Source organism: Trematomus bernacchii, unplaced genomic scaffold (genome assembly GCF_902827165.1).
Source record: "Trematomus bernacchii unplaced genomic scaffold, fTreBer1.1, whole genome shotgun sequence".
Classification (NCBI taxonomy): Eukaryota; Metazoa; Chordata; class Actinopteri; order Perciformes; family Nototheniidae; genus Trematomus; species Trematomus bernacchii.
In genome coordinates, this window is record NW_022988043.1 from 24,651,762 (window position 1) to 24,775,629 (window position 123,868).

The 123,868-nt window shown below is 41.9% G+C and overlaps 1 protein-coding gene across 1 annotated transcript; it reads left to right on the top strand.

Moving 5' to 3' along the window:
• The first annotated feature begins 4,050 nt into the window (after window positions 1-4,050).
• On the top strand, window positions 4,051-115,444 carry pdzd2 (PDZ domain containing 2). Its single transcript, XM_034118627.1, is given in 28 exon segments — window positions 4,051-4,380; window positions 39,204-39,549; window positions 46,953-47,425; window positions 65,407-65,548; window positions 65,550-65,729; window positions 65,731-65,880; window positions 82,785-82,930; window positions 83,267-83,399; window positions 83,886-84,029; window positions 85,467-85,563; window positions 86,511-86,659; window positions 90,894-91,013; window positions 93,990-94,104; window positions 94,217-94,290; window positions 97,366-97,597; window positions 98,733-98,850; window positions 99,037-99,169; window positions 99,844-99,928; window positions 100,085-100,179; window positions 100,339-100,504; window positions 101,071-101,972; window positions 102,421-102,565; window positions 105,074-107,624; window positions 109,114-109,231; window positions 109,780-109,881; window positions 112,254-112,497; window positions 113,846-113,980; window positions 115,038-115,444. Coding segments are annotated over 27 exon segments (7,236 nt in total). The 5' UTR covers window positions 4,051-4,380; window positions 39,204-39,429; the 3' UTR covers window positions 115,205-115,444.
• Window positions 115,445-123,868: the final 8,424 nt, after the last annotated feature.

Sequence of the window (123,868 nt, forward strand, 5' to 3'; positions counted from 1 at the left end):
ATGTAAACGGTCTGCAGAGTCACAAACCCTCAAAGTACACCCTGTAGCGAGTAAAACTCTAACACAGAAAAGACCTGTCTATGCTGCCCCAGAACGCCTCGTTGGACATTTCTCTTTTTCCATTGTTTGCTTCTCATAATGTAGTAAGTACAGTGACGTATTGGGTATAGTGATGTAACATACCAATCCGCGGACTTCCTCACTCACACACACATACACACACACACACACACACACACACACACACACACACACACACACACACACACACACACACACACACACACACACACACACACACACACACACACACACACACACACACACACACACACACACACACACACACACACACTCAATCACACTCAGCTGCAGCTCCGCGGATTTCTCAGCCTGAACTCAGCCTGAGACGGCGAGAGACGGCGGGGCTGAGCACACACGCAGACTCACAGCCAGGCTGCAGGTGTGTGTGTGTGCTCGGGCTGGGTTCAGGCTGGGTTTAGCTGTGTCTTGTTGTCTCGCAGATCCCCCGCAGCAAGCCAGCTCACACTGTCCGCTCCAGCAGCGAGCCCCGCAACGTCCCGCCAACACGGCACCCAGACCCCACGCAGCATTCTCATCTGTTTGTCATTACTGGTGTCATTTTTTGGTTGCTAACGCCATTGTAACACATAATCACTGATGTTCCGCTGTAACGGTAGTGGACTCATCAGAACAGAGTGGGCGAGCTGACCAATCAGAGCACACTGGGCTCATAGGGAGGGGGGGGAGCTCCAACAAGCCGTTTAGGACAGAGAGTGAATACACATACTATACAGAGATGCTGTATGAGAAACCAATGTGAGTTTGGAAAATTGCACAATTTAAATCTATTCTAGTAGACCTCAACAATGGAATTATGATCAGTAGAAATGGCCATGACATGGGACCTTTAAGAAGAATCTTAGAAAACAAGCTTACTCATGGCAAACTGTGATTCAAATATAGAGAGATTTTTGCACAATATCATATAAATGTGAATTGCTTTTGGCAGTGGTGTAATGTAGACATTCACTCAAGTACTGTACTTAAGTACGATTTTGTGGTACTTGTACTTGTACTCCACTACATTTTGAAAGCCAACATTGTTCTTTTTACTCCACTACATAATTATAGTATTAGCTAATACATAATATAAACAAACTAATACATAAACTATGATATATAATTAAAGGTGAATTACTAAGTAATTAAATAAACTCCACCTTTACCAGCATGAACACGTGACTGATAATAATCCAGTAAATTAATATACATATATGATTCTAAAATGGCACATTACGCACTATACGTTATTTTACTTTTGGCACTTTAAGTATAACTTGATGCCAATACTTCTGTATTTCTACTCAAGTAAGATTTTATATGCAAGACTTTTACTACCAAAGTATTTGAACTCTGTGGTATTTCTACTTTTACTCAAGTAAAAGATAGTACTTCTTCCACCTCTGTTCTTTTGGTGAATAGGCCCCATCATGATATCATGATGCAGCTCCCCCCCAGGGTCTACACACTGCTGGGGACATTGATGGGATAAAGAGGATGCTGGAGATCTGCATTTGGTGAGGAGAGGACTTCTAGAGCTGGACCAATGCGCTATATGTGATGACAGGAGGTGGATGGAGGTCAGATTGAAAGTTTGACATCAGCACAGTGATTGGCTGTTGGAGGTAACATCTTGTTTAACTATAACATAGGAGTGAGGGAGAAATGAGAATGAATGAACGTAAAGGTAGTCTTCCTGATTTAATTTACGCTAAGCCTCATTACTACAAGACCTATGGGCAATGCCATATGCTTAACTTGGTCCTAAGCCTATTTCAAGACTCTGTGGCTTCAAGCCGTCCTCCCCCTGTTTTGACATCCTTGGGCTAAAGGAGTAGCCCCAGAACAGTGAGAACACAGTGTTCCCAGTGGAACTTCTTTAGAGACAAAAATGAAAATATGTTTAATTCTCAACATTTCATTATTATATTTTCTACCGCACCCTTCATGCAATAAGTGTACAGACATTTAAGTTGTCCAGGCTAAAAAAAATAAAAAAATTGCATTCTGATATAAATGCATTAACCAGTTTCGAACTGTAAAAATACACAGCGTCAACAAAACTGAGGCCCGGGGTCCTTTTTTTATTGGCCCGTAGCAAATTCAAAAAATACGATGGAATATGGACCACACATGAAACTAGTGCTTGTCTTATATTGTACTTCTTAAATACATATGTAAAAATATATCACACAGTATTCTTGTGTTAATAAGCCCACTTTTCAAATCAATTCAGTCATTAAAGTTGAGAACATTTTCTAACAAATCTTAGTTGATAAAAAAAGCCCAATAACGTATACATAACCAGCTTGAAATATACTCTTCCTATTTCCCCTTATTATAAGCAATCTGAGGCATCTGTTTTAAGGAATGAGCTGCAACACTTTCTGTAACAAAATAAATGAAACCCTCTGGAGAGCTGGGATGGAGGCTTTTTTTTTCTTAAAGCATATTCAACTATCAAGCATCATTTACCTATACATTTGATTGATTTTGCTAACTAAAAATGTAACTTATGAGGCTGTGAATATAGAAGCATTAAACTCTCAAAATGTCAACATTGAATTTGACATACACTTTTCAATTTAAATTCCTATTTGTAATTCATAGCAAAGATGCTGAGGAATCTTTGCCAGTACTGCAGAGCCCTTGTGACATGATGTGACCTCTGTCCACTGTCCTGCTGCTATGGTGAACAACACATGGGTTGGGATGTTCAATTTACACATACGGGTTGTACATACTGCAAGTATTGGAAGAAGTACTCAGATCCTTACTTGTGTAAAAGTAAAATGAATACTAAAAAACTGTAGAAATAGCAAAAATACTATTTAAAAATCTGAATATACTCCTACAAGTAAAAGATCTGAATTGAAAATGTTACTTAAGTAAACGTACAGAAGTTCTATCAGCAAAATGTACTTCAAATATCAAAAGTAATCTCTCCCTTTTCCAAGAATAGAATAATATCATGGTTTTATCTTTTTACATGTTGTTTCATTTTAATGTTGTAGTTTGTCAAGGTTGAGATATTTATTGTTACTTTTTAGAATACGTTGTAAAAAATAAGTAGACTAACGTACATGAACAAAGTAGCCAGTAGGTTATGATTTATGAGTGTTATGTAATGGGGGGAGTAAAAAGTTCAACATAGCATAAAATGAAGAATACCAAAGTGAAGTACAAGTATGTCAAAATAGTGCTTAGTTTCAATACTTGAGTACCAGTGATGTTAAGTAACTAAGTACATTTACTCAAGTACTGTACTTAAGTGCAATTTGTAGGTAGGCCTACCTGTACTTTACTTGAGTATTCATTTCCATTGCATACTACTTTGTACTTCTACTCCACTACATTTCAGGGACAAATATTATATTTGTACTCCACTACATTTATTTAATCCATTTAGTTACTTCACAGATTTTGATTAATGATGTGAAATATAATCAAGTCTTAAATCAGACTTTAGTTCCACCTGGAGTAAATTCACAAGCTACCCTGCAGTATACAAAGTCATTCAAACTAGCTGCACCTTTACCAGCTTTGAGAACACTTTAATGATCAATAATTATAAAACATATCATATATATTATTCTGAAATGGACCAATCTGCACAATGACTACTTTTACCATGGTACGTTAAGTATATGTTGATGATAATACTTTTGTGCCTTTACTTGAGTAACATTCTGAATTCAGGTCTTTACTTGTTACAGAGTATTCCTGCACTTTGGCATTTCATCTTTTAATTTAATACAAGATGTGAGTACTTCTCCCCCTCTGTTGAGTACATATACTTTTTCCCATCCCACCGCGGTATATATCCTACAGAGCACGGTCCAAGCAGCTGGGCAGGCCGGGCGGAAGTGCAGCCTGGCAGGCGGAGCTCAGGGAAAACAGCCGTCTCGACAGAATGCTGACTCCGCCCTCCGCCGAGAGAGAGCTCATCAGGTCCCTGAACACATCACCCATACCTGAGCAGAAAGGCAAACGCAGCACATTAATGACTGTAATCCAACTCTTTTCTGCATTCCTGGATGGGTTTTCATGCAGTGGATATCTGATGAGTGGAGTTTGGAATTCTGGAGCCACTTTTTTTCAGGCTAAACCCAGCGTTACGCTACTTTATTTTGCACGGATTTACCGTTAAATCGCTTTTATATAAAGTGAATGTGTAGTTTTAGAAGGACCAGATAACCTCGGTATCTATTTTTTAAACACCTGAAAACATGGAATATTTTAATGGTTTGACCTGGAATTGGGAGTCTTCGAAATACATGGCCATGTAACCCAAAGGTAGGATACTCTGGATTATATTTTAATCTAGGCTCTCTCAGACTATGATGCGTCTGACCATAATGGAATATGGTAACATAAGTACTAGTGCAGTTTAAATGACTATTTCCCCATCAAAGTGTGTTAAGACGGGGAGACAGATTGGTCATGTAAAGATACATAAGTATCCTATAGTCACGACGCAAAAGGCACGATCAACCCAAACTATAAAACCAGACTGGAGGCTCCGTTCACATCACTGCTGCTGCTTTCACATTTCAACCAATGGTGTGAACTCGAAATTAAAATGTGTTGTTAGGTAGACTATTGCCTCTCAATGTATTTTAATTAAAGCAAGTAGTATGTGTCACATCAAATGAAAGTGTATTTATATAGCCCAATATCACAGTTACCCTCAGTGGGTTTGACAGATTAATAAACATGAATGACAGTGCTAAAAGATAAATACAATTACAGGAAAATACAAGATAGATTGTAAAATAAAAATACAATGAATTAAATACAACAAAAGACAATACAAATAAAATAAAAACAATAAAATTAAATAAGATACCATCAAATGTAGGACCCAGGAGAACAAACATAAGGAATAATGTGAAACCAGCCCTAACTATGGGCTTTATTAAAAGAGAAGGTCTTCAGCTCACTGTTAGATTGATGCCTCTGATAAGAACAGGAAGTTCACATCTGTGTTTCTCTGGATCAGCCTCAAATATCCTAAGAAGCTCCATTACCTTAAACTGATAGATTTAAATATGTATTTCCATGTAAACAGCAGTTGATTTGGAACAAAAGCTGAAATCACAGAAACTCACTCAGTTACAACACAGTAACAATGAATGCTTACTACATTGAACATTAACAAAGTGAGCAGTGGCTTTATTGTTGTTTACATGTCAAATATACCCTTTTATTATACTATTAACAATCAAATCCATTCTCCAATTCACTAACAGTACTGCTGAAAAGATGTATAATTCTCCACATTCCATTATTATATTTTAAATTGTCTAACCATTCATAAAAGGAGTGTACAGACATTTAAATTGTCCATAATTAATGGTTTATTCTTAATGAAAAAACGAATATCGTCAAATTACATATGAATTGCTATATTTGTAACTATTTATTGTAAAAAAAACACACAGGGTCAATACAATGACCACATTAAGCTTTTGTGTAATAAATTACTCATACTGTACATTCACCACAAAGAAAAGCTGTTTCCAGAATTTAAACATTTCTTACAATAGTGGGACCCTAAAGTTAAAGAGCCTAGTTCAAGCAGACAGTGGAGCATTAATACATCCACTTCCATATTACACGCAGGGTGTGTAGATAGACGACAGAAGGTAGAATAAAGCATTGATTTCACCATACCAACAACACATGCACATTAACTAATTAGTGCTCCAGCTGTGCTTTGCATTGTTTTTGTAGGTTAACTGAATGACATTGGATGATTCTGCACCTATTTGACACACATTTAAATATAGGAAAGACGTCCCCTTTTTGTGCCTACACTTGAGCAGTTTCCCTGTTATAGTTCAATGAAGGAGAATTCATTTGAGATGTTTATAACTTCTGCATTCCTGCTTAGGAAATCTCTGCTCTCTGTAACTCCATTCAGTGTTTTCTCAAGCTCTTCTGGCTGCAGCTTCAAAATGACTTCACTATGAAATAATGTGATAGCTTTTACATCTAGAGGCTGCCATCCAGGCTGCACTGATCCCTCCCAGCATGCAGGAAGCAGACAGGAGTCACATGTAGGGAACAGAGGCTCTGGATGTTCAGTCTGAGTGAGCACATCTATACATCTGTGGATCAAGCATGTGCTGAAGTCTCTGTCATTAGTTTAAGCACTGTACAAACTGCAACAACAGAAGCGTATCCCCAGAGGAAAAAACCAGGGAACTTCTTTTAAACATTTTATTGCTTATTTCATTTGACTAATTTGGTTCTGTATTTAATTTGTCATTTCTCTAAAAATATATGATTTGCAAAACTTCACTTTTAATATAATGTAACCCCAAATAAATAAAGAATTTCAAAAAAAGAACAACAAAAATCCCATGTTCAGTAATGCATGCATAATTATTGATGTGATTCATGTGTTCACATAAAGGAAAATATAACATTTAGCGTACAGATGTAACATTGTTTATTAAAAGGAACATGGAGACATTAGATGTTATTGGCCATTCAGATGGCAGAAAACACCGTTTATTATACCTCTAACAGTACAGGTCACTAACACATTAGTTTTATGTTCTAGCCTTTATCAATAATAAACATGGTTTCACTCTATATTTCATGTTAATTCATTTACACCTCTATATTATAGATACTAGTACTATCTTTTCTCGTAAAGTGAAAACCACCTTTTTGGAATATTTTTGATCACTCTCGCCGGCTTCCATGAAAAATCTTTTCTCTGCTGTGCTTAGTGAAGCATCATTTCCACTGACAGCTGATAAATCAAATACATCTCTCATTGTGTTTATGTTGAATGATCGAGGCCTCCACTGTCGCTTTAAGTTTACAGTTGATAAGCGAATTTAAATAATTGATAAATACCATATCCAGACCTTTCATCCTGTGCACTCAGAGTGTTTGCCCAGTAAAGTTGTGTTGTCACTCTTCCAGGAGGGCACAGTTTGGCTGGTTTGGGTCTCTGAGAAGTCTCTGTCTCTTCAGCTGCTAAATGTTCCACTGTGTTCCCAGCTACTCTCTCTCTGTCTGTCAGCTGGGCTGTTTCTTCAAAAAGAGCGAGTGAAAACAACGTTTATGAGAGCAGAGTTTGCTTAAAGCGGCTGAAAAATCTGAAAAGTCTGTCTTTGTCATTGCAACTGATCCTTTTTAGTCATACTCTTTGCAATCAATATTTATATTCGGAGGTGGAAGAAGTATTCAGATATTGTACTTGAGTAAAAGTAGAAGTACCAGAGTGTAGGAATACTCTGTTTCAGTAAAAGTCCTGCATTCAAAATGTTACTCAAGTAAAAGTAGAAAAGTATTATCATCTAAATATAGTTAAAGTAGCGACAGTAAAAGTAGTCATTGTGCAGATTGGTCCATTTCAGAATAATATATATGATATGTTTTATAATGATTGATCATGAAAGTGTTCTCAAAGCTGGTAAAGGTGCAGCTAGTTTGAATGACTTTGTATACTGCAGGGTAGCTTGTGAATTTACTCCAGGTGGAACTAAAGTCTGATTTAACACTTGATTAGATTTCACATCATTCATCGAATCTGTAAAGTAACTAAAAGTATTAAATACATGTAGTGGAGTCAAAGTACACCATTTACCTCTGAATTGTAGTGGAGTAGAGTAGCATACAATGGAAAATACTCAAGTAAAGTACAAGTATCTCAAAATTATACTTTAGTACAGTACTTGAGTAGATGTACTTAGTTACTTCCCTCCTCTGTTTATATTAAGATACTGGTTATTGATCCGTTGAGTCCTGTTTAGCGATTTAGGCACAGGGCCAACACAGCTCTGTGTGTGTGTGTGTGTGTGTGTGTGTGTGTGTGTGTGTGTGGTGTGTGTTGTGTGTGTGTGTGTGGTGTGTGTGTGTGTGTGTGTGTGTGTGTGTGTGTGTGTGTGTGTGTGTGTTGTGTGTGTGGGTTGGGTTCTGCTGTCAGGACCCGGCCTGGCTGGAGGATTTCCATCTGGGTTAAGTATTGGCTTAAAGGATTTATTTTCTTTTGTCTGTCATTTAGGTGTCCAAAAACTGGTTTGGCTTGCTGCAGTCATTCCTCCTGTCGATACTAGTCATTAGGATATGCATTCTAAAGTTAATCTGAGGATAATATGAGGCCTCCGCTGTCTGAAATATGGATACGTGAGTATTGTTTAAAGACAGATTTTAAAACATGTGAACCAATCTTAGGCCAGTCAGACTTAGAGGGAGGGGCACGGGTTGCTTCCAGCTTACTGTCAGAATGCAAGTTCCTACAGGTACAGTGCTTTAATGGCAGTCATGTCTGAGCAAAGGATCTAATCCACATAAACAAGACGAGTAGTAGTACATAACCCACGCCTCTTGCAAGCATATGAAAACACATTACATTATTTAACTGTCCGGCAGTGTGAGACACAGCCTCAATCTTGCTGTTCCCGTGTGCACAGTCACCAGCCACAAGGATCTCACACCACATTACAAACAGGAAACACAGAGCCTAAATACACACACACTAATTAATCAACAAGACACAGGTGAGGGTGGAGCAATTAGACACAGGTGAGGGGGGAGCAATTAGACACAGGTGAGGGGGGAGCAATTAGACACAGGTGAGGGGGGAGCAATTAGACACAGGTGAGGGGGGAGGAGACAACACAGGGCACCAGGTGCACACAATCAGCAGCAACAGACATGGGGGGGTGACATGTCAACTCCACACAGTGGCAACTCGTACAATCAATGCAACCCAACGTCATGACCCATACACCCTCAACATATTATTTGCACCCTGATTATTCTCAACCGCTGTAATTTCTACCCCAGCACAAATACTCTCTGCGCTCTTGCCAACTCCCCCATCTTCTCAGGCGGAGCCGAGGGCCCGACCAGCACCGACCAGACGACATTCCAATCAACACGGTCCAATCAGTTAATAAATACTACCTCAATAATTAGTATAAATTATGTAAAATGTGCAAATATGTAATGCCAAACTGTACTGTGCAATCACGCTAATAAAGTGCAAACTGTTCACTAAAGTGCTGAGTTACCAGGCCCGAAGCCGTCAGTCCACAGTGACGAAGTTACCTTCGTCACAGGCAGTGGCTCAGTCAGTAGGTGCTTGGACTGGGAGCTGTAGGGTTGCCGGTTCAAGTCCCCGACCAGACATAAAATATGGAGTGTGGACTGGTACTTGGAGAGGTCCCAGTTCACCTCCTGGGCCCTGTCGTGGTGCCCTTGAACAAGGCACCGGACACCCCGGTGACTACTTCAAAAGCCTTTTTAGCTTAACATCTACCTACTGTATACCTAATGCTAACTAACTAATTAAGAAAACTGTTAGCATCGCCTTGTTTGCAGCTCAGCCTGTTTCTCATCATGTGGCTAATCTTTCTACATGGTGTAAACTCCCACAAGGCCCATATTCTCTGTCATTTTATTTGTAAACAAACCACAAGTTGGTGCACCGGTACCCTTTTTGTTATCACGTCATGTCCAGCCAATGGTTGTTCTATGAATCAGTAGCTAGTGCGGATCTTTTTAGGATGGGTATTCATCAGGGATCTGCATTTTTGACTTTAGCTTCAATGGAGGTATGTACACAATACACATTCTGTAATCAGTACACTCTCCCCAACACACATTTCTGTGTTGGTTTCCAGTAATCCTGTAGCTTTCCTGAATGTAAATACACATAGATGTGCCCCTAAGTGATACAAATTGAAGTGAAGACAGCATGGCTTAAGGTGAAATAGTTTTAAATTGATCTTGATTCAACTTGTTTAAACTCCTGGGCTGTATGACTGTCAGGAGCCAAACAAGAGGGCCTGTAGGGAGAAGAGGGAAGTCTGTCTGACACACTAACACATTCACAGCGCTCTGCATGGCGCTCTGCACAGCGCTCACATACTGCTGACAGCAGCTCACCTCGGCCTGAAACAATAAATATCTCTAATCCCTGACACGTTCCAGTTCCCCGTCCAGCCTCAGAGCTCTGAATCACTTTCAACCCAAACAAACCATGTCCTATTGTACGTGGTTGTAAAAGTGTTAACAGTTTTGTTTAAAGAGATAAATAGAAAATGCTGATTAATAACTATAAATCAACACGACTTGAAACAAGCTCTAACCTAGCCCTAACCCTAACCCAAACCCTTACTTGGATCTGCAGCTTGTTGTGCTTTTTTAGTTTACCTATATAACTTCTTGTTAATCCCTAACATTGCGATGGGCTGCTTTGAGTATTCGAAAGAGGTGAAAGTAAAATATGATTCATCAATCACTGTTACCTGCTGATCTGATTCAGATAACCTTGATGCAATGTTAATGTTACATTTGCAAATTGTAATATATTCTAATGATTAAGTTGGTGGTCTCTATCCCAGGAGAGGTAGAACTGTGAAAGGCAAGACAACTCATCAAATTCTCTCTGGTTTTGTCGGATAATGTCCACTACTTTTGCTTCACTATATCTTTCAGTCTGATCAGATTAAGTCTGATTGTCCTTGTCCTGATTATCAATTTCAGATCCGGTCAAAATTGATGATTCTGTCACTGTCCATGTAAAACTGTAGTCGTGCACCACAGATGACTCATTGTAGGGAAAAACTGCATAGAATGAACAATCTTCATCATGTAGTTGGCTTTAAAATGGTATCATGGTCATGGCAGGATGAGGGCCTGACTAAGGTTCTACCTAATTTTGATATACTGTTCTTCTTTCATCATCTAATCAATGTTTTCCAGCTCCTTTTGGTGGTGTTTCCCTAGATAAAATATAAAATCATTCCAGTGTGTTCCTGGCCAAACCCGGGGCTCTCCTTTAAATTAAACATGCCCCAAAAAATAAACAAGGGATGGCGCCTGTGAGGCATCATGACCCAATACATGAACCACCTTAACTGGCTTCTTTTGACACAAAGGATGTCTGTTCTCATTCCCCCTATCTCTACTGAACCTAGCCATCCATATATATATATATATATTATAAAACAACTCCGATACCATCACGGCTGACACTGCATCAAACCGTTTGTCCATCTCACCATCCATTTCACGCTCAATATGAATAAGACCCCAAGACACGTGGACTCCTTTACTTGGCATTCTTCTGCTGAGGAGCTTCCTAACTACCGCAGAAACCTTTAGCATGACTATGGGTGAGACTTCCTCAGAGTCTTCCAATCTGCTGCCTCCAGAGAGAATATGTTGGTAGGGTTCAGGAGTCTTCAATGTGACAGTATCCCGAGTCTGGGGTAGCAATGTTCCTCCCCTGCTGGGCACAGCCTGAGCCAGACCCTGCTTTCTCTTCTTGACTCGTTTGACAGTTGACCAAAACTTCTTGAGGTAAATAGAAATTCCTTCTCGCTGAACATTTCCCACACCTGAGTTTCTGCTTTTTTCACACAAACCCCTCTTGGAGAGTTGGACAGATTGACTAAATACCACAGAAGTGCTCATCTTCTTTGTTTTACTTGAATACTTACACTATAAGATTCAAAAGAGATAATCTGAATCAGTCGTTTGTAAAATATTACAGGAAAACCTGGAATGATACTTAAATATTCCTCATGAGAGGGTGTATTAAAATGCTTTGCAACATGTTTGAAAGTCGGTGTCACTAGCTGATTGAAGTGTCTGGACCACATTAATGTAGCTTCCTGTATTCTGTAACAATGTGACATTTTTGGATGTTCGAAAATACGGCTTTTTCTAATCCATGGCCATATGGCGCCTTGGAGAAGAGCTGGACAGAGGGGGAGGGGTGGGATGAGACATGTAGGTCAGCCTGAAACACGGAACAATAAGTAGGGAACTAATCCTTGTAGTCAAAGTAGAGAAATTGATTTACCTACAATAAAGCACCATTTTCAGTTGGCGCATTTTGAGAAACACGGTGAGACTTTTAACCTGTTTCACGCCTTCCCCCCCGGTACCGGGCGGATAAACGCGTCATTTGCAGGAAACAACGTCTAAGGAATCTTAATATTGAATAAAACTATGAATGTGTTATATCCATGTAACGGGAAGAAACTCAGCTAACTGATCTTTTTAATTTTTTTTTTCAAAAAAACCCCACAATGCTAGCACTCAGCCTCTGAATTAGCCTCGATCGAAAAAAACGGGACCGACAAAGGCACATAAACTCACTCAGAACTCCCTTATTACTTATCCTAGATGCACAACCAAACACTATTTGTTGGTGTCCTGGAGACACTGAATCTAACGGTGCCCACCTCAACACTCAGTGATAAACATTCGCGACGCTATCAACGAAAGCGTACATCATCACATGTGGAGCCAAGAAGCTAAACATGTAAATATGGCTCACCTTGGTCAAAAGTGGTCTTCAATGGCATTAAAACGATAAAAAAACGATGCTGCAGTTAATCCATAGGTTCATCCTATGTGTCTGTGCCTTCTTTGAAATTATTTCTGATAATCCATAAGCAATACAACTGCGTTTTAGTTTCCAAACTCCAGAAGGAGACATTCCTCCAGTTTAGTTTCGCTTTCCACACGCGAAGCGGCAACATTTTTTCTTTATAATGTGTGTCTATGTGAGTCTCCTCCTTCGATTCTATTGGCTCTAACGGTCACAAGGGTATGTCAACCAACCAGATCGAGCAAGGGGGGCCAGAGATAGGTCAAATCCACCCAAATGACCCCAGATGGCCCCAGTTTTTTGGCTAAATCTCTCTAAAAAGGTCAAATTTCACTTGTTTTGCATCAATCCTGATACAGGGTACTTATTATATGTTGTACTTTGGATTCCTAAAGCTTTTAGTCTACTAACCCATCATCCAAGGGTAGTTTTCACTATCTGTAAAAAATAATTTTTGGACGGACACTATAATTTACAGTTTTTTACTATGTAAAATCTGAATTTTCTTTAAAATAAAAAACATTTATATTGATTCTGACACTTCTACATCCAACTCACAGGTTTATCATTACTTTGAGAAAAGATTATTAATTTAACCCTTTTAGAAGGGAAGATATGGTCATTTGTTCTGGGAATGTCATTTTCGAGCCTGAGACCTGAAAAACAGGCTCAGAGTGGAACAGGTTAACCAGTTAAGCCCCATGCCCCCGGTACCGGGGGCAAAACGCAACATCTTGCAAGAAACAGTGTCTGAGGGCTTCTTAACATTTAACAAACTATGAATGTGTCATACCCACACTGTAAGAAACGTACTGTGAAATTCACAGTATGTAACTGGCAGCAATTGACAAGTACCTTACTGTAAAATTAATTACAGTAAGTAACTTGTCAATTGCTGCCAGTTACATACTGTACCAGCGTTTCCGCCAGGGGGGCGTCTTGCCGTCATTTGAAAAAAAAATTAATAATTTGAGAGAAGATCGAGAGTTTTTATCGCTTTAAATTACGAAAAGGAAAAAGGACAAGGACATCCTTCTGTTGGAGGGGCAAAGGAGTCTGGTGGGATTCTTTTCGCCGCCAGCAAAGCGTGTTCCTGTGACGGAAAGTGTACTGCCGGCAAGCCTTGACGGGGGGTGCTAGTGGAGCACGCGCGTGAACTGCGAGTGCTCCACTAGCACCGTGGTAAACTGTGGTAAAATGAAGAGCCGTTTAGGGGCCGAAAGAGCCGGCTCTTCTTAGTGAGCCGAGCCAAATGATCCGGCTCACTAAAAAGAGCCGGAATTCCCATCACTAATGTACATGTAGTGTAAAGAGATAGTATCGATAAAGGGACGGCTCAATTCAAAATTCAAGTCACGTGACACGACGTCACAAAATACTACGCAGACAGCGCTAGCTAGGAGATCGATCCCTTTATTTGCTAAACTATGCGGTACTATTAAATCCACGTACATTACACATCACAGCAATGAGGCCAGATCAATGAAACCAGGATACATCCTTTACCGTCAAACTGGATCTAAACACAGCTGCCTGTGTGCGTTTGATAAATACTTTCTGATTTATATTTATTATAGGCTATGCTACTTATTAGCTACATGGGCCCTAACGTGTAAAGTTATACAAGCATTTGTATCAGTGCTTTTCACAAGTAGACTCTTGCAGGCCAGAGTAGCTGGAGTGATTCAACAACAACACAAAGACATATCTGAGAAGTGATCAGGATGAACAGAAAGAGGAAAAGAGAGTACACTGAAGAGACCAGGAGGGTCAGAGCAGGAGGAAGAGGAGGAGATGAAGAGACCAGGAGGGTCAGAGGAGGAGGAAGCCAGGAGGAGATGAAAAGACCAGGAGGGTCAGAGCAGGAGGAAGAGGAGGAGATGAAGAGACCAGGAGGGTCAGAGCAGGAGGAAGAGGAGGAGATGAAGAGACGAGGAGGGTCAGAGCAGGAGGAGGAAGAGGAGGAGATGAAGAGAGCAGGAGGGTCAGAGCAGGAGGAAGAGGAGGAGATGAAGAGACCAGGAGGGTCAGAGCAGGAGGAAGAGGAGGAGATGAAGAGACCAGGAGGGTCAGAGCAGGAGGAAGAGGAGGAGATGAAGAGAGCAGGAGGGTCAGAGCAGGAGGAAGAGGAGGAGATGAAGAGACCAGGAGGGTCAGAGCAGGAGGAAGAGGAGGAGATGAAGAGACCAGGAGGGTCAGAGCAGGAGGAAGAGGAGGAGATGAAGAGACCAGGAGGGTCAGAGGAGGAGGAAGCCAGGAGGAGATAAAAAGACCAGGAGGGTCAGAGCAGGAGGAAGAGGAGGAGATGAAGAGACCAGGAGGGTCAGAGCAGGAGGAAGAGGAGGAGATGAAGAGACCAGGAGGGTCAGAGCAGGAGGAAGAGGAGGAGATGAAAACATTAGTGAAGAAGAAGAAATGTATGTGAGGAATAAAGAAGAAGTGTCATAAAGAGGGCCAGAGGCAGGGATCAGGAGGCAGAGGAGACTCCAGCTGGACCACATGGTATGTTCTTATTCTCCTTGTATACTTATTCCATTACAGCAGCACAATCTAGCAGAGGTGGGACCAAGTCATTGTTTTGCAAGTCCGAGTCAAGTCTCAAGTCTTTGCGCTCAAGTCCAAGTCGAGTCGCAAGTGTTTTGTGATTTTGTCAAGTCGAGTCCAAAGTCATCAAATTGGTGACTCGAGTCTGACTCGAGTCCAAGTCATGTGACTCGAGTCCACACCTCTGCAATCTAGCGGCTCTTAGTATTGAGAAATATGTATTGAAATGTGTTGCTGCACAGGTCACCTTTAGTTCTCTGAAGAGATGGGTGATGTCATTTGTGTACTTCATTATAACTAAGTACTTTTACTGTACTCACAGTAAACAGAGTTCTAGGGTATCATGAGTATTTTCTGCTGATTTATACTATATTTTAGTTTGTTTGTCTGAACACCTTGTTTCTCTTGTGCATTAAGAACACTTGTGTTAGGGCATGATTTAACAATAAATAGGTTATATACAGTATAAAATACCACGTACTGTCCGCCCTCCCATGCCACCCTGGCATGACTTCTTGCCCCCCCTTTGCCACCCCATGTAAAATGTTCTAGAACCGCCACTGACAGTAAGTAACTTGTCAATTGCTGCCAGTTACATACTGTAAAGGTAATCACAGTATTTACAAGTTTTTATTTACAGTAACACTGTAAAATGAAACACAGTAATTAGCATTTATTTATTTTGTATTCCAGTAGTAGTATTATAGCTGTAAAATGAAACACAGTAACTTCCAAGTACGGTATTTGTGTTTACGGTAATAGTGTTTAAACTGTAAAATGAAACACGGTAATATGTAATTACTTTATTTTTTGTTACAGCAGTAGTGTTATAGCTGTAAAATAAAACACAGTAATTTCCAAGTATTTTATTTTTGTTTAAGGTAATAGTATTTTAACTATAAAATAAAACACTGTCATTTAAAAAGTACTGTATTTTTGTTTACGGTAATAATGTTTCAACTGTAAAATAGAAACTTTAATGCTATAATTTTAAGTTACAGTATCAGTATTGTAACTGTAAAACAATTTCTTTATTATAGTATACTTCATGTCATGCTGGTAATTTACAGATTACCAGAAATTCTTGACACAATTTTAAAGCTCACCAATAACTGCAGGGAGACAGCAAACAATACATTTTAACAATTTGAGCATGCCATGGCTACCACAAATGTAGTCTTCCATTGCATATCCCATGTACAATTATCTTCCATGTCTTATAAACTGTGCTTAACTGACCGACAGCTGCAATTCCTACACTTATTAAACATTTTCATCCATAAAACAATGGATATTAATATCCAAAAACATGGAGATTGCATTTTTAAAACAGTGGCGATAACAAATCAACACAAAAATATGAAGCCATTTCTTCTGCCAAGCCATTTTACAGACATGCTGTAGTTGAAAAGGCACTGTATGGCAAATACATTATCACTATTCTTACATAATACACAATATTTTAAAACACTTTGAATACAAACAAGCAAATGCAAAACTGGTGGCAAACAATTCCCTGAAATCCACTCATCTAACTAAACATTGGGTTTTTAAAAGTGTTTTCCCTTTTACATACAATCCACATGCACAGAGAGCTCACCCTATTCCACGGTTGAACCAAAGTGAGCAGAAAAGGTGATGGCTCCTTTCCTCTAGCAGTTTCCTGAAAAATAAAGAATCATAGTAAATAAGAAATTAAGTAGATTACGTGTAAAAAGGACAGGGATTTGGGGATATGTTTTGACCTGTTTACTATTATTTAGTAGTGTGTAGGCAATCTGGCATTAATGGGGTGGAGTCATGGAGTTGAGAAAGAAAATAAAAAATAATAAGCCTGTACCCACAATCATAAGCTACGCTACACAGAATGGGGATAGGAGATGCACGTCAGTGTTTCCCCTACCATTGTCGTGGAGGGGCGCCATTGTCGTGGTGCTATATATATATAGCACCAAATTGCAACTAATCTATATCTACTGTCACTTTTCACATTGAACATGTGCTCTTTTATTAAATAAACTAAACGCTTTCATTGTAAATTGTGAGTTTAGTGTTTTTGACCCTAAGAAACACTGATGCATTAATCAATAACAATAATCCACAGCTCCTCTCTCTGCTCCAGAGGATTAAAATAATATATATCCCAATGCCAAAGCCTGTAGAAGTCTAAATAAGTCTATATCCACTGCTGAATTGGATATTGGATTATTAGTAAAATTCACACAATGTTGTGAGGAGGAGCTCTGCTTTGCCTGCCTACCCTCCTCTCACTGCCGTCAGTCCACTCCGACCGACACACACAATGTGGCCTTTTCTGATACCATATCCCATTGAATCCTGTGCTGTTAGACAGGATACTTTTTGAAGAAGAAATACAACTTTAAAATGTGTCTAAATGATCAGATACATTAACCATAACCTTTTTCCATTCTCAACTGCAACACAAAATATAATCACAACACAAAGTATATTATTCTTAAATTCTCCCCATGCTGGGCAAGGTTATAATAGTTTAGAATTTCTAATTCGTTTTAATTTTAATTTTAATTTTTTTCAATGTCATTTTAGTTTAGTGTTAGTTTTCAGAGTGTTTTTGCTAGTGTTAGTTTTGTTTATTTTTTGTTTGTTTTTGTTAGGGCCAGGTATAATGTATGTAGCTACATATAAATACATGTTGGAGAACTGTGTCGGAATGGCCATAATGTTTAAACCTTTTGATTTGAGAATCAACTTAAGTCCTCTTTCACTACCACACTCAGAAGAAAACGACCCCAGTTGGTTAACATAATTAGTTCTTAACCAGGCAATGTAGTTTCAGTTTAGTTTTGGTTTTTCTTAAAGGATGTCGTTTTTATTTAGTTTCAGTTTAAGAGTGATTTTTCCCCACCACTTGGGGTGCCTGGGCACAGTAGATGGTGTATGTAGGATTTAGTACGTCTAACAATGGGGATGTAGGTTCCAAACAATGGATAACTTGTTCACTCACCCTCCTATCCCAAGTTTGTAGGAGAATGTATATTGGCTGCAAAAAACTTGAGGCCCAATCATGTTTCCTCTGTCCATTCTGCGCTACTGTAGACGTGGCAGTGCAACCTAGAGGACAAAAAGACAACAATTAGTAAACCATAATGATGGATGTTATTATCAGCAGCTGCCAATAGATCCCCTAAATCTTGTATGATGGACCTTTGAAGCAGGGTTGGGAACTTAAACACACACACACTATTGATTGTAAAACAGTTCTTGATAGCGTCCCAAGGGAATTGATCCTATGCTAAACCCCTTCCAGAACACCAACTTTCTAATACCTTAGAAACTACAACTAGGCGTTGGCACGAATGCAATGCTTCAGCTTCCTACAACTTTAAAGCTGTGTGGATGTGGCTCTATGAAGAGTCGTTCATATTTTTCTCATTCATTTCATAAATTTAGAAGGGGGGAACATAGTCTAACAACAGTTAGCTTTTGTTAATGTTACCTCGAGCCAAACTTGTGAGACTTGTTTCTGAAATCCCTTTCTCTTAAAGTGAATACATAAAAAACAAACAATGGAGCTTACCCTAAAACTATACCAGTGGATTGCTTGTCTAACATGACCTAGTCCATAAATGAGGTAACGGTGGGAACAATCAAACACACACTCCCAGGCACTGCGTGTTAGCGAAGTACAACTGGGATTTCGAAGAGGAAGATATGCTTGGTCAATTCTTAATAAAAAAGCAAAAGTAACAAATTGACCACTTGAGTTTTCATTAGCAGCTAGTTACAGCTGCAGAGCTTCGGTCAATACCACTAACAGTCTATTTCCTTAAAATTGTATATCGCTGAATCTATATTTTCATCTTCAGTTGATGAAATCTGCATTATGTCCCTGTAAATGTATTTGACAATCAAATGTTACTACAATAAGATTCGAGCATTTTGTAATCCAGTGAGGAAATTCAAGACCAGTAAATATTGATTGATTAAACAACACTAAATAAAATGTTAGTGTTTTCTTCAAACCAGTGTTTCCGCCAGACCAGGGCTGAGAGGGCGTCCACCCCGTGAGCTGGGGGGGTGCTTGAATTTTGACTTGAGCCGTCCCTTATAGATACTGTGTTTTTACGTTAGTGAGCCGGATCATTTGGCTCGGCTCTCTCAAAGCGCCGGCTGTTTCGGCTCCCAAACGGCTCCCAAACGGCTCCCAAACGGCTCCCAAACGGCTCCCAAACGGCTCTTCATGTTACCACAGTTTACCACGGAGCCTCAGTTTCGCCGCTGCGAGGCTCTGGTGCTCGCAGCTCACGCGCGTGCTCCACTAGCACCGCTCATCGCGTCCAAATCGTGCACGTTCTGTGTTGTCCTGTAGCAGGCACCGCCATTCAGAGTTCCTGTTAGAATATTTTTTTGCCGGTCAACATGTCCGTTAAAGTTTAAATCTTCCGGACAAAATTTGAAAAGTACCGGTCAAAGGTCTTCTTTGTTATTTATTGAGCTTTAAAACAAGTTGATATGATTCGATATTAAACAAACTAATTATAGTAGATTAACTATTCAAAAGTGTACAGTAATTTATAATAACACGGGAATAATAAACGGAGCGCTCTCTCCCTCTCCTAGCCCGTCAGTATCATGCAACTCGCGGATCAGTAATGAGTGACCCGACAGTAAAACTAAACATAGGCTATCTATAACTAGTTTAGGTAGTTTGAGAGGTAATACAAATAGCTAAGTGTGATTTTCTAACCAGAAGTGTGTATTTTGTTCCGCTCACCGCTGCATGTGATTATGCAGAGCTGCGTGTCGACTCGACAGCAGCAGCTGATCTCGTCTCTCCCGTCAGATTAGACTTTACTCACGTTTATGTCCATATCGATCAGATCCAGCTAGTTCTAGCTAATGATATGACTACCTGCTCATTAAAAGACACCTAAACAATAAGCATCGCTATGCAACCGGGTGAGGCCACAAAGTATAGCGCAGCATTATGCATTTGTTTACATGCCCACCGGAACCAGAGGCATTACCAACAGATCAACGCACAATCAACCCATACAGGACATCTCTTTCTCCACATTAAGTGTTAGACATTAGAATTGACTATTCTTGTCTGTCACATACTCTTTTGTCTGTCACATACTATTCTTGTCTGTCACATAAGTGGGGCAACTGATGCGGTATTGCGCTAAGGGGAAATTATTTTGACCGGACATTTTGACCGGAGAGATTTAGATTTGCCGGTCTTCAGCATATTTTACCGGTCATAGTCCGGTAATTACCAGCTAAAGGCCCAGACACATCAGGCAGTCACCAGAGAACTCGCCGACACCGACACCGACACCGACTGTTGCATCGGCGAGTTCTCCTGCGTCTTGGCCATGTGTCGCACTGGAACACACTGCAAAGACTTCAGCCGAGCACGTACGAACTGCGCATGCGTGAGTGGCAATAACTCTCCTTACCAGCAGGCGGTGGTGGTGTGTATTCGTCATTCAAAATAGGCAACAACCGGAAGAAAGAGAAGAAGAACAGACCGATATAAACAAACAAATAGCGTGTGCGTTCCATTTTCACTCTCGTCCATCGAAAACATGTTTTAGAATATAAAAATACATGAATGATGAAATGAGCACATAAAGTGCAGACATACTATAAAATCACAGTTAATAGACCTGCATCTGATGATCGCAGTGTTCTGGCGGGTGTGTAGTTTATTGAGTCAGCAATGTAGTAATGTAATGTAATAATGGCCACTTCTTGCTAAATTTACATTTCCATGTGATGCTTTTATCCGAGGCGACTCACAATAGGTAAATGAACAGCAGTAGACAGTATCTCATTTACTTAGACACTGTACTTAAGGACAATGTTGAGGTACTTGAGACTAATCCTGCAACTTTATACTGACAAATAAACCGATGAGATGAAAAAACGGACTTGACCAAACAAATCACGGAGCTCTCAGCAGAGGACAGCCGGGGACGCTCCCGCCGATATCAGAGATGTCCCTGCTATGTGTGGGAGGTAAGAGAGGACATGTAAGGGCTATGTTTGATGTCTTTAAGTATCACCTGCTGGGGTTTAGCTGCTGTCCTGTGCCTTCTTAAATCGTTTGTTTACGTCCCTCACTTCCGTTTCGCTTCTCATTTGCTAGCTGAACAGCTGATCAGAGTGGTTTCTTGGCCCGATAGCTTGTGTCCGCCACACGGCCGATTCAACATGTTGAATCGGCCGTGTGTCGACCGTGAAAGGCCAAATAAGGCGTGTCACGGCCGAGGATTCGGGACACACCAAATTGACTTTGGGCGACAGGGCACGCTTCGTCGTCAGACAACCGAAGACGGCCGATTTCGGCCTGGTGTGTCTGGGCCTTAACGGGAACTCTGCCGCCGATGTCGGGGACACGATCTTCAATACTCCGAAAAGAATCCTACCAGACTCCTTTGCCCCTCCAACAGACGGATGTCCTTGTCCTTTTTCCTTTTCGTTATTTCAAGCGATAAAAACTCTCGATCTTCTCTCGAATTATTAATATTTTTGGACGCCCTCGGCTCGAGTTCAGGGCGTCCCGAGCTGAATAAGGGCGTCAAATGACGGCAAGACGCCCCCCTGGCGGAAACGCTGCTTCAAACTCAGACTCTCTGCTGCGGCTGTACCTCAAAAGACAAAACAATTGTCTGATGATCTTTGTTTAACAAGGTCTCATTGTCCTGTACAATGTGGGGTACTTTTAAATACTTTACTAAACCACATTCAATAGTCATTACTCACATATCAAAGTATTTTCATCTGCAAGATGGAAGAAGAATAGCTGGGTGCTGCCTGGAGAGACTGATGAGAGGAGTCACCGGCTGTCTTCAGCAGCTTTCCACACAAAGCCATCACATCTTCTCTTCCATAGTCTTCACTGTCCTCTGGTGCTCTGTCAAAAGAGTGAACATCACAGCTGTCATGGTAACCCTTTGTTACACAACATACAACCAACATGCGTCAAAAGTGACCCGAATTAGTTTTAATTGTAAATATCTTTGCAATAAATTACTTTCATCATTTAGGATTCCAGGTATTCCTCAATTAACCTATACATTTTCAAATCTATTTCTTTAGTCATTAATATTCAAAGTATTAATTAAATACCTTGTTTTTGATTACCACAAATCATTATTTTCATTCTCCCGTTCTTAATTGATAAACTAAAATAGTGTATGCCAAGTGTGATAAAAATGCAAAAAGAATAGGCTACATACTATAATAATAATTTGTTGAAAATAATTATTTTAGCAGTGATTTGGACCAAACATGTATGATGTAGTAATACAAAAACTATTTTAGTTCATACACTGTGACATTAGCTAGTCATGTTAGCTTGTAATATATAGAACAGAGCTAACTAGCAAGTTAGCCAAATGTTAGCGGTTAGCCGTTTATGCTATGCTAACTGTTGGCTACTGAACATTAACAAACTGGATTCCGCTGTAAGAAAGCTGTGAAACTTTACAATAAACTTGGCGACAACACTGTGACACCCCGCTGCATGTGTATGTGTAATTCTCCCGTGTTGGAGACGAGAGGGTGGGGGCAGCACTGCAAGAAGCTGTAAGCTAACGTTAGCAGCCACCTTGTTAACCTGTTAAGCCTGGTTGCCCCCACCGGTGGGGGAAGACGCAACATCTTGCAAGAAACAGCATCTCAGGGCTTCTTAACATTTAACAACCTATTAATGATGCATACCCACTTAACGGGAAGAAACTCAGCTACCTGACGATATTGACCATTTTTACCTAAACGAAACACAAGTCTTAACACCAAGCTCTATATCAGCACTTAGCGAAAACGGGCTAACGGGGCTTACGCTACTTTAGCACATAACTGGCAAAAGCGATCTTTTTTACTCCTGCACAAACGCTGAGATTCCACAGATTCCATATGTATACGTCTCATCACTGTACGACCAAAACTCACTGAACTAGAAGAAGAAACGTAACCTTAAATAAAAAATAAAACATTCACAAACTAAGGATTATCTAAATACATGTTTAACTCCATTACAGTTGCAGGACTCACCAGATCTCAAGTCTTCTGTTCTCTGTTGACGTCCCGATGCTCATATTTAACGTGATCCCGATATTAATTCATAAACTCGTGAGCAGACATACAGACAGCTGAAGCTCCGCAGGAGACCCGCAGGAGACCCGCTCAAACTGACGTGGATGTTTCAAATGTGAACGACAGGCGCGGACAGTTCTCATTGGCAGGTTTCTTTGATGACGTTTATATTAACCAATCAGGAGTGTTGTGGACTCATTCCAAACATGCCTGACTTGTCTGCCATTTTGGCTGAATTCTATTTCAAGTGCCGTAGCTCTGGCTGTCGGCCAGAATCCGAATCCAAACCCAGCACACTCTGATATCAGACCTTTTATAGGGTATTATTGTAAATTGGGAAGTTGCTTATTTAATTTAAAGAAATATCTTAAAGTCTTATAATAGTAATACACTTTTATATTACAAGTTACATATTTAATTACAGATAATAATCTTTATTTTACGTACATCTGCATGTATTTTCTGAAAGTGCAAAAATACTGTAAATTGTATATAGTACATTTACTTTAAAAAAAAAAAATGAAATAAATGTTATTTGTTGTTATTGTCAAAATACTTAAAATAATGTTTTGGGTTGTTAATTTATAGTTAATATCTGTAATTTTACAGGATTTTGCAAGTTATTTAAAAAAACCTGATAATTACTATAAAAATGTACAGTTATTTCCTGTAAAATTAGGATTTTTTTTACAGTGTTACGTCACCTGTTTGATGTCGAGTGTGGATGACAGAGGGTGAGCTTGTGCTGTCAATTTTTCTGTTGACCGTTTTTGTCCCTATAGTTTGTCGTTCGTTTTTGTTTATTAAATATTGTCAGACTATATTACTTCGGTGTGGACTTTTTCTTTGAAAACGCGTCACAGCCTATAGCCTCTCGGCGACTCAAACTGGACGGGGAATTGAGCCGCCACAATAATAATAATAATAATGATTATTACCTTACTTTTGTCTATTTTTATTCCTCTGTGTTGCGTTTTTAAGGCGCAATGCCAAGACACATTCTTTGTATGCTTGCGTTGGCTAATGAAACAGATTCTGTAGCGTTGTAATCTCTGAAGGTGACTCATTTTGGTCACTATTTCCATAAAACAAAAACAAATAAACAAAAAAAAAGCTTCTATATATTGGGCCTTGAAAGTGCTCTTTGAAACTATACGCCTGGGATGGCTTGTGACCATGAAATGAGAAAATGAAAACTTTGACATAGAGGTACACCAAATACATTGTTGGTAAGGTCTTGACCTGGAGAGTAACATGTCAGTAGGAAGATTCCACATGGCTCCTGCTTTGAAATACTGACCTTTGAACCTTGACCTCGGTGCATGTTTGAAGGCTTATAATTAAGCAACAAAAGACATGGGACATACTGTTATAGAGAGCTCTTGACCTCAGCTATCATGTGAGTATAGTCAAAACTGGGGGCACTGTCAAATTTGGATCAAATATGGTTAAAATGTATTTTTACCCATTTAACAATTTGATATTTAAAATCTGATTACACAAATGTGTTTACTATCCCCTTAAACCCACAGTGTATTCTTAATTCAGTATATATAACTTCCAATTTTAGGAAAAATACTAATATATTTAAAAACTACAATTCCCTAGAGCCACGCTATGCAGCTTGGTACAAATCAGCACCACAGTTGTAGTTCTTCCGGTTTGCAAAGACATAGGGTCTTCAAAATATATATCTACAAAGTATATAAAATATCTAGTATAGCCAAACTACACAGTACATTTCTCTGAGTAAAATTGACTCAAATTGAAGAAAATTTTACTCTAAAAATATTACATTTGGTCCCAACCTATATAGAGTAAAATGTAGTCTTTGTTCAGAGTTGTATTTTTAGAGTTCATTTTACTCTATTATGTGCTTCGATTTGACTCTGCTTAAAGGTGGGGTAGGTAATTTTGGAGAAACCAGCTCAAGTGCGCAAGAATTTGAAAATACACAGCCGGAAAAAATCTGCCACTTCCTTACAGAGCCCCTCCTCCAACACACACGAATGCGCACATGACCAATGAGGGCACGAGATAAGTTTGTGCACAGATGGAAGGCTGACAGGCAGGTAGGCCATCCAGTTATTTTAGCCGGGCCGGCTAAGATGATTGGTCGTGCTTTTTACAGTACTACGGCTTCCACAGATGACATTTTTTTATGGATTTTTTGTCAAAGCACTTAAGATATTCATTGCTATTGGGATGTTAAGAGCATTCCATGGAATATAACTAGGGCTGTCAAGTTAATAACGCGTTAACGCAAAAAAAAATTAACGCCACTAATTATTTTAACGCGATTAACGCATGTGTATTTTTTGTCCTCGGCCGCCCCGCCCCATAGTTTCAGAGCGCATCGAGTTTAAAATACCATCTACAAGCTGATGCTGACAGCCCCGCTCCTGCCGCCCGCTTGTGGCAGACCACACTTCCACGCTCACCGGCAGGCCCGGACTGGCCATCGGGAGGACCGGGAGGGTGTGTGTATGTGTGGCGCGACTCGCGAGCAAGGCACACCTTACGTGTTGTTGTTGTTGTTAGCATCTGGTGCTAGCTAGCTGCGCTAACGGATATAAGGAGCTGTTTCAATGAAAACAGAGGAGCGACATTTCGCCGACAACTGCGCCGAGCACTTGACTTTATGCAGGTAGCCAGACAGTGGGACATTGTACGAAAAGTCAGCACACTCAGCACGGATAGTGCGCGCAACATGATTGCAGCGTCCAGGCAGCTCCCGTTCGAGCATATATGCCTTGAGCACACACACACACACACACACACACACACACACACACACACACACACACACACACACACACACACACACACACACACACACACACACACACACACACACACACACACACACACACACACAGTATTGTATTATTGTATGAGAGAGGTTCCAGGTTGAATTGAGGCGAATATTTGTAATGTTCAGAGGTTGTTGTGTTTAATATTCATGAGAATATTTGTCATTGTTCAAATGATAATAAACAAACATATAAAGCATATTTGTCCACTCATATGTTGATAAGAGTATTAAAAACTTGAAAAATATCCCTCTAAGGTACATTTAGAACAGATAAAAAATGTGCGATTAATTTGCGATTAATCGCGATTAACTATGGACAATCATGCGATTAATCGCGATTAAATATTTTAATCGACTGACAGCCCTAAATATAACATAAAGTGTATCTCGAGCCGGTTTCTCAAACTTACCTACCCCACCTTTAATGGTTATTTACTCTATGTAGTGTATATTACAAACAACTCTACTGCCATTTTACTCATAATAGAAGGTAATTTTACTCCCAATCGAACGTCATTTCACTCCAACTAGAAGGTAATTTTACTCCCAATAGAAGGTAATTTTACTCAGAATAGAATAAATGAACCATAATGATCTTTACAATAAAAAAGGTCAATAAACCAAAGTGCTTAAGGAACATGAGTGGGCGTGTGTGAAGCTGACCATTGAGCGGCCCGACCAAGCAAGGAGGCAGAGGCAGAGAGTTCAAATACAACCCGGTGTGGGCATTTATTCCTCTTTGTGGTACAGGATACACAGCCTCAATATGACTGTCTCACGTGAACACAGTCACCAGCAACAAGGATCTCACACACACACACTAACAGGAAAACAGAACCTAAATACACACTAGGGCTGTACCCGAATATCCGAATATTCGTTCGTTGGAGTACTATTCGGGTTTCAATTTCGTTATTCGGATATTCGTTTTGTTTGTTTTTTTTGTTTTTTTTCCCGCCGAGCCGCTTCTGGGACGCTTCTGAGCCGTAACGCGCCGCGTGTGGTGGAATAGCACCCATTGACTAGAGTGGCCGCGATCGCCGCGATCGCCGTGAGCACCGCGGCGCAGCCGTAACGCGCCCGTAACGCGCCCGTAACGCGCCCGTAACGCGCCGCAGACGGACCCGGTGGAATCTAGGGGTTACGCGACTCTGGGATTTGTAGTCTTTCTAGTTGCGTATTTTTCATAGTCTTATATTTCAACAGTTTTACGACAAACTGTGACTTTTTTGACATGGAAATGATTTTTTAAGATTGACAAACATCATATGTGTAATTCATGGGACAATTCAAAAACGGGATCGAAAGATAAGTTTTCTCTCTCCATTGACTTCAATACATAATTTTTCCGAAATAAGGTCCCATGGACCGGAAGTAGATGGGCGTGACTTCGCCACTCTATATGTAGATATTACTTTTCTCCGTTAATCTCTGTCACGTTGTTTCCAAAGCAACAACAACTTCCTGTCAACTGCGCTAACTCTCCTTCAAAATAAAAGCATGTCCATAAATAGGAAGCCAAGCCAAATTACACTTAAGACATATACAACTGCAACGAAAGTAACAAACACAATGCGATATCCTTTTCAATTTCAAAGAACACAAATTGGGTTACATTAACAAATAACTATAAAACAACAATACTGTAGAATAACAAAATGAATGCCGTGAATACACCGAAATACACGTGTTGAAGCGGTTCGCTGCTGATTACTACCGAATATCCGGAGCCCGAAAAATGGTATTCGGGACAGCCCTAATACACACAGGACTAATCAAACCAACAAGACACAGGTGAGGAGGGAGGATAAACACAGGGCACCAGGTGAACGCAATCACCAGCAACAGACAAGACGGGAGGGGGAACACTTTTCAAACTAAAACAGGAAACAGAGACAGACAAACTAAAACATAGACAGATCGTGACAAATATATGCATAAATTACATATAATCACATGCTTCCTGTGCAATGTTTTAGCGTGGAACAAATGAATATGCTTCGCCAATAATTAAGCTATATAATCCGTAACGGAGACCGAGATCTATGGCCCCAGAGATCACTTCCGTTAACTCCAATAGAATTGACTCTGCATTTTTGATCGCACTCTAGAAGCTATGAGTAATAAATACACTCCAAAATGATTAAATATCACTATTTCAGAGCAAAATAGTAATTACTCACCAATATTTCCTGTGTAGTAATTACACTGCATCAAGGTTATTTATATTAAGAAAAATATGTTGGTTTATTTAAGATATTTTAGATATTTTAGCTATTCTAGAAATGGGGTTTTTCGGTTGGTTCTTTATTTTTTGGTTACTGTGATCTTCTACAGTACATTGTTGGTTACTGTGATCTTCTACAGTACATTGTTGGTTACTGTGAATATCTACAGTACATTGTTGGTTACTGTGAATATCTACAGTACATTGATGGTTACTGTGAATATCTACAGTACATTGTTGGTTACTGTGATCTTCTACAGTAAATTGATGGTTACTGTGATCTTCTACAGTACATTGTTGGTTACTGTGATCTTCTACAGTACATTGTTGGTTACTGTGATCTTCTACAGTACATTGTTGGTTACTGTGATTTTATACAGTTGGGACATTACTACTGCTATCTTTAAAGTAACTCCAGAGTTACTATACATTTTGGTTGGAAACACAGTATTATACTCTAAAATGGTATACAGTAATGTACTGTGCACAAACACTGTAAATAACTGGATTTCACAGCCATTTTTTACAGTGCACTTAACGGGAAGAAACCCAGCTATCAGACAATATTAACCATTTTTAGCTAAACAAAACACAAGGGTCATACCAAGCCTCTGAATTATAGCCCTGAGCGATAAAATGCTAACGCACTTAGCACAGAACTCACGGTAGAGATACCTTATTACTTATCGGATCTGCACAAACAATATATCAGCTAGCAAACTGAGATTCCACAGATTATAGGGGTATAACTATCATCACTGAGCGACAAAAACTCGCGGCAGGGGAAGCAAACCCAGACAACACACAACGTAGCTTTACGGGGCCAAAACGGAAAATAAGTCTTACCGTTGCTGTTTTCTGATCAAAAGTTGTGTTCAATGGCATTAAAACGCATACAACGCTGCTGAATGTTAATCCAATGTGTCTGTGTCACTTTGAAATGATTACTGATAATCCATCTTCATATTTATGTCAATAACGGAGATTTCATATTAGCTGCTACGAGAGTGTATGACAGCTTCCGGTTTTGGGCATTCTGGCTACGCATCACTCCTTCACCAATGGGTAATGTTTAGATGGATTTTAGGAACTTCCTCTCGATTCTATTGGCTCTAACGGTTAAAAAGAGGTGTCAATCATCAAAATCGACCGAGGGGGGCCAGAGATATGGAAAATGCACCCAAATGACCCCAGAAGTGGGTTTGTTTTTCTAAATCTCGTCGATGCAATGTAGACAGGAATAAACGCAGATCATCCTCTGGCTGCAGCCTTGACCGGTTCTTGCCCGCACTCACACAGGTAGGTGGAGGCAGGGGCGGACTGTGTCTAAAAATCAGCCCTGGAATCTCACCCATCCCAGCCCACACAAATTGGTATAGCACGCTCGTGAACTGTCAACGGGGGGGGGGTGCTCGTGAACTGTCAACGGGGGGGATACCCGCTGAACGGACCTCTGTCGCCTGTCAGCGCAACTTAAATGATGCCGTTTAAAAACATAAAAAATAAAGGGCGCTGCCGGCCGTCAGCAAACCGAGCCGGCCGTCAAAGGCCCGCTGACGACCGGCCGTTCTGTGATTCTCCAGAACACACAGATGGCCAGTCTGCCCCTGGGTGGAGGTGAAGGGAATGAGCACTTTTACAGCCTTTTTGGCGAGGTGGGGGAACTCGGTCTCCACAGAAAGCCAAAAGTGTGCAAGTGACACTTTACTCATCTTTTTCTCGTTATTTTTTTCTCACGCTGCGCCTCCCCTGAAGCTCTCTGGCGCAGGGAGGCGCGCCTCACACTTTGAAAACCGCTGATCTAAATCATTTAGTGCCTATCATGCATGCTTAATTGAACTCACATTGAAAGGTTTAAAAATGTAAAAAGTTTCCAACTACAAGTTGCCATTAATTTAGACATTATGCTATCTTTTGAATTTCTCAAACGTGGCTTCTTTTAAATAGCAGGTTTGAGTAAAGTTTGCCTTGGTCTTTTTTTGCTGAATAATATGTCAATGACCAACTTATCTTTCCGTTTCCAGAGCTTTTAACCGTACCACGGAAATAATAAGCAATCCTAACTGACGTTTGTTTGTTTGTAGCCTTTATTTAACCAGGTTAAAAAATCCCATTGAGATCAACGATCTCTTTTTCAAGGGAGACCTGCGGTACATTGGTTACACATAAAAACAACAGAAAACAAAAGGACATCACAACATAATTACAGGGGTAACACGTTGGTGACATTGGCTAGTTTTAACTTAAGCTTAGCTAGCTAGTTAGCCGCCTGTATTAGCACTACCTTAACGTATATTTGTTTTCAGTTCTAGGCATGGAATAAAAACAACCTTTCACTTGGTGAAATGAGCAGTTGTGGCTTCTACAGGTCATCCAGCCACATCTTTAATCTTATTTCAGCATACTCAAGTCTAATGCATATCTAAGTATAATGTTTTGTGGGAAAGTTGACCGGGATATCAAGCATTCAGAACTGTATGGTACTGAATGTGTTTGATGACTTCATCATGACTTGGTTTCTAGCACAATCATACAGATAGAGTTATCTATTCCTGCTTTTCATGATGTATCTCTTATTTCAGTGATGGCTAGCCTCTCCGTTAGCCTGAACAATGTGTGCCCACTTTGTTCTGAATGTATTCTTTGTGTTCCATTAACAGGCATAAATCCCATGCAGGCTGCGTGGTGTAGAACCTCTCTGATGTGCGCTGAGATTTGAGAGGAGGTTTCAGTGCTTCCGTCATTTTTTTATAAATGTCCATGTCAATGAAAGTCTTTATTGCCAATTTCATCCAGCCATATTGGGCCAATTTGAATCAGATAAAGGAACGAAAATGTTACTTGAACTCTAAAATGGTCATTAACTCTACAGTATGTTTTGCCTGTAGCCTATGTCACATCATTGTCTTCATGCTAACCATAACATGTCTCTACTATCACTACTTTACAATCCTGTAAGATAGACATTATCAAACTCTGTCTTTACTGGCCAAATATATAGTCGTCATTTTTATCAGACCTAAATAATTTGCCAAAACAGAATGGCGCAATGGTGCAGGAGCCCTCACTGTCTCATTACAACGAGAGGGTTCAGGGTCTGACAGTCGGGGAAAGAAACAAAGTAAATGTACTTAAGTACCATACTTCAGTACTATTTTTACATATTTGTGACTTTACTTCAGTATTCCAATTTGTTGCTACTTTAACTTCTACTCTACAACATTTCTGAGGCAAATATACAGTAGCACTTTTTACTCCACTACATTAATTTAACATTCATAGTTTGTTACTTTTTTCTTATAACAACTTGTGATTTGCTTACACTACCAATATACAAAAATACAACCCAGTATTTTAAAAACATCTACAAGGTGGGGTAGGTAAGTTTGAGAAACCGGCTCAAGATACACTTTTTGTTATATTCCATGGAATGCTCTTAACATCCCGATAGCAATGAATATCTTAAGTGCTTTGACAAAAAATCCATACAAAAATGTCATCTGTGGAACCCGTAGTACTGTAAAAAGCACGACCAATCATTTTAGCCGGCCTGGCTAAAATAACTGGATGGCCTACCTGCCTGTCAGCCTTCCATCTGTGCACAAACTTATCTCGTGCCCTCATTGGTCATGTGCGCGTTCGTGTGTGTTGGAGGAGGGGCTCTGTAAGGAAGTGGCTGATTTTTTCCGGTTGTGTATTTTCAAATTCTAGCGCACTCGAGCTGGTTTCTCCAAAATTACCTACCCCACCTTTAATTAACTCAAAGTACTTTTTTAGTAACATTTTGAATTTGCGGCTTCTACTTGTAATGGAGTATTTCAAGACCATACCACTACTACTTTTACTGAAGTAAAGGGTCTGAGTACTTATTGGGGTTGAACCCGCTGGCTGTCGGAGTATCTCTGGGGGCTCCGTCCTTCTCCCACAGTCAAAAGACATGCACAGTAAGAAGACTATTAATCCTATGAATGTAGGAGTGTCCGTCTTTATGTTTCAGCGCTGTGGTTGCCAGGTGACCCGTCCTGGGTGTACCCCGCCTCATGTCAGCTGTGATTGTCTCCAGCTCCCCACGACCCTGTAAAGGATAAGCTGTTTCAGATGGATAACTCTATCAGGGATTTGAAGGGACAGTGGACGAGTCCTACTGTAAATCTGTATCAATGTAGACTGTAGTCTTTAATTATGTTACAAGTGAGCAGAGATTATGTCCAGAGGGGGGAAGGGCTCCTTTTAGAGGGATTTAGGTCGTTACTGGAAATGTCATGTTAATACGATTGTTATTTAACTGATGTGTGTCAACAGTTGAACTGATTCTGCTTCTGCGTGTCTGTCTGAAGATTACAATTTAAAGCCTGTAGGAAATGGCCTCATTTACACACATTCTGTGATTTTAAATATGTCATATCAATCTAGATGCTATTTAATCAGAAACAGAATTCCTTTACTCGTCCACCAAAGGGGACATTTACATTGTGACAGCAAAGTAGGGGAGACTGGGGTAAGTTGAGCCAGTGGGTAAGTTGACCAGATCCTATGGAACTGTGCACATTTGTAAGCACCCATCATTTATATTTGGTTGTGATGGAGTGAAGCACAAGTAGTAAATGTGTTTTTTTCACTATAAACCATATTTTGCTTGTCAAAGTACATTTTGAAGATGTGAGGTATAATTACTGTTATGTCAAAGCAAATGTATACAGCATTATCAGTTTCTCTGGTTTTACTACTTATAGGTTTGTGTTTGAGTAAAATGCTATTTTTTGAATGTTATTCCATAAACTACTGACAACATTTTTCTGTGTTGGAATTCCACAGACAATGGAATGGAATGGCTGCCATACATGTAGAGATTGAAACATTTGGAGTGGTCTCTTAATTTTTACAACAGACTAATTCATATTGGTTTCTTTTATAGTCAGTGTGTGGAGCACAGGTTAAGTGCTTTGGACGTTTAGGGACAGCCTGAATCTGATCACATTTGTTCCAGAGCATTACATAAATCAATGTATACTAATATTCTCCATCCAACCCTTAAATCATGTTTGCCCACGACTTATATCTCACAGTAGGTGGCCAATATTTGGAACTCATTCAGTCAACAACTCTGAGCTCTGTATCCTTGCTGCTAAACGTCTTGCCTACTCCTGTCTCCTGCATTTATTGTAGTTGTGAATTGTAACACTTCCTCACCACTTCTTAAAGTATAATTTATTTTAAATGTTCAGAAATAGCATGCACAAAGAAATGTAATAAATTAGAATACTTTGAGTATATTTGGCTTATTTGCGCAATCTTGAGAACAGTTTGTCCGTTAACACTTGGCGGGAGTATATCTGGGGAAGTATTTGTAGCTATAATGTTGTGTTAATCCTGTACAATAGATTGTTTTTGTCCTGAAAGTTGGGATAATAGTCTGTAGCCTGTCACTGTAATGTATGTATACATATCTAGGCCTACAGGTTTTGATATTGCCTTATAGGTTATGATTATCCTGTAGCCTGATATTGTAAATCCTGCATCTACGGGTGTTGACAACAAATTGTAGGCCTACGTTACTATTGTAAGGGCGAAATAGTGTCCCCTGCATGGGGCCTTGTTAATTGGGAACAGAGAGCACAGGGGGTGCTGAATCATAGACAGACGGACAGACGGACAGACGTCTATGTAAGCTTTGCTCCTTTCGTGTGTAACTACAACACGATGTGATAACACCGTCTTCAGGGTCTGTCTCCTGTGATGATGACAGCTAAATTACACTGAAAGTATCCATCTCTCTTCCTACAATGGGAAGATGTCTACACATACAGTGGCATAGAAGACATCACTTACTGACAGAGAGTATGGGTAAGACAGCCGTGTTAGAGCCTGAGAAGAGTCATCCATGGGTTTGTGTTATCTGATGGATGGGTGATCGTTAGATAACACAATTGCTGTAACTAAACTGCTAAATTGGACAACGGTAGATCGTTTCTGGTGGCCAAAATGCATCGAATGCATTTTCTGAGTGGATCCAGGTTTACATTTAGCCCCAACAGAGGCAAGATCTGTGAATACTGAAACCACTGTTGTACAGCAACACTTATGTGCAATATCTTCTGCTAATACTACTCCTAGTTAGTCCATCCATTATTGAACAGGGATCTTTACGTTACTATGTGCAATAATCATTTTACTACTGTTATATACCACACTTCATTCTACAGTGCTACACTTATTTTATCTTATAAATACTGCTGCTACCTATCAACTTGAATGTGTACTTGTTACAATTAAATTATTTTATATAATAGTGTTCTATTTTCTTCGTGTCTCTCTATAGGGGAGAGTGGGGTAAGATGAGCCAATTTTGACTTATGTTGTCATAGATATCCTTGTAAATGTGGCTGGTAGGTAAACACAGCTGAACTTCTCAATTAAGGGCACAGTATAATGAAATGTTGATGAAAAACATATTGCATGAACTGTTGCATAAAGATACATGGACTTCCCATTAACTACGCTATGTTTTGGTTAAGCCTTTTTGGCTTTTTAACTGGAGCTCATCTTGCATATGACAGATTTGTTTTTCAGGCAGTCACCTCCTTGTTTTGTTGTACCTAGAAGTATAGGGTAGAGTTAAGTACAACTGAACACAAAAAAACAAAATAAAAAGGCATCCCCTCCCTTAATCATACTCTGCTTTATTGTCTATTTTTTTCCCGAAATGGGACCATGATTTACTAAATGATCATCATGCTGTGGTGCAGAAGACTTAGAAATTGCAATATCAGTTTCAACTGCACGGGGTAGGGTCATTTGTCATAGCAGGTTTAGGGCATTGGCTTCACTTTCCATACCCGATGTTGCCATAGACCAGTGTTTCTCAAAGTGGGGGGCGCGCCCTCCCTGGGGGGCGCAGAGGCATGACAGGGGGGGGGCGCGTGAGACCAGGAGGAAAAATGGTTTTGAAAAAAAAGAAAGAAATCATAATTTGAAAAATTATTGATTTGAAAATAATATGATACAGTACAAGTACGTCTGGGTCTCTGTGTTTCATTCAAGCTCGGCTCTGTGTGTGTGTGGAACGAGCCATTTTGTGTGCATGCGCGAGAAAGAGAGAGAGAGAGCACCGGTACTGGAGATCGTTGTTGTTAGCTTCTGGTGCTAGCGAGCTAGTGGCCGGGTCTCAAACGTTTTGGTCACGATTAATGTAAACAATTATTTCCGAGGCACGCGTTTATATGATCATTATAGTTATAAAAAAATAAGAGAATAAATGAAAAACAGGTATGAAATACTATATGACAGTAAAAAAAGAATAAAGTCTGAAAGGGGAGTGATTTGTAAAATATCCATAAAGAAAAAGTAAATCTGTTTACAGGTCTGTTTCATATGGATGTTGAGAGAGGTATCCATAGATCTCTTCATGTTGCTCTCAAAGTTCACCAGATTGATGCTTTTAACTTCAATATTAAAATAAAAATCGTCCCTGGGGAGCATGCCCCTGGACCCCCTAGAGGATGTTAGGTCCGCTCCCCACTTATAAAAATAGCACTTTACCCCTGCTTACACCTATATGCCGTGAGCTGATTATCGAGCCTTCATTGTAACAGTCACACTGTGTATTTGCGTGGGGATTGTTGCAGTAGAACATTCCACTGTAGCGCCCGGTACATTAATGGGAAACCCTAAATGTTTGAGCACCCTCTATGAAACGTCAAGCACAGCACCCCCAAAAGAAATCTCTGGCGCCGCCACTGAGCCTGCAACCCCGTTTTGAAGAAATGTGCAGTGCAACACAGGCTCATTGCAGCCACTAATGCTGTGATAAGAAGACACACTTTTTTGCCAAATATCAGCATTTTCTTTCTTTTCATTTTTTTGCAGAGATTGCAAAGTGGCAAAGTATTATAACTTATTGTTCTAGCAAAGGGATTGCACAATTGTATTATGTATTTATTTTTTTGACCACACAGACTTATGGAGCATTGTTTTATTATCACTATTCTAGCAAAGGAATGCTCACGTTCATATTGAAGTATTTTAATAAATGTTAACATGGCCCATTACGTGACTATTTGTGTTGGGGGGGCCCGACTTTTTTCTTTTCTCCAAAGGGGGGGCCTGACAGAAAAAGTTTGAGAACCACTGCCATAGACAAACAAATATAGACAACTACTGATGTTATCTTTTAGTTGACGGTTTACAATTTAAAATGTGGCTTCCATGAGTGCTGCCGTTGTTTTGTGGCGTCAGCTGCTACTTCATGTTGTTCAGTTAGATTGATTTTCCCCGAGTTTACAAGTAGGCACTCTGTCTTTAAGTAGCATTCAATTGTACTTTTTTTGAGTAGGAAATGTGAAATGTTCGTGTTTCGAGTTGTCTGGAAAACAAACTCTAGGTAAGGTACAAAAAAGATCAGCAATAATTTAAAAAGAACAAGAGAAATATTGATTATGTTCCCGGCAAACAGGAGGAGGTGCCCTGGAAGAATTGTGTTTAACCCATAAAAAGCTTTTATTCATCTCTCAGACTCCTCCCTTCAGTCATCTTTATTGTGATTGTAACTGACTTTTATTTTTCATTTGATCATTTTACCACAAGCTATATCTGCAGGAGGTTGTACTTTACCCCCACCTGGAATACTTCCTTGTAAACCTGCACCTCCTATTCCAGTTGCTGGTTCAGCTCGGGCCAGAGCAGGGCAGGCCCAGCTTGCTCTGGTTGCAGAGTACAGGAATAGTAGAGGCAGATGGTACCACAAAGCCCAACCGTTTATTTGAAGCCCAAGCTCTGCATAGTCATTAAAGTGTGGTCTGGTGGTAGCCTGCATTTTTGTCTATATCTGCCACAGATGTGGCTGCACTCTGTCTGTAGTTAAGCGTGCAGATGAAGGGTCAACCTAGATTCCTCACTTCTCATAGGAGCCCTTTACTGTGAGCGGGGCCCCTGAAAGACTCTGCTGGTTTAGTGTGCTTTAGACCTTTTCACAACAAAGTTAACATCAGTTATTAAAGTTCATACGTTTATATATGCCCATCCTCAAGCCTTGTTGGTTTAAATGTATTGCAGTGTGGGAAAGTGGTGCAAGACCAGCAACTTTTTAGTTTTGGTGTAAGTGGATAGACAACATGACTCTAATCCAGTGCTAATACATTTTCAAAAAGCAAGCCAACGCAATAGGCATTCAGTCACATTTAACTGCTGATTATGCATGAATTGTTGTTTTTAACTCAATAGAAATGGTCACATATATTGTGTGTTAAGGGCGCCATATTATGCACAGTTTCAGGTGTATATCAGTATGTAGTGTCTCTGTGACATGTTCTCTTTCTTTTTCTCATACTGCCTGTGCTGCAGCACCTCTTTTCAGCCTCTGTCTGAAACCAGAGCGCAGTCTGCTCTGATTGGTTAGCTGTAGACTTTGTTTTGATTGGTCAACCACTTAAAGATGTCCTGCCCCACCTATCACGTACAATGTGATGGAGCACTAGCTAATGCAAGCATGAATGTTACATAATGATGTCTCTATGTTACAGAAATGAACAAAATAGTCAAAATAGTCAGGCGTTTCAGGCCGGGGGGTTCCCTCCAGAGGGAGCTTGAGATACTCTCTCTGGAGGGAACACAGCACATATTTTAGCCTTTGCAGACCAGTTACATGCACAAACACCTATAGGACACACTAGAGGAGAGGGAAACCCCTAAAGCATAACCAGGCCTCTTTAATATGCATACTGAATTAATGGCTCACATAATTATACTCTATGTGAATCATTCATTGGCATTAAATTACCTGTTATTTGATTAATTCTACAACATCAAGTAGCCAACATCAAGTACATTACAACTATTTATTTCTTGTTTGCACAATATCAGTTTTGAATGTGCTATACTAATTTAGGCCTTTATTTGTCAGTTAGAGGGAGAACAGACATTATAACCCTTCATAGACAACTTTCTTCAGTGAACCTGTTGATGGGAAATGAAATGTAATGGGACTAAATCATGCTGAGTAATATAAAGTTAGCAGTAATGTTTTTTCCTTATTACGATTGCTTTGTTCTGTATCTGTTGGTTATTTTCCCTCTAGTGTTCAGACAATGCTCAGGACGCAGAATGACACTCAAAAATGTTGAATAAAAATATAATCTGTCAGTAATTTTATGATCATACATGAAGTTAAATGTATTTTGCACATTTTAATTTAAAAGGGTGTAGGAACCCTGTAATATCTACAATGATAAAACTGAAATGTGACTTTAATCACATGTATTATGTCAACAAATGTCACATAACTGTAGTAGGTTAGTTGAGAGCAATAATATTACGTTGAACCTTATATTACCTAATATGTTTGCTTTCTACTAACCTATTTATGTGAAATCTGTTTACATAATACATTTAATTTAAGTAAACGTTTCTGTTTTTTCAGTGTATAATGCACCATAGTAACATTATTTTTGTTTCTGAGAACTCTATTTTAAAATTGCACCCTAAACAATCTCTATGACAACACGTTGCTGATCACAGACACAGATCTCCCTCTATTGTTATAAAACTGTGGAGTTCCAGTCAGTCATTTGCCCAAAGTGGTTAAATTGGCATGCAGCTGTTTGCCCCAGTTGTCTGGTGTCGCGGATGGAGACACCGGGAGAGGGACACGTTTGACTTTTCATGGAACTCTATAAACTGTTTTCAATATGTGTGTTTCCAACATGCCAACAGATTTACAGTAGAAACGATGTCAGTATTATTTGGTGTGCTGTTGAGGAATCGCTCAGTAATCTTCATTCTGTCTGCTGGGAAATAATGCCATGATCAGAATAACATCTTTGGTCAATAAATAAAGCTCTGACTGTATGTACACAGGTCAGTACTCAACCTTGCCGAGTTCACATAGTATTACAAATACTGTGAATATGGATTATTCACTAACATTGTAGATGTTAAAGTAAAATACTAAATAAGAAAGACCAAAGATTGGCATGGTAACAAATAGAACAAAATAAAACGTATTTTAATTCATCTCGTTTGACAGTTTTTAACATTTGTTACTGCATTAATGTGACATGGTACTGTTTTCTCTTCAGGAAATGGCCTGATGCGGCAGACGCCACAGCTGACATGTCCTGCCAGTAATCCCATAGTTTCCACCCTGGCTCATCTGGAAATCTGTGAGTAGAGTTAGTCCAGTTTCTCTCTTTCAGAGATGGATTTGGGGCTGTCGGCCCACACTGGCCCCTGTGCCAGCTCTCACTCTTTGAAGCGTCCCAGTGTGTGTCGGTGAGAGACCCCCAGCAGGCCCAGGATGCCAGGATGCCCCTCACTCAGGACAACGCCCTCAGCATCCTCCCACTGCTGGAGAACTGGCAGGGGGCTCAGAACACTCGACCACAGCAGGACTGCAACCTGAACCAAGACAATTCTAGCTACAAGGTACTTTATTTGTATATGGAATATCCAATTCAACTTCACAACTGCAGATTTCTGCCACTATAACCGGGCTTGGGGAGTAACAGATTACATGTAACAGGATAACCTAATCAGGATACCAAAAAAAGGTAACTTTATTCCCTTACAGTTACATACAAAAATACAGATTACTGTTACATTAAAAAAAAAAACTATGATTACTTGCAGGATTACAATTTATCAATAAAGTTCAATTTATTATAGGTAAACCTACTGCCTGAATTTTCTTTTTAGTTTCCATTAAGGCTACTTTCACAGAACGGTATATACCTGCTTCTGGGTTGGTGGTCTCGGACAGTAAACAGAAGCAATCCATGAGCACCAACCAGGTCAGGCCAATTTGTCTGCAGGATTCAAAGATTCAAAGGTTTTTATTGTCATATGCACATAGCTACAGTGTAGACATGGCAATGATATTCTTCTGACCTGAGCTCCTCCAACAATGCAACATATATAATAAAATACAAAAATACAAAGTAAAAAATTGTGCAAAAAGCCTATATACATGTACATAGAATATGATATGTACAAGAACAGAATATGAAATTAAATAATGTACATTAAGACAAAATTAATTATGGTTTATTGCGGTGATAACTATTTATAAAAATAAGTAGATTGCAAGATGATAACAGGAATGTTTATCGGGGCACTTAGCAGAGCTCAGGTGTTTAACAGTCTTATTGCCTGTGGGATGAAACTGTCTCTGAGTCTGGTGGTTTTAGTCCGGATGCTGCAGTAGCGCCTGCCAGACGGCAGCAGACAGAACAGTTTGTGGCTGGAGTGATGGGGGTCTTTTATAATCCGGAGGGATTTCTTCCTGAGCCGCTGGGAGTAAAGGTCCTCCATGGATGGCAGCTCCGTCCTGGTGATGTTCTGTGCAGTTTTCACCACCCTCTGTAAAGCCTTACGATTGAGGGCGGTGCAGCTGCCGTACCAGGCCGTGATGCAGCCAGTCAGGATACTCTCTATGGTGCACCTGTAGAAGGTCAGGATGCTCTCTATGGTGCACCTGTAGAAGGTCAGGATACTCTCTATGGTGCACCTGTAGAAGGTCAGGATGCTCTCTATGGTGCACCTGTAGAAGGTCAGGATGCTCTCTATGGTGCACCTGTAGAAGGTCAGGATGCTCTCTATGGTGCACCTGTAGAAGGTCAGGATGCTCTCTATGGTGCACCTGTAGAAGGTCAGGATCCTCTCTATGGTGCACCTGTAGAAGGTCAGGATCCTCTCTATGGTGCACCTGTAGAAGGTCAGGATGCTCTCTATGGTGCACCTGTAGAAGGTCAGGATGCTCTCTATGGTGCACCTGTAGAAGGTCAGGATGCTCTCTATGGTGCACCTGTAGAAGGTCAGGATGCTCTCTATGGTGCACCTGTAGAAGGTCAGGATGCTCTCTATGGTGCACCTGTAGAAGGTCAGGATGCTCTCTATGGTGCACCTGTAGAAGGTCAGGATGCTCTCTATGGTGCACCTGTAGAAGGTCAGGGATGCTCTCTATGGTGCACCTGTAGAAGGTCAGGATGCTCTCTATGGTGCACCTGTAGAAGGTCAGGATGCTCTCTATGGTGCACCTGTAGAAGGTCAGGATGCTCTCTATGGTGCACCTGTAGAAGGTCAGGATGCTCTCTATGGTGCACCTGTAGAAGGTCAGGATGCTCTCTATGGTGCACCTGTAGAAGGTCAGGATCCTCTCTATGGTGCACCTGTAGAAGGTCAGGATCCTCTCTATGGTGCACCTGTAGAAGTTGCAGAGTATCCTGGAGTCCATGTTGAACCTCCTCAGCCTGCGGAGGAAGAAGAGCCGCTGTCGAGCTTTCTTGGTGATGGTGTTAGTGTGAAGAGTCCATGTCAGGTCCTCAGTGATGTGGACCCCGAGGAACCTGAAGCTGCTGACTCTCTCCACGTAGTCCCATTGATGGCGATGGGGGCGTGTCCCTCTCTCTGCTGCTTCCTGTAATCCACAATCAGCTCCTTTGTTTTGCTGACGTTGAGATGGAGGTTGTTATCCTGGCACCAAGATGTCAGGTTTTCGACCTCCTCTCTGTACGCCGTCTCGTCGCCGTCGGTGATCAGGCCGATGACGGTCGTGTCGTCAGCAAACTTCACGATGGTGTTGGAGCTGTGTGTGGACACGCAGTCGTGTGTGAACAGGGAGTAGAGGAGAGGGCTGAGCACGCAGCCTTGAGGGGCTCCGGTGTTGAGGATCAGGGTGGAGGATGTGATGTTTCCCACCCGCACTGCCTCGGGTCTGCCCGTAAGGAAGTTCAGGATCCAGTCACAGAGGACGCTGTTGATCCCGAGGTCTCTGAGCTTGATGGCCAGCTTGGAGGGCACAATGGTGTTGAAAGCTGAACTGTAGTCAATGAACAGCATTCTCACATATGTGTTCCTCTGGTCCAGGTGTGAGAGGGCAGTGTGGATGGTGAGGGCTATGGCGTCGTCTGTGGACCTGTTTGCTCTGTAGGCAAACTGCAGGGGGTCCAGAGAGTTAGGGAGGGAGGAGGTGATGAAGGTTTTGACTAATTAAGGAGGGTTAATAACGCACCAAAGTTTGGCTCCATTTGGCGAGGGACAAACTGTCATGGCCATATTAACACGGGTCCCCTGACCTCTCCTCTCAAGATATATGAATGAAGATGGGTTCCATGGATATCCACAAGTCTGTCTTTACAGAGATATTATATTTAATTTCGTTCATCTCTGGACAAACATCTTTCAGTAAAAATCTGTTATTATTAATTTCATTTTCATTTAATCGTTTATTTGAAGAGGGACAGTGCACATTGATGAACATTTAAAACAAATAATGCTTTAAAATGTAAACATGCCGGATTTTAGCTTTGAGCTAGTTTCCATCCGTAGTCCCTCACACACAACATTTAAGAACATGACATTTATATACATAGCAAAAATAAATACATGATATGCAGAAAGAGCATGAGCAGCATACAAGCATTAACCACATGGCAGTACAATGTAGCAGCTACGACATGTCAAGTGCAGGAGAAGATAAAAGGGCTACATAAAGTGCAAGAGGAGATGCCCCTGTATTAAAGTGCATCTAGCGGTGATTGCACGTTTGTTTGTTTCTCAACCATTCTTTGAGTTGACCTTTAAAACTGTTCAAAGTGGGACAATCCCGTAACTCAGTTGGGAGGCTATTCTACAAAGAGCTGCCTTTAATGGAGAGAACATTTTGACCGAAAGTGGTTCGTCTACGGTGGACCTCACAGTCTCCTCTGGTTTCTGACCTAGTGCAGCGTCCAGTGTCTTTTTTGTGGATGAATTCCCCAAGGGAGGGGGGGCCAGTCTATGTAAACATTTATAAAAAAAACACATACTTTTCTCTCTAGGTCGTCCTCAGACGAGCCCTCCATCGTCGCTTCCAGTCATCCCGGTTCTCCGTAATATAGGATTTTGGGATGACTTTGTTCTTCATGGTTGGCTTTACTATGCTGATTAAGGACTGGGGGGCGCAACTCCTCTCAGTCCTGGTTTTAGTTCAGAGTGTCCTTCTCCTAGATGGGTTGCCTTCCATGGCTATGAGCTCCATCTGCCCGGGGAGCATTGTAGGGAACGGTGCCTTGCTCAGGGACACCTCGGTAGCACTTGGTCTTGCCGGGACTTGAACTGGTGACCTTCCAGTTGCCAAGCCAAAGAACAAGATTATGGTCAGAAAGACCAGTCAGGAAGTTGTAGGTTTTAACTATTCTGTCAGCTTTGTTTGTAAATAATACATCTATCATAGTCTTGGAGGTTTTGGTTATTCTAGTCGGTTGATCCATTAGTTGTATTAAGTTGTGTTTATCCGTGATCCGTTTTAAGCTCTTTCTATTTTGTTTGTCATTCCAGTTTATGTTAAAGTCTCCTAAAATAATTAGCTCTTTGTTGGAGTCACAGGAATTCAGCATGAGTTTTACCTGGTCATAGAAATCCACCTTAGCGGTGGGTTGTCGATACAGGCAAATCATGGTGAGGGACATTTCCTCAGAAAGTGTGATTTCCACACCAACACAATCAAACTCAATATTAGCTGGAAGAGCAATCTCCCTACAAGTAAAGGTATTCCTCACATAAAGCAACACACCCCCTCCTTTCCCCTTCAGTCTGTCCTTCCTAAACACATTATATCCTGACATAGATACAAGAGTGGATGGTGACGACTGTTTTAGCCAAGATTCAGATATTCCCAAACAGTCAATATTGGACTCAAGGAGGAGATGTTCTAGCTGTTCATGTTTGTTGCAGATGCTGCGGAAATGTAATTGTCCACTGAATAGTCCCTTCGGCTTGTGTAGCAGGCCCCACTATGCAGGGCGCGATGACAGATTATGTTCCTGTAGAACAGGAGAAATGATGAGCAGAGAATGCCTTTTACTGCTCGTTTGGCGGGTCTTGCCAGAATTTATTCACAATTGGCACAAAACAAAACACAATTGTTCTTGCCCTTTTCCTACTCTCAATATAAACACATGTTTATATGTTCATGTCTTCAAAATATACTTTTACCATGCTTGAAGTATTCAAAATAAACACATTTGTCTATAACCAAATGTCATTACCTTCATGACTAAAAATAAGAATGTACTGTTAAGTACCTTTTCAGGATAACTATTAGCATTAGTCTAAAATGTGCTAGCATTAGCATCTTACAAGCATTTACAATAATTAAAGAACGACTGCACATAGGCTATCGATAATACAGAACACACCTTGTCATTTGGAATATTAACACTGAAAATAGGTAGCTAATAAAGTGCACAGGAGCTATAAACAATTAACTTGCATTCACTTTCATCAGGGAGCGTGAGTCTACTACATCTAAATAGCAACCGCCATTATACATACACACAGCCACCACGAGGTGGTCTTACATCTAAATAGCGACCGCCATTACCCATACACACACCACGAGGTGGTCTTCTACGCGGCATTAAACATAATAAACAACATCTAAACATCACTTCAAACTTAAGACATTGCGATTTATAACATTTGTGACAATCTGTACACATTACTGACCTGTAGAACAGGAGAAATGATGAGCAGAGAATGCCTTTTACTGCTCGTTTGGCGGGTCTTGCCAGAATGGCAAGCTAACGACAGCTCCGTCATCACGTCAGACATTTTACGGCAGACGCGTAAATAATAACCAACCCCTTTGCGGCAGTGATACCCTGCCATCTACTGCCCCCTGCTGTCCATTGTTAAACAGGTCATATTAAATCATATTAATTATACACATACAATTGTGATTACACTTTGTGTGGGTCACACTTGCACCGATGATCCCACACTATTTTAGCTTGATTCACTGTTTGAAACATTTTTGTGCAACAGTGTTTTTTAAATACAGGATTTCTAGGCTTTACCTCGGTGCCGTTGTTGACAGTGGAGCAGACAAAGCTAGCTGGTGTTTTATGGATCTCTGCCGCTAGGCTGCTAGCCATCGGCGCGGTCCTGCAGTCCTCCGATGGTGTGGATGTTGGTCCAGATGCTAGGCCAGCAGCCGTCAGCGCGAGACCACAGAGATCCGCCGGCAGAGCTAGCTCTTCAGCTAGCCGGCCTCTTCTGAAGCCAGTCCGGTGGTGTCCGGTGGTGTGTGGATCTCAGCTGCTCGGCCACCAGCCCTCGGCGTGGACCCGTAGTCCTCCGATGGTGTGGGTAGAGGTCCTGCTGCTAGGTCGGCAGCTGCAGAGACCCGCTGGTGGTGCTAGCTGTTCAGCTAGCCAGCCTCTTCGGAAGCCGACTGATGGCGTGTGGAGCTCAGAGACACAGCAGAGCCAATAGCCCAATATTCTCCTCTTTTCGTTTTAGACCCTTTTTTTTGTTTGAGAGAGTCTGCCAGGAGTGCCAGATGAATGAACTGTAGATTACATGCCGACCATGGCCGAAGTGCTTGATATTCAACGATGTTGCTGGTGCAGATAATGATGTATCCTCAACATGTTGTTTTACCATGGGGGCAAGATGAGTGGTGTAGCTACACAGAGGTTTGAGATTTAGGACAATCATACAGAGATAGATTGCTGCCACTGCGCCAGAACTGCCTGCCGCCATCTTGGGAAATGGGTCAGTCTTGGAACTGCATGAATTTGCTGAGACTGGAATGCTAAGACTCTTTTGATTTTATGAGCCCAAATCTGAATTCATGTGTGATGATGTGTTTGATGTTATAATTTCCATTTAATTATGGTGGCAGTCATTTTTTTAAACTTCCCCTCGCTGTATACAATGGGCTGTTGGAAGCTCTAGGTTAATCACAGACTCAGGAAAGTTGACCACCACAAGCTAGGGACTGAGGACATTCAGATGATAAATAGCTTTTCCTAATAGAATGTCAATCAGCAGGTGTCTCAGTATTCCCAGAAAAAAAGTGCTCGTCATCCACTTATGTCATTCTTCCAGCATAACACTCTTGTTGTTGAACACATCTGCTCAAATCATCAGTGTTTTAATTAGGATTTAAAATCAATAATGTGAAATTAATCTTCAGGTTTCCAGCTTCCAGATGTGATATTCCACTTCTATGTGGCATATACTGTTGACCTGCTTTCTCCTCCTCAACATCCCCGTCCTCCACTAAAAAAGACATGTTGGTCTCCAAGGGTTAATAGTTTTACTTTTATGAAAGACCTTCTACAAAAGCTTACAACCTTTTCTTTAGAGAAAGGGCCCATATCTAAGTGTTTTAAGGCCCCCAGATCAGTAAACCCTCTCCTAAGTATAGCTCAGGAGTGTAAACAGGAAGTCTCATTGTCCGTGATATCTAATTTTGGAAAATGGACCCTGTATAGTAGACAAATGCTGTCTGGTCCCAGGCACTGTGTCATGGTTGATGGGTGTGTGGGTGTCTGAAGGAGAGTTACAGTCCACTACTGTCCAAATCAAGTTACTCTGTCACATGGTCATCAGGTTAGTGTGTTGAAATACTTTCTGGAAATAATTTAAAGAGGCCCTATTCTGCTTTCTGTGGTTCTCCCTTCCTTGTACTCTTCTATAGGTTTTAGTGCATGTAAATGGTCTGCAAAGGCTAAAATCCCTGTGTTCCCTCCAGAGTTAGTTTCTCTCCCATAGACTCCCACCCCGAAACCTGAATCTTTTGCCAAGTTTCTTGGGTTTTGGGGCGCCTAAGGCCAAATGGAATTTGTTGTAAGAATAATAATAATTCCTACAGTTACAATACTTTCCTCGCCCAAGTTGCTGTGCTCTGAACTAAATATTATGCAAGTAAAAATAAAAACATGACACCATGCAGCGCTTCTGAATATTAAAACAAATGATAATTTTATTTTGTGTCAAATGACAGTGACGTCCTTTAAGGCTTTTCATTCACTCATTGGTCCCTCCTCTTCCTCCTGCAGGGGGACCAGGACTGCCAGAATGTGGAGGGGGACAGTGTGTGCAGCAGCAGCAGTGTTAACAGTGTTAACGTGGAGGACATGCCCCTGTGTCTGGCTGCCATTCAGAAGCTGGTTGAGTACATTAAGTTCAACTTCATGGAGAGTGACACAGCTCCGACCCCCAGCCCCCCCTCCTGCAGGGAGGGGCTAGACATCGAGGTCCGGGCCGTGGCCTTCAGTAAAGATGAGTTTGACAGTGCTGAGTTTGGCCTCAGCTTTGGAAACATCCCTATCTTTGGGGACCCTGGTGGAAGGAAGAAGGGGGGCCCGAGGAGGAGGAGGGACCAGGGCCCCATCATGGATGTGGGCTGCATCTGGGTGACAGAGGTGAGGAAGAGGAGCCCAGCCGCCCGCTGTGGGGGGATCAAGCTCAGAGACGAACTGCTGTCACTGAACGGGCAGCTGATGGTGGGAGTAGACGTCAGTGGAGCCAGGTAAGACTGCTGAAACCAAAACTGTAACCATGAACACTGAACAAACTGAAACGTTGACTTTAATTACATGTCAACAGATGTCACATAACTGTATTAGGTTAGTTGAAAGCAATAATATTAAGTTGAACCTATTATTATGTTTCAGTTTTTGCATTGCAAACATGTGAAGGGAAGAGATGTTGCAATGATCAAGCACATTGTATTCTGTAAGCTCATAGCAAGAAGATGGTGAATGAAATGATGTGATAAATTCACTGTACCTCATCACAGCAACCCGACTGTCCAAAAAGAACGATAGCCGAGCAAAGCCAGAGATGTGCCTGCATGGTCTCACGGTTCATAGCATCATGCCAAGGCCTGCTCTGAAATACAACACGCAGCTCTGAAATATAAGCTGCTCATTATTGAGTGCAAAGAGTAAAAATGGTAAAACCTTAGAAATCGACTACATCTCAGTGTGTGGTTTGTCTTTGTCTTGTAGTTTTAAGGAAACATATGGAAACGTTCTGTTCGTATTGCACTAAATCACAGTGTAATAGTGATGAAAACAATCCTCACACTGAAGGCTGGTTCCTCTGCAGGTCCATTCATTCCAGTGGGAGCGTCCTCTCCTTTCTCCAGCCGCAGCAGAAACAGCTGACAGGCCGTTTTGTTAAATGAAGAACTGACTAAACTGAGAGAATTTGACTGGAAAACAAATTTTAAAGGAATGCAGATTTTATGCAAGTAATTTTGATTGGTTGTTATAAATGTGTTGTCACTGCTACTGCATGCTGAGATCCACAGATGCTGCTTTGTACACAACCAGAGGAGATATCAATAATAATCCACATTTAAACCATTTTAAGGTACTGATTTTTGTTTAAAGCCTCTCCCTCGTGTAGAAACCTGACTGGTTTAAGAAGAGTCCTTCATGGACTTAAGGTGCATTATTAAAGTCCTAAAGGTCAATGGTAATAATGTGGTTTGATACACACATCAGGTCCCAGAATACTGAGGACAGCATTACAAGCTAATGTTGTTTAAATAAAGATGCCGGCCAATCATTTGTCTCTTTCCATCATTCCCTGAGCAACTATGATGTAATTGTATGCTGCTCACTGTAAACAGACAAAATGAAGGTGGTTGGTTACCTGGCTGAGGATATGGAGGTTTGCAGCTCTTCATCTAACAGTGCTGGGGTGTCACACTCAAAATTATTTACTACTCTGCTGTCAAATCAAATCAAATCAAGTTTTATTTATATAGCACATTTTTAAAACGATTTTTAGTCGAGCCAAAGTGCTGTACATATAATAAAATACTTTACAATAAAGACACTTTACAACAAATACAACAGCACAGTTTGTACAGAATATCAGTATGAGAAAACGACACCCTCTGTCCTTAGACCCTCTGTCCTTAGACCCTCACATCGTACAAGGAAAGACCTCCGGAGAAAAACCCCACAGTTTAAAGGGGAAAATGGGAGAAACCTCAGGGAGAGCAACAGAGGGGGGATCCCTCTCCCAGGACGGACAGACGTGCAATAGATGCCGTGTGTAAATCGAAGAGATATAACATTTTACCAACCAAATGTTTGGAAATGCATGTGTCTATAATAACAAGATGAATCCACGAGGATGTCAAAAATCCTATGGGAGCCATCAGGGAAGTAGTATGATGAGAGTCAGGCAGGACCACAGTGACAGGTTCAGCCACGACTCGAAGTCCAGGACTCAATCCAGAACTCAGGATAGAGGATCCAGGACACAGGACCACAGCAACAGGATCAGCCACGACTCAGGATCCCGGCGTAGATATAGACACAAAAGAAAATAAATTTGGGGGCAGCTGGGTTAATCGGAACATGAGAGTACGCAGGTACAGACAGACAGAAGGAAGAAGCAATGCGTCCCCCGACAGTCTAAGCCAGGGGTCGGCAACCTTTTTGATATGAAGTGCCATTTAAAAAAAAAAAAAATTATCAGCGTGCCAACGATCGAGAATTATCAACGGGGGGGGGGGGGGGGGGGGGGTTGAGGATGTTGAGGAGCTTGACGCTCGTGATCTATCAACAGGAGGGCGGGGGGGGCCTCGCTGCGGGGAAGCAGTGTGTGGACCTGTCAGCGCAACTTACATGATACCGAATTTAACACACACATTTAAATAATTGGTTTAAACGGCATAATAATAAGGACGATCGTCCGTTCTGTGATTCTCCAGAACACACATGTTATGATATTAGGGTCATGCAGAGTGAGATGAGATCGCTGTCCCTTTTAAGAGAGAGAGAGAGAGAGAGGGGTGTGGCGTGTGCGTGTGAGTATGTTTCTGGAAGTGAAACGAGGCAGCAGAAAAACAGAGGTCTGTGATGTATTTTGTGAAACAGAAGAACAGCTAAATAAATGCAACGGCCTCTCAAGAAGAGCTCGCCTCTCTCCAGTCATTTAAGCTAAAGTGGGTTATTGAACCTGAAGCTCGTTGCTTCTGCCCTCCTCGACTACGGTCTGGGAGCCGACAGGAAAGTTCAACACACAGATGGCCAGTCCGCCCCTTTGTAGCATATTATTTCAATGAGAGATGAGCAGATCGCCACTGGGCTTTCAACTAAAGACACACACAGCCACGCAAAAACTGCGACATTTGTAAAGCTCCTTATGGGTACTGCAATTTGTGAAGTGCTTTCTTCCGTGGTGAAACGATCAGCACTGCACCACGGAGGAAAGCGGCAGAAAGTCACCTGGAGTTAAAGAGAGCGGGGCTGCGTTGCGTGCATGGCTTCCTTCTGCAGGTAACGGGGAGACGCGCTCTGGCGGCGGTCTCGTTCAGGATCCGAAAATACAATTTAAATATTTTGCACACTTATTCGACTTATTCCTAGTGTGCCACTGGCTACGGTGCCGCGTGCCAATGCTGGCACGCGTGCCAGGGGTTGCCGACCCCTGGTCTAAGCCTATAGCAGCTAAACTAACATGTATGCACTCCCTTAGGATAGGTTGAGGGAAAAGGGTAGCAAGTAAGAAGTAAGAAACTGAGGTGAAGAGGCACACGCAGGGAACAAGGTCCCCACTGGAACCTTAATTGGAATTGGTGAGAGGTAAGGAGGTACGCTGTGTCTACGGTCATAACACTTCCCGGCCTGAATAGACGTCTCTGCAACCTGTTACCCTCTAATAGAACCTCAAGAGGTCAGAGAGGGGACATGTTTTGGATAAAGAGAGGATAGAAAGAATAGATTACAGGAGTAGAGAGTATGAGAAGTAGAGAGAGAATAGATTTAGAAGACTGAGTAGTAGTAATAACCTTAGTTTTAAATATAAGATCCAAGCTTTTAGGATTTAAGTGAAAGAGACAAAATGTAGGTGAAGAGGCACAACGTGTCTACGTCCAGAGATGGGGTTGTTACTAAAAAAAAGTAATATATTACATATTACATATTACTTTTAAAAAAAGTAATATATTACACTACTTCGTTACTCTCTACATAAAGTAACTCGTTACTTTACTCGTTACTTTACTCGCAGGGCCGGCCCGCCCCTCCCTGCAGGCAGATCACGCAGACTGCTAAAGTTTCAAATGTTCTCTTTAGTTCAGTTTCCATTGTCGCATAAGACTGATCCAGATAGCTCTGACTATGGCTGTCCTCTGTCTCCTGCTATCTGTATTTTGCGCAGTATATCTCTGAACGATGCGATGGTGATTCCACTGTGAAAATGGGCAACATTACCTCTACTATGAAGGATGCTACAAGCCTGTCCATCTCTGCTTTGGTTACCGGTCCTCCAAATTCTAATTTGTGCTGCTTCGGAGTCGGCGGCGGCGCACTCACAACATCCTCACTCTGGGTTCGGGGGTCCTTAGCTATTAGCTTCATTAGCATGTGTTCTTTGCAGGTGTTTGTTGAGGTTTGACGTGGTGTTTGCAGCAGTGGATAACAGCTTCTGGCCTGGACACAGTTTGCACCTCACCGTCACATTCCTGTCTATTCTTCGGACGAACTCAAAATAATGGGCATACCTCTGCCCCTCGAAAGTTATCGCTGACTGTTATGCAGTACTGCAAGTGGAGATGTGGACGCGCAAGTCGCACAGATTACGTACATATAAACCTGCGGCGGAAACCCCTCTTGTCTGTCAGTGTGATTATGACTGATTTTATAAAAGTAACGAAGTAACGCGTGTCGGGGCAATGTTAGTAACTGTAGTGTGATTACTGAATTATAAAAGTAACGCGTTACACTACTCCGTTACCGAAACGCGTTACTTTGTAACGCGTTACACTTTGTAACGCGTTACACCCAACTCTGTCTACGTCAATGCACTCTTATTAGATTATTTATCAACTATAAGCTTTATCAAAAAGGAAGGTCTTAAGCGTACTCTTAAAAAACGGATAGGCTGTCGGCCGCCCGAACACAAAACTGGAAGCTGATTCCACGAAAGTGGAGCTTGATAAGAAAAGGCTAGAAGGCCAGAGAGAAGAAGTGAGTTTTAAGTGTTGATTTAAAAACCCCTAGGGTCTGGGCCGACCTCACATGGAGGGGCAGAGTGTTCCAGAGCCTAGGGCCAGCAGACCTTAAAGCTCTGGCTGGGGTGTAGCAATGGAGGAGTTCAGCTATATAGGCCGGAGCCAGCCCATTTAGGGCTTTGAAAACAAATAAAAGGATTTTAAAATCAATTCTGAACCGAATTGGAAGCCAGTGCAATGAGGCCAGAATTGGGGTGATGTGGTCACGCTTTTTGTGGCCAGTGAGAAGACGTGCAGCTGCGTTTTGGACTAGCTGCAGGCGTCTAATTGATGCCTGGTCCATACCCACGTATAGAGCGTTGCAGTAATCCAGTCTCGAGGTTACAAAGGCGTTAATAACCCTTTCTAGGTCTTTAAAAGAAAATACGACTTGGTCTTGGTCAATAGTCTTATTTAAAAAAAGCAGGTCTTGACTACGGTGCTGACCTGCTTGTCGAATTTAAAAGCACTATTGAAGGTCACTCCAAGGTTCATGACAGAGGGGAGGATGTTTTTATTGAGGGAGCCCAGAATATCAACCGGAGAGGTTGGAGGTTGGGGTCCAAAAAAGATGACCTCAGTCTTGCTCTCGTTGAGGGTGAGGAAGTTTTGGCTCAGCCAGGATTTGATCTCTGTTAAGCAGTCCATCAACTGCTGTAGTGAGTGTTTGACATTTGCTTTGAGAGGCAGATAGATCTGTACATCATCGGCGTAACAATGGAAGGGGATATTGTGTTTAGTTAGAATTGAACCTAGGGGCAGTATGTACAGTAGAAAAAGGATGGGGCCCAGAATTGAGCCTTGGGGAACCCCACAGGTAAGAGGGGCTTTGGCAGAGGAGAAGGCACCTAGCTGTACTGAGAAGCTACGGTCTGTCAGGTAGGACCTGAACCATGCAAGGGCAGAGCCTGTGATGCCAGCGGACTGTTCAAGCCGTGACAGCAGGATGCTATGGTCCACAGTGTCGAAGGCAGCTGTCAGGTCTAACAGCACCAAGACAGCTGGGCTACCTGAGTCGGCGGCTAGGAGCAGATCATTAAAAACTCTTAAAAGGGCTGTTTCAGTGCTGTGCATAGGTTTGAAGCCAGACTGAAACTTTTCATGGATTCCATGCGTGGTTAAGAACGACTGCAGCTGGGCGTAGACTACTCGCTCCAGGGCTTTAGATAAAAAAGGTAGCTTGGAGATGGGCCTAAGATTTGCGAGAATGGATGGGTCGAGATTTTTCTTTTTAAGTAGTGGCTGCACCACGGCATGTTTGAAGGCAGCTGGGACACATCCTGAGCCAAGAGAGGTGTTTACAAGCAATAAAATACTTGCTCCAACTGATTCGAAAACATCTCTGAGAAGGCGAGAGGGAATGCTGTCTGAGGTGCAGTTTGTCGGCCGCAGGTGCTTGACTACATCCGAGAGAGAAGAGAGGGATACAGGCTCAAAGTGGTCGAGGACAGCAGGGCACAGAAAAGGAGCAGGATCTGGGGTAGCACTAGTGTGGGCTAGCCTAAGAGCTGATACTTTTTCAATAAAAAATGTAAGAAACTTATCACAGAGAGTAGTCGATGGCACAATAGAAGAAACATCACAGGGATTAATGATAGAGTTGAGGACATTAAAAAGAACCTGAGGTTTATGGCTGTTTTTGGAGATTAGCAGAGAAATGTGCTCTGTTTTGGCTGCTTTGACTGCCGTCTGGTAGTCAGAAAGGCAAGCACGAAGGATTTCTAAGGAGACATGGAGTTTATCCTTTTTCCATTTTCTCTCTGCACGCCTGCAAGCGCGTCTAAGAGCGCGAGTACAGTCATTGAGCCACGGCTCTGAGAGAGCTTTGGTGCGTCTAAGCGTAAAAGGAGCAACGGAATCCAGTATTAGGGTACATGTCGAATCAAACATGGAGATAAGCTCATCCGCACTAAGAGCACAGTTCACATCTAATTTACAGATCAGAGAAGTATTAAAAACATCAGAGAACTGTGAGGCAGTCAAGGGGTTAATCGAACGCAGACGACGCGCAGGGACACGTGATTCGACTCCTGCGGAAGGGATCGAGGTTGTAAACAGAACCGGTAAATGGTCTGAGATACGCGTTGCTGCACAGATTTCATCCACAGAGATAGACAGTCCAAACGATAATACTACATCTAAGGTGTGTCCTTTTTCGTGTGTTGGGCCAGCCACGGACTGAATGAGACCGAAATAATCGAGGAGATTTAAAAAGTCCCTAACCAGAGGTTTGGACTCGCAACACACATGGATATTAAAGTCTCCGCAAATCAAAATACGATCATATTTCACCATGATCCCGGACAGAAAGTCAGAAAAGTCATTGATGAAATCCTTATTGGACTTTGGCGGACGATACACGACTGCGCAGAGCACGGGCGAGGCCGGGTTCAGCTCAAAGAGCTGCAACTCAAAGCTAGCGTAGCTAGATACAGGGTGAAGCAATCGGCATTGGAGGCTAGCTCTAAACACTGATGCTATGCCCCCACCACGGCCGGTGGCACGGGGGGAGCTGAAGAATGTACAGTCGGGAGCAGTGACATGCGGTGAGGTTCATGGCTGGTGAGGCACTGACTCACTGAGTCAGATTTACAAATATTATATTTTGACCTTAATCGAAATATTCGGTTATTTTCAAAAGCTTTTTTAGTCTGATGCTTCGATTCATTTTAAACAGACCGTTCAACAAAAGGATACCCAAAATCTAAATATTGGATTGTTCTTTCTTAGTAAGATCCCATTTTCATTACAATTGTAGTCTTACCTTGACTTGAAGATGAATAGAAGTCCATGCTATCCTTCTGGACAACAATCTCTATTACTTTTTTGTAAAAGTCCTCCTTATCTTCCTGTAGTTTCAAAAGTCTAGTTTGTTGTTTGCGTCTACCGTCTCTGCGTAGAATAACAGTAGCAACAAGAACCTGTGGGCTCACGTGCGCTCCCTTCAGTGCGGCAGAGGTTATGGCTGCCTCCCCTGGTGCTTTTTTCATTGGCGTTGTATGATGAGACCAGCGAGCCTAAATATCATATATACGTGAAATAAGTTATTTAGAGACTATGGATGGCGAGGATAAATGTAATAAAGGGATCTACAAACATTACATTGGTGACCCAGTGAGATGGTAACAGGCATGCGCTTAGGGCCCGCTTTCCAGCCAGTTTCTGTGGGGTGACGCATTCTGAGGTGAGGCAGAGCTCATCTGTGCCTCACCTCACCCCACAGCAACTGGCTTGAGCGCGCTCACAAAATAAGTGCCCGCTAAATTAGTGCCCGTGCTCCAGCAAGTTACTGTGGGCTTACGAGAGGCAGAGCTCGTCCCTGCCTCACTTCTCATCGCTCCCATGTAGTTGTAGCGGAGCTCGGCAAATTTGCTGATTTTGACTATAAAAAGCGATTGGAATCATACAGAAATCACACTTACAACACAGATCAGTGGAGACATTTTTATGGAGCTAATTTCCTGCCATAACTCCACAAACAAACTAAACAGGTTTTACAAATGCCTTATGATTCACTAACAAACACAATGTGGTTTGCAAATACAAAACACCATCTACAAACTAATGAATTTAGTTTTGCAAAGAAAAAACGTATCTATCAAACAAACACATAACATTTTTCTAATAAATCATGTTTCAGAGACAAATTCAGCTTAGGTTTTACAAGTACACAACTTTTTTTTACAAGTGCACAAATTTGTTTTACAACTACAACACTTTGTTTTACAACTACAAAACTTTTTTTTACAAGTACAAAACTTTTTCTTCTCACGGCGGAATATTACTGCCAAAAGTCACGTGAGTGAGTCACGTGACTTTTGGCAGTAATATTCCGCCGTGGCTGGCTCATACACAGTCACACATGCTCACTCACACATGCTACACGGCAGCAGGGGGCGCTACTGAGTCGATTGGGAAGACGGGAGGTTGAGCAGAGCATGGAACAGCCCTTGCCAGTCTGATGACAGGTGTTTCTCGCGATCCAGCGATCTGGGTCAGTGAGTGTTATAGTGATAATATTATAAACAAGGTGAATTTAGCGATCACAACGAAAACAGCCAAGACACATATTGAGCCCAGAAAATAAATGTTATTAGGGGCTGTAAATATAATAAGCCTTTGTCTAAAATGGACAACATTGTAACTAAGGAGATTTAAACTATATATACAGCCAGGGGACGTTCGGGACGAATCCCGATGGGCCGGTACTGAAGTGGGCCCCCACCCCCCCCGTCGACAATTCCCTCGCGGTATTTACTTGCGGCACCACCGAGGTGGGCCGCTTACTTGCGGTACCGAGGTGGGCCGGCGGTACCGAAGTGGGCCGGTCGAGAGTCCCGGGCTGATTTGTTGTCCCAGTCCGCCCCTGTATACAGCGATTCTGCACTCGGTCAATCAGCTGCTTTTCATTTTTATTCCTGCTATATTCAATGAGTGATACAAATATTTTTTACCACAAGTTCTTAATAAAACTGACACTGTTGGACTTGGTACTAGTTGACTGCAACCAGAAATAAAATGAAGTACTTTACTGTGTACTTTGTGAGTAATCCTCTGTCAGAGTCCCCTCCATAGTACATAATGCATGATTTTTGCTATCTTTGATGAATGATAAAAATAAAATGTTACCATTACCATTACCATTACTTAATGAAATTGATACGGTTTGACTTTGTATTAGTAAGCCTACTACTAACAATACATTGAAGTACTTTTACTGTGTATTTTTTGAGAAATACTCTGTCAAAGTCCCCTCCTGTGAACAAAATCAAGCCACTTCTGCTAAGTTTGATGAGGGAATTCTTTTTTGTTGCCATTAGTTCTTCGTGAGATTGATCCTGTTGGACTCAGTACTACTGAAACTACCCCCACAAGTACTATGAAGTACTTATTGTGTACTTTTCCAGTAATCCTCTGTCAATGTCCCCTCCTGAGTACAAGAATGCATGTTTTTCTTTTAATAAGCGTTAAAAAACATTTCTTCCTGAGACTGATATTGTTGGACAGAGTATTTTAAGAGGATGGTAGACATGATATCAGCAATACTTCCAGTCAGTACTCCGGCAGCAGCATTTCCACACCTTGGAAAGTCTTTAGAGTCTGGCCTGGAATGGATAGCTGGTCACAAATATCCTTCAGCAAAGTAACACACTCTGTCACATGGTTGCCCTCTTATGATGCTGCTGTCTTTTAATATATAATTATTCCTCTGCCGCTAGTTCGTTCCTCGCAGATTCTTCAGTCTCATCAGCCTCATCCTTCCATCAGTCCCAGTTAACGCCTCCAGCCCACTTCCAGTATCTGACTCCATATGATATTGTCCTGATGCTGTAAGGGTGATGCCCCATGATCACAAAATGACCCCTCTAGAGTGCCAAGGACCTCATATTATGTCTGTCATTAATGTTACATCACCCATTAAATCACCCAAAAAATATTTTTTTCCCTCATCAAACTTAGAAGAAGTGGCTTGATTTTGTTCTCAGGAGGGGACTTTGACAGAGTATTTCTCAAAAAATACACAGTAAAAGTACTTCAATGTATTGTTAGTAGTAGGCTTACTAATACAAAGTCAAACCGTATCAATTTCATTAAGAACTAATGGTAACATTTTATTTTTGGGTCATTCCAGAATTGGAGGACATTTCATGTCCCCCATATAAAAAATCTAATAATCCATGCCCAAAAAGCTAAGACATGCACTTGTTGTGTTAAATATACTTGTCTTGAGACAAGATGCATATACATTTGTAGAAAAAGTGGTTTCAAAATATTATTTAAAATATCAAATAGCTCTCGAACACCCCCTAAAATTGCCCTTTTCTCTTGTCCCAGCTTCTTGGTGACCAACTTGCATGTCAAATATAACATTTAAAATAGGGTTTTTATTTACTTTTTTGGTATTATTCTATTGATATATGTGTCTTGTAATGGTAAAATCAATTTGTTAAATCATAAACACATTTTAAATAACAGTAATTTTGCACAGAAGGTGTGTCCCTCAACATGCGCGCAACCCTGTTACCGAAACCTTTTTAGCTTGGCAGAGGAAGTGAAAAAACTGTTTGTCGCATGACACAGTGGAAAGGACATCAGCAAGCCATGTGCTACTACCATGGGTAGACCAAAACTAAGTCCTCTCTTTTATTTGTAATATATTTCCAATCTTGTCACTCTTGAAGGAGTGTGGCACTCATACAAACGCAACCCTGTTACTCAAATTATGAGACAAAAACAAATTAATTTCAAATGTATCTTTCTTTAGTTAAATATCTAAGTGTGTCCATTCCTTGACAATAGCATTACATTGTGCAGCTAGCATTAATTCCTGAGGTAAAAGCTAAAATTAGCATTGATTTTCAACCCTGTTACTTGCAACCCTGTTACTATAATTAGAGTAACAGGGTTAATTCTCCATTGGAAAATATACATTTGATGCCTTAGCTGGGCAAATCACTTTTTTTTATGGTTTATTATCTGTTTTTCCTAAATACATAACAAAAAATAATCAAATGAAAGGTTCATTTTTCAAAAATGTTGGTGTCTAAATTGTCCTCCAATTCTGGAATGACCCTTTTATCATTCATCAAAGATAGCAAAAAACATGCATTATGTACTATGGAGGGGACTCTGACAGAGGATTACTCACAAAGTACACAGTAAAGCACTTCCTTTTATTTCTGGTAGCAGTCAACTAGTACCGAGTCCAACAGTATCAGTTTTATTCAGAACGTATGGTAAAAAATATTTGTATCACTCATTGAATATAGCAGGAAAGAAAATGAAGAGCAGCTGATTGACCGAGTGCAGAATCGCTGTATAGTTTAAATCTCCTTAGTTACAATGTTGTCTATTTTAGACAAAGGCTTATTATATTTACAGCCCTAAGAACATTCATTTTCTGGGCTCAATATGTGTCTTGGCTGTTTTCGTTGTGATCGCTAAATTAAGATGCTGGATCGCTAGAAACTGAAGTTACCTACTGTAACTCCAGCTTCTATGAGTATTGGCGTAGCCCTCTAAGGCTATCGCTATTGGGTAATCCCCCTGCGCACCCGCGCAGCACTGAAAACACTTGTAGTCCACGCCCGCCCGCAAGGTGGGCCCCACCCACGGGCTCCCTTCCGGTATAAATAGGAAGGGGACCCGACAACCTGCTCCCACACAAAAACCTTTTCTTCAGCTATTCGTGGAGCCAGTGGGGCCCAGAACTTAGAGGGCTACGCCAATACTCATAGAAGCTGGAGTTACAGTAGGTAACTTCAGTTCTATTTCGTATATGGCTTCGCCCTCTAAGGCTATCGCTATTGGGTTAAGGGCGAAGCAAGATGTAGTCTGCGCCCCACTGGGTCGCCCCGGTACAAGAAGCACAACCACACCTGCTCAGATAATAACCCAAGCCTATTGCGCCATGCGAATGGCGCATCACAGTCCCTGGAATATATCATAACATGAATATTTACCATGAGAGGACGAAGGCTGGGAATAATACATACCCGTCCGCTGTGAGAAAGTAGAGACGAAAGTCACACTTTGCCCAGTGACAGAAGGAGGGGGAATAGCAGCTCTCTGTGTGCAGACAGGCAGAAGAGCGCACAGCTGGGTCCCCAACATCACACACTCTGACAAGACATTCCGTACGAAATGTGTCAGGGGAAAAAAAGGGGGATGTCCCTCTCATAAGAGGGAAATACAGGCCACTCTCCGTGTGCCGAGGCAGGAGAGAGGCGCACAGCTGGATCCCTGACGTCACTCACTCTGACAGGACACTCAGCAAAGGGTGTGTCAGAGCGGAATGGGACATCCCTCAAATAAAATTGAATAATGAACAGGGAGAAGACCAATATGCAACTGTGCAAATGTCTTCCACTGACATTCCTCCGTGCAAAGCTGTGGAGGAGGAACATTCCTCTGGCTTTGAGGAGGGGGAAAGAAGCCAGCCAGGGTGATCACTCTTGACCTAAAAAAGTTTGTGATGACCCTAGCCTTAGGCATGAAGCCGGTTTAGCATAAACGGCTGTCTTCCCTGGCGATTGAGGTAGGCTGCCATGGCCTGTTGGCTGGGCGAATCAACACATGTTTGATTGTACAGCAACGGGGCGAAGTGCTGGAATACTTCCCAACCCGGAGAACAGCTCCAGCACATTTACCCCTCACGCACGGGGTCGGTGCGTGGGCGAATGAACCACCTCTGGAGACCCCTCCTGTGGGGGAGACCCCGGGGAATCCCCACGTGATCAGCTGACGTCATGCTGAGCAGCTGTATCACGGAGAGGGCTGTCACCACGCTGTGGGATGTGACACGCTGGATAGGGAGCTGTCAGTTCCTCCACTCGCTGCAGCGAGAGCCGCACTCTGTTGCTGAGTTTTATTCCACTCGCAGATAAATGAATGTCTGGGGGGGAAGAGGACAACTCGAGCGAGCTATGCAGTTTATAAACCAATAGGTTAAAACAGCAGGCTTTCTGCAGCGAATGACCTACCTCTGGAGTCTCCTCCTGTGGGGGAGACCCATGGGGATCTTTGAGCTTTGACAGATGCGATATGAGATGTAACGTCTGTAAAGCGACTTCCTCATGCTGGATCGAACCTCAAACAGCAGGTCGTCCAGAGAAAAAAACCTCATTCTCATCCCTCCTCTCCGTGTAGTGGCTCCAGCCTTCTCTACACAAAATGCGAGGAGCCAGGGAACATCCAAACAGCAGACGATTGTCTGGTCTGATATTCCCTGAAAGAGAAACGCAGGAATTCCCTGTGTTTCGGGATGGTGGATATGGAAGTATATACATCATCCTTCAGGTGGAAGTGAACCAGTCGTCCTGGTGAACACATTCCAGCACCTGTTTGATCGTCAGCATGGGAATACTGATAGATCAAGGATGGGTCTCACTCCCCCGTTGGAGAGGCTTCTCTGAGATATGCTGTAATGGTCGTCATGACCGTGCTCTGTAGGAGGCATATCTGAACAGAGGAATGCCGCGAGCTATGCAGTTTATAACCCAATAGGTTAAAACAGCAGGCTTCTGCAGCGAATGACCCACCTCTGGAGTCTCCTCCTGTGGGGGAGACCCATGGGGATCACCGCGTGACCAGCTGATGCGAATGCCAAGCAGCTGCGTCACGGAGAGGGCTGTGCGGGTTTTAGACACGCCGGAGGAGATCTCGCTGCAGTTCCTCCACTCGCTGCCGCAAGAGCGCGCTCTGGTGGCTGAGTTTAATTCCACACCCAGATAAATGAATGTCTGAGAGGGAAGAGGGCAGCTTTTCTCCAAATTCATTATGAAACCCAGGCTTTGACAGATGCGATACGAGATGTAACGTCTGTAAAGCGACTTCCTCAGCTGGATCGAACCCAGCAAACAGTAGGTCGTCCAGAGAAAAAACCTCATTCTCATCCCTCCTCTCTGTGTAGTGGCTCCAGCCTTCTCTACACAAAATGCGAGGAGCCAGGGAATATCCAAACAGCAGACGATTGTCTGGTCTGATATTTCCTAAAAAGAGAAACGCAGGAATTTCCTGTGTTTCGGGATGGTGGGTATGGAAGTATATGCATCATCCTTCAGGTGGAATTGAACCAGTCGTCCTGGTGAACACATTCCAGCACCTGTTTGATCGTCAGCATGGGAATACTGACAGATCAAGGATGGATCTCATCCCCCCTGTCTTTTTCGGGACAAAAAAATAGCGGGAGTAATACCCCTGATTTTCTTCCCCTTGAGGAACCCTGGAAATAGCCTCTTTCAACAGGAGTTCCCGCAGCTCTGCTTGGAGCGCAAGACACTGTTCTTGGGATGACAGGAGTGTTTCCTGTATCCCCTTGAACTGTGGGGGGGGGGGGGGGGGGAGGCGAACTGCAGGGTGTACCCTCTGCTGATCAGCCTGCTCATCTTGAGGCAACCCAAGGTGGATCTGAAGCGAAAGGGCTGTGAGGGAGCCTCCACACGCTGCGTTTCACTCTGGCTCTCATCATGAAGCGTGTAGACGCTCACGGGATGAATGGAGATGTATGCAGTGTTGACCACATGAGGCGTTATAACGGCGCTCATGGGTTTATTATGACCGTGTGTAGGAGACGTATCTCGGACAGAGGAATGCCGCGAGCTCTGCGGTTTATTAACCGATAGGTTAAAACCAGCAGGCTTCTGCAGCGAGCCCTGCTGCCTACTAATCAACAGATTGGTGGCAGCTTTTCGCAAGACACTGTTCTTGGGATGACAGGAGTGTTTCCTGTATCCCATTGAACTGTGGGGGGGGGGGAGGCGAACTGCAGGGTGTACCCTCTGCTGATCAGCCTGCTCATCCATCTGACCATCAGACACACGCGCTGCCACTCTGAGAAATTCTCTGAGAGTGGGCGCACATGGTCGAGATGTGTTGTGGTCGTCTTGGCAACGAGCCACGTCAGAGCCCTTGCCGCCGCTGCCTGTGAGGCAACCCAAGGTGGGCCTGACGCGAAAGGGCTGTGAGGGAGCCTCCACACGTTGCGTTTCACTCTGGCTCTCATCATGAGGCGTGTACACGCTCAGGGGATGAATGGAGACAGTGTTAACCACATGAGGCGTTATAACGGCGCTCATGGATTTATTATGACCGTGTGTAGGAGACGTATCTCGGACAGAGAAATGTCGCGAACTCTGCGGTTTATTAACCGATAGGTTAAAACCAGCAGGTTTCTGCAGCGAGCCCTGCTGCCTACTAATCAACAGATTGGTGGCAGCTGGCTTAGTTTGGCGAACTCTGCAGTTTATTAATCGATAGATTAAAAAAGTGCAGGTTTTTGCAACGAACCCTGCTGGCTACTAACCGATAGGTTATAGACAGCTGGTTTACACAGAGTGGAGGATATGTGAGAAACACTTGATGATACTGATGACTCAGACCAAAAGTTGAAAAATGAACCCATTTTATTAGTCTCACTATCCCCCCCCAACACGTCAACGGCGGCTCTGTTTTTTTGGAGGCTCACGTGGAGCGGATACAGAGCGGGAGTGCCCCCCTCCCCGTTGGCTCACCGCCGAGAGACCCCTCCGTCTCTCGGGTGGCGGGGGAGCGGAGACGCGCGGCGGAGCCCCTGCCGCCGCCGACGGGCGCTGACGCCGCGGTTGCGGTTGGTATCTCTCCGCCTGCCGCCGTGGCCGGGTTGGGCGCTGCGGCTGCTGCGGCTGCTGCGGGTGTTGGTGCCGCCCAGCAGGCTGGAGCCAGCTGATGTGCTGGCGGATGTCGTCCGCCTGTTCCGCAGCCGCCTTCATGGATTCCACCATGGCGTGGAACTGGGGTCCGAACAGCCCGTCCGGGCTGATTGGAGCATCCAGCAGCACTTTTCTGGCCGTTTCCGTAACGGACGCCTGCTGCAGCCAGAGGCGGCGCTGGATTTGCGTCACCCACGCGGCGATTCTGGCCTGGGAGACAGCAACAGACGCACACAGTGTGAGCACCGTGCTGGCAGCCTTGGCGATTTCTTCCGCTTCGTCAGCGGCCAAGGTGGTGGACCGCTCCACCAGCGTCACCACCGAATTGGACAGCAGCGCGATGTTGTTTGCCGCCGCCGACGCCTGAAAGGCACACTGGTGCACCCGGTCGGCCTGGCGGGCAACATACTGGTCTCTGGGGGAGGCCAACGTAGGGCGCCGTCCGGCGATCATGTTGGCCTGCCTTACCCCAAAAAACGCCGTCAGGCCCGGCTCCAGCGAAGGGGTGGCTGGGAATCCCTTGTCTGTAAAACCCTCCACCTTGGTGAGGGGAACAAACGTGGACACCGGGGCCTTGAGAGTCCTCGGGTTTGCCGCCGCCCCCTCCTGGTACGTGGTGGCGGAGAAGGGGACCGCGTGCTCGGCCAAGTCGACACCCTGCTCCGACTCTGTCTCCCCCGTCCGGGGGAGAGGAGGGAGGGGAGAACCATACGGTGAACCGTGGAGGGAGATGGGGTAGGAGTCGTCCGACTCCTGCCCGGCACTCGGCTCCAGGGGCACGTTTCGGCTCCAGGAGGACGAATCGTCCTCCTCGGTCGCAGCAGCGAGAGCGTCCGCTCTACGCTTCCTGTCGGCCGAGGGGAGATAGGCACAGTGCTGGCATGCGATCTGCTGGCTGAGAGCCGCGTACGCGTGCTCTGGCCCCAGACAGAATTCGCATTCAGTGTGCCGATCATAACTAAAAATATATCCGGTTCCACATGAGGGACAATCTCTTACACAATCGTTGCTCATGGTTTCTCGGATATACATCTCAGTGCTTCAGTAACTCGGGGTGCTGAAGAAAAAGAGGGAGCAGGTTGTCGGGTCCCCTTCCTATTTATACCGGAAGGGAGCCCGTGGGTGGGGCCCACCTTGCGGGCGGGCGTGGACTACAAGTGTTTTCAGTGCTGCGCGGGTGCGCAGGGGGATTACCCAATAGCGATAGCCTTAGAGGGCGAAGCCATATACGAAATAGAACACCGCTGTCATCAGGCTGTTCCATGCTCTGCTCAACCTCCCGCCTTCCCAATGGACTCAGTAGTGCCCCCTGCTGCCGTGGAGCATGTGTGAGTGAGCATGTGTGAGTGTGTATGAGCACAACCACGGCGGAATATTACTGCCAAAAGTCACGTGAGTGAGTCACGTGACTTTTGGCAGTAATATTCCGCCGTGAGAAGAAAAAGTTTTGTAGTTGTAAAACAAGTTTTGTACTTGTAAAAAAAAGTGTTGTAGTTGTAAAACAAATTTGTGCACTTGTAAAAAAAAGTTGTGTACTTGTAAAACCTAAGCTGAATTTGTCTCTGAAACATGATTTATTAGAAAAATGTTATGTGTTTGTTTGATAGATACGTTTTTTCTTTGCAAAACTAAATTCATTAGTTTGTAGATGGTGTTTTGTATTTGTAAACCACATTGTGTTTGTTAGTGAATCATAAGGCATTTGTAAAACCTTTTTAGTTTGTTTGTGGAGTTATGGCAGGAAATTAGCTCCATACATTTTATTATTATTACTATTTAGTTTTTCTTTTGTTGTTTTTCCGTTACATTGGAGTATGGCAGGTGAGGCTTTGCCTCCCCTGCCTCCCCTGACTGCACGTCGCTGGTCGGGAGGAAGAAGTTCAGAAAACGGTGTATACTCGCTAGCGTGGACCCAGTGCTGTCAGGAAGTGTTTGTAGATTATTTTTACATGAGTGATTGCGGTCATTGTCAAGCTCACAGACAACCACATTGGATATCCTGTTAACATGTTATGATAAAAGTCAATTGAATGCTTTTAATGTAAAGCTGCAGCATTAGGAAATACCAGTTTTGTATGTATATTATGTATTTTGTCCATAGCACAGAAACATTTCTAAAATAGTAGAGATGGTTAGAGAGAGTAGTTGATGTCATGTAGACGTCCTGTACAATAGGTATCACGCAGGTTCACACTGTCGAATGTTATGCAATATAAAACCTGTACAGAATGCCAGAAGAGATTACTGTGAGGATTATTTGATCCTGGATGTAATGACGGCATTATCCATGTTTATTTTCCACAGTTACCTGGCGGAGCAGTGCTGGAATGGAGGCTGTATCTACCTGATTATGCTGAGGCGAGTTAAGCGAAAGGCCCCCCCCCCTCCCTGTAATGGCAGCATCAGTACTGTGAGCAGTGACAGTTGTGAGGACCAGCAGCAGGCCGGGGGGGGCCCCGGAGCCCCCTGAGGGCCCCGCCAACTGCAAACGCACACGCAAGTTTGGAGTCATATCGAGATCGTCCTTCAGGGGCAGCACGGACTCAGACCTGCAGAGCTGTTACAACGGCTCCTCGGCCCCCCCTGATGCAGGGCTCAGTCCTCCAGGAGAGGACTCAGGGTGCATCCCCCCCCCCCCACACACCCACAGAGGAAAGCCCTGACATCAGAAGTGTTCCTCAGCGGCTCCATAGAGGCACGGCCACGCTGCCGGCACGCTGTCACAGTCAGCTGTTAGAATACAAGATGGACTCCTTCAGCAGCGAGCCGTCAGGCCAGGTAAGGGCTGGGGGGGGCACTTTAAAATGTAATCCGTTACAATAACTCGCTACATGTCAAAAATATAAAAAGTAATATAGCCTGATTACTTTCTGTTACTTTTGTGTTACCTCAATATCAAATGCATTGCAAATCAAAAGTGTTAGAAAATAAATAACAATAAAATGTTTTTAATTAACTGTATGTAACCTCAGAAAAGTAGAAATAAAAAATGTGAAACAGTAATAGTTTACAAATGCTGCTAAGCTTAATACATGAATCAGAAGCATAGACTGTATTTGTGTTTAATAAATCAGGTTTCCACCTATTGCATTATTAAAGAAATGTATTTAAAGTAGCCATAAAGAATATTCATTCAGTATATATCTTTATTTTAAAATGTATTGTGACACTGTAATCCAGATAGTAATCTCAATTTGTTTTTAATGTAACAGTAATCTTATCACCTATTTTTAGAATGTATTTGTAATCGTATTGTTAGTGCAATTTATGGCTCACCAACCTTAAATGTTAACACAGAGAGAGATCAATAAAACACAAACACAGACATGGTTGGGATTAATTATTATTCAGTCGCGCAACAACAATAATAATCTTGGAGTACAACATCTCCTGCCACTGCAGTCAATCGTGGAAATGCCCCACGAATACCAGAAACAGAGGGCAGATATAGGTTTTCCAAATGACACACGAACATTTTCCCTAACCATGTTTAACGCACACACATTGTCAGGTCTCCTAAACTTGGACATGTTCCAGATGTAGAAAGGTCATTATCTCATGACGTCTTTAGGAGTCTTGCAGGATATGAATGATCCAATTAACAAAACCATGTACGTCTGCACATGAACGCACACACTTTTCTTTACATTAACTAACACACCAACATCCTTATCGTTTCTTAGCTAATCAGTGGCGAGCCGTGAGCTTTATACCTAGGCCCTCTGACCCCCACCAATTCCCTCGAAAAAAAGAAAAAAAAATAGTTATTACGTCACAGCGTATACTTCAGCGGAATATCAAAACAACGGCCCAGGGTGCAAAACGCATCAATGACAGCGACCCTCTACCACACAAAACAACACCTGGGAACCCCATTTGTGTTCTTTGACATTGAAAATGATATTGCATTGTGTTTGTTACTTTCGTTTGCAGTTGTATGTCTTAAGTGTAATTTGGCATGCTTTTATTTTGAAGGCGAGTTCACGCTGTTGACAGGAAGTTGTTGTTGCTATGGAAACAAGAAAAGTTTCACAGCGGGCGGAACTTGTCATAAAGTCCGCGATAATAAAACCCACCCATTTAGAGGGAAGATATGATTGGTCAATTGTACTGTCATTTGACATTACTCTCTCGTTCAGTTACTATAGCGGGCCCTCTGTGAATCGCAGAGAGGGCCCGACGAGCTTCTTTCATGTAACCCTTCACATTCAACAGAGACTGAACAGGCAGATTCGAAGGATTTATTTCTTTGGAAATGTTATTTTAAATACAATTAAATCAAGTTTTTTTTCGGTAAAACTAATGAAAAATATAACAAAAATAATATTAAAAAAATATATATTTAAAAAATATATATATTTTTTAAATGTTTTTAAATATTATTTTTTAGAATATCTTAGGCCCTCACAGAGGGCCTAGAGGGCCCTGACGGCTCGCCACTGTAGCTAATGCATTCTGGATATGCATGCTGGATATGAACCACTAACTTAAAGGCCCGGACACACCAAGACGATTTTGGCCGTCGATGGGCGTCAGGCCAACGATGAGCGTCGACACGCCATACTCAGATTGGTGTGTCCCGCACCGTCGTGTCTTTTCAGCCGTGCCGACACCTTTTCGGCCGAAAACCCACCGATTCAACATGTCATGTCGAATCGGTGGGCAGTCGGCCAAAGGCTGTCGGCAAAATAAATCACTCTGATTGGCTGTTCAGCTAGCGAATCAGTGCATGAGAAGCGAAACGGAAGTGAGGGGCCCAAACAAACGATTAAGAAGGCCAATCTGAGATTTCATTTAACTCCAGCTCTCGACACAGGTTGGGGAAAGCCCCATGAGCTTCTCGCTGTAGAGTGAAAATGGAACGCACATGCTATTTGTTGTTTGTTTATATCACGCAGTCTGTTCTTCTTCTCTCGGTTATCACGCAGTCTGTCTTCCGGTTGTTGCCTCTTTTGAATGACGAATACACACTACCGCCGCCTGCTGGTAAGGAGAGTTATTGCCACTCACGCATGCGCAGTTCGTACGTGCTTCTTGGCCGTCGGCTGAAGTCTTTGCGGTGTGTTCCAGTGCGACACATGGCCAAGACACAGAGACACGACGCGACACAACAGTCGGGGGTCCGTCTGTGTCAGTTCTTTGGTGTCAGCTTGGTGTGTCCGGGCCTTTAGACTTTAATTAACTGTATTATATCTGAGGAAGACCTCCCTTGGACTTCCTCTGACCTTTGCCAATTTACTTAAAGGGCCCATGTCATGGCCATTTCCACTGATCATAATTACATTGTTGAGGTATACTAAAATAGATTTATACTGTGCAATTTTCCAAACTCACATTGGTTTCGCATACAGCATCTCTGTCAAGCATGTGTATTCAGCAGTATTCACTTTCTCCACTAAACGACTCGTTGGAGCTCTTGCCCCCCCCTCCCTGTGAGCCTAGTGTGCTCCGATTGGTCAGCTCGGCCACTCGTTCTGATTAGTCAACCACCAGAGAGGCTGCGCCCATGTCAGTGCTTTTCCCGGCTGCTCTCAGCGTAACATCAGTCTTATCATGGCGTCGGTACAGCGGTATATTTTATATACATATATATTTTTAACTGTTGTTATAGAAGAGTGTGACGGCCCCAGGGCCTTTGTCTTACGATGGGGTGGAGCTGAAGAAGCTAATCAGCACGATCACGGACACCTCCGGACACTACGGCCCCAGTCTCTCTCCAAAGCGGCTGCAGGAAGACTAACTCTGCGATCCTCTCAACCACCTATCTTTGCATTTACCACAATAAATGTGCCGTGGTTTTGTAAACTCGTGTATGTCTCCTTGTCTTTCCGTTGTGGCCTACGAGCCGCTCATAACAAAGAGTAAGTTATTTTTACCCGTTATAAACTACTACTGTTTGATGAGAAATCAAATCATGGTTTGCTATATATGAATTCAGGGAAGAAAGGATAGGCCTACTAAGTATTTCCATTAAACTTTATTTTTAGAAATGTACAAAATGAACATAAATATACATATATACACGGTATATCATCCATTCCTCCTCCTCTTGCCTGCGCACAGCCGGTGCGGTGCGGTGCCTTTTAGCACGACGCCTCAGTAGTAGTAGAATCCCTTCCCCGTCATGGATTGTCCGCCAGGATCTGGCTGGACGAAATCAAATGCAAATCACAAAATATTAGAGAAACTTAGTTGTTTTAGATTCGTTAGTAGTAGTTGTGTAATGAACAGCTTGCCTGCTAATATGCTAACCTAGCTTTGTTTACCTTGGTAGCTAACACGATATGAACGTTAGCTTGGAGGAAAGGCAACTATAATGCAGTGTAATAAAACTACTATGAACAAAAGCTAGTGGTTCATATTAGGCTAGCAATAACGTGTTTATAATTGCAATCGTATACGGGTATTCTGCTACCATACAATGTAACTTGCATGAATACATTGTTTTGCGCTAGCATACAGCTAGCCTCGTTAGCTACATGCAGTATATGTACGGTCACAATGTACGGTAAACCGGAGTATACTGTATGAGTATTCCGTGTGTGTGACTGCAGACATTCTCCTGCCATGACAAACATGTAAGGCCATCTGCTGACATTGTAGTTGATATATTTAAACGCTAGCAACGTAGCATCACAAAAATGTTTTTCTGACCAAAACTAGCTCAAGCTCCGTGTGTTAGATCGCTACGCCAGCTATAATGTAATTACGTTTCGCGACTGACCGGCAAATCACCCGCAGTATACTGTCAATAGGTATTTTGTGTGTGAATGCAGACATTCTCCTGCTATGAGATACATGTATGCAAGGCCATCTGCTGATATTAGAGTTGATATATGGAAACTCTAGCAACTTAGTTAGCACAGTTAGCACTGTGTCAATGGCTTAGCAGTCCAACACAGTTTACACATTTAAACAGTCTTGTTTGATAAATACACAAATAACAATGCAAACTTACAGGTTGTATACCCAGATCTTCCCCTGCTCCAAACGGTCCAAACAAGCTGTGCATATCCGGCCTCAAACTGGGCAATGTTTTTGGAAGCTTTCGTCTGTGAAATGCCGGTTCATCGAACCTCTGGAGGAGGAACACGCCACTGCTGGTGTGGCCATAGCTCTTCGGGATTGGTCCATTTCGTTCCGGGTACCGCATGACATCAGGCGGTACCCGGAAGAATCAAATGGGCAGTGACGTATCTCCAACGAGGCGTTTTGGGGAGGTATTTTCTGTGTTAGAGTTTTACTCGCTACAGGGTGTACTTTGAGGGTTTTGACTCTGCACACCGTTTACATGCATAAAAACCTTCATAACACACAAGGGGACGGGTAATAACCGGAAAAGCATGACATGGGAGCTTTAACATGGGTACATCTGCTGATAATTGCGGAAGAGGCAATGGAGCCTCTCTGACCTGTGTTACCTTAATAAATAAGCGAGAAACACGCTGTAATAAGGATTCTGCCATAACAGTTCCTTTTTTTTGGTATCCTGCTTACGTGATCTCTTTACATGTAATCCTTTACCCCCCAAACCGGGGTCAGACCCACTGCTGTCACAGAACTCTGAAGTCAAAGGATTCTATTCTACATTTGTTATTTTGAACAAATCATCTTAAGCAAGGAAAATGAAACGGAAAGTTGAGCAATCAAATGCATTCACTCAAAAATACACAGCTTCGTGTTGGGAGAAAAAAGAGAGGCATGGATATATAAACAGGAGTGCAGTGTGTAGCCGAACTTCATTATGAATTCATTCTATACACAGTATTTAACAGACTTTACTTGGATTTCAATTCCTACTTCAATAACAACATTTATTTAAAAAAGCTAACTTTGTACATCTTTTCTATTAGAATGTGGTGAGACCACCAGACTCAGGGACAGTTTATTCCCACAGGCCATAACACTGCTAAACTCCTGAGCTTGCAATATTTTGTACGTCTTGTATAACTACTAGATTAACGACCACACTGTAGTTGTGTATGTGATATTAAACCTTTGAAATCTTGAATTATATCTAGATCTACAGCTGATTTTCAGTCAGGAGGGGTAATACGTGTTTTAAAAGGGTGGGTGACTTGACATGAAAGACGGAGAGTAGAGATAACATTTGAATGATCATCTAGTGCACCATCACTCCTTACTGTATGTCAGTCTGTTAGTAGGAGGTAGCAGGAAGTGAGGAAGGAGAGGATACAGGATGTGTGATATGGTTCCAGATCGCTGCCTGCTCATAGAGACTGCTCTACATAATGAATAATAACTGTGACCCCTATGCTGTGGTTGATGCTATTGTAGCCTATTGCCACCAAATAAAAGAGATTCATTCCTAACTCTGACACATCATCAGAATCAGAATTCCTCATTAGTGCCAGTGTCCAAATGTACAGTGTTACAGCAAAAGTGGCATAGCAGGTAAAAAAAAGGAATGCAATAATAAAAAAGAAAAGCAGACATTAGTAACTAAATAAAAATGAAGACAATTAAGTACACAACCATGGCTAAAAAAAATGGTAGCAGCAATTTAAAAATGCGTCACGACTGCAGTGCACATATATTGACAGTCTTTGTGAAAGAGATTTTATTTGGAATTAAAGAACTTTTTGTTCATAAACCAAAGTATTGGACACTTAACAATGTTGATGTGGTGCGGAAAATCTAACCAAAATCATTGCAACTCTTTCAAATGGGACATGATTGTAGATATCTTGTTGAGACATTTGACTGAAAGCCACAAATGCCAACGTCATGATGGTCAGTAGGGTTCATCCTGCGGGGACTAAGATTATTATCTGTACAAAATATCATAGTGGATCCAACCAACTGCTTTTGCTATTCTAAATGTGTAGAGTTAGTAACCTTTATGGCTGACTCAGCACTTCAAACCTGAAACAGCATGAAACAACGAGTTGTATATTACAATGACCAACAAACCCTGAGTGGTACACTCCGAGACATTTAAAGTCTTAAATTACAGTCACATAAACCAGCTGTACGGTCATCCATGTAATAATAGACGTAAACTGTTGCTCTGAAACATATGTTTTTATTTTTTAAAACAATCTTTCTGAGAGTAATGAGGCAATTCATGTCATTATTTGCTTTCTGTATTGATTTAACTGTTCTGTCAAATATTTTTTCTCACCTGTGTTGACCTAAATGAATCAATACAGTTGTTAACAAAGTGCTGTTGAAGACCCTTTGTGGGCTCCTCCATCCCCTCCTCATGTTAAACCTAACTCTACTAGCTTATAGCGTCTATGCTAATGAAGCCATGGGCTTAGATTTGTCTCATACAGTAGATATTTGTGTGAACATAAAAATAATTTGTGTGTAAATATGTGATTTGTAAATGTAAAACACCATCCACAAATGCATTTAAAAGATTTGCAAACTCACAAATAAATGTTCAAATGTAAAACAGATCTGCAAATAGGCTAAATATTTTCACAAATAAAAAAAAGATCTGTGAATATCTCTTTAACATTGACAACTTTCAATCAGGCATTTGTGAATCCATTTTGTATTTGTCGACCAAAAATCTGCTTGTGGATCTCAAATCTCTGCTCGTGGATCTCAAATCTCTGCTCGTGGATCTCAAATCTCTGCTCGTGGATCTCAAATCTCTGCTTGTGGATCTCAAATCTCTGCTTGTGGATCTCAAATCTCTGCTCGTGGATCTCAAATCTCTGCTCGTGGATCTCAGATCTCTGCTCGTGGATCTCAAATCTCTGCTCGTGGATCTCAAATCTCTGCTCGTGGATCTCAAATCTCTGCTCGTGGATCTCAAATCTCTGCTTGTGGATCTCAAATCTCTGCTCGTGGATCTCAAATCTCTGCTTGTGGATCTCAAATCTCTGCTCGTGGATCTCAAATCTCTGCTTGTGGATCGTCTTTTTACACACACAGAGTTTTGAGACAAACTTTCCGCCGGTCTCGGCTAAAATCTACTCGTGTCACTCGGTTTTTTCGGAAACCACGTGATGGCCTTCTGATGATGACATTTCCGGATTTCAAGGTTTCAAAGTAAGAGCATGATGGTTTGTTTAATGCACTGTTTTTGTATTATAATGAACAGCGGAACGTTAGATCCAGTCCCGGGGGGCTACAGCTGGCAGCGAAGTAGAGACAACTCTTTCTTCATATTTTATTGTGTATTCATTCAAGGGGGTCAAAGTTACAAAGCACTTCCCATCTTATTAATCGGCCTAGTTTTACCTTATGCCGCGTTTCCACTACAGCGCGCAGCCCGGTTTAAGAGGGCTGTGACGTCAGCGGCCCGTTTGTGGTTGCGTTTCCACTTGGCCTAGTACCGGCCGGCTGGTCCTAATTCTCAGTTTTTCTGGCCTCATAAAATCGTGGGGCCAGGGCCAGAGGCAACCGGGCTGTGTTTGTGACGTCAACGCTCTCGGCTGCTGATTGGTCGGAGAGAATCGTCACAATCTGCGCGCGAGATAATCCATTTTTACAAACAGCATTTTTGTTAACGGAGGAGCTACAACAATGGCAAAGAAAAGCACACCATGGTCGGTCGAGGAAGTGACGACGTCCATTATATTGCAGATGATAAGGTCCAGCGGGTGCTCGACGGGACAACTCGCAATATCAAAGTCTTTCAGGAGGTCTCTACACAGACACTGGACTCTCCAACGGCGTTACTGGAGTCTGCATGGTACGTTTTTGCTAACGCTGTGTTATTTGCTTGAAAGCTTTGTGTCCCTGCTTTGTGTCCCTGCTTTGTGTCCCTATCTGTTTTAAAGCTCACTTCTAACAAATAAGTCTATTTTATCCTTACATTTATGTTCGACAACCCCGATGGAGCCCCGAAGGCTAGCTAGGCAGATAGCATTAGCGAGAGCTATTGTTTGCTAACACCATATGTGCCATTGTTTACGTTCAGTTTGTCTTTTCTATAGTTGTTGTTGCTATTTATAGTATTGTGCTGCAGTAGTTTGTGGAATTTACAAGTCATGTTTCTGTTCTAGATGATTACATTGGGACTAGCGAGGAGGAACAGCGAGGAGGACACAACGTCCTCTGCATCAACAGCACAAACCGAGGAGGAGAGGATCTGGCCCTGCAGGAACGGCAACTGGCACAGCAGAATCAATGCCATGTCTTATCTTATTGCTTGTTGATAAATAATTGCACCCACCAGCGATCACACAGAAAGATGGCATCATCTAGGCGTCCCTCTGCAGTCAGAAATATCATAAACACCATCGTCCACAAAGCACTGTACAGGGGTTTATGGATTTAAGAGAATACTTATCACAGTGAAACCTTTATCATCTGTTGCAATTAAAGCAAATAAGAGAATAAATACTTGGTTAAATAATACATTTTAACTCTTTAGCAGGACAACTCTGCATACTGTTTGAAATTGAGTTTGCTAGCTTGAGGTCCTCCTCTAAAACATAACATTACATAATGGTATTAAGAATACATGATAAATACATGTAGAAAAATTACTCAATTGTAATACCCTCGTTGTGCTAGACTCAAACACATTGCTTATATATTTCAAAGAGAAGAGAACAAAAGAAAACACCTATACAAAGAGAGCGGTGCACAGCGCTTAATATTTACTTGCACTATATTTCTGTTGATCTGGGTTATTGTGTTGCACTGTTGGAGGAGCCTGTGACCTAAGATGTTCATTGTCATAACTACACTAGCTATGTTCGTATGACAAAATAAAAAACCTTGAACCTTGAGGCTGTGTCTTTCAGACAAACCATCATAATCATATTATTTTATGCTGTGGATACTTTAGCCTCCATCCATGTTAACAATTTTTTACACTTGCATTTATGAATATAGTTCTGTTGTGTTTTACACTTTTGTATTTATGTTTATAGTTTGCTTTGATATTTGCTTAATTTATTAGATTATTATTATGGGGGCAGTACTGGTGCTTGAAATTCAAATATTTACTAAATAGTCAATTCTGATAACATTTTTTTGGTTTAAATAATTTGACAAACACATGTATGTGAAAAAGAAAAGATGTATTTATGTTCAATACAATACAATGAATATTTAGGTATTACACGTAGGTTTTTCCTCAGGCATCCTGAAGTTCTCCACCCACTGAGTGTGTGAAAGATGGAACAATCACATTCCACCACTCGGTAGCTCGGTCGGTAACTTCTGAAATACACAAACAAAAGCATACATATTTTAATACGTAAAAGTGGTAGCTACAATTAATTAAATACTTGAAATACTTTGGTCGTATAGGGAGCGTGAGCCTAAACACATTGCTAGTTAGCGAACGTTAGCTTACCAAGTAGCATTGTAGTTAGTAGTGATTCGAGTCGTCCTGTAGTCTCTGCGGCGTAGGAGGACTGCCCGAACTCTCGCGTCAGCTTCTTCTATACCTCGTCTTGCTATACGTCGCCTCTTTCGAAACAACTCTTGTCTATTTCTTGTGATAATAAACCACACAGCAAAAAACAAGCAAACGATCGCTTTCACATCTCCATTGTTGTGTCGCATTGAAGATGACGTCACGGCAGTTTTAAGCAGCGTCGCTCCGCCTACACTGTTACTATAGATACTGACCCGGTTCCTAAACTGTAATGGAAACGCGCCACAAAGTGAGCTGGTCCTAACGAGGCCGGGCGCGGCCAAAGGAGGCCGAGCGGGGCCGAGCGAGGCTGTGTAGTGGAAACGCGGCATTAGTTACCTAGTTATCTGTAGAAAAGCACCGTATTTAGGTTAGCCTTCACAGTAAGGCTACCTGCCTGCCTGCCTGCCTGCCTGCCTGCCTGCCTGCCTGCCTGCCTGCCTACCTGCCTACCTGCCTGCCTGCCTGCCTGCCTGCCTGCCTGCCTGCCTGCCTGCCTGCCTGCCTGCCTGCCTGCCTACCTGCCTGCCTACCTGCCTGCCTGCCTGCCTGCCTGCCTGCCTGCCTGCCTGCCTGCCTGCCTGCCTGCCTGCCTGCCTGCCTGCCTGCCTGCCTGCCTGCCTACCTGCCTGCCTACCTGCCTGCCTGCCTGCCTGCCTGCCTGCCTGCCTGCCTGCCTGCCTGCCTGCCTGCCTGCCTGCCTACCTGCCTGCCTGCCTGCCTGCCTGCCTGCCTGCCTGCCTGCCATTGGGAAATGTGTGGGAAAAGGTGGAAAACAAATCATGCAATGTTATTATTTGTTTATTGATTGTTATGAACCTGCCTGAGGACCACAGATGGAAATGAGCTATTAGCTATAATCTGGCATATTGCATCTCTTCTCTTTGCGGAGATTAATGTTTTTGCATGCATGGTCCTTCTATAAATAAATACAAATACAAAAAAAGTGTATATACACAATGAATATTACAACATTTAATGTAGCCTTACTGTGAAGGCTGACCTAAATACGGTGCTTTTCTACAGATAACCTTATCACTGCACTGGTAAGGTAAAACTAGGCCGCTTAATAAAATGTGAAGTGCTTTGTAACTTTGACCCGCTTGAATGAATACACACAAAATATGAAGAAAGAGTTATCTCTGGGGCTACTTCGCTGCCAGCTGTAGCCCCCAGGACCCGAAAGGGGCGTAGCCTAAGTACTTCAACATCAATGCATACGAATGTAGGTGCTCGATATATGCTGTATTGAACAAATACACTAACACAAACTAACTGTATCACTATAACATGATGGTGATAAAGAATGCACCTAACGTATTGCTGTTCATTATAGTAATACAAAAACGGCGCAATAACCCTCTTGAGTCTTTTTTAGATGTCTCCTTAAATCACCTTTTAAATGTACTTGTTATACATGGCACCCTGTGTGTTACATATCAAAGCGTTCAGGACAGTCTCTGTTCTTGGTATAAAGTCACTCGCCTTAGAGCACTGTGTGATGAGATAATTAGCTCTAAAGCTGAACATTTGACATCCCATTTTTTTTAAATCTTCAAAACTCTTGTGAAAACACAGACTTACTCATGTTCAATCAGGAGAGATGGTTTTGATGTAAGAATACATATTTATTGCCAGGAATACACAAATTAATGTAATGGAGTTTTGGCGATTAGGCCCCGTTGTGCAGGAGTATCATTCGGGAGGGGAGAACCGATGAAACCCCCCGGGGTCTAGACACTGGTGGTGGTGAATGGATAGTTGGGTTCGGTCTGAAGGGGAGTGGCTTAGCTTGACCCTGGATTTGAGTGACAGGAGGTGAAAAGGGGTGGAGGAGGGTTGCGTTGAGTCACCTGAAATGACAGCTGTCAGAGGGGGAAGAGCAGATTTAAAAGGTTTAGCGGAGCGCTATGATAGGCTTGTGGGAATAGAGCGAAGTGATTGGTTAAGCTGAAGAGTGACGCCCCCGATCACTTATTGAGAGGAGAGAGAGTATAACATAGACATAGTAAATGAATGAGAAAAGAAGGTCTTCCTGGTTGAACTTGCGCTGAGCTTCATTCATCCATTTTTCTGGTGATTTAGATTTGGTTTACCAAAGTCTTAGGTTCACAAAAGTAGTGTAATATATGACTAACACTGTATATACATTTGTAATTCATGTCTAAAATGAACATGTGTAAACTCGGATTTTGACTAAAATGGTTGTTTATCAATCTACTTTCCCCACAGCAGGGACTGAGATACCTCAGGACTGAATAATGACTTCATATGACAGGTTGTGTGATGTGTACAAATGCAAATTCAGCATTAGAACTCTTTGTCAACCAACATTTATTATAAATATGTTTTTTTCAACCAACTATTTATAAAAATATAAGAAACTGTAAAATCTTACTATTTACAATATCAGAAGTTTTTCAAACAACTACTCATTATAAATGTAAAGGCAGGGTCTTTGTCCGTCTTCCAAGACAGTAGGGCTGGCTGCTGTGCAGGTGGGGGTGATGGTGCAGGGCTGCTGGTGGCTGTGTTTTCAAGCTTCGACGGAAGCGTCAGCCAATCAAATCATATGCCAGTACAAGCTCTGGCCAATCAAACCGCATGCTTGTGTGTCCGGGGCGGGAGATTAATGTGATTGGTTGTTGGTCGCGCTCCAGACACGCCCACCAGCAAGCTTCAATGCACGCTGCCGTGTGGACGTACCGTTACTTTGAAACCTTGAAATGCGTAAATGTCGTCATCAGCAGGCCACGTGGTTTCCGAAAATAACCGAGTGACACGAGCAGATTTCGGTCGAGACCGGCGGAAAGTTTTGAGATCCACGAGCAGAGATTTGAGATCCACGAGCAGAGATTTGAGATCCACGAGCAGAGATTTGAGATCCACGAGCAGAGATTTGAGATCCACGAGCAGAGATTTGAGATCCACGAGCAGAGATCTGAGATCCACGAGCAGAGATTTGAGATCCACGAGCAGAGATTTGAGATCCACGAGCAGAGATTTGAGATCCACGAGCAGAGATCTGAGATCCACGAGCAGAGATTTGATATCCACGAGCAGAGATCTGAGATCCACAAGCAGAGATCTGAGATCCACGAGCAGAGATCTGAGATCCACGAGCAGAGATCTGAGATCCACGAGCAGAGATCTGAGATCCACGAGCAGAGATTTGAGATCCACAAGCAGAGATTTGAGATCCACGAGCAGAGATTTGAGATCCACGAGCAGAGATTTGAGATCCACAAGCAGAGATTTGAGATCCACGAGCAGAGATCTGAGATCCACGAGCAGAGATCTGAGATCCACGAGCAGAGATCTGAGATCCACGAGCAGAGATTTGAGATCCACGAGCAGAGATTTGAGATCCACGAGCAGAGATTTGAGATCCACGAGCAGAGATTTGAGATCCACGAGCAGAGATCTGAGATCCACGAGCAGAGATCTGAGATCCACGAGCAGAGATCTGAGATCCACAAGCAGAGATCTGAGATCCACAAGCGCATTTTTGATCGACAAATACAAAATGGATTCACAAATGCCTGATCCAAAGTTGTCAATGTTAAAGGGATATTCACAAATTCCTTTTGTTTATTTGTAAATGAATTATAGTATTCACAGATCTTTTTTTATTTGCAGATCCGTTTTACATTTGCAAATGTATTTGTGAGTTTGCAAATCTTTTAAATGCATTTGTGGATGGTGTTTTACATTTACAAATCACATATTTACACACAAATGATGTTTGTGTTCACGCACATCTAAGCCCATAGGAGAGAGGCTCTGCTGTCCAAGTGTTCAGGAGCCATCGATGAGGAGGAGGGCGACTCTGAGGATTATATAAGTGACCACGTGACCACAACCTCCGCTTTTATTGATTACCCTTAATAAGGCATTGTTTTCCATTTAGACCTGCATAATTAACTGTTAAGTTAATGTTAATAAATGCAAAATTAAGTATGTAGATAATGAAGCAACAAACAAAGATTATTAAAGGTTATCAACAATACCATAATACACTGAAAAAACTGAACCATTGACTTTATTTAAGTGTATTATGCCAACAGATTCTACATAACTGTATTAGGTTAGTTGAAAGCAATAATATTTAGTTGAAATAAAACATATTAGGTTCAACTTAAAGTCAACGTTTCAGTTATTCATTGTAGGGAAATAGTTGAATATATTGAGATGAGTTTTAAACAACTAATACCTTTATTTTTTTTACTTTGTTAACTTTCCATCAAAATGATTTTAATCATACAATGAACGTGTTTTGCTATTATATAATGCATATTATAAGGGCCTTATTGCCTTATTAATGTGCTTTTTCCAAAAAGGGGTTAACGTGAGGAATATAACAACTAAGAGTAGCATTACCAACTGCTGGTGGTGAAGCTTCTCAGTCAGGGCGGTGTTCTCTCCTCCTGCTGGCCCTGGATACACACCCCACACACACATCTACACACTAACGCCACACTTTATGTAAACAAGATTACTGCAGTTACTTTATAGATGGCTAACTTTAGTGCAATATATGTGAAACAGAACACAGGGAACATGATGCTTTGAGGGGTAGGCTGGCTCGGAGCACATATTGGCATAATGTACATGTAGTATAAGCACTTAGGAAATAGCGTTGTCATTAGAGCAATACATACAATAAAACATACAATTGTTTAATTTTAAACAACAGGTGAAGTAAGGCTGGACTGCACCAAATGTGATTGGCTGATAGAAAGAGGCCCCAGCTCTTTCTCCCAGCCTGCCTCCCTGCTGATAAAATCCTGTTTGCCCCAAATTAAAATAATTACTTCAATGCAACAAATACTTTACTTCTGGTGTTTAATGGTGAATAAGCAGCAATGCAGACTGGCTACAACATATCCAGATAAGTAAAAATAAAGTATATTGACTTTTATTTGCTCGTATTGAATGTAACACCTGACAACAGGCTGGAGTGTGCCATCAGTGACAATCAGAGATGAACCTGAGACAGCTGTTTGAACACATCAGTGTTAGTTATACAGCCATCCTATTTGTGTACTGAATGACTACAATTGTTTTAAGGAATTAAAAAAACAAGTGGTTTAAGTAGAAACCAAATTATTACAGGTAGGAAAAAAAAGCCATCAACAAACAGTCGTCATTATATTACATTAAATAGCATTTAGCTGACGCTTTTATCCAAAGCAACTTACAATAAGTGCAATAAACCATAAAGATTCAAACTAAGGACAACAAGAACAGTGCCAGTGGCGGCTGGTGCATTTTTCTCCAGGGGGGGCTCTACCAAAATTGTTGGCGGTGTCAACAGCTGCTTTGGGCGCAGTTTGGTGCGCCCTGAGCTGCTCCTATCTGTTGCATTGAAGAGGCGCGGACTGCACATGCACCACTTATAACGAGAGTCGATGGGCAAAGATTTCTGCGCCCCAAGCAGGAAACACGTGACTTATCAGTAACTTTAGACATCGTAAAAACAATGTTATCGATATTTTATCGTAGATTATACATTTAACTGACACCAACTATATAATATGTATCTTGTTCATTAAAAAGAAAATGCTTAAAAATAAAAAAATGTTTAATGACAATCTAGAATGTGGGAAGAGGTGGGGCGGCGCCCCTAGCGTCCCTAGCATCCCTATGGGCCGGCCACCACTGAATAGTGCTGATATATTTACTACAAACAAGCAATATCATTGTAAGTGCTGCTGCATAAGTAAAACTCTGAAGTGCTTATTATTATTCGCCAAGATATAAGCGAAACAGGTGGGTCTTCAGTTAGCTACTGAAGATACTGTATGTAGACTCTCTGCTGTCCTGATATCAGTGAGAAGCTCATTCAGCCATTTGGAGGCCAGGATAGCAAAAAGGTGTGTCTTTGTTGGGGTGTACCTGGTTCCACTTCACAGTGTAGGAGCAGCAAGCCGATTTGCAGATGCAGAGCGAAGTGCACATGCTTGAGTGTTTGGTTTGACCATGTCCTGGATGAAGGATGGACCAGATCCCTTTACAGCATGGTAGGCCAGCACCACTGACTTGAAGCGTATTCTGGCATCGACTGGCAGCCGCTGAAGGGAGTGAAGGAGAGGTGTAGTGTGGGAGAACTTGGGGAGGCTGAAGACCAGTCAGGCTGCTGCATTCTGAATTAGCTTTGGAGGTCGGATGGCACTTGCATGTAGAGCAGCCAGGAGGGAGTTGCAGTAGTCAAGGCTTGAGACGACCAGGACCTGGACCAAGACCTGGACCAGGACCTGGACCAGGACCTGGACCAGGACCTAGACCAGGACCTGCGCCGCCTTCTGTGTCAGTAGGGGACAAATCCTCCTGATTGCATAACACTTTATCACAAAAATGGAAATGCCAGAAACAGCTGGGTCCAGCAGCCAGGTGTTCAGTGGTCCACAGATGTGTGTCCAGATGTCTGATAGCATGAATAGGATAGTGATAGTGTTTAACATGTGCGTCAGAGGATTGAGACAGACAGCTGGTGCATCCTCTCATCAGAGGGATTGGAGATGATAATGTCTGCAGCCAGCATCGGTGGAGATGACCTCTCTTTTAAATCCTTTTACATTTACAAGTCGTGAACATATCTGACAAAGCTGAGCTGTGGAAGTGCAGACGTTAAAGGGACAGTTTTGTTGTTTTGATGTGGGGTTGTCTGAGGTACTTCTGCACCGTCATTGTACTGGAGATGCACTAAGTAGAAACACAGGAAAAACAGCACACACACACACTGGAATCTGTTAAATGGAAGATGACACATTTGAAAGTAAAAACAGGTTCCAGGTGACGGACATGTGTATATTCCAAACAAAACAGACATACTATATGAGCGTAAAATGTAAAGGGGCCCTATTCTGCTCATTTGTAGGTTCATATCAGTATTTAGTATCTCTACTGTGACATGTCTCCATGCTTTAATGTTCAAAAAGGAAAAGTTGGAGCGCTAGCCAATAGAAGCGAGTGTTACATTGCGATGTCACTTATTTAATAAAGGAGTCCAATGGAGGTGTTTCAGTCAGGGGGGGAGTGTGTGGGAGAGAAACTCCCTCTGGAGGGAACACAGTGATGTTATCCTTTGCAGACCGTTTACATGCACAGAAACCTAGAACACACTACAGGGAAGGGACAAACCTCAAAAAGCATAATGGGGCCTCTTTAATATATATACTCTTGAGCATCAGATTCAGCCTTTTCTATTTATTCCTTCTCACTTCATCTAGTTGATTTTCTTTCCGCTTTATGATCTATATCCATTATTTGTCTCACAACCCTGATTTGACATAATGTTTGACGTATGTTTCTTTGTGCTGCTTTGTAGCCCAGAGAGGGCAGCCACATCTGGAAGATGCATATGGTGAAGGGGGAGGAGGGCCTCGGCATACAGATCACAGGGGGGCGGGGCTCCAAGCGCTCCCCTCATGGCATCATCATCGCCCGCGTGGAGAAGGCGGGTGCCATTCACAGGTACAGTGAGCATTCATACCGTCACAACAATTCAATTATACTATGTTTTTATTAGGTTTAGCACTATCATATCTATATGCTGATGATGTGATGTTTATTTGTTTGTAGAACTCAAGCTACTACACTTACTTACCCATACAAATCCATGATGGACACTCACTATGTCTACCTTAATGCTAGATGCAGGTTATGTTGTATAAAATAGTGCAAGCTATTGTAACATATTGGACACCTGTGATGAGTGGTGTGATAAAAGTTCTGTTTGAGTTTGAGGTTGTTGTAAATACATATGCACAGTATTATGTAAGTGTGTGTGTCTAACTGTGTGTGTTTCAGGGACGGGCGTCTTCATGCTGGTGATGAGCTGCTGATGATTAACGGTCAGTCTCTGGTGGGGCTCACTCATCAGGAGGCTGTCGGCATCCTCCGCTCCACGTCTGGTCTGGTGCAGCTGGTGGTGGCTAGCAGGGTAACACACACACACACACACACATAAATATACCTTCAGTCCCTGCCAAATGGATATCCATGCAAATGTTGGGGAACATCCCTGGAATCAATACACTGGACAAAGTGGAGACAGAAATTGACTCACTGAAGACAAACACTCCACATCCTTACTCTTAAATGTTACACCAGCTGCACGAGGCTGCTAACTGTATAAGAAGTGTATTTTGTCTCAACGGTGGGAAGACATTTTTGTCACAATTTCAAAAAACATTCTCCCTATTTCATGCAGGAAACCATTAAACACAAATATATAATGACAGACTTGAGAAAGTTTCAGGTAGTTTAGGGTTCCTGTTGTGATAACATGATGCAGCCATAGTATTTTTATACTGTACCAGTTGGAAACGGGCAATACATTGTAGTATATTTGTATCATAATGAATACACATTACTGAAAGCAACATCTTACACACATTTGACTGTTTCTGTCTTTGTGTCCCTGCAGGAGGAGGCAGATGTGGGTTTTGAGCGCTTCCCCTCCACCAGTCTGCCGGACCTGGTCAGCACCTGCAGTTCCCTGTCCTGCCCCCCCCAGACTGCCCCCCCTCTCTCCCCCCAGACCTCCAACTGCAGCACCGACCCCTACCTGGTAGATAATATACTTTGTCTCTGTGTGTGATTGTGAGTGTGTGTGAGGAGTAAGGGAGTCACCAGCTAACATTTACATCAGAGCCACCAACCCTCTTCACGAGGCCTCACCCCGCAGCACGTTTGACTTATCTTTCTGTCTTCACGTTATGCAGATAGTCGGAGACCTTAAAGTAACGCAAGTAACAAGATCATTTTGTGCTTAGTAATGTAATTACTGCTGAACCAACAGTGACGTGTAATATTACTGCGTTACAGACAAATGTAATCTGATTACTGTTACGCGTTAACCCAATGCCCCCCCCCCCCCCCCCCAGCAGAGCCGCACCGCACAGTCGAATATCTGTCACTGCAGTGAGAAGCGTAGACAAAGTTTACGCATTCTAACAATCTAGTGGAGAGCAAATTAGGGAGCACACACACACACACACACACACACACACACACACACACAACACACACACACACACACACAAACACACAACACACACTGGAATCTCTCACTATCCATCACTATTATAAAACACTTTATCACTTTAACACACCACTCAAGGTACGAGTAATGTAAGTTATGATATTACACTCCTATAAATTGTGTGTGTGTGTGTGTGTGTGTGTGTGTGTGTGTGTGTGTGTGTGTGTGTGTGTGTGTGTGTGTGTGTGTGTGTGTGTGTGTGTGTGTGTGTGTGTGTGTGTGTGTGTGTGTGTGTGTGTGTGTGTGTGTGTGTGTGTGTGTGTGTGTGTGTGTGTGTGTGTTAGATTGTTACACCACCACAGTCACCCCATTGTTGAAAATACAGAGGTAGCCGTTGTTGGCCTCTCGCTCAGAGATCCCTCTGGTGGACGAACTGTTTTGTTCTATGATCAATCTGTAATGGCTGTAGTAAGGATTAGACGTTTTTAAAGTGTTCCGCTGTGTTACATCTTATTTGAGTGCTCTAATTGATAAATCTATACTTTGATGTTGATCTCTTCAAACTTGGGTAGTTTAAATGAGTTAACATGATGCATTTGTCATGCACACTAAGGCCATTAACTAAAAGCACATGCATTCTTTTTTAATTTGTATTAACATCATTATAAATAGGATAACATTTATTCCGATATACAGTATATAGACAATATATCATGATAAATGGGAGAAACCAAGCCATTATCTTTAGACTGTCATCAGCCTCATACAGACTGTTTGGTTATGGAATAGGCTCCTCAGATAGAGCAGTCGGCTATCTGGGGTCACGCCTAATATTATGTGTGTACACAATGGAAGTGTTGTGATGTCAAACGAAACAGTTGTATTTATGTAAACAGTTTATCAACGGACAAATATATATATTAGTATTGCTCTGTTGGTTGATTGTGGATGTACAGATATCAGACACTTTATCGTTGTTAAAGAAGAGATGAACTGATACCTGTGAGTGTTCTCTGCTTACAGACTAACATGGAGAAGGTAGAAGGACAAAGTGAGACAGAGGCCCCCAGAGGGTCCTGCTGGAGCCCCACAACCACCAAGATCTGCAGTCGAGCCCAGGGTCAGTACCTCTCAGAAAAAAGATTCACACTAACACCAAAGTGCTTCTGGAATGGAAAGATTGCATCTAAATTGGTACAAATATTCATACATACAGTATACTGTATAGTATGTATGGATGTGTTCGTGTGCAATAAACCTGCAATGTGCAATACAGACACTTTTCTTGCAATACCGTGCAATAATCACCATTGTGTGAAAAACAAACATTGTTTTAAATGTCCCAACATTTTCATAATGTCTCAACACCTAATATGTAACCTCATTTTTAGCCATGGATGTGTACTTTTTTTGTCTTTATTTTATTCAAGTATTACTAATGTGTGCTTTTCTTCTCTATATCAAAGTCAACTTTAATGTCAATCTTTCAATTTGTGTGTACAGACAGAGAGATCGAAAAGACGTTTCCAACAATCCCGAATGCAAAAATAAAATTATACAATATACAGATATGTATAAAAATATGTATAAAATATGTATATCCTACTGTATATACACACAATCAACAGACACATTTACACATATGCACACATTAAGATAAAAAAACACAACAATCGATATATATAAAATAACAGTCACTTCAATATCAATACCTTTGGTGCAAGATTGTCCATAGAATATAATTTAATAAATGTGCTTATTCTTTATCATTGCATGCCTTCTTTTCAACCTGCTATGCCACTTTTTGCTGTCACACTGTAAATGTCACTGCTGTGGGACTAATAAAGGGATTATGTTCCATCGCATACATAACACTGAAATACAGTTAAAACTAAAACACGTAAAAGAACAGTCCACAGGTTAAAAAAAAAATGTATTACATAATTTATTTTCATTTTCATCTCAAGAACATACTTGTCAAATCTAGCCAGAGTCTGTATTGGTATTTTGTACCGTACCATGGCTACTTCTGTGCAGAGGACTGAAATGATTGTGTTTGCGGCTCAGGGGGGGGCACTCGTCTGGAGTCGGTGGGGGAGGATGACGAGCTGCTGGTGGAGAACGGGGTGAGCAGCTGTGAGGTGGTGGAGAAGCCTCCACCTGGACGACGAAAACACTCCTTACCTCAACAACTAGATAGTGCTGGAGTGAGACAGGTCAGTGAACGCACCAGCTCGCTCTTCATACAGCTCAGGGTGCTAATGTGTGTACACGAAGCTTACAATGTGCCCTTAGTTGTATTATTTATCATGACCTGTTTACAACCTCGATCCCTTCCTCAGGAGTCGAATCACGTGCCCCTGCGCGTCGTCTGCGTTCGATTAACCCCTTGACTGCCTCACGGTTCTCTGATGTTTTTAATGCTTCTCCGATCTGTAAATTAGATGTGAACTGTGTTTTTAGTGCTGATGAGCTTATCTCCATGTTTGACTCGACATGTACCCTAATACTGGATTCTGTTGCTCCTTTTACACTTAGACGCACCAAAGTTCTCTCAGAGCCGTGGCTCAATGACTGTACTCGTGCTCTCAGACGCGCTTGCAGGCGTGCAGAGAGAAAATGGAAAAAGGATAAACTCCATGTCTCCCTATAAATCCTTCGTGCTTGCCTTTCTGACTACCAGACGGCAGTCAAAGCAGCCAAAACAGAGCACATTTCTCTGTTCATCTCCAAAAACAGCCATAAACCTCAGGTTCTTTTTAATGTCCTCAACTCGATCATTAATCCCTGTGATGTTTCTTCTATTGTGCCATCAACTACTCTCTGTGATAAGTTTCTTACATTTTTTATTGAAAAAGTATCTGCTCTTAGGCTAGCCCACACTAGTGCTACCCCAGATCCTGCTCCTTTTCTGTGCCCTGCTGTCCTCGACCACTTTGAGCCTGTATCCCTCTCTTCTCTCTCGGATGTAGTCAAGCACCTGCGGCCGACAAACTGCACCTCAGATAGCATTCCCTCTCGCCTTCTCAGAGATGTTTTAGAATCAGTTGGTGCAAGTATTTTATTACTTTTAAACACCTCTCTTAGCTCAGGATGTGTCCCAGCTGCCTTCAAACATGCCGTGGTCAAGCCACTCCTTAAAAAGAAAAATCTCGACCCATCCATTCTCGCAAATGTTAGGCCCATCTCCCAGCTACCTTTTTTATCAAAAGCCCTGGAGCGAGTAGTCTACGCCCAGCTGCAGTCGTTCTTAACCACTCATGGAATCCATGAAAAGTTTCAGTCTGGCTTCAAACCTATGCACAGCACTGAAACAGCCCTTTTAAGAGTTTTTAATGATCTGCTCCTGGCCGCCGACTCAGGTAGCCCAGCTGTCCTGGTGCTGTTAGACCTGACAGCTGCCTTCGACACTGTGGACCATAGCATCCTGTTGTCACGGCTTGAACAGTCCGCTGGCATCACAGGCTCTGCCCTTGCATGGTTCAGGTCCTACCTGACAGACCGTAGCTTCTCAGTACAGCTAGGTGCCTTCTCCTCTGCCAAAGCCCCTCTTACCTGTGGGGTTCCCCAAGGCTCTATTCTGGGCCCCATCCTCTTTTTACTGTACATACTGCCCCTAGGGTCAATTCTCACAAAACACAATATTCCCTTCCACTGCTACGCCGACGATGTACAGATATATCTGCCTCTAAAAGCAAATGTCAAACACTCACTACAGCAGTTGATGGACTGCTTAACAGAGATAAAATCCTGGCTGAGCAAAAACGTTCTCAACCTCAACGAGAGCAAGACCGAGGTCATCTTTTTTGGACCCCAACCTCCAGCCTCTCCGGTTGATATTCTGGGCTCTCTCAATAAAAACATCCTCCGCTCTGTCATGAACCTTGGAGTGACCTTCACTAGCACTTTTAAATTCTACAAGCAGGTCAGCACCGTAGTCAAATCCTGCTTTTTTTAAATACGACTATTGGCCAAAACCAAGTCGTATTTATCTTTTAAAGACTTAGAAAGGGTTATTAACGCCTTTGTAACCTCGAGACTGGATTACTGCAACGCTCTGTATGTGGGTATGGACCAGGCCTCTATTAAACGCCTGCAGCTAGTCCAAAACGCTGCTGCACGTTTGCTGACTGGCCACAAAAAGCGTGACCACATCACCCCAATTCTGGCCTCACTGCACTGGCTTCCAGTTCGGTTCAGAATTGATTTTAAAATCCTTTTATTTGTTTTCAAAGCCCTAAATGGGCTGGCTCCGGCCTATATAGCTGAACTCCTCCAGCGCTACACCCCAGCCAGAGCTTTAAGGTCTGCTGACCAGCTGCTGCTGGTAGTGCCCAAGACCAGGCTCAAAACCAGAGGGCACCGAGCCTTCGCAGCAGCTGGCCCTAGGCTCTGGAACACTCTGCCCCTCCATGTGAGGTCGGCCCAGACCCTAGGGGTTTTTAAATCTACTCTAAAAACACACTTCTTCTCTCTGGCCTTCTAGTTAGAGCGGAGCACGACTCCTGACTTTTCCCTGTGTTTTTTATATATCTGTTGTAATTTATTGTCTTTTATTGTGATTGTAGTAATGTGTTTTTATTACATGTACAGCACTTTGGCTCGACCAAAAATTGCTTTTAAATGTGCTTTATAAATAAAACTTGATTTGATTTGATTTGATGACACAACAAAGAACAAAAGTTAGTTGGGTTTGGATCTTTACAAATTGTTCCAGGAACTGAATAGCTACTAAAACCCAACTCAGGAATAAAGGTCATTTTTGATTTGTTTTTCCCTTACGTCCAAAGAACTGAGAATATAAGGCAGCATGACACAAAGTCATCCAGTATTTTAACAAATGAAAAAAACAGATGGTAATAATAAAATATGACAACGCACAAAAAATATCACCAGCCGGTAAAGAGCAATGCAGGAATGACTCATAAAACCCAGAAATAATTTAGCGTGTACCACTCCCGGATCCTTGTCTCGAAGTGAATGGCTTTTTGAAAATGTATGTGGTAAACCAGAATGAAGGTATGTGATTAACACAAACTGAAGAGATTTTTATGATTTGTTGGACGACATAAAAGCCCGTCAGTAAAACCCCACTTGTGAATCAGGGTTTGCGCTAGGATTTTTTCTTGCCGGTCAAGTGTCCGGAAAGAATTTATTTTACCGAACATGTTTCAACAATAATAATAAGAATTATGTAGCTGGGTCTCCGTTAGCAGGTAATTACCGGACTATGACCGGTAATATATGCCGATGTTTAAAACTCAGTGGGGCTCATTAACTGAGTTTATATTGCTTCAGTTTATAATCGTAACAGATCGAAAAGTTCAGATTCATTTTTCAATAAATGACGCGCTTCCACAAACAACAAACAACATCATTATTACATTCAAACAAACTACTTATAGTAGATGAAGTACATTATTCAAAAGTTTACATTAACTTTGAATATTAACACGGGAGAAATAAACGGAGCCTCTCTTTTCCTCTCTCCCTCTTCTTTATCAGACTCATGCAGCTCGCTAATCCAGTAATGAGTGACCCCCGACAGTGAAGATTAAACATATTTATAACCAGTTTAGCTTGTTCCAGAGGTAGATAAAATAGTTAAGTGTGTAAGGTCTAACTTGAGGTGTGTGTTTTGCTCACCGGTCCGTCACAGCGGGCGGAGCTGCAGGTGATCAGAGCTGCGTGTCTCCGTCAGACTCAGCAGCTGATCTGATCTCTGATCTCTCTCTCGCTTAACGTATACTTCCCTCGCGTTTATGTCCATATCGATCAGATCCTGCTCTCCTGATCAGCCTTTATAAAGAGCAACGATCAAACTATTAAGAGTGAATATCGGCCGATAACGATCGGCGGTCGATCAGCGGTCGATTGATCGGAGCATCCCTAATTATTACCGGACATTTTGACCGGCAGGTTTTGAATTTACCGTTTTTTTATAAATGTTACCAGCTAAAAAACGGTAATTAACAGCTAACGGAAACCCTGTTGTGAATGTAGCTTCTTTTGTGTCAAGTACACTAACAAGAGCCTAAATGAGACTACTACTGACCGTCATCACACCAAACATTAGCCGCCGTTAGCTTAGCGGTGGAGATTATCCTGCTGAACAAAACACAAAAACACACACACACACACACAGATCAAAGCCCTGACTGTCATGACAACATTGACAAGGTGCTCTGCAATAACTGCTGTGTTAATGAGCGGTTTATAAGTAAATGGACATTCAGATCCTACACACTGCACTGAGCTACGTTTGGTCACCGAGACACACACACTACATCCAACCCTTCAGAGACAGCACTGCTGGGGAATAACAGGAAAACACAGACGCTGTACTCAAGTATGAAGGAATAATGCAAATGATGGTATAAACAATCGTTCTGTTTTTACAAGGTGAATGTGTCTGACTCTCTTTGCCTTGTTTATGAATCTCCCTGTCAGGAATATCAGATCATTAAGAAATCAGCCCGCTCGCTGAGCACCATTCAAGTGGAGTCTCCATGGCGACTGGCCCAGCCGTCCATTATCTCCAGCATAGTACTGATGAAAGGCCAGGGCAAGGTGAGTGCACTCCTTTGACATGAATAAAGCACAGAACATTTAAGAAGCATATGTATATGTGAGCGCACAGTGACAAAAGCACAGTGTGTGTGAGGGTCCTGACATTAATACATGTTAAACAAGGTGACACACTCTCTTAACCTTATGTAACAAAGGTGCTGCACCATCAGGATCATACTGTCAGGCCTGTACTCATGCACAGTGAGCATATTATTAAACACCACTGTTGGTAACAGTTGGATGTGTCACACAGGACACAAAACATTAGAATATAAAGGGGTAGAGTATTTAATAAAGGGTATGTGGTTTTGTCAGGACCTCATGTACTCTTTTGAAATTGACATGACAACATCACACCTCAGAAGGTTATCAGTAACCTCTTCACAGTTTAACAGAATCAGAATACTCTGTTCAACCCGGGGGGGTATTGGCTTTTATGACAGCTTTAGAATGAAAACACAAAAGATACAAAAATAAAATAATGAAATGATGTATATAAACATAAGATGCTAAAGTTAGAATGTGCAGGGAACAAAAATGAATAAAATAAAATAAAAAGTAGTACAGAAGTACAATTTCCAATAAAAGATACAATACAATAAATTGATCAAAAAAAGATATGCAAACATAAGAAGTTAAAGTAAAATTCTGCTATATTGATATGACAATGTATACGGTAGTGTATTAGTATCAATAAAATATGAATGCTGAAATGAGATAATTTAAAGCTGATGGTGAAGTAAGAAACAGAAGCACCAGTTTACTTTAACTATTGCTCTGTATCATTTATTTATAAGTGTATGTATGTACAAGTCTTATACAACTTGGATCATACGTGTTACAGTACGTTTGGTACGTTCCAATAAGATGACCAGACCGTGATTAATGTAAGTAATGTATAACATCGATGTTATATTGCAGTAATAATCGGATTTGTGCTGTAGTGGTTTTTATTACATTACATGTCACTTGTTAGACGCTTTTATCCAAATATCTTACATACATTCAATACTGTGGGCAGTCCCCACAGGAACATTTTGGGGTGAAGTGTCTTGTCCAAAGACACAGCGGAATGTTGACTGCAGTGGGGTTTGAACCAGTGCCCCCGTGATCCGAAGATCAGCGCACTAACCACTGAGCCACAACCTCCCTTTATTACATTTGATTACATCCATTACACAGATAATCAAACATGTTCCTGACGTTGCATTGTCTTTCGGAGGAAGGGTCTCATGTAGTGTAGGGAGAGACTGTTAAACTATCAGTTAACCTACCAGTTCTTTTCTGGGTTAATCGCTGGTCTATGTAATAGTGAAAAAAAGAGTTTCCCAAAGTGACACAATGACATCTGTATTGCCTTGTTGAGCCAGTTCAAATCCACAGTTATTCATTTTAATATAAAACAAATCTGTAAAAATCAGCAACTCCATATTTGATAGAGTGATGAGATAAGTTTCTGACCTTTTGGAATAAAAAATAGTTAATTGATTATCAAATTAGAAGCGTATTCTTTTGAATCGGATTGATTGAAATATCATTGCAGCCCTAACTTAAATAATGAAATCAGTTAGAATGTTTGTATCTATTATCCTGTTAAGCCCCAAGCCTGTTTTTCAGGTTTCAGGCTCGAAAATGACATGCCCAGAACAAATGACTATAACTTCACTTCTAAAAGGGTTAAATTAATCATCTTTTTTCTCAAAGCAAGGTTACATCTGTGAGATGGATGTAGAAGTGTCAGAATCAATATAGATGTTTCTGTGTCAGAGTGAATTCAGATGGAACATAGTAAAAAAGTGTAAATTCTTACCTCCGCCTAACAAAAAACCATTACTTATAGTGAAAACCACCCTTGAATGATGGGTTAGTAGCCTAAAAACTTTAGGAATCAAAATTATAACATATAATAAGTACCCTGTATCAAGATTGAGGCAAAACAAGTGAAAATTGACCTTTTTAGAGATATTTAGGGAAAAAAATTCCAGGCGGAATAAGCTTTGGGCACATTTGGGCACATCTGGTTCCATCAGTGCCATTTGACCTTTTTCAGGTACCAGACTGTAAAAATCATTTTATAACATTGAATCATCACTATAGTTATTCATTCCATAAAAAAAAAATAAAAAAAAAAAAAAATAAATTATTGTAAAATTTAACCTGCTAATTATTGTCATGGATTTGACAACTGATGTTGTTTATTTGCTATGTTCTGGCTGCTAGCTCAGTGAGTTCTGGCCGTGCAGTGATGAGACCTATGCCAATGGAATCTGTGGAATCTCAGCTTTCAGATGATGTGTTGTTTGTGCAGAAAGTATAATTATAAATGATAATTTTTGTGAGTTATGAGCAGAAATAGCATTAGTCCGTATTTGCTAAGGGCTCATTGAAAGGCTTCTTGTGGGAATTATTATTATTATTATTTTTTTTTTTTTCGTATAGTCAGTTAGCTGAGTTTCTTCCCGTCAGCTGGGTGTGGAACATTAATAGTTTCATAAATGACACTTCAGAGATCACACTGGTGCTAGCAGATGTAGCATTTTCGGACCCTTCGGAGGGTCCTTGGGGTTTAACAGGTTAAGTAATGATAAATGAATGCAAAATCTCATAGAAAGCAATCAAACCACTGATCAAAGCAATGCCCTCTGTCAACTATACATTCAAAACAATAAGGTTTTAGAAAAGCAGCAGGAAATGTGAGTCTTTAGGGCAGAACATTTTTTATTAATTTTATGCTGGAAACAATACACATAAGAAACATGACATTTCATATCATAACATGACAATATATAAGATCTAAAGTACAAAACAGACATAAAAACCTCTTGACATCCGTTCCTCTACCCCTTCTCTCTTGTGTCACCACCCAAAAATGTAATGCTAAAAATGTTTTTCTCAGAAAACCAAAATGAATGAACATCGCCTCTTGTGTGTCTTTGTGAGTCATTCTTTACTTGAATAACAATGTGATTTCTGCAGGGCCTGGGCTTCAGTATAGTCGGAGGGCAGGACTCAGCACGAGGTCAGATGGGAATATTTGTCAAAACCATCTTTCCTCATGGAGCTGCAGCAGCTGACGGCCGACTGAAAGAGGGTAACCATTCACTTTCATTCTGTGGGAAGGAACTGAGAGAGCTTATAGGAAGTCAAATGCATAGTGGGATCTACATTTACACTTCTCAGAGTAATAGTGTGCCTCCCTGTAGGAGACGAGGTTCTGGAGGTGAATGGAGAGTCTCTGCAAGGACTCACTCACCAGCAGGCCATCCAGACCTTCAAGGTGAGCCACATGAGGACAATACGTTCAGAACTGTTTGATCTCACAGGACAAGCTGAAGGAGCTCAAACTGTGTGCATGGCCGTATCCACCATTGAGGTCACCAAGTAATTTTTTCGAGGTGTATATAATAAAAGTTGTGAAATAACTGCACATAATTAACAGGGTTATCTGTAGTAGTTCCATTTACTAGCGGTGGGGGCGCTGCATAACTATGTAGCCTACATTAAAGCAAACAGAAGAAGACGACATTCATTTATCAACAAACCACCGCAGCCCGGACTTGTATCGGAGCAGCGGAGGAGTGATGAGGTATCTAGAGATCTGAGTCCAGCGGGCTGCTTGTGTTTCTGTTCATCAGGACATCATATGACCAGCAGATCCTGTGTGAACGCTCTACGTTAGTCGGTGGACGTCCGACAACATGCACACTAACTTATATTGCAGCTATAGGCTATACTTTGGTTTACATCCCATGAATAAAATAGCTAGAGAGCTAAAGTTAATTTCATTCATCCAATGTCAGACCTTTTAACAAAAGTTGCAATGCTTTTCTTTCATTATAATTTGAGTAAAAGGTTGAAGAGATAGCATTTATTGTTTTCTTTTTCACTGACACAGATATAATAAAAAATACTATCTGTCCAAGCTCAGCTTTGGTAAGGGAGAGACAGGACAGGGAGAGAGAAAGAGACAAAGTGATGGAAGTCAGAGAGGAACTGCAGGTACAGCCTTCTGTTGCATTTACATTATGTTCATGTGCTGTTCAACACAAACAATGTAGGCTTAATAACCCTATCTCTATCTATCTATCTATCTATCTATCTATCTATCTATCTATCTATCTCTCTATCTATCTATCTATCTATCTCTCTCTCTCTCTCTCTATCTATCTATCTATCTATCTATCTATCTATCTATCTATCTATCTATCTATCTATCTATCTATCTATCTATCTATCTATCTATCTATCTATATCTCTCTCTCTATCTATCTATCTATCTATCTATCTCTCTCTCTCTCTCTCTCTCTCTCTCTATCTATCTATCTATCTATCTATCTATCTATCTATCTATCTATCTATCTATCTATCTATCTCTCTCTCTATCTATCTATCTATCTATCTCTCTATCTATTTATCTATCTATCTATCTGCAAAGTGAAATGAACTAAATGACTGAATTGTTTTTAATACACTGACTGGCAGGAGCGACAAATGAGGAGGAGCATACAGTGAGGAGGAGCATACAGTGAGGAGGAGCATACAGTTAACAATGAGGAATGAGTAGAGAACAGAGAAAGTCATGAACAGAAAGAAGACAGAGAGATGACTTTTCCAAAGAGCATGTTAGTCTCTTCTGCATGTCCAGATTATAATGTGGATCATTATTGGTAACAATCAACTGATTCTCATGCATTACACTTTCAAATATCATGTATGCTGCAGCCCACTGACATGGTTTGAAATCAATCAATTATCCCCCCCCACAGGACTTGAAAACAGATATCTAGATCATGAAAATAACAAATCGGGGGGGCTAGCATGTTTTGGACTTCGGTATTTACGAAATCCTGGATACGGGCCTGACTGTGTGTGTTCATCTTCAGACCAGAGGTGGGAAGTAACTAAGTACATTTACTCTGCATAATATGTACTTTTACTTTGAATTGTGATGCTTATGCATATGTACTTTTACTTGAGTAACATTTTGAAATCAGGACTTTTACTTGTAACAAAGTATTCCTACACTCTGGCACTTCTACTTTTACTCAAGTACAAGACCTGAGTACTTCTCCCACCTCTGCTTCAGACTCAAGAAGAAGGTCATTGACTCATTTATCAGTGTATTTCTTTGCTCACAGTGCCAGCAGGTAAACTAACTCGATCAAAGTTTTTGGTGAAGAGCCTTATTTCAATCCAGAGGTGCCAGAACTTAAAGGTCTCCTATTATACTATTTGTAGGCATATTATAGGTCTATAAATAACATGTCTATGAAGTGTTTTGCTCAAAATACCAAACAGATCATGCATTCTAGCCATGCCTCATAGCCCTCTATTTCAGCCCTGTTACTAAAGTGCTGATTCCGGGTCCTTAGCTTTAAAAAAAAAAAAAAGAAAAAAATAAACCAGAGCCGAGACGAGAGCTCATGCAGAAGAGAAAATTCTACCAAGATACTCAGATTATTTCTGAAACAGTATGGAGCTCAAATGCTTTTTCTCTTGCGGGTTTACCACAAGGTGAGAAACTTTTTATTTCCTGCTTTTTTACACATACTCTCTCCAGTACAGGTTAGCTCTGAGTGTAATGTAAACACCGACCATATTACGTCCAAAACACGTCACACATTGTTTCTGATGCAGCGATGTTTCTGATTGGGCCGTGGGTGTAAAGCCAGCCCACATTTCCGTTATTACGTCATATCGGCAGCAAATCTGGATCAGCTCCGTTGTACCCCCGTTTTTAGAGAGAGGGTTTTATTTTCTGACACTTTGTGAGTTCCCTGACACACCGGGGACACATGTTTATGTATAAAGGACATCACAAAGTGCATTTTGCATGATAGGAGACCTTTAAGTTTGTTGCAAAACCATAATATAGAAATACTTTGTAAAGATAACAAACATACAAGCATCCAAATGTATATACATTTCAAAAAATAAGATGACTCATTCTGCACTAGAGCCCATTTTAGAATAATATGAAGTTATTGAATTATAATTCATGACTAATCATTAATGTGTTCACTTTAATGTTGCAGCTGATAGAGAATGAGATTATTATGTGGCTACACAATCTAACCAAGGGATTCATTAAGTAGGCTTTTTTTAACAATAAAATACATAATACATTATTTGTTGATTCATTGTTACATTATTATTATGAATCTTATGAAGTAGCAGCAACTGGAAATAAGAAGCTGTTTAGTACAAATTCCTCAATCAGTAATTAAAAAAACACTCTTTTAGTAGATTTTTTGGGTTAAAACGTAATTTTTGTATTTGTCCAAAGCTATGTCCAAAGGTAAAGTAAAACATGTTTTTATGTAAACTGAACTTCCTTCATGTTCGTCCACAGCAGCTGAAGAGGGGCGTGGTGACCCTGACCATCCGGACCCGCCTGCGCAGTCCCAGCCTGACGCCGTGCCCCACCCCCACCCTGCTCAGCCGCTCCAGCTCACCCAACTCCACCTCCAACACCAGCGGGGGGGGCACTCCGATCCCCCCGGCGTTTGAAGAGGCTGAGGGCCACAGGGGCCCTGGGCCTGGACCCAAAGACTGTATCATCATGGAGGTCACTCTTAATAAAGGTTGGCTGGCATGACAGAGAACCAGCTGAGAGAAATTCAGACTCAGATATAACCCTTTATTTCACTTTCTGTCTGGAGATTACATTACACTTTATTTTATCCAAAGCAGCTTACAGTAAGTGCTCAACTCTGAAGATACAAACTCAGAATAGTAAGAATTCTGCACGCTAATGAACTTGTTGGTTGTAGACTGTAAGTGCTACATACAGAAATAAGAGGTTTTTATTTTAGCCGAGGTGCAGTGGAAACACATGAGTTTCTGCTGTGCTGACGTCAATGGGGAGCTTATTTCACCGTTGGTATGTGTTCATACCAATAGGGGTATGTGTTCATACCAATGGGGGTATGTGTTCATACCAATGGGGGAATGAACACATACCACATTGTCCTGTGGTATGAACACTTGTCATCTCACCTAGGCGTGAGATGACAAGAGCCTGGACCAGAACCCGCGCTGAGTCGGGCAGCAGAGGTGCAGATGTTTTAGAAAGGTCATGGATAGAAAAGTCCTTCCCTGGAACGAAAGGCACTTCCACAAGGCCCAGAGATTCATGCAGCTAGCTGTGTTTCAGACCGGGGAAAGATAGAACTAGTTGCATATCATCTGTGGTAGGAGAAACCATGAACGAGTGAACTGGTGTACAGAGAAAAAGATGCAAACATCAAATCAATCACAGAAGGAAGATCTCCCACACCAAACTATGACATTATTTTTTACAAGGCTTTGTTATGTTCATAGGCATCATTTATACTTGGGAGGCTGGGGACGTGTCCCCACAACCTTTGCAAATGGCCAATTTTGTCCCAACTACTTTGCACGAGGATGATTTGTTAAAAATGTTCTGAAAATAGCGTGCACAAAGAATTGTACACTTTGAGACTTTTTGTTCATTGGCACAGTGTCCAATCTGGAGGACTGTTCTTACTTTCTGGGTGTATTCATGGTAACCCAAGTGATGCAGTTTGGATCTGCAACACCTTTAATATTAGTAATAATTGAATAGAGAATAGAATAGCAATTGTTGCTCCAACTTTGCAGCAGCGTAGCATAGTTGCTGCACTTGTTGTCAAAAAGTATTGTAAGCATATATGGTGTATGTTGACTGCTTTTCTCTTCTGGATCATGATGTTTCAGAGCCTGCTGTTGGTCTCGGGATTGGAGTTTGCTGTCTGACCCTGGAGAACTCTTCTCCTGGCATCTACATCCACAATCTGGCTCTGGGTTCTGTGGCCAAGATGGACAGCAGGCTCAGGTTAAAACTACTGAGTCATCTTTGAATTGCAAACTGATTTACAGATGCAGCTGAAGTTTATGTGGAATTGCTTTGATGCAAAGATACCAAACATCATACGAGTTACTGATCATGAATGATGTGCGTACAGTATGTGTGCACTGAGGCTGTGGCTGTAAAGGGAAGTGTGTGTGCTCCTCTGTGCAGCCGTGGAGATCAGATCCTGGAGGTGGACTCGGTCAGTCTGCGGCACGCTGCTCTCAGCGAGGCCTACGCCATCCTCAGTGAGTGTGGCCCCGGACCTGTCAGTCTCATCATCAGCAGGCACCCCAACCCCAAGGTGAGAGGACGCATGTCTCTAATTATACAGACACCAGAGGTGGAAAAGTTCTCAGATCTTATACTTACGTCAAGTTAAAAGTACTAGAGTGTAGGAATACTCTGTTACAAGTAAAAGTCCTGCCTTCAAAAGGTTACTCCAGTAAAAGTGCAAAAGTATAAGCATCAAAATATACTAAGTACTTAGTAGTAGTACTTAGTTTATTTAGTATTACCAAAAGTAAAAGTAGTCATGGTGCAGATTGGTCCATCTCAGAATAATATATATGATATGTTTTATAATGATTGATCATGAAAGTGTACAAAAAAACAAACCGGGATGCAGTGCACTTCATTTCCGGCAGTAGGAAAGCCATTTTCAAGTCCTGTGACTGACTTTTAATCGAGGTCAGGTCCGGATTAAGTGGAGCGTGAGAGTGGTTCCTTTTGAAGATAATTGATTGGACAAAATTCTAATTTTGGTCAGACCATTTTATTTCAGTTTCTCCTTGTAAACAATAAAAACAGAGCTCACTTTCACACGCCCACATGTTTCTTACATGCTATATTCGTATACAGTATAGCAAATACGTATAAATGACATACATTGGTATTCATCCTTCCATATGGTGGCATCGTCTCTGTGTTAATTAGTGTCGTACAGTTGTTATAAAGCCTTCTGTTGCCTTTCCTCAGGTATCAGAGCAGGAGATGGATCAGATGATAGCCCGATCCACAAACAGGGACAAAATGAAAAAGAGACCCTCATCTCAGTCTCAAGGTCTGATATCTCTTCACCTGCATTTACGTTTGTCTTTTCTCTTCTTTGATTTACTCGTCGGTGTTACAATACGAGCGAGAGTTCAGCAGCACGCCTCCGATGGGCTCAGGGTTTCTGTTCTAATCTGGGTGTAACGGTCCCTCCTGTTGTCTGCAGGTCCTTCCTGTAAGAGCCCCAGCCCCACGCTGAAGGGGGACGGCTCCCCGGCCCTCAGCTGGACCATGAAGAGGTTCCTGGAGCCTGCCAGCAGAGTACGCTTTTATTCACCCTCCTGTCGTATTCGGGACACATCTGACCCATTTACTACTTTCATCAATCATAAATACTTTTGAATAGATTCAGTTCGTAATTTGGTTATGTTGATCTCCCTTTTCCTTGATATGTCCTTCTCTTGTGCTGACCCTGTGCAGCAGGGCTCTCTCAGCTCAGAGACAGAGTTATCTCAGTACTTCTCCCAGGACGGCTCCAGCCACTCCTTCCTGTCTGAGTCCGTGCTGACGGCCTCCAACAGTGAGGAGGCGCTCCACCAGCCGAGCTGCAGCACCTCCCTGGAGGACAACTCTTCACGGCCTCATGGTACAACAGTCCCCAGTTCATTATAATATCTACTTTTCTCTCATGCAGCAGTCAACTTTGGCATTGTTCCCCCTGATTGAGCAGATATGACAGCTCTTTACAGAGGTTATCACAAGAGAGAGAGAGAGAGAGAGAGAGCGGAGAGAGAGACGAGTACGAGAGACTGACGAGGAGAGAGATGAGATGATGCACGAGAGAGAGAGAGAGAGAGGGATCCGAGAGGAGAGAGACGGAGAGAGAGAGAGAGGGAGAGGAGGAGAAGCGAGAGAGAGGAGAGAGAGAGAGAGGAGAGAGAGATGAAGAAGAGAGGAGAGATGAGAGAGAGAGAGAGAGAGAGAGAGAGACTTATATTCAGAGGAGTACATTTGAATACTCTCCAGTATAGCAATCTACTGAACATATAGACATAGTGTGTCATAGTCTATATTAGAAATGTGTACAGTACATTGAACTGATACTTTGTGAAACCATGTTGTCTGTTTTTATTTGGAAATGAAACGATTGGTTCATTTCTGTTGATATCATTAGCTGCATCTTATTCTAAGCATTCACCCTCTCTCTAACAGAAGTGGAGAGTGTGTACCCCGCCCCCCCAGAGAAGCCCCCTGCTCCTCTGAACCACCATGTGGAGGGTGTGTGTCAGCCCATCTCTGTCTCCAGCCCCTCCTCAGTGCGAAGCCCACTCCTCCGTCAGCGGCGGGTCATGTGCTTTGAGGATGTGCTCAGTGATGAAGAGGACTCCATCACCACGAGGAGCACCGCGCTCCTCCACAGGAAAACTACATCTGTTCCCTTCAGTGAAGCCGAGGCATCTGACATCTCCAAATGCCATTCAGCAGTTTTGATTGCTGCATCATCGTTGGATATAAATGGAAATAGTGAGGATGATGGGGGTCTGCAGAGGTGTGGAAGCCTTGAGGTGACCACTCCTCTCTGTGGCAGTGTCTCACAGTGTGAGGAAGCTCTCACCAATAAGTCGGAGTGTCCTGGTCCCGAGTCACCCCTCATGCTTATCCGCAAAGCAGGGGGGTCAATCTGTACGCTTAGTAATTTGACCATCAGTAGTGAGAACTACACAAACCCAGACGATGTGCAGCTGGAGTCAAAGCGCTCCCCCAAGCTCGAGCATAAAGCCATCACACGAGTCAAGAGTATGATGAGCATCGAAGCACCCAGCCCGCCCCAGCAGCAGAGGTCTAAAGCTGATGAGCCCCCCCCAGGCATAGCACCCGCCCAGTCCCCTTCCTCTGCCCCACTGGGGGTCAGAAACCCCAAGACTGCTGGTGGGCTGGTCCCCCATCAGCACTGTAAGAAGGGAGATGCCGGCGAGCTGGTGGGTGTTTGTACCATCCACACGGTCAGCCTGAGGAGGAGCGAGGACGAGTCCTTCGGTCTGGACCTGGAGATCATGTCCTCCCCTCTGAAGGTTCTTATTGCTGGGCTGAAGCCTGGGGGGGCCGCGGAGAGGGTACGTCTGAGTGGGTTCATCTTCATACAGGTCCAATTCACTGTATATATAGATCAGAGTGGCAAGCTACATTATAATCCCCTCGAAGCACAGGCAGACACAGTGGCTTCCTCTTAACGGGTTTATTCGGCGTGAAAACATACATAAGCACACAGTACAAGCGACAAAACATATGACAATGTTACACATGCAATAGCATACTTTGAAAAGAGGGAAGTATTATTTTGTCCTTATAAACCTTACCAGCATAAACTTCAACATAAGTTTACGGAGCTATAAAGGGTCCGTGCATCTTGTTGTCTTCATGTTTGCTACTCTCACTCATGAGAGAACAGCACAACCAGACATGAGATTGGATTTTAAAATAAAATTGATTACAATGAAATAATAACCATGTAAAGGCTACTCTTACATACATTCAATCTCTTTTCTTTAATCGTACATCCAGGAATCTACAGGCAAGCTGTGTCCTGGAGATGAGATTGTCACATTTGGAGAGAAACTGGTGCGCTCCTCCACTTACGAGGAACTCTGTGAGCTCATGCACAACCTTCCAGTTACCCTGTCTTTGGAAATTAAGAGACCGGTTTCAGGTAAGAACTTGATTCTGATCTTTTTAAGTAGCAGTGTTCCTGATGTGGGGGAAGTCTATCAAAAATAAGAGTTGAATCTGGCTAAAGTATGCAATGCAGCGTCATGTGGTCTGCTAGTGTACTGGTACATTGTCTCATACAGCTTTCCCAATAAACATGATTTTAGATGAATCATTTGAAACGCTCATCACTCGAAAGTGGAAAGTAATCTCAGGGGCCAAGCCTGCCGCCTCAGTGGAGATTGTGTTGTACTCAGGGATAAGTGAGTGTCGCCAATGGATGGATGACATGAATTTTTATATTTTTGGTCTGCTACATCAACACTCTAAATCATTTGACTCAGAAACCACCAGATGCAGACATTTAAATGTAAGACATATTTTGTATATTCAAGGCACCCCCTGGTTTTAAATTGATTTGTCAGAATACAGTTAGTTATTCTCCCACCTCTGATTTTAAATAATTTTCCTCAATCAGTAATGTCCCGTCACCAGCAGATGGTCCCACTGATAATGGGGAAAAGTTTGCAAGCTAGATAGGTAACTAGCTGCTCAGCTGCAGCATGTTAAACAGCATGTACACACACCTGCAGTATCTCCTCTGCTCAGAGGCTGGAGGGCTCCTTACTCTGCAAAAATGCTAACATCACACTTTCCATCCATGGCTTGTATGCTACATTGCAAGCATGTTTGCTCAGCCTGCCAGCTGCTGTCAATCACACCAGGAATCTGCCACGCCCCTCCCCCTGGTGAAAGGAAAAGGAGCATTTCAAGACCTGAAGTTTTAACAATCTGCTGACCATTTTTTGGGAGTGTAAAAAGGGGATGAGCTAAATTGATTTCCCTTTAAATACATATGTGCAGAGAACATCTTATTATTTTCATCAATGTTGTTTTCCCTGCACCTGCACCTGCATGTGATGTGGTGTATATTTGTATGTATTATATTTGTATTACGCTTCGTTTTTGCAAGCTTTTAGCACCAGAATGCTGCTCAGTTTGCTTTGAATAGAGCGCCATTTCTTTCCCTCGAATGCCGACCTAAGATTTAGGATCAACCCTCCCTCACTTACTCCCCCAAAGCAACCTGCCAGCTCCCGGCTTTCTATCAATGGTGACTATCATATACACAATTTTACCTTTAGGTAACAGTACCATATCTACCCTCTAGTTGAACTCCCTGTATGCTATCTATTTGTAGTTTTATAGTAAAGTAGTGTGAATTTTAATTTAGCTTAGAATAGACATTGCTGTGGAGAGTTGTATCACCATGTCATTACTCTTCGGGGTGCAGATTTAGAATCAAATATTTTTGTAAACATTTTCAACATCCATCAACTAATTCCAGAAGTTTGGGATTCTTGTTGAAGGCTTGTATTTCATTTAATAGAAATCAAATATTTGATAAAAGAAATGTATCAATCCTCTGACAAACTTTTTGAGTCTCTATTTTTGCTAAATGTTTTTCCTTTACTCTCCTGCACTGAAATACTGAAAACGTTGACTTTAATTAAATGTATTATGTCATCAGATTTCACATAACTGTATTAGGTTCAACTTAATATTATTGCTTTCAACTAACTTAATACAGTTATGTGAAATCTGTTGAGATAATAGATTGAATTAAAGCCAGCGTCTCAGTTTGTTCAGTGTAAGCATCTTTCAAAACATGATGTGTTATGTAAGAAAAAGCACCAGAAGAACTACATCCACAGCAATGTCTCTAGTATTCTAAATGTTCTGAACTAATTATTGAATACATTTCTCTCTCCTAACCATAGACATTTACTGCACCATGTGATCTTTGCTGACGTAATATAACACCTCTGATGCAACGTAGTATAGTATGTAGTGACTGTGTTCTATACGTCTTAGCTTGAATACATCGCTAGGTAAGAGAAACATGGTGTGCCAAAGATTTCATCCAACTAGAAATGTCCCGACTGTAAGTTGAATTGTGTTTGTTATTGCTCTGGTTTAGAAATATGAATCTGTATAGAGGTCAGGGCCGGTTTTTGGCATAGGCGACATAGGCGGTCGCCTAGGGTGCCAGATCTGGGGGGGCGCTGCGCTGGTAGCTCTGGGAGGGAAAAAAACATTTGTGACCGTTGGTGCTCATCCTAATTTTCGGCCTAGATGTAACAACATTCATAATTAAGTAAAATCTCGCCTAGGGCATCAAATTGTCCAGAACCGGCCCTGATAGAGGTAAACATGTTTGATAAATGATCTCTCTGTTTTCCTCAGTTTATTTGTTTATCAGCAACATATCTCACCAACCTCATGACCCATGCATTTAGTAGATAGATAGATAGATTTAATTGATATTTCATGATATTTATTTATTCATTTGTGATTGACCTAGTCTGATCATTAGTATACTTTTTTTTTTCTTTTTCGTGTGTGTGCGTTTCCAAAAATGCACCATCCATTTACCATTTCAGAAAAACCTTAACATCGAAACCGTTTACTCACTGTCATTAAGTCCTTACTTTACTTCTGGTCCCAGCTGTAGATCGCCTTTCCAGTTTGATGATGTCATCAGGGAGCAGTGATGGAGGCCCGACTCTGTACCCAGCCAGATGTGTTCAGAGAACATCTGACGAAGGACAAGCATTAAGTGAACATTCAGGGAATTCCAACCACACAGCCCAAACTGACCATGACGTTCAAATACCCATCACCAATATCGATGACATTTTATCAGAAGTGAGCCCCCGCAGTGATACACACAACAAATTCCCTGACATAACATCACCTGATGAGCCTGTATCCTGCTGTTCAGGCCCACAGACAGTCACCCTGTCACAGGAAGCCATCATTCAGCTCCCAACACAGTCTAGCCCCCAGGACTGTTGCATCTTAGAAGCAGGAAGTGGACAAGGTGCCATGCCTCCTGTGGAGACAACACATGAGAACCACATATCTCACCTGGAACCACCTGAGGCTGGTTCTAAGTGTATGTACCCCACAGGAGATGACAGTGATTCGTCCACCACTGACGACAGTGTAATGGTCAGTAAGATGGCCGACAGTAGTGGGAGTCTTCTGGAGCCCTCCTCAGATGAGGAAGAAGTGGAGTTGTTTTCATTCAATGCCCAGCAACCTGCTACTGATGGACTCTGTAATGTAAGCCTGTCACCAAAGGGGTTTTCAACTTCTCAGCATGCCAGCTGTCCAAATACAAACCTGGATCAGACCCTTGATGTGCCGCAGGGCTCTGCTGATGTCTCTCTGACAGACAAAGACAACTCAGGCCAGTCCTCACAGCTCTCTCAGCTGTTAGGGGCCTCCTCTACACAGCCACCATGCCAACCATTCAACAGTACTCCTACAGAGTGCCATATCAGAAGTGCCACTGAACCTTGTGACAAAGTTCAAGCAGGTGTGGCATCCAGTCCTGGGACACTCAGCACTTACAGCAGCCCCCCCCCAGCAGATAACCACAGTGTCATTCAGGGAACCGTCGAACACTTGCATCCAGATGCCTTGCTGACCTCGGTTTTATTTAAACATTTAAATACACAAACACCACATTTACCTTCAATTGAATTGGAGACCTCAGGTTTATGCAGATCAAATAAAACTGTGCCAGCATCAATGACAAACAAAGAAAAGCAGTTTGAGTGTAAAACATACCCTCATGCTATGTCTGTACTTAAGAACACCTCTGGGCTTAAAGGCTTTGATAGTTCAGACCCCCCCGTGTGCAGTAGTAACTTTAAAACTCAAATCAGAGCAAGCACTAGTGCTCCCAAATTGAAAGGCCTTAGTATTAAGAGCAAAATCAAACCACAGGAGGAGCCTCTACAAAAAACTACCAAGAGTGAAAGTCCAGCTCCCTTAAAGCACTCATCAAAATTACAACCAGCAACATCCATATCCAGCTCTTTAAAGACATATACCCAGTCTGATATATACAGCTGCCATGATTTCCCCAAAGTGACAGCTGGGTCTTCAGGTAGCTCACTGCACTCTGAAGAGCTGGCTAAAGAGAAGGACATCCATTCAGGCTCCAAAGCACCCATCCAAACACCCCCCCCTGCCACTCAGAGAACGTTTATTGAAGTTCGACTGTCCCCCATATCTGGTTCATCAGCACCAGTTGTAGCAGACCATGAAACAGTGACCCCAGAAGACTCTCAACGCTCTCCAGGACACAGAGATGCCAGATCAGCAGCCATGCTTCCTCCTGCCAACTCCACAGTAGACAAAACAAGCGGCATGGTCAGTGACACAGTGTTGAATTCACTTTGTTCTACTAAAGAAACATGTAATGGATCAAAACCTGTTGCTATAGGGGAGTTGAGTGAGAGCTTAAAGTCATCCAGACTGTCCATAAAGACGCCAGAGAGGCGAAGTCTCTCCACAGAGGCTGCCATGTCTGCAGACTTCAACCCCTTCTCTGTCCGACATAAGATAAAGTCCTTTGAAAACCTGGCTAACTTTGACAGGCCGGCGGCTAAAAGCACTGACATTCAGTCCTACGCTCTGGCATATAGAGCCTCTCTTAACCAAAGGATTGCTGGTTATATGGGCGTGGTTAATTCTATTGACTGCCGGGCTCGGCAAAGGAGTTTAAGTCCTTACGTGGAGAATCTTATTCCTACCACACCCTTCTCACCTTTTCTTGGTAAATCTCCATCTAATATTACATTAATAAATATTGAGCTTCCATATTCGAGCCGTAACACAGCCTCCCTGTCAGAAGACAGCCCTGAGGCTCGAGTTCAAGATAGGGCTGCTCCACACACTCCTCAGGTTCTGCGCAGGAAACACGGCAAGCTGCCCCGCAGCAGGGTGCGGCAGCTCAGGGCTCTCAGTATGCCCGAACTGGAAAAACTGAGCACAGAGGACTTTACCAGAGGCCATGGTGAAGACGGAGATACACTTGAGCCTGGCAGCTATCCCAATATGCCTACGAAAGCAACCGAGAGCTCTCCACCTGCTGCAACCCTGACAGAAGCAGAGGTGACCGGGGGGAGCAGGACTGATCCGGGATCCCATGAAGAGACCCCTGGAGCAGGCACAGAGACACAGCCGCCCAGCTGGTCCATCAGGTGAGGAGGCCATTATATTCATGGACTGTACACAAAGCACATTGTAGCCATTAGTGTACAAATGAATGTTGACTGTGGTGCCCCCAATGCGCGACGTGTTTTGGACGTAATATGGTCTTTGTTTACATTAGCAAGCATCGCTAACACTCAGAGCTAACCTGTACTGGAGAGAGTATGTGTAAAAAAGCAGGAAATAAAAAAAGGAACTCACCTTGTGGTAAACCGGCAAGAGAAAAAGCGTTTGAGCTCCATACTGTTTCAGAAATAATCCTTGAAGTGGTTTGGAACATGATATGGTGTTTAATCACGGCAGCATTTAGCTGTCTATTTGCAGGCAGAGAAGAGACCTCACTGCTTGCCTTGCCGTGCTCAAAAGGGGGCGGGGCCAGCCGCTACTGACCCAGAATCAGCAGTTCTCTAACAGGGCTGAAACAGAGGGATATGAGGGATGTCTAAAATGCATGATGTGTTTGGTATTTTGAGCAAAACACATCATAGACATGTTTTTTATATATTTTTATATATGTGAGACCCATAATGTATGCCTACAAATAGCATAATAGGAGACCTTTAATGCTATGAGAGGAAGAATCTGAGAATGTATTTATTTATTATGTATTATATATTGTGGTTTTGCAATATAATGTCATATCATGAAATGTTTACATTTTAGGAGAAACGTTGTCATCATAAGTCATATTCTATACATTTTGAAAAAAAACCTTCTTTCTCTGTTATAATCCAATCCAACTTTATTTCTATAGCACATTTAAAAAACAACAGAACAAGGTGCTGTACATGAATAAATATATAACAATAGCATAGGTTATATAAAATATAAGGTTACATCCAACATTGTTTTATTTTCTGAGTTTGTTGAGTTATTTTTAATATATGTTATCATAGATCACTTTACTGATATTAATGGAAGAGAATTAGGACCAAGCATAAGGGAAAATGTGTTTTTTTTATAATCTAGCTCTAGCATAAAGTCATTATTTTAGTTCAAATGCCATGCAGGAAGAAATCACAGTCGTCAAATTTGCATTTTAAGAATAAAGAAATGTCGAAAGCAGAAATGTGATTGTTCTACTGCTTATACTCAAGAGGTTTCGGGGCGTCTTGAGGATGGAGACAAAGAAAAACCTTTTATTTTCATGACTTCTACTCAAATCAAATCAAAGTTTGTTTATTTAGCACAATGTCACAAAACACGTTCGTCTCAGTGGGCTTTACAGATTAGCAAACATGACAGTGTCAAATATGTATTTGTTCTGTTTTATTAAACAGGGAAGTCTTCAACACATTCTAAACATTTTGGACACTTTCTGCCTCCCTAATAAAAACAGGAAGTTGGTTCCAGCGAGAGGGAGCTGAACGCTCTGTCTCCTGATCTAGTTTTGCGGACTCTGGGAACTACTCAATCTTCTAAAATCATGTTTGAAGTCAGAGGCAAGTTGTTTAAATATGAATATGGTTTGGTGTGCAGTTTAAAGGAGCTGTCCTCGTCTCCTGAGCGTCGGTGTAAGCTGCAGAGCCTGCTGCCCCCCCCCCCGCTCAGATCATACGTGTCGGCCCTGCTGCAGGAGGCTGAGGGGCTCCCCCAGGTAACACTACTGCAAACACACATCTGTTTAGCATTCAAAATGTTAATCAAGTAAAAGTACAAGAGCATTAGCATCTCAGAACACTTAGAGTAACAAAAGTAAAAGTAGTCCATGTGCAAATGTTTCAGAATAATATATATGATATGTTTTATAATGATTGATCATGAAAGTGTTCTCAAAGCTGGTAAAGGTGCAGCTAGTTTGAATGACTTTGTATACTGCAGGGTAGCTTGTGAATTTACTCCAGGTGGAACTAAAGTCTGATTTAACACTTGATTATATTTCACATCATTCATCCAGATCTGTAAAGTAACTAAAGGGATTAAATTCATGTAGTGGAGTAAAAGTACACCATTTACCTTTGACTTATAGTGGGGTAGAAGTACAAAGTAGCAAAAAACTGAAATACTCAAGTAAAGTACACGTACCTCAAAATTGTATGTAAGTACAGTACTTAGTTTCTTTACACCACTGTCTGTTTCACATGCAGTAACATCTTACAGGTTCCACATAGTTTAGTCCTGCTCACCGTGTGATTGGCTCTGCAGGTCCATGATAACACTCACCTGGTGGTCCTGAGTAAGGAGGAGGGCTCGGGGCTGGGTTTCAGTATCGCTGGTGGAGTGGACCTGGAGCAGAAGGCCATTACAGTGAGTACAGTGATGAGGAACGCACTGTTCAATATCTATCTGCATATTACCAGAGATGGAAGAAGTACTCAGATCATTTATTTGTATAATGAGTACTCATTCTGCAGAATGGGCCATTGGAGCACCATATATATTCAGTTATTGTATTATAATTATTGCTTTTAACCTGTTAAGCCCTAGAGCCCCCTGTACAGGGGGCAGTAGGGTGTTTTTTCACGAAACTGTGTCTCAGGGCTTCTTATTATTTAAAAACCTATTAATGTGTCATACCCATTTAACGGGAAGAAACTCAGCTAACTGACAATACGAACCATTTTTACCGAAACAAAACACAAGTCTCACAAGAAGCGTCTAAATGAGCCCTGAGCGAAAAAATGCTAACACACTTACCACAGAATTCAAGGTAAAAATACCCTAATTACTTATCGTAACTGCAAAAACAAGATACCAAATTAAAGCTGATATTCCACAGATTCTATAGGTATAAGTATAATCACTGAGCGATCAGAACTCGTGACAGGGGAAGCAAACACAGACGTCACAACACGTGAATTACGGAACATTCACGGGAAATCGTCTCAAATTAGCTGTTATTCTGATCAATAGTCGTGTTCAATGGCATTAAAATGATAAAAACGCCGCTGAAGGTTAATCCATAGGTTAATCCAATGTGTCTGTGTCACTTTGAAAGGATTACTGATAATCCATCATTGCATTTTTATGTAAAAAACGGAGATTTCATATTATTTTTATTTTTATAAATCTCTCTAAAGAGGTCAAATGTCACTTGTTTTGCATCAATCTTGATACAGGGTACTTATTATATGTTGTAGTTTGGATTCCTAAAGCTTTTAGTCTACCATCCCATCATTCAAGGGTGGTTTTCACTATAAGTAATGGGTTTTTTTTTAGGCGGAGGTAAGAATTTACCTTTTTTTACAATGTTCCATCTGAATTTACTCTGACACAGAAACATCTATATTGATTCTGACACTTCTACATCCAACTCACAGATGTAACCTTGCTTTGAGAAGAAAGATTATTAATTTAACCCTTTTAGAAGTGAAGTTATAGTCATTTGTTCTGGGCATGTCATTTTCGAGCCTGAAACCTGAAAAACAGGCTCAGGGCACTTCAATGTTGCACTACTTTAGCTATGATCATATATAATATTGTATTAGTTGACTTTTATTTTGTGTTAATGATCTTATTCTACAAAGTAGTTAGTAGGAGTTAAAGCAGCAACACAGTGAGAATGAGAAACAGACCAGTGCTGACATGTGTGAGTGCAGGTCCAAGTCATTGCTACTAACAGTGCAGATTTGATGTACAGAACTAATGCACAAGCTGTATTTGCACTTTAGTTGTTTTTCTTTCTGTCAGCTATGCTCCGGTCTCTCTTTTATGAAATGTGTTTGTTTAGATCCTCTTAGGTACTGGAAAAATGACAGTAGCAGCTCTTCAGAAAACAGAAGTCATGTATTCCCCCCACAGCGGGGGGGTTGATTACAGCAAAGGGGACAGTGCAGATTGAGACAAAAACTAATATTTAAAGGTAATGAAGTAGCAGCCAGTAATAACAGTAGTGAAACGTATATATTGCTCGGTCCTATTTTACAACAGTGTGGTTAAGGTTTTAATTAGTGCAAAAAGGTAGCAGCCAGTAATAACAATATTACATTATAAAATAGTATATATCCTCCTGGGACCTGAGTAAAAAAAGTGTCGTCCAATTTCCTTTTTTGATAATTTTCTTCCTATCTAGGGATTAAGAAAACCATCTGAAGCTCTTTTCTGACATGAAATAAGTAACATTGATCAAGCTGAATACCTTCAATAAATCAGTTGAAGGTATTTTTCACCACCACCATTATTTGTTCTGGGGAAGTTTTCTCTGAGAGGGAACTCTGCTGCCTGTTTTAAACATGCTGAAGAATGTCTGGACAGGATGTTAAGTTGTGACTGTGTATTTGCTCTCATGCTGTTGTAAAGACTGTTGCTGGATATTCATTCATCACAGTTGGCATGAATGAACACTGAAGATAAAGAGAGGATGTGCAGATCTGGTTATTGCTGTTGTTGTACAATGTTGTTTTCTTTTGGAGTTTCATGGTTTCTTTTTTGCATAAGAGATAATGATTGGGGTGCTACATTAAAAACAACGTCTCTTCTGTGCGTGTTGAACTTCATTCAGATAAGTGTTTCGTCCTGACTTGTGTGCAAAAGGTACCGCGGGACTTATTCAGGCATGAGGCTGTTGAATGGTTGATCAGATTAACAAAAAGGGCTCAGGCGTTAAATAATTAGGAAGTGTAAACAAGGTGAATTGTGGGATGGAGCTGGGATTATATAACACTTACCTTTGTGTGCAGGTTCATCGGGTCTTCACTAAAGGCACAGCGAGCCTCGAAGGCACCATCCAGAGAGGGGACAGCATTTTATCCATTAATGGCATTAGTCTGGGGGGTAAGACCCACGGAGAGACTGTGTCCTGCCTTCATCAAGCCAGACTGTCCATGCAAGCCTTAGTGGTCATTTGGAGAGATGAGGACGGTGAGCTGAGCTCTGACACCCCGGAGCAGTCCACCAGAAACGGGAGCGGGGGGGCCGGAGCAGGTAGGGCTTCATCCAATGGTTACCCTGAAAAAACTGAAATGTGACTTTAATTCAAATGAACAGAGTCCACATAACTGTATTAGGTTAGTTGAAAGCAATAATATTAAGTTTAAATAAGAAATATTAGGTTCAACTCAATATTATTGCTAAGTCAGTGTGTACCATTAGAGGCTTGGTGGTTTGATTCCTGCAGTCAACATATCATGGCCAACAAGGGCGGGATCTCATTATTTCAATAGAATTTACAGTAGTCAGGGTTACTTTCAAAATGTAATCCGTTAAAATAACTGGTTACATGTCAAAAAATGTAGTGGGTAACCTAATCTGAGTATCACAATATAAAAGTAATATAACCTGATTACTTTCTGTTACTTTTGGATTAGCTCAAAATCTAGTGCAATGCAATAAATAACAAAAAAAGAGAAAATAAATAACAATAAGATGTTTTTGTATGTAACAATGTAACCCTAGAAAAGAAGAAACCAAAATATTTCATATCAAAACTGTAGTAACAGTAATAGTATACAAATGCTGTTAGCTTAATACATTCATCAGATGTATAAATGTACTTTAAAATAAAGAAGAATTAAAGGGGACCTATCATGCAAAATGCACTTTTGTACGTCTTGTCTACATGAATATGTGTCCCCGGTGTTCCAGGGAACTCACTAAGTGTCAGAAAACACAACCCTCTCTATTTTCCTCCATACCCAAATCTCTAAAAAAGGGGCTGCAACGGATCTGATAAAAACTGATCCAGATTTGAACACTGTCCTGACGTCAGGACGGTGGCGCTACAGCTATTGGGCCAACTCCACCAATCAGGAGGAGACAGCCACGGCCATTGCCGTTCGAAAGCGCTGGAGACGCTGTAGTACATATGCCAGGCCTGTAGATGGTGCTGTTCTCACAGAATCAGCCCTTGCTAAAACAGATCTAAAAAATGTCAAATTAAGCAAAATGAGGCATGGCTAAAATGCATGATCTGTTTGGTATTTTGAAAAAAAAAAAGTATAAATATGCCTTATATAGGTATGGTCCTACACTATATTATTCAAATATAGCATGATAGGTCCACTTTAAAGTAACCTAAATATAAGCCATAAAGAAAATTCATTCAGTATGTCTGTATCAAATACAGATACCTTTTCTTTGTATCCTGATTACATAATCTCTTTACATGTAATCTGTTACTCCCCAAGCCTGGCTATAATAAGGGAAAGTATTTGATACCCCTCAACAACAAGGCGTCTGCCACTGTTTCCATGTCAGCTGTCATCAAGTGGAAAGCAAGGAACTTCTAATCAACTGTTTGTCTTTTGTAATGTGCTTGTTGAACACTCCTCAGTGGTGGATGTGGGTCCAGGCGGGGCTTTAACGGTGGAGCTTCACAAGACCTCCGCTGGCCTGGGCTTCAGTCTGGAGGGGGGGAAGTCCTCCAGTCAGGGAGACAGGCCTCTGCTGGTCAAACGCGTCTTTAAAGGTGACCTTTTTTACTACAAGTCTCCACATCTCAGACACAGTAATGGATCAAAAGCTTTAACTTAGAGATATCACCATGAAACCTCCCCACCATGAGGGCTCAGAGGCCTTTTCTTATTGGATCTAAGCTAATCTGTATACATTTTCAGTTCATACATTTGCATAAAGTCAGGGTCAAAATGTGTGTTTTTTTGCTGACATACTGTATAGGACTCAAGGGCTGTTAGTGGGGGGATTCAGATGTCTCTTTGTATCAGCACATACATCATATGTTGTAAGTAACGAGCTTCAGAATAAAGAAAGGGATTAAACAGGACAGCTTGCTGTGTAAGTGCTATAGGCATTTCTGCTGAGAGAGTCGTCAACACTATTTTGGAGAAAATGCCTTTAAAGATATGGATTGTGAAAATGTTGTACAGACTACAGGTGAATAGGGTAAAAGTTGTAACTAATATATATCACCAGGAAACTTCCTCAGTTCATTACTGACATTAAAACTATAATTGTTATTAGAAGTGTTCTGAAATGTTTAAATATGGAAATAAGGCATTCACTTTTAGTGAATTGTGGACAAATTGACACAAAATTAGTTAAATACAACCCTTAATGTGTATTTTTGAAGTTTTCTTAGTACTAGTCTGAAAGAAGACATGTTATGGAACCATAATAGCCCCAACGCTCCAAACTAAGCAGTGCATGAAAAAACATGTTTTGGCCTGAAGTGTTTCACCTTGAAGCTAATCATTCATCTTGAAACTATTGAAGTGTTTAGAGCTGTGTGTTCCTGTTCACAGTGGACTGTAGCATGCCTGTAGTCCTATTAATGAAAACATGATCTGTGAATATATTATATAACAGGGTCATGGTGTGGTACTGGTAAAATGATTTGTTAATTATTTTAGGGGATTCATTACCACCCAGACTCTCAGCTGTACACAACTAACATAAATATAAAAACTTTGAGACGAGGGAACCGGAATATAACATGCTAATTTATTTCTTTAGCGAGCTGACTCAGACGCTCTATCTTTACCTTGATTTGCTGTCCTCTCCACCAGGAGGCGCTGCAGAGCTGTCCGGAGTGATCCAGGTCGGAGATGAAGTGGTGTCCATCAACGGCTGCTCTCTGGAGGGCCTTATGCACCACGATGCCTGGAGAATCATCAAAGCCACTGAAGAGGGGCCCAACCTCCTCCTCTTCCGCAGGCCCAGCACCAGACCATAATGAACGGGGAAAAGAAAGCACTGTGAAGCAGCCCTCTGAAACACAAGCAGGACATGTGAGACATGTCCTGATGGACTTCATTGACATTTTGTGTTCTGTCTTGTTATTTGTGTTTGTGCTTAGAAGTAGGTCAAATTGCTGAATTATGAATTTTTCAGATGAAGTGCAGGTTGTTTACAATAGATTTACTTTGAAGCACTAAAGAAAACTGTTTTTAAATAAAGTCTGTTTGTGAAAACATCTGTGGCTGGTTGTGTTCAAACCATTCATGCTAAAATGTGAGATAACTATTACTAATAACAAGTGAGAAGGGCAGTAGATCAGCAAATTATTAGGTTGACCTTCAAAACTCTCAGATTCAGAAATGTAACTTATTACAATTCCTTAGCAGCATTTCAAACCTTTCACTCTGTTGTCCACTTAAAAACGATAATTTAAAGGCTTTAAAGTTGAGCATTTTTCGTCAAACTAGTTCTAAGACATCTTGGTTTAAGTATCCAATCTTTTATTTTCAGTTTTGTCATATATGTCAGTTTTATATACTGTCCTGTATTTGGACCAGTGAGACCACCACAGCTTCACCGAAAGTTCCTTTTTGATTCAATATTTAAGAAAGTTATGAAGCAGTCATTCTATGCAGAGTCATTTGTTGGTATAATTAAATTCACACCCTGGGCCAAGACGCTGGATACCACATGTGTTTGCTGATTACTGGGAACTCTTTAACCTAAAAGTACATTTCAGTTCTCCTGAATTTGGCCAATGCTGGTTGGCTACTTCACGCCTGTGTGCACACTGTCTACCATCAGACTTAAACCCAGGAATCGACTGGATCCAGATCCAAATGTAACAATTAAGGGCCTTGTCCTTTGATTTAATGCATTTATAACATGACCATTTCCCTAAATATCCTACTGTTATTCAAGTTTAACATTTCGTTTTTTCTGTTTCTTGATTAAAGATGTTGTTGCTCAAAATATAACTATACATAATTATATTCAATTGAAATGGAAATAACTCATGGTATTTAAATTAATGAATTAATGTATTTATAATACCTTAATGATTTTCGGACATCATCAGACACCAATGTAAATAAAGGTAGTGGCTCATGTTTCACTCTCCAAACACTGTGATACACACGATCCAGCCTTTTGAACTTACAGTTTAGTTATAACGGATGTGTTAGGTTACAGGTTGGGTTCATGCCTGTCAGCTGATGTTATGTGGTTTGTTTCCAATATCAGGGTATCTGGCAGTGTGCAAACCCTTATTTTATCAACCTGATTCTAAACCTTCCTTGAATTCAATATCATATATTATACAAATCCCACCAAGCATATGTTAAAAATGGTTCCAATGACTGTGTCCAAATGACCACCAGGTGTCGGTAAACGCACACCGACTTTCAGTGTTTCTGTTCCTGCTATGGTACTGTGACTTCCTATGTGAATCGTACCGTTTTTGCAAGTGATAACATGCTCAAAAAAAAACTGCGCAGGAAAATAAGTAAATCTACATCAAAAGCTGGACAACAGATAAAACAGCAAACAGGAAGTGAACACCAAAAAGGACAGGATATGGGCTTAGGTGAAAAATGGAGGTACTTGTACTTTACTTGAGTATTTTCACATCATGCTTCTTTATACTTTTACTCCACCACATTTTGTCGGCAAATGTTGTACTTTTTACTCATTTATTTGACAGATTTAGTTACCAGTTACTTTGCAGGTTTAGATTATAACACAAAATATGAATTTACTTACACACTATTATATTTCATTATAGGTTAAACTAGCCGGTGTGTGTATAAGATAATTCAAATGCACCCCACTCTTACCAAGTGCACATTGAAGTTATGAACACATTCATACATGAATAATTATTATATCACGATAATATAAACTATATGGTGCTTATTTGTGCCATTCCGCATGATGAGAACTTTTACTTTTGGTACTAAAAGTATATTTCGATTCTTATATTTTTGTACTTTTACTTAAGTACAATTTTGAATGCAGGACTGTTACTTGTGAGTATTTTTACGCTGTAGCATTGCTACTTTTACCTAAAATAAATCATCTCAGTGTATCTTCCACATTATCCCTACTGGTACCAGGCTTTCCATCAGATATTACAACCTGGCTACAAGGATTATCTTCCATTCAGACACAGGAGCATTGGTGTGGAATAATTGAGGACCCTCACTGATGTCAGGGATCAGGTCAGCTGTAGCTGTTCACCCCGTATGTGTGGGGTGGGATTGAGGATTAGGAATCTGCACAGACCGGTCAAGGTCTTTGACAGCAAACTGTGAAAAGAATGTCTTTAAGGGCCTGTCAATTTACTAATGGCCATCTGTGTACAGTGCAAACTAAATATGGTGTAGTCATTATACCCTCAAATAAAAGGAAACAGTGTTTGGGTCCAGGAAAACAAGACACTTTGCACAGAGGATTAATAAACACACAAACAGAGCCTGCAGGTATTGTGCAGCAGAACGATGTCTGAGACCCTGGAAAATTCTCCAGCAATGACCCGCCTGAGTTCCCTCAGACAGAGCTGAAAGATGTCATTACATGACAAGGTGTTGAGTTCAGTTAATGACCATAATTGCGGAATATCTCCAAGTTGTGCTCATTGGTGTAAAATAGACATTTTAGATAAAGATAGCCCATAATTCACATGGAGTATAATGCATTAACTTTTCATTTAATGATTTAATGATTTTAAGTGTAATGAGAGCTGTGGAAAACATTAGCATGTACGTCAGCAAATTCCACTCCACTTGCCAGCAAACAGAATGTGTCTTCTGAGAGGCTCGGTGAGTCATTAGTGACAAATGCTAATGAGCCAAGATAAGTGCAGAGGACATGTTCTCATGTAGGACTGCTCAGGAGGCAGAGAGGCAACGTCTGCCATAAAGAATACTGCTGGTGCAAGACCTTCATAGAGACCATTAGTCAGTGGTGTAAAGTAACTAAGTACATGTACTCTACTACTGTGCTTAAGTACAATTTTTGAGGGACTTGTACTTTACTTGGGTATCTAAATGTTTTGCTACTTCTACTCCTCTACAACTCAGAGGTAAATGGTGTACTTTTACTCCACAACCTTTATTTAATACCTTTAGTTACTTCACAGATCTGGATGAATGATGTGAAATATGATCAAGTGTTAAATCAGACTTTAGTTCCACCTGGAGTAAATTCACAAGCTACCCTGCAGTATACAAAGTCATTCAAACTACAGTAGCTGCACCTTTACCAGCTTTGAGAACACTTTAATGATCAATCATTATAAAATATATCATATATATTATTCTGAAATGGACCAATCTGCACAATGACTACTTTTACTTTTGATACTCTTTAACAGCCAGTGCCACCATTTGGTAGAGCACATTTTGTGTCTTGATATCTTGTTGAAAAAAGAAAAAAAAAAAAAAGTCAAAAAAGTTTAACTCCATCTGCCGTAACCTTCGTCCCCTCTCCCCCTCTACCTTTACCTCATCGGTGCTCTCAGCCCTCCCTTCCTCTGACTCGTTCCAACTCCTGCCTCCAAACTCTGCTGCAGAAACTCTCCTCTCGACTCTTTCATCCTCTCTGGACTCTCTCTGTCCTCTCACATCTCGGCAGCCTCGTCAGTCCCCTCCTGCTCCCTGGCTAAATGACGCACTGCGTGCTAATAGAACCATCCTTCGGGCAGCTGAGCGGAAACGGTGGAAATCCAAACACCCTGACGACCTCCTAACCTATCAGGCTCTCCTCTCCTCTTTCTCTTCTTCGATCTCTCAGGCAAAAAGCACTTTCTTTCAAGATAAGATCCATTCTTCATATTCCAATCCCCAAAAACTATTTTCTATCTTCTCCACCTTCCTGGACCCCCCCAGAGCCCCTTCCCCCTCCTCCCTTCTTCCAAGCGACTTTGTTAACTACTTTGAAAAAAAGGTTGATGATATTCGCTCTTCTTTTTCCGACTCACCTTTACTCACCGCTGGGTCACCAGACCCACCTTTACTCACCGCTGGGTCACCAGACCCACCCTTCACCCACACACTAACCTCTTTTTCCCCTCTCTCTCCAAGTGAGGTTCTTACCCTCATTACCTCTGCCCGTCCTACCACCTGTCCTCTGGACCCTATCCCCTCAAACCTCCTTCAGACTATCGCTCCTGATATTCTACCGTTTCTCACCCATTTCATCAACACTTCTCTAACTTCTGGTCACTTTCCAAACAGTCTCAAGGAGGCAAGAGTAAACCCTCTCCTAAAGAAACCCACTCTCAACCCGTCCGATGTTATAAACTACAGGCCTGTCTCTCTCCTCCCGTTCCTGTCTAAAACACTTAAACGCGCTGTCTTTAAACAACTCTCCTGTTATCTCCATCAGAACAACCTTCTTGATCCGCACCAGTCTGGTTTCAAGGCAGGTCACTCAACAGAAACTGCTCTCCTCGCTGTCTCTGAGGAACTGCACACGGCTAAAGCAGCCTCCCTCTCCTCTGTCATCATCCTGTTGGACCTGTCTGCTGCATTTGACACGGTGAACCATCAGATCCTCCTTCACACTCTCCAAGAACTTGGAGTTTCAGGCTCTGCACTTTCCCTCCTCACCTCATACCTCAAAGACCGCATCTACAGGGTAACTTGGAGAGGGTCCGAGTCCGCCCCTTGTCAATTAACTACAGGGGTCCCTCAGGGCTCTGTCCTTGGTCCCCTCCTCTTCTCTCTGTACACAAACTCGCTCGGATCGGTCATTAGCCCGCATGGTTTTTCATACCATTGCTACGCTGACGACACCCAATTAATTCTGTCTTTTCCCCGCCCAGAGACCCAGGTCGTCGCACGCATCTCTGCTTGTCTAGCAGACATCTCTCAGTGGATATCTGCTCACCACTTCAAGCTCAACCTTGACAAGACTTAACTGCTTTTTCTTCCGGGAAAAAAGTGTCCCACTCTTGACCTAACAATCAACATCGGCCCCTTTGTTGTTTCCCCGACTCAGACTGCAAGGAATCTGGGTGTGACCCTAGATAACAAACTGTCCTTCACTGCAAACATCGCTGCTACAACCCGCTGCTGCAGATACACTCTTTACAACATCAGGAGGATACGTCCCCTCCTGACCCAGAAAGCGATGCAACTTCTGGTCCAGGCTCTCGTCATCTCACGCCTAGACTACTGCAACTCCCTCCTGGCTGGTCTACCTGCATGTGCCATCCGACCTCTGCAGCTCATCCAGAATGCAGCGGCTCGTCTGGTCTTCAACCTTCCTAAATTCTCCCACACCACACCGCTCCTCCGCTCCCTTCACTGGCTTCCAGTAACTGCTAGAATCCACTTCAAGACACTGGTACTTGCGTACCATGCTGTGAATGGATCTGGTCCTCCCTACATCCAGGACATGGTTAAACCATACACCCCAGCACGTGCACTCCGCTCGGCATCAGCCAAACGGCTCGCTGCACCCACACTGCGAGGGGGACCCAAGTTCCTTTTAAATTGGCATTTTATGGCAAACTAGCAATATGACTTTTTCAGAGTTTCAGATATGTTTTCCAATAAAATATGGTAAATAAATGGCTAGATTCATGGTAATATTACTAAATCTAGTACTGCCTTATGAGTCTCAGAGTGCAAGAGTGATAATAATTTATATAGCACCTTTCATGCATGGCATACAGCCCAAAGTTGCACACAGATGAGCAAGTTAGGCCAACACACGATATAGATATTTGCTGTTAGGCCAGTGGTTTCTTGGTAGGCCAATTCAGAATATACAGTAAGATGAGCAAGTCTTTTTTTTATTATGAAAAACACTTAACATTACTTTTTTCCATTTTTCTTTTTTTTTACAATTATAATTTATTATCTTTTATGAATATATCTGGTTGTATATATTGCTCATTTTCCATAAAAGAAAAAAATGTATTTGAGTTTGTGTTTTATTTGAGTTTGATGCATACAAATACTGTACTGTATATGATGATTGTTGAAAATGCACTTTTACCATAAAAGGCCAGCTCGACCAGTTGGTAGAGGCTCATAAAAACAAAACTGTGTGGTCAGTCAAACATTTTTTTAATTTATTATTATATTATTATTATTATTTGTGTCCCATTTGATAAAAAAATGCAAACAAATAATTTTTCCATAGCTTTTTTTTTGGTCTGGTAGTTAAAGGGTTAAGTATATTTTGATGCTAATACTTTACTTTTAGGAGCAAGTGTCTTGCCCGGGGAGGTTTTGACATGTGGACAGCAGAGCCCCCCTGATTTGCAGATCATGTGATATATTACAAGGACCAACATTATAAAGCCTCAATTTTTGCATTTCAACTGTCGCCATCTTGTATTTTACAGCAAGAACTAAACAGTAAGTAAGCAAGTAAGTAAACATGTTTGGAGTAGTGAAGTCGGTGGGGTTATGTTATCACAGTGAACCTCATTTCTAAGCTTGGTTTGCAAGGAGCATCTGTAATTCACATAGACGTGGTATTAGTTGGGATGCTAATATTGACTAGCGAAGCAAATCTAATCAATGGAAAAATGGAGAGCAGGCTCCAGAGCGGGGGTTCTGAGAGTGTGGCCTCTTTTCAGACAAAGATTGACATTCGATCCCGTAAACACACACAAAAGTTTAGCCAGCCTTCACACTTCACCAAAAACGATTACTGTATAACTGTATGACTCTGGTGGGAGACGCAGAAATTCCCACTTCATCGCTGAACTGTCTCTTTACCAAATCACACATCTATGGCTATATGATTGAGTAATGATGGGGGATCCATCCCAGCGGTGGTTATAACGGACTCAAATCCATGAAGCTTCACCAACATGTTATGCACAGAAAGATAATTGAATTAAATGTGATGTTAAACTGTGTGTGGACTGGGAATTTGTATGTGTAATAATTAACTCACTCAAGCTATTACAGAGTCTATTTTTATAGTTGTTTTGTGTGGACAAAAATGTAACAGTGCTCATGTTAAATACCATATTTAGCTTTTTCCCAAAGGAGGTATTTCTTTGTTTTTCCGCTTAAAGTACTTGAAATGTTAAAAAATGAATCTCTTGCAAAACAGTTGAAACCACATAGACATTTTAAAAGATTATAGAAAAAATGATGGGTTCCATCAACCATCATATAGTAGATGTTATTGTTAGCTGTGGTTGAACATGACTGACCCGGATTCATAAAACCTACCTCAGTGGTGTAAAGTAACTAAGTACAATTGTATATTGTTATTAGGGGAGAGCTGGTAGTTAAACACATGTTGTCATGGTCACAGGTACAGATCAGAACCCAATAGCACGACTCAGATAAAACCAGTTTTTAGCAATGTTCAGTTTATTCAGGTCTGGGACAGGCAGGGTCAGAACCAGGAAATCCGTCAGATAGGCAACAAAAACCAGACAGGGGGCAGGCAGGAACTCGAGATCCGAATATAGGCAGGCAGGGGTCAAAACCGGGCAGGACAAGATAGGATAGAGAGTAACAAATACTGGAGAGCTTGGCAGAAAAGACAAGACAATCTGGCAAAGGACAAGAGATAGTGAGGTGGTATAAGTACTGTGGAGTAATGAGGGAATGAGTAACAGGTGAGGGGAAGGACTGGGGAGGCCAGGTGAGGGAAGTGAGCTGATTACAAGAGCCTGGAGAAAGGCGGGATCTGAAATGACAGGAGAGTTAAAGGGCCCATGTCATGCTTTTCCGGTTATTACCCGTCCCCTTGTGTGTTATGAAGGTTTTTATGCATGTAAACGGTGTGCAGAGTCAAAACCCTCAAAGTACACCCTGTAGCGAGTAAAACTCTAACACAGAAAATACCTCCCCAAAACGCCTCGTTGGAGATACGTCACTGCCCATTTGATTATTCCGGGTACCGCATGATGTCATGCGGTACCCGGAACAAAATGGACCAATCCGGAAGAGCTATGGCCACACCCAGCGGCACTGGCCGCACCCTCTGCCAGCCTAACATTTACTGTTGGAAGCTCTGGTTCAGTTCACAATCGATCCAGTCATGCCACTGCCAAGGACCTGTTTCCTGAAATGTGAGGAGAAATCTGAGCTGTTTGTCCTACCGACGGAAGAACTACGACGAAGTCAGTGGTTGAAATTTCTTTTTAACACTGTTCCTTCAGAGGTTCGAAGAACGTTACTGTGTGCGTGGGCGGCATTTCACAGACGAAAGCTTCCAAAACATTGCCCAGTTTGAGGCCGGATATGCACAGCATTTGAAACTGAAGGACGATGCTATTCCTAGTTTGTTTGGACTGTTTGGAGCAGGGGAAGATTCGGGTACACAACCTGTAAGTTTGCATTGTTATTTGTGTATTTATCAAACAAGGTATCTACCACGACTGTTTAAATGTGTAAACGTGTTTCGGACTGCTAAGCCAGTGCTAACTGTGCTAACTAAGTTGCTAGCGTTTCCATATCAACTCTAATATCAGCAGATGGCCTTACATACATGTATCTCATAGCAGGAGAATGTCTGCATTCACACACAAAATACTCATAGACAGTATACTCCAGGTGATTTACCGTACGGTCAGTCGCGAAACGTAATTACATTATAGCTGGCGTTCCAAGCGTGTATGCTACCGAGCTAAACAACAAGGCTACCAATGGAGCTAGACATGGGTTTGCTCGGGAAA